Genomic DNA, 126652 nt, shown 5'->3' on the forward strand with positions numbered 1-126652 from the left:
GAATTAAGGGTTTGAAATGCTGGAGGACCAACACTAAGGAGCGGTATCCCCGGGGGGCAGGAGCAGCATCCCCGGGAGGAAGGAACCGTGGACAGGGGAGAGGCCAGACGGGGCGACGTCCGAAGCCGCCGTCGAGGCGAACCGCGGTTAGAGGAGAGGCCAGGCAGGGTCCGGGAGTGCGCCACCCACGGGCCGATGAAGGCGTGGGCGACGGCCGAAGCTGCTGCCGAGGCGAAGGAAGAGGCCAGACAGGGTCCCGAAGCGCGCCACCCACGGGCCGAGGAAGGCATGGGCGACGTCCGAAACCGTAGAGTCGAGGCGAGACGGGGTCCAGAAGCGCGCCACCCACGGGCCGAAGAAGGCATGGGCGACGCCCGAAGCCGCCGTCGAGGTGGTGAAAAAGCGAGAGGGTCCACACGAGGCCGACCAGACATGGTCGAACCTCCTCTCAGGCACCAGAAAAAAACTCGAAAGGGTCGTCCTGTCCACGATTAAAAACAGGTGGGCGAAGTTGTGAGAGGATCCACACGAGGCTGACCAGACTTGATCGAACCTCCTCTCCGGCACCACAAAACAAAAACAAAAAAAAGGGCTAACAGTTGATGTCGACATGGAAGCAGTCAGCTGGCAGCTGCTGGCCGGTAGCTGCTAGTCGTTAGCTGTCCGTTAGCCGTTAGCTGTCCGTTAGCCGCGTTCGCGAGCGCAGCCTGGACATGCAGCCGCATGTCCCGAAGAAACCAGGCATCGTCGTGTATCGGCTCCATGGAAGGCTTGCTGTCCCCCAGTGCCGAAAAGCCGTGGAAATGGTGAGCGTCGTCCGCGGCCATTCCGGAGGGCGCACCGAGCCACAGTCCGTGTGCACGTGGCAGCCATGGACGTCTCGAAAAATCTCCGGCACATCTCAGACGCGTTATTAACGCGTTAACTTGACAGCCCTAATTTTTATATATCAGAGACCCATAATATATGCCTAAAAATAGCATGATAGGAGATCTTAAGTCAAGCATTAAACATTCAAATAATATATCAAAGTCCCTTGCCAAAAAACACCAAATTGCTGTTGCATATTATTGGGAATCTCTTTCTGCAAAAGGTATCGAGTCTGGACCTGTCAAATAAAAAAAACGTACTGATGTTGACAATGGTGATTTCATATCAGAACATTTTCAAATTATTATGTCAAGTTAAATACAGTTGACGACTTCAGTTAAACACAATGGTGTTGAATTTCATACTACATGTTGTTTGCAAATATTTTATTAATGAGATGCCAGTATTCAAGAAGATTGTTTGTATTATTTAGTTTGTTACGTTTCTCGTATTCTCGCTCTGTTTCAGCCCTGTTGAGACATCCTTTGAAGATCATCTACATGCTCTCATGTTGTTAACAAAGAGCATGATGTTTTCATGTTTACAAACTCTGGTAAAGTGTTAATTTAAACTCTGAGGGTGTTAAGTTTGCGATTTCAAATTTGCTGTGTACCTCTCCTCAGCAAAGCCTGAAGACTACTGAGGAAGATAGCGCAAATCTACGCAAATTGTTTAGGATTAACAAAAAAAGCATATGTGACCTGCTCCATTGAAATCAGTCGCATTGACCCAAAGACACATTTTGAGTTGTATACACTGTTGGAAAGAGGAGATTCATAGCTTTCTAATGATATCAGGATTGTTTTTGTACTCCAAATATTAAGCAAAATATGTCACATTATATAATGACTGTCACAGAGTCATCATTTTGAGAAAAAGGCCTTTAAAGTTTCCTCTTCTCTGGAATCCATCGATCTGATTGATTATTAGCAAATGATCAAAATACTACGGAGGGAAGATATTTTCGCTTGGATTACTGGTCTGGGGGAAGCTCGCGAGTGTGTGAGTGTGTATACGTTGTGTGTGTGTGTTGAAGTAAGAAGATATGATTCTACACTGTATTGAAGTAAACATGTATTGTTTGAACTGTTTTATGTAATCACAACGGTTTGGGTAATTATATATAGAATAGGAATGTTATTCTCACTTTCAAACTCACTGACTTAGAGATTCTGTGTTTCACACACCAACATTGATCCTTATCACCACTAAGAGCCAGATGCTGTTTCTAAGTCGTTAAAGACATCGTAAAATAGGAAAAGATCCCCTGGAAAAGGTAGGGAGGGGAGATCGGGACGGAGATAAGAATTGACTTTTGACCTAGTGTGGTTTGGGGTCTCACTCTGTTCGAAACTCTGATTGACCTCGGCCAGAAGCGAATCCAGCCAATCAGGACACTTGGAGGAGGTGGTCAGTTTAAACAGCTCCTCCCCAGGGCTTCTCTGATTCGCTTGGGAGAAAAGTGGGAAGGAAGAATCGACAAATCTCCGCCCCAAAGACAGATAGAAATACTGACGTTTGTGTGTGTAAAATTGCTTTTGGGTTTGGTGAGTTTGTTGGTCCTGATATCTGTGTCCGCATCGAATCACAAACTTGAAGTCCAATTTCTTCTCGTTTGATGAGTTTGTCTGGTCCCGATGCATTTATCCGCATCGCATCACAAATCTAAAAGTCCGGGGTACTCGAGTACTCTGTATAACTTGTATATGTGTTTGGTTTCCTACTAGAAGTAAACTCAGATAATTTGTTATAACTTTGATTCCGGTGTTTTCAATTCCTTTCTTAATTTAATAGAGATCCAGCCTCATCCAACGAACGGCGCGTAGCAGAGGTATTCTACTCCAACAGTGTTTGTGTATTTTTGCATTTGTGTGTATTGTTTCCCGGGGAAAACACTCACGAGAAACACCGGCTGTTGTTATGCCTGCTGTGACGTCAAGTTACTCCGTTTTCCGCTTGTAATTATGCCGTTACAAGCTTCATAGTTGTATTTATCATCTGAATTTGCTGAAACAAGTTTAATATTCTCAAAGCCAAGACTTTGTTTATTGGAAATCAGATGAAAACAAACTGTAACGAACCCTGCCGTGTTATGATTACTATACGCCTTACATTCATAATTTCAGCGGGAGGGAGGGGGAAGAGCAAGTGCAGAGTGGCGAGTGAGAGCTGTCATCTTCCCTTTACAAGCTTAAAAAATGTATTTATCGTGTGATTTTGGAAATAAAAGTTTCATATTCTGAAAGCCAAGACTTTGTTTATTTAAAATCAAACAAAACACCCGAACACCGAAAAACATTTTGCAAATAAACGTTTATTTTGAAATGAGCCGTTGCGACTTCCGACTGATTTCGATAGAGCGGGTCACATATTCATAAAAAAATAGCTCCTCAGATATAATACAGTAACAAATAATATAAAGAACATTTGAACAGAAATGGATTATTAGTGAAATATAAATATGTTATTGGAGCTGAACAACTCTGCCACAGAGCTCTTGAAATTACTAAGATATTGGGGCGTGATCACAGAACCATCAAACCTTTTGTTGCAAATAGTCAGGGTCACAAGAAATGTGTTGAGACAAAAAGACGCAAATGAACTGCCAAAGATCTGAGAAGAATCAAACGTGAAGCCACCAGGAAGCCATTATCCTCCAGTGCTGTCATATTCCAGAACTGTGACCTACCTGGAGGGCCCAGAAGTCTCAGGTGTTCAGAGGCATGGCCAAGGGTTGGAAGGCTGAAACCACCACTGAACAGCCCGGTCTTCACCAGCCCGACCCCCAGAGTTTCCCCGCCGTGGCCTTCGCCCCTGTCTCCGAACCCCAGAGTTCCCCTGCCACTGAACTCTGACCATGCTCTGCCTCAGCCTTGCCCCCCGGACATCTGCTCCAGATTTCCTGCCCCCTGTCTGGATCACCTAAAAGAAACTTTACAACAAACAACCACCTAAATAACTTTATTGCTCATCACATCTTCATTATTCTTTAAATACAAAAATAATAAGTGTTGGATATGACAGTCCTCATATTCTGTTTCTGTAAACTGTAGGAATGTATTTCCCTGTGTAATAAGGGCCTTCTTTATTTATTAGTTAGTTATTTTAGTTTATCATGACAGTCAAATGCATTTTTCCCCCCATATTGTGTTATGTTATACACAATGCTGAAATACATTTGATACATCAGACAAGTGTAAAGGAGAGCAGTGGAAAAGAAAGAACCAAATATGCTTTTGTGTTAGAAGGACTTTCAGGAAACAGGATTCACACACAGGTGTTGAATTTAAAGACGAGAAGTGAAGTCACTGTTGTTAAAACAACGTGATGAGTGTATAATATGACATAGAGAGAGGGAGAGACAGAGTGAAAACAAGCAGAATCCTCTAGAAATAACACACTGTTGTGGAAGGAGAAGAATGGAGGAGCTGTGCAGTGTTAGCGGTTTGGATCCTCTCTGGGTGAGTTAAATTACAATTGAGTTGTTTATTTAATTTAATAGAGACAGGAAGGTTTGTATAACATATTTAGTACACATGAGCATTTTTTTCACATGTCTGCCTGGCTCTGGATGTCTGCTCTTGCACAGACTTTTCAGGGCGTGGAGGACGCTCAGATGGTCGTTCACGTTGCTAATCTGAACTTTTTTAGGGTGTTTTTTTAAAAGATGCATTAGAATATTGTGTGTGTGTGTGTGTGTGTGTGTGTGTGTGTGTGTGTGTGTGTGTGTGTGTGTGTGTGTGTGTGTGTGTGTGTGTGTGTGTGTGTGTGTGTGTGTGTGTGTGTGTGTGTGTGTGTGTGTGTGTGTGTGTGTGTGTGTGTGTGTGTGTGTGTGTGTGATGAATATGGGTGAGACACCCCACAGATATTAAAGTCAGGGTAACGATAAACCCGCGTGTTGCTGCATTCCAAAAGTTGAACTATTTTCACCTCGGCGCTCTCTGGTCCCGTATCCATTTAGATAAATGGAAGGAGTGCGCAAGAAGCGCTCATGTGCACACCTTTGTTTCAACAGTGGTGGGGAAACTTTTTTCAGATAAAAATAAAACTGTTTTGCGTGCCATCCTTTTTTTTACACACCAATTTCCTAGCTATTTGCTAGCAACACCTGTATAGACAGGATTTACAGTGTCAGGCTACAGACTGTTATCATAGGAACCATTATATATGTATATGTGGCCAGGGACAATTATTGAGGAAGCCAAAGATCCCTGTCTTATTGTAAGAGTCTTCAACATGCCTGTTCTCCACAGCGACGCAAATGCACACTCACATGTTATGAAAACGATGTTTGCAAACCGAACCCCTGCAGGGGGGATCGTCGCCCAGAAGATTTGTTTTTCTTTTAACATGTAAACTACGCATTCTGGTACTCTCTGACAAGGAAATAAAGCAAAAAGACAACATCCACTTCAGGCAAACAGGCCAAACAACCCCATATTGTGTTATGTTATACACAATGCTGAAATACATTTGATACATCAGACAAGTGTAAAGGAGAACAGTGGAAAAGAAAGAACCAAATATGCTTTTGTGTTAGAAGGACTTTCAGGAAACAGGATTCACACACAGGTGTTGAATTTAAAGACGAGAAGTGAAGTCACTGTTGTTAAAACAACGTGATGAGTGTATATGACATAGAGAGAGGGAGAGACAGAGTGAAAACAAGCAGAATCCTCTAGAAATAACACACTGTTGTGGAAGGAGAAGAATGGAGGAGCTGTGCAGTGTTAGCGGTTTGGATCCTCTCTGGGTGAGTTAAATTACAATTGAGTTGTTTATTTAATTTAATAGAGACAGGAAGGTTTGTATAACATATTTAGTACACATGAGCATTTTTTTCACATGTCTGCCTGGCTCTGGATGTCTGCTCTTGCACAGACTTTTCAGCGCGCGGAGGCTCAGATGGTCGTTCACGTTGCTAAGCGACCATCTGAACTTTTTTAGGGTGTTTTTTTAAAAGATGCATTAGAACAGGGGTCACCAACCTTTTTTAGGGTGAGGGCTACTTTTAAAAAATAAAACAAGTCAGGGGCTACTTTTACTCCTCTTTTTCTTTCTTTTTTGCAGTGTATATATTTAGCACATTTTAACATTATGATATGCTGACCTTTAACCTTTGTGTGCTGTTTGGGTCTGTGGGACCCGTTTGCAGTGTTTACTAAAAGAACATACATGCAATTTAATTATTTTAACCTGCTTTATTTGGGGGTGGACGGGCCTCACCTCTAGGGGGGTCCTCACCTCCTCTAGGGTGGACCTCACCTCCTCTAGGGGGGTCGGGGGGCATGCACCCCCGTGAAGATTATTTTTAAATGTTGAAGTGAAATGCATCAATCTGGTGCACTATGAGCACAACATGAATTGATGGATACAGCTCTCAACACTCAGATGAAAGAGAGATGTATACTTTTCAATAATCCAAACATCTTTAGAATATGATCACAACCAATAACAAATCATTTAAACTGGTTTATTCTTATCTTATGTTACCTAGTTAGCATTCTTTCTTTTTATGTATGCTTATTTTACTAATCACTCCCCTTTCAAACTGTTTTTTTTACTGTCCTATAGTACACATTGGAATGATTTCTTACTTTATCTATATTAAATAGATAAAGGTATGCTCTCCCTAGCTCGCTCTCTCTCTCCCTCCCTCCCTCCCTAGCTCTCTCGCTCGCTCTCTGTCTCGCTCGCTCACAGAGGCTGTGTGCTCCTCCGTGGCGATCGACGGCTTGCGTTAAAAAAATAAAATAAACATATTTGTAAAGTGGGGGGACACAAACGGGATTTCGAAAAGAGCGGGGGACATAAATTACGCCATGCGTGTGTGTGCGTCAAGTGCAATAAATATATATGCAAGTTGAAACACGCAGAGTAAAACTCTTCCCCCATGTGTTGTATAGGCTGGCACGATAGGCTGTTCAATGGGGCTGATGTGTTGTGTAGATTCTGCCAGAAGGAAAATCAGCGGGGAGGTGCCACATTGCTTTTCTTCCAGACTGCAACGCTGGTCCCGCAAATCAAGCAAGAACGTGATTGGTCGATATTCATTGTGGGGGTGGGGGGAGGAGGGGTGTTAGATAGATATAGAGTTGTAGTAAGTAGATAGAGTTCGCTATGATTTAGGTTTCGTTTATGCATAGGGTAGATTCTTTTAATTACATTTCCTTTTTTGTTTTGTGTATTTCATACATTTTGGATTTGCTTGGCGAGCTATTTTTAGAACATGTCCCGCGGGCGACTCACGTTGCCCCTGCGGGCGACCAAGTGACCGCGGGCACCGTGTTGGCTACCCCTGCATTAGAATATTGTGTGTGTGTGTGTGTGTGTGTGTGTGTGTGTGTGTGTGTGTGTGTGATGAATATGGGTGAGACACCCCACAGATATTAAAGTCAGGGTAACGATAAACCCGCGTATTGCTGCGTTCCAAAAGTTGAACTATTTTCACCTCGGCGCTCTCTGGTCCCGTATCCATTTAGATAAATGGAAGGAGTGCGCAAGAAGCGCTCATGTGCACACCTTTGTTTCAACAGTGGTGGGGAAACTGTTTTCAGTTAAAAATAAAACTGTTTTGCGTGCCATCCTTTTTTTTACACACCAATTTCCTAGCTATTTGCTAGCAACACCTGTATAGACAGGATTTACAGTGTCAGGCTACAGACTGTTATCATAGTGTTGAGATCTCCATATTAGGTTGAATACTTAAAACGAAAGTTAATATAATCAAATATATTCTTGTATAACCCACAATGAAAATGCTTCATATTTTATGATTTTCTATATTTACAGTATAAACAAAACACAAGTGGTTTGTTAAATTGAGATTGAGGCCTATTATGGTTTATGGGTGTCACTGATAAGTAGGGATGGGTACCGGGCCCCGGGGCTGAATTATTAAAGACCGTGGTACCGTTAAGCTCCGACGTTATCGGTCTTTTTATCGGTACTGGAGACATGTAAAAAATATATGTCATATATCTTATGCTACACAAACATTATATGCAGTTTTAGTGTCGCCAACTCCGTTTGTAATATTCAATAAGACTACAAAATGCGTCTATGATTATTTTTTGTATTTTCGATCTTTCCAATCCAGACGAGAGATCTCTCTCCCCCACCTGCTTGCGAGGGGGCGGGGCAGTTTACACACGCAGCTGCTACATGCAGCAACACACAGACACACCGAGGAGGTGGTGGAGAGAACGTGCTCCGAGGTGTGGTTAAACTTTACCCGTCTCGATGTGGACAATGCTCGTTACCAAAAGTGCAATAAGAGTTTATCATGTAAGGGCGGTAACACGAGCAATTTGTCTAAATATTTCGCAAAAGTGCACCAGTGTTAATTTCGTCAACGAAAACTATGACGAAAAATGTTCGTCAACAACCTTTTTTACACGACTAAGACGAGACGATGACGAGCTAAAAATAGATTCTTGATAACGAAAATTTGACGAAATGTATATTTAGTTTTCGTTGACGAGACGAGACGGGACTAAGGTGTTAATGGTGGACTATCGGACATTTCAAATGCAGGGTATTTCCCCACAATTGCCCGTCTTGTCTGTCAAAATGCATCTTACGTTTCTAACTTGCAATATCATTATTTCCGCTCTCTTCAATCCAGAAGAGCGATCTCCCTAGGCTTGTTTGAGACAAGCGAGACCTGCGCAATTGCGATTAACGTCTTGCTAGTGCGTTGCATGATGGTTAGTCATTTTGTCCGACTTGCTCTGGAGGCTCGACGACATGAGATGTTGAAATCTCGCGGGACAAAGACGCCCGCAGACTTGAGAGCGAGGCGCGGCGAGGCGGCGCAGTTTCTCTCCACGGGCTGCGGAAGTCAAATGCTTGATGGGAAACGACTTGCTGGTATCTCGAGCTGAGCGCTCATTGGTGGGTTTTACCCCGTGCTGGGGATGAAACTCTCCATTGGCTCGGCAAAAGTTTGTTGTTGTTTTGTGTCAGTTTTACGTCGCCACTTCCATTCACATTTTTCATCATTGTTCCACAATGTTTATCATCATGAAATTAATATCTATATATTGTATACTATACTTGCACTGCTTACCGTTGTCGTACTTTATATATACACTGCATATTCATACACACTGTTCATACTGTTCATACTGCTCACAGGCTGCTCTGTATATCTAGTGTATTCATACCCCTCACTGTTTTTTCATCATTCAATTCATTCTATATTTTATTCTGTAGATTGTGTACATTACTTTTCACTTTACTGCTTTTTGCACTCCTGGTTAGAAGCTAAACTGCATTTCGTTGTCTCAGTACCTGTAATCTGTGCAATAACAATAAAGTTGAATCTTGAGCAGGAACAAATGTATTTACTTAGTACATATCTGACAATAACGATTAAACACATTTGTGCATTCTTTATAAATGCAAACTGGTGAAGACCACTGACGGAAGTAGTTTTGAAAATTAATAAGTGGTTCTGTCTTTTACATGTAGGATTCAACCCCCATTGTATTGATTTGTTTTAAAATGAACAAACACTTGAGTCATTCATTTGTAGTGAAGTGTTATTTCTAGCAATTCTCTTAAAGTTAAACCAAATCATTAAAATAAAATGTATTGTTATGTAATGATTTGGTTTAACCGGTTTAACCTTATTTATTGAATACATAATTTAAAATGGCACTACAATGGCAAGATTAAATCACATATACATCCATGTTGTGCACATCATAAAGCTTAAAGTGGCAGCTAAATAATTATATTTCACACCAATAGGAACAATCACCTACATCTAACAACACAGCAGCAGGTCAGTGTTCAATTCATGCTCATCAAGCTTCATGTGTGCGGATCTGAAGGGACTGACCATTTGTAGCCTGTCCACCTATCAGTTTTGCAAACATTAAGAGGGAGGAGCATTTCTAATTATGGAACCCAGTCACTGGTGTGGTTTATCATCATGACTCAATTAACAAACATATATAAAGCAATGGAGGTCACCTTTGTCTACAGTGGGTAAAATGGAATTTGTGGTCCTTACACTGCGAGACGAACAAGGAGACATCACTTTAAGAGTCTCACAAGCAATTTCCGAAAGACTACGAAATGGTGAGTACACAACTAAATTGCATTCCTATATAACAATCTGGATATGACTTTAAATTATGTAAATTATTTTTCAGATAACATTTTAGCAGCTGCACTTATGCAGCAAGCAAGGGCTGCAACAAATACACAAGGTAATCTATCATTTAAATCAAAAACAGTATTGTCTTTTAATGCAAATCAAACAAATGACACATTCATGTTTATTGTAAACAAATATTTAATTGACTCTCAATCACAGCATGTGCAGCAGCGTCTGCCCCGTTAGATCTGTCTTCAGATGCTCAGCCTGCTCCTCCTGAAAGGCCTCCTCCTGAAAGGCCTCCTCCTGCAAGGCCTCCTCCTGCAAGGCCTGCTCCTGCTCCGGTTGAAAGGCCTCAGAAAACCCAACAACAGCAGACCTCTCCTGCTACATCCCAAGCTGGCACTCGTCACCTGGCATCCCCCTCCAGCCGGTCAGAACACCTTGAGTCAACACAAGGTACAGTAACTAAAATGAGGATCTAAACAGCAAATGCTATTTGTTTGAGTTACTAACACTTGTGTCTTAACAGATTTCACACACAACACCATATTGCTGCTCTTGGACCTCACAAAGACACATCAACACGTGTACTACAGAAATAAACCCGGATTCTACAAACTAATACAACGGCAGTTCACCAAGGAGGGATACAGTTTCTCCTCCGACAAAATCTGGAAAAAACTCAACAATCTCATTACCACATCCAAAAGGGCCAAGGACCGCAGTGCCTCAACAGGAGAGGGGAAAATAACATGGGAATATTATGGGGTAAGAAGTTTGTTCTTGCACATCTAGTTGGTAAAAGCAACATTTCCTTTTTAACAATTCTGCAATTCTACAGATAATGGACAACCTGTTTGGGAGGTGCAGTGTTGGGAGCGCACCACCAGGCACTGTTGTTTCCACCCCTCTATATCTAGCATCCACCACACTGCCCTGTGCCTCTGAGAGCCAGCCTGGTCCCTCCATGACCCTGCCCACCACACTGCCCTGTGCCTCTGAGGGCCAGCCTGGTCCCTCCATGACCCTGCCCACCACACTGCCCTGTGCCTCTGAGGGCCAGCCTGGTCCCTCCATGACCCTGCCCACCACCACTGACCCAACAACCACTCAGCCGAGATCAATCCGGTCTCGTGTCTCCCATCCATCCTTCTACGACCTGTATGAGTCCCACTCAGAGAGGAGGACCAGTGCACTGGAGACACTGGTGCGGCCAGAACAGGAGCGCCAGAGAAGGCTGAAGGAGAGAAATCGGAGGAGGTTCGAAGCAAAAATGCTGACTGCGATGGGAGAAGTAGTTACCCAATTAAAGTGCATTGGGAGCCAACAAGAGCGCATCATTGAGCTTTTACAGAACAAGCCCAATATGTCATAATTTCATACACTGAAAATAAGTGTTCACGTTTATATGCATTTATTATTATTTATTTGCCAAGTACATGTGTACATATGTATATATCATTTCATTTTCAAAGAAGATGGTCAACTGCTATTGACATGTGCAGAAAATGACCATATATAGTTTTCATATATATATATATATATATATATATATATATATATGCATTTTTTTTCTTTCTTTGTACTCCTTCATTTATATCCGTTTTTGACGCAATCATTTTGGTTGATATGACATAAAAGGAAAGGAAATAAAAAACAAATTTCTTCCACAAAGAATATGACAGTGTATTTGTGTGTGTGTGGGGGGGTGAGCTCTTCACAAAAGGTCACAAATCTGATTTCTGTGCAACACTGCATCTTGGTTCTGGGGATGCGGTGGCCCGTTATCTGCTGCTTCAACCTGCTCATCAACTACAATTGGTTCCCCTTCCTCCAAGCACATGTTGTGAAGTATGCAACAGGCAGTGACTGCTGTGCTAGTGTTTGTGATGTTTTTCATGTTCAAACATTTGAGCCTCCTGAACTTCGTTTTCAGTAGGCCAAAGGTATGCTCAATGACCACGCGGTGCAACATTTAATTTCTGGTTGAAATTACGCTGCAGAGCAGTTAAATGGCCATTGTCCCTGTATGGCCTCATAAGCTGAGGCAATAGTGGGTAGGCAGAGTCCCCAATGATGTGCATTCCCTCAGGCACCAGGGACTGGGGATCTTCATCAAGCAGCCTTCCAACAGCAGACAACCGGAATGCCCGTGCATCATGCCAGCTACCAGGGTGGCCCACATTAACGTGACAGAATCGCCGCTCACTGTCACAGAACCCAGTAAGCACAACAGAATAAAACTGTTTTATGTTGATGTATGCTACTGGGTTCTCACAGTGTGGCTTCACAATAGGAATGTGGCATCCATCTACCGCACAGACAGTGTTGGGAAATCCTGCTGCACGAAATCCTAACTCAGAATTATGCAGGGCTTGCCCTGTGGGCCAGGAAATGTGGTGAGACAAATACGTAGTGACAAGAGTACAGAATTCATGGAGATGCAGGCAGACAGTGGATTTTGTCATATTGAAACGATCAGCAACCCCCCTTATAGGACTCTTGGTTTGATAGAGTCCACAGACAGGCAAGGACACTGTTTTGGAGCGCCACTTTACTGTGCTGTCTGCTCAAGTAGAACGGGCCAATAGTCGTCATCATATCCTGTTTGGTAGAAAGGAATAAATGGCTTTTAATATCACCAGTCCAGATAATACATATTTTATGTTATTTACAATATATATATATATATATATATACACACACACACTTCCACATGTCCCCTGGACAATCGGAAATGACTTTTGAAGTCTGAAGGACTGTACTGTGGGACCACTTCTTCCACAAATTGTTGGACCTTTGGAACGGATCTAAGGAAGACAGACACAGGAGCAAATGAGCATAAATCATTAGACCTATTCAATATTCTTTAGTGTTTTGCAGTTGTTGCCATAACTGCTGCTGCTGTAGGCCTATATTATCTTCACTTGATTTCAGTTTTATTCTTGTTTATTTATTGTATCTTTGTACTACTATCTTGCTTGCTTTCTATATCTTTAGTAAAGTAGCTTTTATCTTATCCCATTAGGAAAAAAGACTAATAGTGTCATAATTTTGCACAATTTGTGATCTGTAGAGTAAAGTAATCAGTCCGGATAATCGATCATACTTTTTTGAAGCAGCCAGTAGGCCTAGATACATGTAGTAGCATACAATGTATTTTGTCTTTTTACTTGTGTATTGTATTGTGTATCTGTTTTTGTTACCTGCCTAGGAAGCCTACTACGGATGTAAATTAGTTTGCTCAAAAACATTTATACTTCTTGTATTTTATACTGATGTTCATTAACATGCTCTGTCCCTATCAAATGAAAAAATAAAAACATACGTAATTACCTCCGCAGACGGTGTTCATCATGCCCTTCTCCATACAATAAATGTGGGATTTCTATTGCATCCACTTCATCTGCAACGAAGAACGCCAACGCAATTTCCGCCATTGCAAACCGAGTCCAGCCAGTCAAGCCGACTCCGAGCTGTCCGACTTAAGGCAAGCTTTTTGAGACCTCCCCCAGCTGCGATCGGCTATTCTCGTCTACTTTCGAGGCGAGCCGCAGCTCGTCTCAAACAAGCCTCCTGTCTCTCTCTGTGTGTGCGGGGGGCAGGGCCTAACAGACACGCTGCAGCGGCACACAGAGATCTGCCGGGGACGGAGTGTTCAGAGAGTATAGAGACACTCTACAAGGCTCGATGTGGACAAAGCTCGTTTGCCATGTTTTCGCGTTAGCGCGTTGACACGAGTAGAGTAGTCTGTCCAAACAGCCGGCCAAAAGGCGTCATATTCAATCGGAGAAATGTACAATTTTCGACTTCCTTAACTCGTAGCTCTGTTGCCCCAATTACGAGTAACGTTATCACATCAGATGTGCAGAGGTGGGAGAAGTAGCCTACTCAGATCTTGTAGCTAAGTAAAAAAAATACCATAGTGTAGAAAGAGTTCCTCAAGTCAAAGTATGATCATCAAAATATAGTTAAAGTAGCGACAGTAAAAGTATTCATTGTGCAGATTGGTCCATTTCAGAATAATATATATGATATGTTTTATAATGATTGATCATGAAAGTGTTCTCAAAGCTGGTAAAGGTGCAGCTAGTTTGAAGGACTTTGTATACTGCAGGGTAGCTTGTGAATTTACTCCAGGTGGAACTAAAGTCTGAGTTAACACTTGATTATATTTCACATCATTCATCCACATCTGTGAAGTAACTAAAGGTATTAAATACATGTAGTGGAGGAAAAGTACACTATTTAACTATGAACTGTAGTGGAGTAGAAGTACACAGTAGCACAACATTTAAATACTCCAGTAAAGTACAAGTCCCTCAACATTTTACTCAAGTACAGTAGCCTACAATATTTTTAACATAATTATATATATTTCATTTATTTCACATTTAAATAAAGCAATTAATTCGGTTAACAATTTGTTAGTTTTTTCCTTTAAAAAATAACAAAAAGTAAATACAAGAATACCGTTAAAGTACCGGATCGATAAGCAGTATTGATAAGACTAGTAGTACCGTAGAAAACCTTAGCGATACCCATCCCTAGATATTACACAAGTAAAGTGTTAAGAGAGTGAAATGTTGCTTTACGAATTTCAACACTTGATGCTGTCACCTTGATTACAATGTCAGAAACCTGTATTTGCCTAACTGAATTGGTTTAAAGAGAGAAAACATTTTGACTAAAAGTTGACTAAAATGTATTTTTTCATCGACTAAAAGTAGACTGAAACGTTTTGAGTTTTCGTCGACTAAAACGTTTGGAGTTTTCGTCGACTAAATCTAGACTAAAACTATGAAGGATAGAAATGACTAAAATGTGACTAAAACTAATAACCATTTTCGTCTAAAGACTAAGACTAAATCAAAAACAGCTGCCAAAATTAACACTGAAGTGCACCACATTCAGACGGAGAAATGCACCGGGTTCGACTGTCTTTCTAGTAGCTCTGTAGCCCCATCCACGAGTAACGTTTCCACGTCAGTTATTATGGATGCTAGCAGCAACACACAGAGTTAACTCAATTATACAAACATGGGTTAATGATTAGAGGTAACTGAGTTATTTATTTTGTGAAAGTTTCAGCTATTCTGTTTACAATTCTGTCATCAGATTATTTAATATGATTTGTTAAAACATTGTTGTTTCTTTTGATGTGAAATATTATTTATTTCATTTAAAGCTCCCATGTCATGCTTTTACGGTTATTACCCGTCCCCTTGTGTGTTATGAAGGTTTTTATGCATGTAAACGGTGTGCAGAGTCAAAACCCTCAAAGTACACCCTGTAGCGAGTAAAACTCTAACACAGAAAATACCTCCCCAAAACGCCTCGTTGGAGATACGTCACTGCCCATTTGAGTCTTCCATTTAGTTCCGGGTACCGCATGATGTCATGCGGTACCCGGAACGAAATGGACCAATCCCGAAGAGCTATGGCCACACCCAGCGGCGCTGGCCGCACCCTCTGCCAGCCTAACATTTACTGTTGGAAGCTCTGGTTCAGTTCACAATCGAGATGGCAAATCCGGATCCTTTTACGGACTCAGGGTCTTCTGAGTCAGTCATTGAAGAGATCCGGATCATACGAGTCATTTGAGTCATATGAGTCAGCATCACCAAGACCGTAGAAATCCTATCGGTGAAACCGAAAAGTTGATGCATTTCACGAGCATATTATTATTCCATATATTTGGAATATATATATATATTTGTATATATATATATATATATATAATATCTGCATGTATATTTTCTATTTCGACATGTATATTTTATATTTTATTTTATTTTTCTTTCTATTCTTGTATATTTTGTAGTTTTGTTTTATTGTAAAATGCCTTTTATGCTGCTGTAACAACAACAATTTCCCAATTTGGGATCAATAAAGTACTATCTATCTATCTATCTATTAAACTGACGTTATATTAACCTCCGCTACACAGTGTATTTTGCTTTAATAAAAAATGTTGATCACAAAAAAAAGGGTTATTTTGCGATTTGGCAAATCTGAGTCTGCTGTTGACTCGTGCATGAGGACAAGTCTGCTGGATCTCTGGATCTGCTGCTATATACGGCTCTGAGTCCGCACGAGTCTGCTCTGCTGTGTGTTGCGCACAGTGAGTCAGGATTTGCGAATCTGAGTCTGCTGTGGACTCGTACATGACGACGAGTCTGCTGGATCTCTGGATCTGCTGCTATATGGTTACGACTCCGAGTCCGCACGAGTCTGCTCTGCTGTGTGTTGCAGCGAGTCAGGATTTGCGAATCTGCGAGTCTGCTGTTGATAGCGCGGGAGCCGGGTGCTGGAGGAGGGGCTATGCTCGTGCACATGACGAGTATGGATTGCTGGATCTGCTATGCTATTACGGTTAGGAGCCGTCGGCTCCTCTGAGTCCCCACGAGTCTGCAGGAAGTTTCACTGATCCGCGTCCCCTCCCCTGAGCCAAACGATAACTTCTGGCAGGCAGCTATCCTGTATACTTGCTAAAGGGTAGGCAGATGGACTGGGGTACGTTGTAATGTGATTTTACATGTTATAAAGAGAGTAGCGAGTGACGCAATTTATAGTTTTAATTTGTACGTCACACCAAGTGTGGGACTCAAGGACTCGGGTTAATGGAGAGGGGAGACTCGTCACGACCAGCTCATTTCTAGGATCCGGGTTAATGATCCGGATGAATCAGGACTCGCCCATCTCTAGTTCACAATCGATCCAGTCATGCCAATGCCAAGGACCTGTTTCCTGAAATGTGAGGAGAAATCTGAGCTGTTTGTCCTACCGACGGAAAAACCACGACGAAAGCTTCCAAAACATTGCCCAGTTTGAGGCCGGATATGCACAGCATTTGAAACTGAAGGACGATGCTATTCCTAGTTTGTTTGGACCGTTTGGAGCAGGGGAAGATTCGGGTACACAACCTGTAAGTTTGCAATGTTATTTGTGTATTTATCAAACAAGACTGTTTAAATGTGTAAACTGTGTCGGACTGCTAAGCCATTGACACAGTGCTAACTGTGCTAACTAAGTTGCTAGCGTTTCCATATATCAACTCTAATATCAGCAGATGGCCTTGCATACATGTATCTCATAGCAGGAGAATGTCTGCATTCACACACGAAATACTCATAGACAGTATACTCCGGGTGATTTGCCGTACGGTCAGTCGCGAAACGTAATTACATTATAGCTGGCGTAGCGTGTATGCTACCGAGCTAACCAACGGAGCTAGACATGGGTTTGCTCGGAAAAACATTTGTGTTATGCCAGCTACAATGAATGTAGCAGACTACCCGTATAAGATTGCAATTGTAAACATGTTCTTGCTAGCCTAATATGAACCACTAGCTTTTGTCCATAGTAGTTTTATTACACTACATTATAGTTGCCGTTCCTCCGAGCTAGCGTTCATATCGTGTTAGCTACCAAAGTAAACAAGAAAGCTAGGTTAGCATATTAGCTGGCAAGCTTACTGTGTTCATTAGATGGATTAGATAGATCCACACTCCTACCACAACTACTACTAACAAATCTAAAACAACTAAGTTTCTCTAATATTTTGTGATTTGCATTTGATTTCGTCCAGCCAGATCCTGCCGGACAATACATGACGGGACTACCACACTGATGCATCGTCCTAAAAAGCCCTGGCTGCTATAGGCAAGATGCCGACAACGGGGAGGAATGGATGATATACCGTGTATATATGTATATTTATGTTCATTTTGTACATTTCTAAAAATAAAGTTTAATGGAAATACTTAGTAGGCCTATCCTTTCTTCCCTGAATTATTTGCTCCTATAACATATCATTCATATATAGCAAACCATGATTTGATTTCTCATCAAACAGTAGTAGTTTATTACAGGTAAAAATAACTTACTCTTTGTTATGACCGGCTCGTAGGCCACAACGGAAAGACAAGGAGACATACACGAGTTTACAAAACCACGGCACATTTATTGTGGTAAATGCAGAGATAGGTGGTCGAGGGGAGAGGATCGCCGAGTTCGTCCTTCTGCAGCCGCTTTGGAGAGAGACAGGGGCCGCCGTGTGACTTCGGGCAGCTGGGCTTAATAGCACCTCGGCTCCGGCCAGGTGTCCGTGATCGCGCTGATTAGCCTCTTCAGCTCCACCCCATCGTAAGACCTGCAACAGACCTGCACAAAGGCCCTGGGGCCGTCACAGTCTTCTATAACCAGGGGTGCACATAACTGGTACGCAGGTACGCATGCGCGGCAACAATCTGAAATGCGTACCGCAGAGGTGGGAGTAAGTCCTACATGCGCAAGTCATGAGCAAGTCTCAAGTCTTGACCTACAAGTATCAAGCAAGTCCCAAGTCACTGTGGTGAGAGTCAAGCAAGTCAAGTCAAGTCATTGCTCAGGTCAAGTCAAGTCAAGTCAAGTCATACAAAATTCTGATGAATAAGCCCAGTTTCCGCATTTAAATCAGTTAAAAGACAGTGGTTATGAAAATGGATTCAACCCACACTATGATCTTCATTACATACACAGTTAATCATTTGAAATGTAATTTAGACCGATGACAATCATATTCGATTAATATTAACCCTAGAACTGCAGACAATATAGCTAGGACTCAATCAAAAAGTCTGTTCAAAAAGGCAGAATTCCAGGTAAGAAAATCATATATGGCATTTGCCATTACACATATTTAATTTAAATTTCTGTTAACACTAGAACCGCCAACAGCGTCAGCACCTACATAGATATCATTTTCAAATCATTTAATTTGTTCCTCTTCATCATTTCCTTATAAACTAAGTAGGACGATTTAAAACTCACTTAATTGGGTTAATTTAGAAATTGCTTCAGTTTATCATCATAACAGGTCAAAAAGTTCAGATTCATTTTATAATAAATCAAGGAATGATGCACTTCTACAAACAAAAACAACATAATTATAACATTTAAACAAACTACTAAAAGTAGATGAACTACATTATTCAACAGTTTACAGTAACTTCTGATAACACAGGGGAAATAAACGAGGCATCTCTTTTCCTCTCTCTCTCTCCCTCTCCTGACAGCCCGTCAGTATCGGGGTTAGTACAAATGAATCCCTTGGCGGTTCTAGTGTTCATTTACCGTTTTGTCTTCTCTTTGCAATGCTTAATCGATTTGAAACCAAGTCTAACGTAGCTTAAACTTAACGTTAGCTTTCTAGCTAACACAACACATTCACGCACCTTTCTCTGTGGGTTTTTTTGTAGTGACGAATGAAGTTGGATGTTGTGGTGGTCGTGTCACTGATCTTTATGCTGCAGACCCTGCATACCGCTGTTCTCTTCTTATTAGCGTCATCGACAACATAATCCTTGAATCCAAACTTCACTATTTTTGGAGTAACGCTAGCCGCTGCCATGTTAACTGACGCTCCTGCCGTCTAGTGGGTTGCCAGGTTTGCGCGCACGGCGCTATAATCACCCAATCACGTTTTTTCGAAAAAACTAAACGTAATATCTCACTACAAAAACAAACGCAAATATTTAATTTTAAACAGACAAGTCCTTTCAAGTCATCTGTCTCAAGCTTAAGTCAAGTCTCAAGTCATGAATACCAAGTCAAAGTCAAGTCAAGTCTTTTATCAATGTTAGTCAAGCAAGTCTCAAGTCAAAAAATATGCGACTCGAGTTTGACTCGAGTCAAGTCATGTGACTCGAGTCCCCACCTCTGGCGTACCGTCACTTGTGTCACAAAGCGCATTTGCGTACCGACGTACTTGTGAAGCTTTTCCAGAAGGCGTTTAGATCACCGGTCTCCGTGTGCACAGACAGGGCTGCTGTTAACGTCGGTCTGTACAGCAGACCTGCGCTAAAACAGCTGATCACAACGTTCACACGCTCCGCAGGCATGAAGCTCTGCACTCCACTACCCCCCCCCCCCCCCCCCCCGTTGACAATCGCGAAGCGCTGTACTCCCCCCCCCCCCGTTGACAATCGCGAAGCGCTGTACTACCCCTCCCCCCCCTTGACAATCGTGAAGCGCTGTACGCCACTACCACCCCCACCCCCCCGTTGACAATCGCGAAGCGCTGTACTCCCCCCCCCCCGTTGACAATCGCGAAGCGCTGTACTACACTACCACCCCCCCCCCCCGTTGACAATCACCAGAAGTTGGAGTACCAAACACTGACTCCAGGTACTCATCTGAGTACCTCACTGAGAAAGTTGTGTGCACCCCTGTCTATAACAACAGTTGTAGGTACAGTTCGGTTAGTTAGTGTATAAAATATACGGCTGTACCGACGCCATTATAAGACTGATGTTCCGAGAGCGAGCCGAAAAAAGCACTGTTAGACATGGGCGGAGCCTCTCTGGTGGTTGACTAATCAGAACAGAGTGGCCGAGCTGACCAATCGGAGCACACTAGGCTCACAGGGAGGGTGGTGCAAGAGCTCCAATGAGTCGTTTAGTGGAGAGAGTGAATACTGCTGAATACACATACTTTACAGAGATGCTGTATGCGAAACCAATGTGAGTTTGGAAAATTGCACAGTATAAATCTATTTTAGTATACCTCAACAATGTAATTATGATCAGTGGAAATGGCCATGACATGGGCCCTTTAAATAAAAAGCAATGTTCATTTTGTTCACAATTTGTTTAGTTAGTTTACCTTATTTTCTTCTCCAAAAGAACCGATAAAAGTACCGTTAAAAGATAAGTGGTATCGATAAAAGTAGTAGTACCGTTAAAACCTTAACGATACCCATCCCTACTGATAAGAGAGGAGAGACAGTTTCTTCCCTCTTCCCTCACAGCAGTACACAGGGAGGGGGGCTCCTGACTTAAGGAGAAATACACTGAGGCCCCAAAAAGGTGTTTATGCCATAGCCGAGAATAATATTTTCCAGTCCGTACATCAGAGGCCATGCCCAGAGAGAGATTTTTTTTTTGTGATTTGTAAAAAACACTTTTATTTAGATTTTCAACAAACAATTAAACTATTTTCTTGTATACATTGAGAGAAGAATTCCCCTTTTTTCCTCACACAAAGACAGAGTTAAAAGCGAGCTCCTCCCCCACCACAGAGCACACAGCTGTAGTGAAACACCACCGGTTTAAAAACTCTTCCATACTTCTCATCAGACAGTGAAATCTAAAATCTACTCTCACTCATGCCTTTACCAAAGATAAAAACATGTTAGTGAGTTGCTGACCTGCTGTACTGTTCACTTTGTTTTTCCTGCTTTTGTAGATTGATATTTTTGCCTGCCCCACAATAAAATTCAACAGTTCCCACTTCCCTGCATTCTGTTTCTTGTAGCCAGCACCAAAAATAAAAGCAGTCTCTGTAAAAACCTCCCCACAGTCTAAAAACACAGTTTTTAAAACATTAAAAAGAGGCTTCAATCTGTGACAGTCCAGGTAGCAGTGAGTGATTGTCTCTGTGTCGGTGCAGAACGGACACTCGGAGGACACGGTGGGGTTTATTTTCGACACAAAGGCGTTAACGCCCAGGGCCCCGTGGAGGATCCTCCACTGCAGGTCTCCTGACCGCTTGTTCAGTGGAGGTTTGTAGAGAGCCTCCATACAGGTTCACAGCCCCCCGGGACGTTAAGCCTCTGTTTCCACACCGTGTCTCTCCTCTCGCTTAGTTTCTGTTTGTTCAGGGCCAGAGTGCAGAGTCTATAAAAACCTTTTCCATTCTGCATGTGAATGTCTGAATGAGTTCTGGGTTCTAGTCCATCCTGGTCTGCTAAAATCCCAATGTCTGGAAAAGGGTCCCCTTCGTCAGGGGTTTCCTTCCTGTTAGAATACTCCCGCAGCATCTCCATCTCATCATCAGTTAGTCTTTTAGTCCATTCGTTCAGGATGGTTCTGGTGTGGCGGGCCGACTTCAGGCCGAGCAGAGAGGCCACGGCCTCGGTGTTGTGGAGTCCAGGACCTGCAGCATCCACGATGTTCCTCAGCTTCACGACCCCAACGGACCGAAGCCTCTCAGTGAGTGCAGGTCTGCTGCTGTCCTGGACGTCCAGCCGGGCCCCCCACTCCAGAGGCTCTTCCAGGAGCCAGAACAGAGATGCTGCGGGACCCACTCTGGCCCATTTAAAAAGTGTCCATACTTTAAAAAGTCCTTTGTAAAATGGAGGCAAAACACACACACGAGTAAAATCACAGTTTGTTAAAAACAATGACGCATCCAAACCCAGGCCTGCTACCCCCCTTAAAATGGTGCTGGCTTCTAGCCTCCAGACGACATCATCGTTTCCTGTCAGGTATCTTTGTAAAAACTGTAGTTTAAAAGCAGCTGCTCGACTCTATAGGTGCACCAACCCTTGCCCCCCCTCTTCCTTTGGTAGGTACAGCGTGCACTGAGGAACCCAGTGCAACTTGTCCCAAACCAGCAGGGGGGTCCACACACTTGAGCTTATGGCAGAGGCTGGATGCTATCAGGTTGTTGATGACCAGCACCCTGCCTCTGTATGACATGTGGGGAAGTAACCAGCGCCACTTGTTGAGTTTCCCCTCCACCTTTTCTAAAACTCCTTCCCAGTTTTTCCCCAGTGCGACCTCATCTCCAAGATGGACCCCCAAATATTTGATGCCACCCCTCTTCCAAGTCAACCCACCTGGGAGTTGAGGGAGGCCACCAGTCCACTCCCCCACTGCTAGGGCCTCACTTTTGGCCCAGTTGACTTTTGCAGAGGAGAGCTTTTGAAACGTGTCCACTACCTGCCCTAGCTTTAAAACATCCTGTTGATTTTTCATAAAAACAATGATGTCGTCTGCATAGGCCGATAAAATAAAACGTGTATCAAAACCAGGTAAAAACAGGCCCTCATTAAAAGAGCGGATATTGTGTAGCATGGGCTCTATTGCCAGTGTGTACAACATACCTGACATCGAGCAGCCTTGTCTTATCCCCCTGGTCACATTAAAGGGTCTAGACAGACCGCCATTTATCTTAAGCACACTCTCAATGTTCACATACATCACCTTTATCATGGCGATGAAGCCCGGGCTGAGGCCGAACCTCTCCAGCACCTTCCACAGGTAACGGTGCTCAACCCGGTCGAAAGCCTTTTCCTGGTCCAATGAAACCAGACCAGTGTCGAAACCCAATGAACCAGAGACCTGCCGGGCACACAGTAGGTCTGGGTCCGGTCTACCACCTGGTCCATCACCTTCCTCAGCCTGGAGGACAGGGCCCTGGACAGCAGCTTGTAGTCGGTGCACAGCAGAGAGACGGGCCTCCAGTTCTTTATTTCCTGCAGGTCACCTTTTTTCGGAAGGAGGGTTAAAACTGCTCATCTGCAGCTCAGAGGGAGTAAAGAGTAATTAAAACTTTCATTAAAAAGGTCCATTAGATCCTCTTTTAAAAAGTCCCAAAATGTCTTGTAAAACTCTGGGGGGAGGCCATCTATTCCAGGGGCCTTCCCCCCCTGCATGCTCTTGAGTGCTGCACACAGTTCCTCCTCAGTCAGGGGCCCGTCCAGCTCTTTTTTTGTCTCTTCAGAGACTGTTGGTAGGCCCCTGCAGAACAGATTAAAACCTCCATCATCTTCGGTGTACTGACTGGTGAAGAGGTCGCAGTAGAAGTCCACCGCTCTCTGCCGGATCTGGCTGTTTCCTGTCAGCTGCTGCGCTCCTGCTGACCTCAGAGCGTGGATCAGCCTGCCCTGCCCGTTCTTCTCCAGACTGAAGAAGTACTTTGTTGGTGAATCCATCAGGGAAGCGCTCTGGAATCGAGACCGGACCAGCGCCCCCTGTGCTCTGGAAGCCAGCAGGTCTGCCAAAATGGCTTTTTTAGATTTTAGGTCTTCAATACAACCTGGATTTCCTGTGGACTCTGCAAAGCTCTGCAGTTCCACTATTTCCATCTCCAGATCTCTCATAGACTTGGTGATGTCACGAGAAACATTGAGAGTGTACTGAAGACAAAGCTGTTTGATGTCGGCTTTCCCACAATCCCACCACTGCTTCAATGAGTTAAAATCCCCCTTCCTTTCTCTAAAACCTTTCCAAAAATAAATAAAAACCTCTCTAAAATGTGTATCTAAAAGCAGAGCAGTGTTAAAATGCCAATACGCAGATTTGCTTTTTATGTTGGCAATAAAAACATCACACAGAGAAACCAACAGGCAATATAGCACACCATTAAAATGGTGCTTAAAACAGTAAAACCTGTCTAGCCTAGCCATTGATAAAAGGTTCTCCCTAGTGTGGACCCATGTGTACTATCTGTGATGTGTGTGATGCTCTCTCCATATGTCTGATAGACTATGTGTTGCTATTAACTGTGTCATGGCCAGTGGCGTTTTTATATGTACAAAAGTGGTGGGGCACAAAAAACTTAGATGTCTATATATAAGCTTCTGCAGTGACGTGCAGTGAGGTTCATGGCTGGTGAGGCACTGGCACTGACTCTTCAGGTTTACAAATATTATATTTTGACCTAAACCAAAATATAATATTATTTTCAAAAGCTTTTTTTGTCTGATGCTTCGATTAATTTTAAACAGACAGTTCAACAAAAGGATACCCAAAAAATGTAATTTTATCATTTAAATATTGAATTGTTCTCTCTTAGTAAGATCCCATTTTCAATAAAATTGCGGTCTTACCTTGACTTGAAGATGAAGTCCATTTGCCTATCCTTCTGGACAAAAATGTCTATAACTTTTTTGTAAAAGTCCTCCTTATCTTCTTGTAGTTTCAAAAGTCTATCATAAATCTAATCGATAGATTTATGATAAAAAAATTATAAAAGTAGGGTAGACATGTGGATGTTATCCGGCTGAACAAAACGTGCATTTATCTAACAGGTACGTTTCCCACAGATCTTATTTCGAGCTATTTTCTAAAATCCTATGGAGAAACCTAATTGCTTTTTTGTCGAGGGAAGCCATGCGCAGCTTACTTCCTGGTTTTAGGACGCGTCACTGCAGCTCTCTCGTCTCCTCTTCACACACCACACTTTTCGCGGCACACGTACTTACAGCCAATCAGCTCTGAATTATGTGAGATGACGTATGGTGGGGATGGCAGCTCAGTGCCCCTATGGTCATTATTTTTTTGCCACACACATTAAATAGGAAAATACTCTGAGCATGCGCAGTGTAGTTTTTACAGTCACCGTTCACTTAGACAGTGAGAGGGAGGGGCATGATCAGGTTTTGTCCCACATGGCTCTAAACAGCTCAATAGGCACACACTGTGACTGTAGACACACTAATTAGAAGAACACAGACTAAAACACCAATGTACAGACGAATCAGATGATTAAACATGATCTTGAAATATATTTTATATTTTTATTTATTTTTTGCATTTTTTTTTAATCATTATTCGTAATACTTTCTGCTGACACTAGGTGGGGCTGTGCCCCACCTGCCCCTAATGACCAGTCGCCACTGGTCATGGCTCTTTTGGATGCAGCATGAGGTTCCCTATGGTTCCTATCTAACTCGTCGTTCTGTGTGCAGTTAAAATCTCCCCCTAAAAATAAAAACTCTTCTGGTTCACACTCACTTAAAACAGCGCTGAGCTCCTTTAAAAACTGAACTCTGGCAGGACCTGAATTAGGAGCGTATACATTGATAAAAACCAGATTAAAAAGCTCAAAGTTAGCTCTCACCACCAACAGTCTGCCCTTTACTCTTTCCTCCACTGTGTGGGACTTGGGGATAAAGTCTTTAGCAAACAGGACTGCCACTCCTGCACTGGTGCTGCTAAGACCACTTAAGACCACCTCCCCATCCCACTCCCTCCTCCAGTCTGTCCCGTTTAAAGTGTCGCTGTGCGTTTCTTTCTATGCGGAGTGAATTTCTTGGTTGAATGAGCGGAATGAATTGATGTGTGTTTGTGAATGTTAGTCTCCCGCCACCTGTGAGGAAATTCTGATATGAAAATCCTTCGGGATCGCTTAAACAGATTTAGCGGGTCGTCTGAATTGAAACAGCAGTTAATTGAACCTGGTTCTTCAGGAGTTAATAGAGGTGAGATCTTGCTGACGTTGGTGGATCTGAGCCAAGCAGTAAACTTACATAGACTCAATAACTTCTGCTAGGTCAATTAGTAGGTCTGAGTAATTTGCCGGAATAAATTATCAGCCGTCCCGACTCCAACAATAGGAACCATTATATATGTATATGTGGCCAGGGACAATTATTGAGGAAGCCAAAGATCCCTGTCTTATTGTAAGAGTCTTCAACATGCCTGTTCTCCACAGCGACGCAAATGCACACTCGCATGTTATGAAAACGATGTTTGCAAACTGAACCCCTGCAGGGGGGATCGTCGCCCAGAAGATTTGTTTTTCTTGTAACATGTAAACTACACATTCTGGTACTCTCTGACAAGGAAATAAAGCAAAAAGACAACATCCACTTCAGGCAAACAGGCCAAACAACATGGCTGCATGTTATTGGGTCATTTTAGAGTCAGCAGTCAGGAGGAATTTAGTTTACTTTTGCAAATGACGCCTATGCCCCTTACACATCACTCACCTGTGTACCTGTTGACCCATACACTTCGGCCTAAAAGCTAAAAGTGTTCTCGCCTGAGTGTTTACCGGCTCCTCGAACACTTTACTTGAGACTTGTGATGTTCGAACAGTGTTTTTTCTGATTTCAGGACTGGAATTTGACCTGGTACACGTCCAGACCCGACCTCACTAAGTGTTTCCAGCACACAGTCCTGGTATGGTTTCCTTGTGTTTACCTGTGGACCTGTTCTCCTCTTTACCTGTTGTACCTGCAGCTTCGCCCACACCGAGGGGTCATCCAGCTGTCCAAACTCTGCTGCAGCAAGACGGTATGAGAACAGAGCCAAGGTTCTGAGGTGAATCAGTTTCCCTCAGGTTTAGGGTTAGGGTACATTCTTGTAGCTTGTAATTCCTCCTTGCCTTTCACAATAAAAGACCCGGCCTCTGTTGCAGCTCCTGACACTTACTCTGGCCTCTTTTGGGCTCCTGGAGATGTTTTACGTCCTGGTGAAGAAAAATGAGGAGATCCATAATCACCTCCTTATCCTGATGGGTCCGCTGATCCGGAGTCTGACGCTGGTAAACCACCAGGAGCCATGACAACAAACAAAACATCTGTTGTTAAAAACACACTGACTCCTCCTCCTCCCTCTATTACTCCTCTTCCTTTTGTCCACCTTCTCCTCCTCATGTCTTCCTTACCACCTCTCCTCCTCCTCTTCCTCGTCCTCTCATCTTCCTCTTCCCCTCCTCCTCTCCTGCTCAGGTTCTTGCTGTGGTAATAATCCAGGTAGAGAGGATAAAGGCCATGCGCTCCTCTGTGCTCCTTTTCCTGTTCTGGACTCTTCTGGTTCTTTGCTCCCTAGTTCCTCTGAAGGTTGATATTGAGCAGATTATTGAGCAGGTATTAACCTTTTTTTTAATGTATCATTATTAATATTATTGTTATAGATATCAGATATCCTTTCTCAACATGACATGTTCTCTGTTTCGTTTTTTTTCACATGACATACAGACATAAATCATCACACTTTATAATACAGATTAATCTATAAAAAATCAGATATAATAAAAAAATATTGATGTAATTGCAAAGTTGTTTTTGTATTTTATGCATGGGAAATTCAATTCAAATATGTTGTTCCACTTGATTTAAGATTACTGTTCTTCCATGTTGTGATTCTTTAGTTTTAGAACGTATGTTTCTCTGCTTTCTGCTTTTTCAGGGTTTCTCTTCAGACGCTCTTCGTTTTGTGGCCTTTTTCATTTGTTTTTCCCTCCAACTCATTGAGCTCATCCTCAGCTGCTTCTCTGATCACCGACCGCTCTCTGAAAAACAAACCTATATCCAGGTAACACACACCTACATCCAGGTAACACACACCTACATCCAGGTAACACTCACCTATATCCAGGTAACACACACCTACATCCAGGTAACACACACCTACATCCAGGTAACACTCACCTACATCCAGGTAACACTCACCTACATCCAGGTAACACTCACCTACATCCAGGTAACACTCACCTACATCCAGGTAACACACACCTACATCCAGGTAACACTCACCTACATCCAGGTAACACTCACCTACATCCAGGTAACACTCACCTACATCCAGTTAACACACACCTACATCCAGTTAACACACATCTACATCCAGGTAACACACATCTACATCCAGGTGAAACACACCTACATCCAGGTAACACCAGAATATGGAGTACTGATTCCACTGCCGATTTTCGGGACTCGTGACTCGACTCGCGCACTGATTGATGCAGACTCGAACTCGTGAATTCTCGCGCAAGATGACTCTGACTAGGACTCGTGAATTTTCCGCCCACGATGACTCGGACTCAACTTGTACATTGACGCTCCGACTTGGACTCGGATTCGAGCAAGTTTTGTCTCGAGTCAGATGTACTCTGTCCTGGCGTATGCACCTGCAAGGTGAGTTCACGTACTGGCCGCGACCCCGCTGTTCCAGTCTAAAGATGTCCAGAGACACACCCCGCATCGTGCTGTATGCTTTCACAGATGTAGCTTCGACATTGGGAAAAAAGCAGCGCAAAATGCTCGTTATGTGGAAAAAAGATTGAAGAGAAGGCTCCGTAACACATTACTCTAAGGATCGAGTTCAGACATATAGGTAGGCTGTTGAACACTGTCATCAGAGTAATGTGATCAAATCAATAAATAGAGTGGCGAAGTCACGCCCATCTACTTCCGGTCCATGGGACCTTATTTCGGAAAAATTATGTATTGAAGTCAATGGAGAGAGAAAACGTATCTTTCGATCCTGTTTGAATTGTGCCATGAATTACACATATGATGTTTGTCAATCTTAAAAAATCATTTCCATGTCAAAAAAGTCACAGTTTGTCGTAAAACTGTTGAAATATAAGACTATGAAAAATACGCAACTAGAAAGACTACAAATCCCAGAGTCACGTAAGTGTCATGTCACAATTGTTTTCCTCCACTAGATATAAGAGATAGCTAAGATAAGATAACTTTAACAAGATGCCTGTGTGCTTAGTACCAGGTTGTTATCATACCAGCAATCCCGTCTGATGAAAGGACCAGAGGCCTGTACTACGAAGCTGGTTCAACCTAACCTGGATATGTTTGAGTTAGCCGGTTGGCCCAATCCAAAACATACGCGCTCTCGCTAAGCTGTACTACGACGCTGGTTATCAAGTGGATCGCTCAAGCCAGCCGTGTCCTATCTAGTTAGGTGCGCGTTCACATGAAAGGGGTGGTATTTGGAGCATTCGACCAATCTCAAACATGGACAAGCGTACTGACAGCGCAGCGTCATACTTCCTGAATGAAAAGTGAACTTTAATATTAGTCAAATATGAAGAAGTTAAACTTTAAACATCCATGACTTAAACACTTTATCCAGGATAAAAGCCACATAGCTGCACCTGCAAGGTGAATACAGCTGGTAAAAGAAAAAGCGTTTGAATGCGTAAATTAACAGGTTTATGATATCACTGCTAAGACACGATCTGACTTTAATTACATTTGACTCTAGTGTTTCGTCAACTTAATGTGTTGCTTAAAATAATACTTCTGCATACAGTATGTGACACTGAGTGTCGCACGGCCAGATACGGCTCAAGAAGCTGACTCAAATAAGGAAATATATGATACATTATGATGTGATATGATATGAATGATAATGGGACACATCGACGTCTGCACTCACAGTGCCGCGGACTGTACTTAATGTTACTCTGATCTGGTTACTTATGTTGTGGCAGATATTTAAGTAAGCTTTCTTAACGCTAATGTTATAATAGTCAGATTGCTCTGAAGATGGGAGGGGATATTCTATTAATTTTCACGTTCACACAGTCAGTTGATTTTTGCCGGCCGTCTTTCCTGCAACGGCAGTTTTTCTGTATTTCCTCTATCCTGTAATATGAATTGATAGCTTTAAACTCCGCACACTGAGCTCTGATTGGTCAGCAGGCGGTGCTTTCACTGAGTTGATCTCTTAGCCTGCAACCTAACCTCCTCCCGAGGAGGTTAGCCGCTCAGCATAAGTTACCATGGAGATCTAGCCCGCTAAAAAGAGAACCAGCGTCGTAGGACCGGAAAGCCCGAGTTTTCCCTGAAGTCAGCCGGCTAAGCGAAAATCCAGCTTCGTAGTACAGGCCTCAGGAGTGGCTGGATCAAGTTAGCTACCTAGCTAGTAGCAAGCACGTTAGTTAGCATTACAGCCTTAGCCTTGTCATTTTTATTAGCCTTAACATGAAGTAACATTAAGTAACCCAAAATGTTAAACAGTAAGAGTAGTAGTCATATTTCGTGAACCCTTTGAAGAGTACTGTCACACCGGTGTGATCATTCTATAGGCAAGGCAAGGCAAGGCAAGGCAAGGCAAGTTTATTTATATAGCACTTTTCTGTACGCGACAATTCAAAGTGCTTTACAAAACAAATTAAAATACTTTTTATGAATAAATACAGTAACTAAAAACACATTATATAATGGCATTTTACAACAGGCATTACAAAGCAAAGATAATAAAATAATAAAAATAAACACCACAGGTATACAATACATGTTTAAAAGGCATACTGTAGTTCGAATATGAGCAGCTCAATTAAAAGCAGCGGCAAAGAGATATGTTTTTAGTCTCGATTTAAAAATGGTAAGCGTTTCTGCGGACGTGCATGATTTGGGTAGTTTGTTCCAGAGTGTCGGCGCATAATAGCTAAATGCTGCCTCTCCATGTTTTGTTGTTACTCATATACTTTGGTCCTAAACCATGTAATGATTTAAAAACTAGCAATAGTACTTTAAAATCAATTATTTGGCCGACTGGAAGCCAATGTAAAGATTTCAAAACCGGACTGATGTGATCCACTCTTTTGGTGTTAGTGAGGACACGTGCAGCAGCGTTCTGAATCAGCTGCAGCTTTCTGATGAATTTTTTTTAGCCCTGTGAATACACTATTGCAGTAGTCGAGTCTACTGAAAAAGTCTACGGACTTGGACTCCGACTCGAACACAGGTAATGATGACTCGGACTTGGACTCAACTCCGACTCTCCCTAAGTGACTCGCACTTGGACTCGGACTCAACTCCGACTCTCCCTAAGTGACTCGGACTTGGACTCGGACTCAACTCCGACTCTCCCTAAGTGACTCGGACTTGGACTCAGACTCGGAAAGAGGGGACTCAAGAGTGACTTGGACTCGTGAATTGATGACTTGATTGGGTAACACACACCTACGTCCAGGTAACACACACACACACTTTTGAGCAGGTAACAATCACACCTCTGTCAAGGTAACATGCAAGATTACTTTTCTTTGAAGTTGTCATTAGTTTTAATACTGATGTTTTCTCCCACACACCTGCATCTGGGTAACAGACACCTTGATGGGTCACCGGATAGTCAGACCGAACAATCATTTCTGTACGGCAGCAGTGAGTCAGTAATAACAAGGTTATTGAATAAACATAAAGCCAAACATTTCTCAATCTGTTCATGCTGCCCTCGAATCTGACCTGGATCAATAAAATCGTAAGGCACTGTGCGGCAAATATTAACGCTTCTTAGATTATTTGTGATTTGTCTTTACTAGATATTAAGTATGGGTCATTAAAAAACACTTCTTTTTTTTTAGAACCGATGTCCAGAAGAAGATGCATCATTTCTCTCCAAATTTTTCTTCTTCTGGTTTAGCAGGTGAGAACATCAGCTGATACATTTTTTTGTTTTATAATCTTATAACATCACGTTAGATTACACATCTTTAACATTCAACCTGCAAAAACAAACCATAAATTGGAACTTAAAATATCAAAGTAACTGAAGCGCACAAGAAATTGTTTGTTTTTATTTAGAATAATTATAGTATTATTAAATGACAACAGACCCAATCGCCCTGACCTCTGTGGTTATGAAGTCCTTTGAGCGCCTTGTCCTGTTCCCAGGGGTTAAATTGATATTTGATATGAGGGGGGGCTCTGTGTGTAGGTGGGGGGTTATATATAGCCTTAAGGGCTTTATATAACCCTTAAGGCTTAAGGGCTATATATAACGCCCTAAAACAACTGCTCCTGTATCTGTATCAAATGCACACATTGATGCCACCAGTTGCGACAATTAAAATAAAAAGTATTTCATATAGAACTGTCTTTTTAATAGTAACATTAAACTTGAATTAATTGACATCTTACATTTATTAATCAGAATCAGAATACCTTTATTAGTCCCACAGAGGGGAAATGTATGTTGTTACAGCAGAAAAAGAGCCACAGACAGCTTAATGTTACATATGTTACATGCATTAAAAAGTATTAAAGCAACAACAACAAAAGTTATGATATAATAAAAAATATAATAAAAATAAAACAATCTTGATTCTGATTGGCCAGAAGACTTGAAAAAACATCAGCAAAGATATTTTATTGAGAAGATGATCACTACGTGACAGAAGTTTTCAAAACCGTTTATGGTCTCCGGTACTTCCAGTCCAACGCCTACTGCATGCACAGCGTTAGAAAATCGGGCCTGCTCAAAGTGAGGGGGGCAAAGAATACAACTGAGGGGGCAATGCGCCGGGCCCGTCTGGGTGGGATGACAGATTAATAAGCAGACATGCTTATTATAACTGTAATCAGCTTTTCATACTTTGCGGTATAAGTGGCTCTCCCATTGAATTTGTCCATCAATGCGGTTCGCATGTAAAAAATAGTGAAGACCACTGCTGTACATGTTGTGTTCAAAATTCCAGGAAAGACAGACGACTTTTAAGTTTAACTATTTATTATGAGAGAGCAAAAGATATATATTCACTTGGCCAAGGACTACGTCATGTCATAGAAACTACAGGCAGCAAAGCTGTAATCTGTAACCACTATTTCCAGAAAGAGCCTCGAACCTTGTGCGTGCATACATTTTTATTACACAGGCCGTTGCCCGTACATTTATGATTGGTCAAGACTAGCTGAAGAGATACCATGGTTTAGACTTGGTTCTCTTTGGTAGGTGCACAGACTTTGACAAAGGTCTCTTGGCAACACGATCCTCCAATCAGCATTCGGCCGGCCTGTGGAAGTCCCTCCCTACTCTGGCACCATCATACGTAATTTGTTTTCGCTAACGTTTCTACAGAATAAGTGGAATCTTCATAAGGCTGCTTCCTAGCTATGTGTGGGAGTGGAGCTCACCCAAAGCTCAAGGCCGGAGTGATGTCCTGTTTATGAATAACTCTTCGTATTCTTCCAGTGTCTGCACCTGCCTTGCTACGTTAGTATTGCAAGCTGAAGATGTCTATTTATTCCAAAGTCACAGCAACATAAAATGAGCACAATAAGCTTATAATGTAATAATAAGAATCAGTCTTTCTTTCAGGTCAACTTCTTTGGTATTCCCATTCTGGACTTACATCTCTCACAGTAGCCCCTTGGCCACTGCTTCTGCATCTGTGTTACCTGTTATAATTCAATCAATATTTAGAAACATGTCAACATTCATCAAACAGTGTCTTATAGACATGGAGCAGGTTCATTCTAAAACTGTCAATCAATGGTCACCCCCCTCCCCTCTGGCAGGAGGTCCATCAGGACCAGATCCTCTCGCCATAAGAACAGTTTCTTCCCCTCTGCTACCAGCCTCATTAACAAGGCCCGGCCCCCCCACTGACACTTTACCTCAGCCACATCATAGACTCTATGCATTACATGAATGCACACAATATAAATGATAAATATATATACATACATTTAATTCATATTCCATGTAAATATTGCTATATTTAATGTTATTATAGTTTTCTTAAAATAGTTTTTTATCATTGTTTTATTTTATGATCCTTTCTTAAAATGTATCTTCTTTGACTGTGTTTATGTAGGCATCAAATACAACAAAGCCAATTCCTTGTACTTGGCAATAAACCAGGGTCTGATTCTGATTCTGAATTACCTAATTTATGATAAAAAGAGTGTGTTTTTTCTTCCTGTCAGTTTGGTGATCCGGGGGTACCAGCGCCCCCTACAGGCTGCAGACCTCTGGCCTCTGCAGGACCAGAACTCATCCATCGAGATAATGACAGACCTGGAGAAGTTCTGCACCCAAAACTGCAAACAGCTGCAGTACGAAACTTTACATTTAGGAAGAAGGTGTATTTGTAAAGATATGCATGCTATACTGATTTCCGAAAAATGGGTTGTTCAGATTTCAGGATTTAGGAATCATCTGTCCATACTATGACTTATAACAAAGTATTTTAATAAAAGAGTGGTACAAGTTAAACCTTTGTAAATATGATAGCAAGTTGGATAAAAAAATACTCTATCGACAGTCGACAATAAAATGTTAGGCATCATTTGAAAATAGATATTCAGAGCTTTTTAAAGCACATTAACGTGCTTCAAGTCAAAGCCTACAATGTAAATTATTAATAAGGAAACAAAGCAGTCAGACATTATTTTCGTCAAAATGGCCGATTTGAGTTCCTTGAAGATCTACAGTGTAATTTGGGATAATGGGAAACCTTACTGTAAACGAAAAGCTGTTCTGTCATTCAATCTATTCAAAGAGGAAAGCTCACAGACAAACCTCGATCAATCGAGAGTTATATTTGTGTCATTAAATCAGTGGCCGCAGATTATGCTTCAATAACGGGGTTCATCTCTTGGAGGCATCCAGGGTGGACTTCATCTTCATTACTTGTACATTGGTCTGCAACATAATCTGCACTATTCCATTATACTCTGCTTCTTCTTGCACTATTTTTATTTTATTTTTATAATTTATTTATAGGGTTAGGGTTAGATGTGGGTTGTATAATGATGTTGCATTGTTGGAGGAGCTTGGGACTTAACATTTGTATTGCCATTTCTACACTGTATCTAGTGTGCATAGGACATTCAAACCTTTGAATCTTATAATAATAATAATAATAAATTAAATTTCCAAGCGCTTTTTCAGGTGCTCAAAGACGCTTTACAGTGGTGATAAAACGAGATAAAATAGAATAAAAAATTATTAAAACAGCAACACATATTATAATAGAATAAAAAAATATATATATATTAAAACAGCAACACAACATAATTCACAAATTAAAAGCCAGTCTGAAGAGGTGTGTTTTGGTCAGTGTTTTGAAAGTGGGGGGGTCGGTGCAGTCTCTGATGTGTTGTGGAAGGGAGTTCCAGAGGGTGGGGGCAGCGATGGAGAAGCCTCTGTCCCCCCAGGTTCGGAGCTTGGTTCGTGTGGGGATAGAGAGGAGGTTGGCTTCTGATGAACGAAGGCTGCAGGAAGGGGTGTAGTGGTGGATCAGGTCGGTGAGGTAGGGGGAGGGGGGCTGGTTATTGAGAACTTTGTGTGTTAGCAGAAGGATTTTGAAGTGTATTCGTTGACGGACAGGGAGCCAGTGCAGGTTTTGAAGGACGGGGGTGATGTGGTCTCTGGAGCGGGTGTGGGTGAGGAGGCGGGCAGCGCAGTTCTGGATATATTGCAGTTTATTTAGAATTTTGGATGATGAGACATACAGGATGCTGTTACAGTAGTCCAGTCTTGAAGTGATGAATGCGTGGATGAGGGTTTCAGCAGCCGGGAAGGAGAGTGAGGGGCGGAGGCGGGCAATGTTTTAGATGGAAGAAGGCGGTCCTGGTGATATGGTTTATGTGTTTATCGAATTTGAGCTGGCTGTCAAAAATAACTCCAAGGTTGCGAATGTGAGGAGAGGGGGTTAGAGTGGTGTTGTCAAGGGTGAGGTTGAAGTTCTGGGTGATGCAGGATGTGGGTCAGATTATGATAATATCTGATTTGTCGCTGTTCAGTTGAAGGTAGTTTGTTTGCATCCAGGATTTAATTTCTGAGAGACAGTTGGTGAGTGTGGAGTGAGTTGTGGCAGTGATAGTTTTTGTGGAGATTTAGAGTTGGATTTCATCTGCGTAGCAGTGATACTGAAGGTTATGGCGGCGGATGATTTTTCCAAGGGGGAGCATATAGAGGATGAAGAGGAGGGGACCAAGCACCGAACCCTGGGGGACGCCTTGGGACAGAGGGGCAGTGGAGGAGGTGCAGTTATTGATGTTGATAAACTGATGTCAGTTGGTGAGGTAGGATTTCAGCCAGGAGAGTGCAGTGTCGGTGATGTTAAGTGATGATTCCAGGCGGGACAGCAGGATGGTGTGGTTGATGGTGTCGAACGCTGCTGTGAGGTCGAGGAGGATGAGGATGTTGAGGTTGCCAGAGTCTGAGGAGAGGAGGAGGTCGTTAGTGATTCTGAGGAGGGCTGTTTCTGTGCTATGTTTTGTGCGGAATCCTGATTGAAAGGGTTCAAACAGGTTATTGGAGCTGAGGTGGGATTTCAGTTGGGAGGCTACAACACATTTGAGTAGTTTTGATAGGAAGGGGAGATTCGAGATGTGCCGGAAGTTGGACATGATGTCAGGTGTGAGTCCAGGTCTTTTCAGTATGGGTGTAACAGCAGCCAGTTTGAGTGAGGGGGGGACTGATCCAGAGCAGAGGGAGGAGTTAATGATTGTGGTTATGAGTTGGGAGATGGGAGGTAGGCAGTCACAGGGTTTAAGGAGTGTGCTGATGGTGGAGAACAGAGCCTTGGGGTTGCTGGAGCCGGAGTGTATCAGTTGTGAGTAGTAGTTGGACCGGGCTGCTTTGAGTGCGTTATTGTACTGTTAGTAGTCGGTGTAGGCATGGAGATGAACTGTTAGAGTGGTTTTCTTGTGAAGGCATTCCAGTTGGCGTTTTTGTGATTCATTTGGCGGAGTTCGGGGTGTACCAGAGAGCTGAATGTGTGAAAGAGACCGTTTTTTTTGGGGGGGGGGGCCAGTTCATTAAGACAGGAGGAGAGGGTGGTGTTGTAGTAGTCCACCAGTTGACATGGATTGTCAGGCGGGGGGGGGAGGGAAGGCAGACATCTTTCAGGTGATGCAGGCTGAGAGTGCTGAGGAAGACAGGGATTTAAGGTTTCTGAAGGTTATTGTGCACTTGTGTTTTTGGATGGGGATATTAATGTCCATGGTGATGGGCAGGTGGTCGGAGATGTGAAGGTCGAGGCTGGATAGGTGGTGGGTGGTGAGACCAGTGGAGCAGACTAGGCCCAGGATGTGTCCACGGCTGTGTGTGGGGAAGTTGATGTGCTGTGTAAAGTTTAAGCATTGTAGAGTTTCCAGAAATTCAATGGCATATTTACTGGTTTGGCCATCAATGTGGATATTGAAATCCCCTACGAGGAGCACAGATGGAGATATTGCGCATAGCTGGGTTAGAAGGTCAGAGAGGTCGGAGAAAAAGGTGGGATTTTGTTTTGGAGGGCGGTAAATGATGGCTGTGACCAGGGGAGTGGGACCAGAGAGTTTGAATATCAGGTGCTCGAATGACGGAATATCAGGGATGGAGATGGTGGTGGCTTTCATATCCTTCCTAAAAATAGCAGCAATACCACCACCCCGTCCTTGTAGACGCGGTTTGTCAAAATAGGTGAATCCTGATGGAGTGACTTGGTTTAATGAAAAATAGTCCAGATGTTTTTGCCAGGTCTCAGTGAGAAAGAGGAAATCCAGGTTATTGTCCGTTATGAATTTGTTTAGAATGTGGCTTTTATTGTTCATGGTGCGGGTGTTTTTAGAGGGCGTTGCGTTGTGATGGGATGGCTGGACCTGGGAAGTGGTCGGAGATTGGTCAGATTCACGTGTTGTTTGTTGTTGTTGTGGCGTAATGCGGAAGTGCGGCACGACAAGATGGACGGGATGGAATGTGGAGATGTAGAGTGGAAGAAAAACTTACGGCCTGAGCCTCTGTGTGGAGGCTGTCGTCCGCGGAGTAAACCTGTCTCCTTGAGGATGTCCATACAATCAGGAGGCAGGTGGTTATTCAGAGAGTGGAGGTCTGAAGCGGAGAAAAGCGGTGGCATGTTCGGGGGGTGTGGGTGCTAGCACAGAGCTAGCTGTTGCCGGAAACCAGGGGCCGGATGACCGTGGCAGAAGAAGTGGTGTGAGCCCGGGTATAAGCCACAGGATAATCCACAGCATCACAGGAGGACGATGTCAGCGGTTTGCGGAGGAGAGGTGGGAAGGAGTGACTGACGTCCGTGCGGAGAATGGATGCCGGGCGACTAGCCCGCCAGCTTGCTAGCCCACTAGCTTGCTAGCTAGCTTGATAGCCACTGGCCGATGACCGCCTGGGAGGGAGGGCGTCAGCGGGGGAAGCCCGAGGAGGGGACGAGAGCAGGTAGGCTGACCAGACCGGGATGGAGAGACTCCGGTGAGACAAGCCGTGGAGCTCAGGTAGAGACGAGAGTATTCAGTTTATCGTTGTATCCACCGGATGGCTAAGGGTCTGCTAGCTAGCGAACTAGGAACCGATGAGCCAGCAGGTTGGTGACAGCAGCGTGAAGTAACAAAAGTAGCGATTCGGTATATCGATGTAATACAAAATGATACTGATGTTAATTAACATTTAACTGTTGTTTTAGCCAGGCAACATTTTTTTTTCAAATCTGGACTGGAAACAATAAAACAAATAGGACTTAGGTGCTGGAGCGGCGGACAAGCAACGCCAGCGGCCATTTCAATAATGAATCTGATAACTCAAAAAAGAAATGCAGCATATCTGTTCTTACCCAATGACACTCACATCTGTGGAATGTCACACTGCGACCCTGATTCCTTCACTGCGATTGGTCGGTAAAGCTGCTGCTGGAATTAAACACATATCTTCTTCCTGAAACATATATATAGTGAACCATGTTAGAAGTTAAGGTCTTCACTTCCAAAAGTTATCTGTACCAGTTTCTTTGTTCTAATGTTCTGCAGGGAAGAACCTGCTAATTCTGGACTGTCATGGTCCCGGCACTCAGGTTCTGACTTGCCAACAGAAAAAACTCAGCTGCTGAGGAGAAGCAGGAAAGGGGAAGGCAACTGCATCTTCCTCATGCAGGCTCTGGGGCGACGCTTTGGGATGTACTTCCTGCGTGGGACACTGTGTCTCCTACTGCATGATGCCTTCATGTTTGCCGTGCCACAGGTACTCAGGTGAGTCAAGGGTTTGTTGTTTAATGTTGATATTGTTTATTAGGGCCCAAGCATGAGAGTGCTGGGACCCAGCACTAGGACCCAGCGGTGTCCTTGCACGAATTGTGAGGAAACCTATTGTTCTTGTTGAGAATTCATTCTATTATTCTTCTCACGCGAGAGCGTGTTTTTGAGTCCCTTAGCATATTTAACTAAATTTGATACGCATGCTCTCGGGAGCATTAACTCTATTCTGACAGGTCATATAGTTTGAGGAATGTGGGCGTGGCCTATGATGCATTAAATACGTTTGTTTGATTTGGAATGGGTAACGGACACGAAACCTCGTACACCAACACAGTCTCACTCCCTGATAGTCCAATAGCGACGCTTAGTCAGGGTCCTTTGGCGTGCAGTTGTGACGCACCGAGTCCCCTTCAGCTTCATAAACGGACGCAAAGAGCTTAACGGAGAATTTTACACCCGGAAATAAGTATTCTCCTTACTGTCGATTGATTTTACAGTGATATCTGCACTACTCATCAACTCAAAAACACCAGATTATCCTTGTTAATTACACAACATTTTAAATTGTGTACAATGGTTTTGTGTTTTATCCCCTTCGACTCTGAGAAACAAATAGTTGTATCGGAGTTTAGGATGGCCGAAGACACTACACTACCCATAATCCTCAGCTATCGTTTGAGACTACACCATGCGCTTTGCTCGACAAACCCCGTGATTAGTCCTCAAGCTCTGTGATTGGTTGACCTCCGACTGTATTACATATGAAAAAAAACGTTTCGTAAAAGATAAAATCATACTTTATTCAGCTAGTGCTTGCTTTACTCTTTGAAAGTCATCACATAAATGCATTGTAATAAATGGTTCGGCTGCATTAAATATTACACAACTGTCGTAGTTCTTTATTTATCTACAGAGATTGGGCCTCAGAATAGACCGGAAACTATTCTTTTACCGTTCTGTTTTAATTTCATAATAAAGTTAATAGTAATTGTGCTGTAAACTCATGTTTTGTGCTGGTTGTATGAGGGTTCAATTAATGGGGTTCAGTTTATGTGAGTGTGACTTTAAATCTGGGTGGAGATTCGCAGGGCTTATTGATATGTTATAAATAGAGGGGATAAATAAATGAACGTCATTGAGATTGAAGAATCAGGAGAGGCCACTAGTAAGTGTGATTATTATATTGTCACAACTTTTAAATCTGATTCTTACTTTTAGAGATATTAAACATTGTTCAGATCTTGGTACAGAGGCCTTCTTCAGATTTTAACATTAACTAGAGTGCGTGATGTCACAGCTAGAGTGTAGGAAATCTTGAAATTTGCCTTCATATTTTTTTTTAAACTGCCATAATTCCCAAACCCTACGTTTTTGAGACATAATTTTTCATGACAAATGTAGGAAAACATCTCGTAGCTTGAAAAATGACAAATAATTAAGCAAAAAATAATTAAACAAAATGCGTCTTGAGGGCATGAAGTGACAAAAACTTTCAACATGTCTCCATTAAAGCCCATTGTAATTTCAGGCTGATATTTCCTCACAGCAGCAGCCGCACACCTTTAGTTAATCTGCCAAAAAAGCCACATTATTGACCCGAAAGTACACAAAAAGCACACTTCAGATACTCAAGGTCCTTGAGATGCTTCACGCTTTGAACCGATATCTGTTACGGTTCTTCAACAAAACGTTCACATGTAAGAGGTTTATCTCTCATTCAGAACAATGGAAACCTTTGATCTCTGGACACCTCGTTAGCTCAAATATAAACACCTGTGTCATGGAACACGATGATGTCATAACTCCAACTGACATGCTCAGAGCAGCAGACTTCAGATAATGGTTAATGGTCCTGCCCTCAACAGCTCTACGTCAATTATGGGGTGTCATCATATGCCGTTTCCATGGAAACGCATCCCTCGCCATAAAAGACGATGTCGCTATACATTAACTCCTATGAAAATGTTCAAAAAGTGCTCAAACTTCACATGTGTGCTAACAGTCCAGCTGTGACGACATCTACGTGAGAGTTTTCTTCAAATGTCGTTGCCATGGCAACACAAGGCTCGCCATGAAACACGGTTTTCTCATAACTTCAGTGAAAATGCTCCAAACGGCCCAAAACTTCACAGGTTTGGTAACGATGCAGCCATCAACGCATCTAAGCGTATTATGGGATGTTATCGAATGCCGTTGGCATGGCGACAGATCATTCGCCAACAAGTTAGTTCAAAAGTTTGCAGTTCAAATATTCTGCTGCTTTTCCAAGCCTTTTTACTTTCTTTTCTTCTCTCATCACACATTCAAGCCCCCAGTGTTCATGTATAATTTCAATCTAAATTCTTCACTTTCTTCTTACACATTACATTTCAGCATAGAAATTCAGCGTCAGCTTTTCAGCATAAAGCATTCCCACTAGCAATTTCTTCAGGAATTGCATTCTCTAGTTGTTGTATTGTTGTTGTCCTTTTTCTTCTAAGGTTAACAACCTATTTGGATTTTGATTAAATTATCAAAACTAGGAGTTGTTTCCGTTCATCTTGATTTCACCCATACTGTCGGGAGATAGACAGCACAGTTGTTAACTAACCGCATCGGGAGGGATAAAGGTTTCAACCGATTGCAAGAGACAGCTAGGAAGGTAGACTACAGTGACGACCGGACGAGCAGGATAGCCCGTGGTCGCAACGATCGGCGGGAAGTGAAGGCCCGAGGCTAGCAAAGCTAGCAAGGACCGAGGAACGCCGTTCCGCAAGTCGAGCTGACGACCGGACGACAAGGATAGCCCATGGTCGCAGCAGTCGGCGGGAAGTGAAGGCCAGAGTCTAGCAAAGCTAGCGGAGCTAACGAAGAACCGAGGGACTTCGGCCCGCGAGTCGAGCCGACGACCGGGTGACAAGCGAGCCCTGTGGTCGGATCACGTGAGTAACAAGGCAATTTTCGGCGCTATCTAGCCAAAGAAGCTAGCGTTAGCATAGCAAAGACGAAGCAGTAGCTAGCCAGCAGACTGAAGGTTGCCAGCAAATAAAGCTAACTAGCAAGAAGACAAGAACTAGCTAGCTAGCAGACTGAAGGGTGCTAGCATACAAACCCAAGCTAACTATCAAAGTCAAAGACACCAAGCTATTGGTTAGCAAACGAAGCTAACCAGTGAGTAAAGGAGAAGATAGCTAAGCCAAAGGCACCAAGCTGTTGGCTAGAAAACAAAGCTAATCAGCTAGCTATCCAGCTAGCTAGCCAGGATAAGACAGATTGAGCTAAACTCAACCTTAAGTTCAGAGAGATGATTAAGGGGGAGGAAACAGTGAAGCATCTGAAAGACCTGGGGACGAGGGCGAAGGTGGCTCTAGGTCGTAAGGCGAACTCAGTAACAAAGATGGTGAACACTATGTTAGAGGAGGAGTTGATGAAAGAATATGGAGAAGTCCTCAAGGCCGCCAGGAAGGTCACAGAGGCCAACAGTGAATACCTGATGCAATTCATTCTGAACGCTGATAGCGACGACGACCAAGTATCAGAAGAGCTGAGGGCAGACGTGGAAAAGACGGATGGAGAGACCAGCCAAAGGCTTGAAGAGGTCAGTGAAGTGATTAAAGCAAACCTTTGGTCTAGGCATGGAGAAAAGAAAGTGATGTTTGCCATCGGGGAAGCTGAAAAGGTCTATGAGGAGGCAGAAGCGACACAAATGGACCTAGTGAGCTATTAGAGTTACGAAAAGCAGCTTAATAATAGTTAAAAGATACCAGCTGTGAAAGGAGACCAGCCGAGGAAGGTGATAGACCTCATCCAAGCTGTGGAAAAGGCTTTGGCTGATGATTAGGTCTATAGAAAGCAAGCTGCCCGACCAGGTGAAGCGAGAGTGGGTCATCTTCAAGGCTAAGCCCGGAAACGGTGTCACCCCAGTCAACCATTTCGATGCGCTTCTGAAGTTCCTGAAGGAGCAAGAAGAAATTCTAGAGAGCTTGGAACAACTGAAAATAACAGAGACATCTGAGAAAATGGAAAAGCCGCAAAACAGGTTCGAGAGGAAGTATGCCTACACAAAATCCGCTAGAAGAGACACTCCAGAAGGTGAGTGCGTCATGTGTGGAGTTGAGAAACACAATAACAAGTTATTCTTCTGCAAGAAGTTCAAGGGGTTTGGCTTGGCTGAGAGAAAGGCTGCTGTGAAGAAGGTAGGAGCATGCCGCGTTTGTCTTGGATGTCACGATGTGGTAGAAGAGTGCACAGACAGGTTCCTCTGCAACAGGGAAGACTGCCAAGAGGGGACCTCCTCGGACCACCACTACCTCCTCTATCCAAAATGTGAACAGCTACCAAAGGGGAAACTTGGAAAAGGCAGCGAGAGGGTAAGGGAGCTAACAGAAGAACAAAAGCTAGCCTTATCCAAATGTTCCCCAGAGGCGGCGGCGGGGATCAAGAAAGCTTTCAGTAACAGCAACAAGACTTCAGTGACAAGGAGCACTAGGAAGGATGAAGGTGGACTTCTGGAGGATAATAGACTGACCGAGCACCCTGTCATCATGATGCTGTTGGAAGTCACTGCCAACGCAGGGCAGAAGATCGGAGCTCTAATTGACCTCGCATCAGACACCAACTACATCACTCATGTAGCGGCTGACAGGCTCGGTCTGAGCAGAGAAGAAGTCACTCTGATCGTGCATGGAGTTGGAGGAATGACCGTGACAGTCAAGACGAAGAGGTACCTCCTGCGAGTAAGAGTCAAGACCCCTAAAGGTACTGTGAGGGCTCACGAGCTTTGTTATGGCCTGGAGGAGATCGCTAAAGTGCATCGGAGCGTCAGACCTGAACAGCTAAAGAGGTTCTTTCCGGAGGTTGCAACGGAGGAACTGAAGAGACCAGACCATGTTGAGCTTCTCATCAGTCACATAGAGGGGAGACTCGCTCCACAAAGACTGAGGATAGTTGGAGACCTCGTCTTATGGGAGGGCCCACTGGGTAAAACCGTGGGCGGAGAACATCCCAGTCTGTTCGAGGATGTAAAAGTGGCTATGCACCAGTCCGAGACGCACTTCGCTCGCTCGATGAGGACAGCTGCAGTGGAGTACAGAGAAGTAGTCGAGAGTCCTGAGATCCTGAGGGAAGAAGAGACCAAGAGTCTGACTCAGGAAGTAAAGGCGGAGACCAGGAATACAACTGCAACAAGGAGAGAAGTTCTTGAGTGGTGGAAGTGGGACAGCATCGGTGCAGCCTGTGAACCCAGGTGTGGTGGGTGTCGCTGCGGGACATGCCAGCCAGGAGGAAAGGAAATGACCCTGGCAGAAGAAAGGGAGCTGGAAGTGATTAAAGAGGGCCTGTCCTACATGGCCAAAGATGAACACTGCCTTATTCCGCACTGGGACGCATCTTACCCATGGACCGAGGACCCAGCCTCACTTCCAAACAACAGAAGAGGAGTGGAGGCCACCTTCCTGAAAACAGAGAAGCAGCTCAGGAAGGAAACTGATTGGCAGTCCGCCTACAACGGTCAGATTCACGAGATGGTGGAGAGAGGCGCGGCAGTAAAACTCACCACGGAGATGATAGACGGCTGGAGAGGACCAGTGTGGTACGTGAGCCACATGGTCGCGCCGAACCCCCACTCAGCGACGACACCAGTGAGACTGGTCTGGAACAGCAGTCAACAGTTCTGGAGGGTCAGCATGAACGACCTTCTGCTTAAGGGGCCAGATGTGCTGAACCCTATCAGATCGGTCTTACTCCGATTCAGGGCGGGAGAGCATGCAGTTTTAGGAGACATCCGGAAGGTGTACAACTCAGTCTGGCTAAAAGAGCGCCAAGTCCACCTGCACAGGTTCCTCTGGAGAGACACCCCAGAAGAGGACATCGGTGAGTACGCCATCACCAGGGTAAATATTGGCGACCAACCCGCTTGGTGCATCGCACAGTTGGCGATGAGGGAGACTGCTCAGCTGCCCAGGTTCGCGCACATGGTGGAAGAACGCAGGGTCCTGGAGGAAGACAGTTATGTGGACGATATCTTAACGTCCCACAATGACCCAAAGAGACTGGAGGAAATCACAGAGGGGGTAGAAGAGATCCTGAGCGCCGGAGGCTTCTCCCTCAAACCATGGGTCAGGTCAGGTCCAAGCTGGAGCAGTAGCAGAGCCAGGGGTCAAGACACTGGTACTCCCGAACCAGTTAAGCGACGAGGACAACAAGGCTCTGGGGATTGGATATCATGTGGACCAAGATCAACTTTACATGATGACCTCGATCAACTTCTCAAGAAAGAAGAAAAAGATGAGAGTGGGACTGAATCTTCGTGAGGAGGAGGTAAGACCAGAAACGCCTGACCCTTTGACTAGAAGGGAGCTACTTAGTCAAGTTAGTGGACTCTATGATCCAATTGGCCTGGTTACGCCTGCAAAGCAGAAGAGGACTATCCTTGTCAGAAGGGCCTTCCAAGAGGCAGAGAGAGGATGATTGACAAAGGAGACTTGGGACAGCCCACTCTCAGGGAACCTCCGAGAAGATGCTATCAAGCTGTTTGAGGAGTATGTGAGGCTGAGTAAGGTCAAATTCCACAGGAGTCTCACGCCATCTGGGTGGAAAGGCAAACCGTGGGGGGTCACGTTTTCAGACGGGAGTGATGACGCATACGGTGCCGTGATGTACCTGAGATGGGAGTCAAAGCAAGGGGTCGAGGTCAGGTTGGTGGAGTCAAAGGCCAAGCTAACACCTCTCGACCAAAAGGGAGACATAGTCAAAGCTGAGATGTGCGGTGCGGTCTTTGCAGCTCGTTTAAAAGGGTATTTGTAGAAGCACGGACGGTTGGAGTTGGAGCGCTGGTTCCACTTTGTTGACAGTCAAACGGTCCTGGGAGCCATCCAGCGAGAGAGCTACGGGTATCAGACTTTCTTCGCAAACAGGGTCGGCGAGATCCAGAAGGCCGGACCAGTAACTGACTGGTGGTGGATCCCAGGGCCACTTAACATCGCTGACATCGTAACAAGAGGAGCAACTCCTGAAGACCTGGGAGAGGACTCAGAGTGGCAGAGGGGACCAGAGTTCCTGGTGAGGCCGCTAGAAGAATGGCCCATGAAGTCGGTCGCGGAGGTGGCAACTGGTGCCAGAGAGAGTGTCGGCAATACTCACTAGAGCCCAGTCAAACAAAACCCCTATCCCTGACGATACCAGTGGAAAGGACACAGAGGCTGAGGAGTCCCTAGTTAAGGTTGGCGGATCCCCAGAAACCTCCGAAAGGGAAGAAGCTTCAGTCTTGACAGAGAGAAGACCGGAAGGAAAGTTTCGGAGCATTGCTGTTGTGAACCTGGTGAAACCAGAGAGGTTCAGCAGTCTGGCTTGGCTATGTGGAGTGGTCGCATGGGTCCGGCTAGCAGCAGAGAAATGGCTGACTAGAAGAGGCCGAGCGGTGGGTCAAGCAAAGTGGGAGGCAAGAGTCCTGGACAAGAGAAAAGGCAAACCTGTGCTGACAGTGGGAGAGTTAAAGACTGCACTCCAGGATTTATTCTTGGCAGCCCAGGAAGGTGAGGTCTTCCCCGGGACAACGCTGGACAGGCTTGTGGTCAGTACGGATGAAGTATCGGGGCTTCTGCTGTGCCGCGGAAGAGTCCAGACCCTGGACGGAAGAGTGTCGGGGGTGGCATTAGTCCCCTACAGAGCGTGGTTAGGGACTCTGCTAGCCCGAGAGGCTCATGAAATAAATCATGAAGGACTCGCTGGTACTCTTCTGAGGATGAGATCAAAGGCGTGGGTGGTGCAGGGCCGGTGGGTGGCCAAGCGGATTGTCGAGGTCTGCATCACTTGTCGCAAGGCGAGGGCGAAGATGTGCCAGCAGGAGATGGGAGACCTCCCCCCCGAGGTCTATTTTAGTATACCTCAACAATGGAATTATGATCAGTAGAAATGGCCATGACATGGGGCCTTTAATGTCTTTCATTTTTGTATAGCACTTTGAATTGCCTTGTGTTGAAAGGTGCTATATAAATAAACTTGCCTTGCCTTGCCTAAGGTCTGCTGCATGTTTTGTTGAATGTGTTATATTTGATGAATACATTTAAATATTAAGAGTACTGAGTACATACAAAATAGGAGGAAAGTAGAAGGTCAATGATCAAAATATAGAATAGAAAATATCAAGAAGATACTGTAAGTGATCTCTACAATAAAACAATTTAGTGCCGGATGTACAAAGATATTAATAGGATGATGTGCAAAACAGACAAACTAATTAGGCTTTATTAAAACATTAAATAATACTTTAGGTTAAGGTCTTCTTTTGAATACATGTAAGCAAAAAGCTTTGGGGGTATCTGATCAATATTAAGCCTGACAAAGTACTTAAAGCTCCCATGTCATGCTTTTCCGGTTATTACCCGTCCCGTTGTGTGTTATGAAGGTTTTTATGCATGTAAACGGTGTGCAGAGTCAAAACCCTCAAAGTACACCCTGTAGCGAGTAAAACTCTAACACAGAAAATATCTCCCCAAAACGCCTCGTTGGAGATACGTCACTGCCCATTTGAGTCTTCCATTTAGTTCCGGGTACGCCATGATGTCATGCGGTACCCGGAACGAAATGGACCAATCCGTGGAGCCGTTACGTTACGTCCGCGGAGCCGTTACTCACACACACATCTGTGTGCAGGGAGCAGGCAGCTCAGCTGATTTCTCCTCCCTGGCTGCAGGCTGATAACAGACAGTTGGGATCGCGGCGAAATTCTCTCTGCAGACCCATTCTCACAGCGTTTATCAACCTTTTTCTTACTCAATATCAAGCCACACTTATTGTTTTTACTTCGGCTGTGACTTTGTGTGTGCTCAGGATGAGTTTGGCTGTGTATCGCTAACAAGGAAACAACACCTCCACGGAGCTCAGCGCGATTCACAACGTCCCGACCAATCAGAGCACACTGTGCTCACAGGGAGGATGGGGGCTGGAGCTATTGGAGCTACAACGAGCCGTTAAAGGCAGAGAGTGAAATTCAGTGAATACACGTAGTTTACAGAGATGCTGTATGAGAAACCAATGTGAGTTCGGAAAATTGCACAATATAAATCTATTCTAGTAGACCTCAACAATGGAATTATGATCAGTGGAAATGGCCATGACATGGGCCCTTTAAGAAAGTATCCAATACCATTAAATTCAACTTGCAAAATGTTAAACAAATTAGACCTTTCTTAAAGGAGACCTATCATGCAAAATGCACTTTTGTACGTCTTTTATACATGAATATGTGTCCCCGGTGATCTCTAAAAAAGGGGCTGCAACGGATCTGATAAAAACTGATCCAGATTTGAACACTGTCCTGACGTCAGGACAGTGGCGCTACGGCTATTGGGCCAACTCCACCAATCAGGAGGAGACAGCCACGGCCATTGCCGTTCGAAAGCGCCGGAGACGCTGTAGTACATATGCCAGGCCTGTAGATGGTGCTGTTCTCACAGAATCTGCCCTTGCAAAAACAGAGCAAAAAAATGTCAAATTGAGCAAAATGAGGCATGGCTAAAATGCATGATCTGTTTGGTATTTTGAAGAAAAAAAAGTATAAATATGCCTTATATAGGTATGGTCCTACACTATATTATTCAAATATAGCATGATAGGTCCACTTTAACTGTCAATGCTGCAAAGTCATACCTCCACTGTATGATTCTATCCCACATTGAATACTGTTTGACAAACTGGTCGTTTGCTTGTGCCACAAACCTAGAGCTGTACAAGAGAGCTATCAAGGTGTTTGACAGAAAGCCTAATTCATACCACCACTGTACCATCCTTGATAAACACAATTTCTTGAGTTTTGACAATTCTAAGTCTTTTAAAAGTATGTGTTTTTTTTATAAATGTTTACATGGACTGCCCCCCCCCCCCCCTTAGGGGAATTCATCCACAAAAAACACACTGGACGCTGCACTAGGTCAGAAACCAGAGGAGACTGTGAAGTCCACCACAGACGGACCACTTTCGGTCAAAATGTTCTATCAATTCAGGGCAGCTCTTTGTGGAATAGCCTCCCAACTGACATACAGGATTGTCCCACTTTGAACAGTTTTAAAGGTCAACTAAAAGAATGGTTGAGAAACAAACAAACGTGCAATCACCGCTAAATGCACTTTAATACAGGGGCATCTCCTCTTGCACTTTATGTAGCTCTTTTATCCTCTCTTGCACTTTACATGTCATAGCTGCTACATTGTACTGCCATGTGGTTAATGCTTGTATGCTGCTCATGCTCTTTCTGCATATCATGTATTTATTTTTGCTATGTATATAAATGTCGTATGTGAGGGACTACGGATCGAAATGAGCTCAAAGCTAAAATCCGGCATGTTTTCATTATTTATTTTAAATGTTCATCAATGTGCATTGTCCCTCTTCAAATAAACGATTAAATGAAAAAAATGAAAAGATATCGCTGTAAAAGCGAGAATACTTACTTCCGGGTGTAAAATCCTGCGTTATCCAATGGGAATGGACGCTCACAATGCCTTTTAACTGCCACCGACATGGACCGATGCGGTGCTTCCCTGAGCGTCAAATACCGCCACCGATGGGAATACATTGCAATCAGTTGAAAGCTCTTTGCGTCCGTTTATGAAGCTGAAGGAGACTCGGCGCATCACAACTGCACGCCAAAGGGCCCTGACCAAGCGTCGCTCCTGGACGTTCAGGGAGTGAGAGTGTGTTGCGTACACACGTCACAACCCTTGCGAATGTTTGACATTTTTGTAAAAATAGCTCAGTAGCGCACCCTAATGTGTGGTAGTCACATATAGTTTCCCCGATATGCACTACATTTTGCACGCACATTGCTCATATCATTGCAGACACATTTCTCATTGGCTTTCATTAGCCCCGCCCCTCAAGAAGTCAGCCATTTTTTCTTTTTTCCCCTGTGCTTTAGCAAACTTTTATGTACTCCTCCTAGAGAGTTGTTCAGAAAAATTCCGGATGGGTTAAATGCATATCCAATATGATGCAATGTTGCAAAGGAATAGTCGATAGGTCAAACGGTCGAAAGCTTACAGAGAATGTAAAATTGTTGATGATTTACATATCAACTAAACATTGTCTAATCCGCTCCATACTTAACATGCTTGATGAGAGTCCAGGCCTGAGGCCATCCGGGCATCGTTGTTAATGCTTAAGTTATAGTGCCGCCTGCTTTGGGCGGGACATAGAGCGCCACGGCGACTGGCGCACACACCGACTAGCACACACGGGGACTGGCGCAGGAGGCCAGGCCCCGTTCATCACTGCGTGCAGTTTTAATTTAAGTTTGTTGTTGTTTATATTATAGATGTTGTTTATTATGTTGTTATTTCGTAGTAATTGGTTGTGTGTTGGTGTGTATTTGACAGATTCACTGGCAGATTGTATTGATTGTAGTCGTATGTTATTGTTTACGCTTTTTGTGTGCTGTTGTTTATTGTTTGTTTTCAGTCTGCTGCTGGGCTTCATGCGGGACAGAGACACTGCCATGTGGAAAGGCTTCCTGTATGCCGCGCTGCTCTTCCTGCTGTCCTGTCTGCAGTCTCTGCTGAATCATCACTACATGTTCCACTGCTTCACTTTGGGCATGAGACTGAAGACCGCTGTCATGGGGCTGGTCTACAGGAAGGTAACGGACGGTGGGACAGACAGACAGACAGACAGACAGACACACAGACACACAGACACACACACACACACACAGACACACAGACACACACACACACACAGACTTGACGTCTAAAAAGTTTTCCCTGTTTGAATCCTCAGTGTCTGCTGATCAGCAGCCCGGCGCGGCAGCAGTGCACTATGGGAGAAATCATTAATCTGGTTTCAGCTGACACTCAGAAGCTTATGGACTTTGTAGTTTATTTCAACAGCATCTGGATCACTCCAATCGAGATCACACTCTGCTTTTACTTCCTGTGGCAGGTAAAAACGTAACCTGACATCATAACACATTGTTTGATTGACAGTTTCTCTGTGCTTTATTTATTGATTAACAGATTATTTTTTCTTTGATTGACAGCTTCTCGGTCTGTCTGCTCTCGCGGGTATTATTGTCGTTATTCTGGTCTTTCCTTTGAATGGGTTCATTGCTAAAATGAGAAGCAGACTGCAGGTGTGAAACCTTTCATTGTTTTGCATCAGAGACTTATGTGGTTAAAGCTAAACATGTTTCTCGACATTCTGCTGTTTCTCAGGAGGTTCAGATGAAGTTCATGGACGGTCGGATAAGACTGATGAACGAGATACTGAGTGGTATGAAGATCCTGAAGTTTTACGCCTGGGAGAAAGCATTCCTGCGACGTGTTGGCGTCCTGAGAGACGGAGAGCTCCAGGCCCTCGAGAAATCTCAGATCCTTTACTCTGTGTCTCTAGCTTCTTTCAACTCCTCCTCTTTCCTGGCGAGTCTCTACCCTGGCTCCTTCCAAATCACATTTTCTAATCGTCTTATAAACCTAATCATATTTGATGTAATAAACTTGTATTTGTATTATTCGTCTTCTCTGATCAGATCGCCTTATTAGTGTTTGCAGTCTACGTTTTAATCGATGAGCGAAACATTTTGGATGCTCAGAAAATCTTTGTTTCTGTAGCCCTCATTAACATCCTGAAAACTCCTCTGAGTCAGCTTCCCTTTGCAATGAGCACTGCGATGCAGGTGAGTCTCAGCGAATCACAAAACTCTACAAAAGTAAAAACTTAACATACCCTGATTTAATATGATCTATTTGATTATGTGATCAGGCTGTTGTCTCGCTCAGACGTCTGGGACACTTTCTGTGCCAAGAAGAACTGAATCATGACAATGTGGAGAAACTTCCTTACAGCACAGGTAAGACATTACCCACACCTCTCAGTGTTTTCAGGATTGAAACTGTAATCCAATATTTGCACAAACACTGGAAGCAGAAGCAAACTGTTGCCTAGCTGAAAGTCGAGGCAAGCTGCTAGCCCAACTAAGCACAAACACTGGAAGAAAAGGAGAAATGTGCTACAAGCGATCTCCATGTTCACCACCCAGCAAGATCTGAGCATGGATCTCCCAGGGCCCCACTAACAAGGAAGGGGAAATTCTAGGTTTCTGAGTCTGTATCTAGAATTTTGTGTTAAATCATATAAAACCGTGTTCTATGTTTAGGTGGATACGGTGTGATAATAGAAGGCGGGTCGTTTTCCTGGACCAATGCTGGTCTGCCGTGTCTGCAGAGGATCAACATGAAGGTGAAGACGGGCTCCCTCGTGGCCGTGGTTGGCCATGTTGCCTCAGGGAAGTCCTCTCTGCTGTCAGCCATGTTGGGAGAAATGGAGAAGAAGAGTGGCTTTGTTTCCGTCAAGGTGACAAAAAAGAAACTTTTATTATTTTGTCTTTGTCAAGCTGACAACAAACAAAATGTTTTTATTGTCATCAAGGTAACAACAAACACTGATTATTTTTGTCTTCGTCAAGGTGACAACAAACTTTTTCCTTTTCCTTAAAGGGGACCTATCATGCAAAATGCACTTTTGTACGTCTTTTATACATGAATATGTGTCCCCGGTGTTCCAGGGAACTCACCAAGTATCAGAAAACACAACCCTCTCTATTTTCCTCCATACCCAAATCTCTAAAAAAGGGGCTGCAACGGATCTGATACAGACTGATCCAGATTTGAACACTTCTATGTCGTCACAGAAGTGGCGCTACGGCTATTGGGCCAACTCTCCACCTATCAGGGGAATGTGGGGTTGGGCCACGGCCAGCCATTGCCGCTCGAAAGCGCTGGAGACGCTGTAGTACATATGCCAGGCCTGTAAGTGGCGCTGTAGTCTGCCACAAAAGCAGCGAAGAAGACTTCCCGCCCATAGTTACCATGGTTACCCTTCTGTTTATTCTCCGCTGTGGCTTTTTTTCTCCCTCCCCGAGGCAAGCGTTTGCTCCCGCTGCTTTAATTCAATGCAATCCCTCCCCGTCGAGGCAAGCACTGTAATTCTCTCCGGTTAGTCCACCAGCAGATGACAAACACCCACCTCTCCGCCTCTTCCAAGGAACGAGCGGACCGTGCGGCAGAGTTTCAGTTTCTTTCGCCGGTCAAGATGTCCGTTAAAGTTGAAATCTTCCGGACAAAATTAGAAAAGTGCCGGTCAAAGGTCTTCTTTGTTATTTATTGAGCTTTAAAACAAATGAATAACGACTCTATAGGCCTATAATAATATAATAAAACCATAGACTGTATATATAAATAAAACACGGAGGACAGAGATCTTTTTTTCTCCCCCTCTTGACTTGATCAGAGCACGGCTCCCCTCTCCTGCAGGGGGGCGTGGTCAGCAGAATCAGACCCGTAGACAGCAAACAGCACATAGAGCGAAATGAGGCATGGCTAAAATGCATGATCTGTTTGGTATTTTGAAAACAGAAACGTATAAATATACCTTATATAGGTATGGCCCTACAATATATCATTTAAATATAGCATGATAGGTCCACTTTAAGGTGGCCTGTTGCAGTTCAATTAATAAAGGTTATTTTGTCTGTGCAGGGTTCGGTGGCCTACGTTCCCCAGCAGGCCTGGATCCAGAACGCCTCCCTGAAGGACAACATTTTGTTTGGTGGAGAAAGAAAGGAGAGTTGGTACCATCGTGTGCTGGAGGCCTGCGCTCTGTTGCCAGACCTGGACATCTTACCTGCCGGAGACAGCACCGAGATTGGGGAGAAGGTGCCAACATTGTTTCTTGCTGACTGTTTCATTGCATATTGTGTATTGGTTGTGTCCCAATCGGACCATTACAAAAAAATGTGGAGTGAGCTGGTAGCTGGAGAGATGCCAGGTCACCTCTAAGGCCACTGCCGTGGTCCCCTTGATCAAGGCACCTAACCTCAAAACTGCTCCCTTGCCGCCGGGTACCTTGCAGCCTCTCTGCTCTGCCACTTCTCCTATTTGCATGTGGTTGTGTGTGTGCATGTATATCCTCTGTGTTTGTGCATGTATATCCTCCCCTGTGTGTGTTACGTGTGCAAACATAACAGAGTGGGGAAAGACATTTCCCTGTAAGGGATTCATAAAGTATGTCTTCTTTCTTTCTTTCCAAAGTATTTATTTAAAATAAATCATGAAAATAATCAAATGAAAAACACAAATCAAAATGAAATCAAATGAAAAACACAAAGCTAAGCCAAAGGTAAGGGGGGGAAGGGAAGATTTAAGAGGAGAGAACAAAGGACTGCTGCTGTATTCAAATAATTGTTCACACCTATGTGTGCCATGGTGACGTCAAAGGTGACAGTTACAGTGAGCAATGGCCACATTGGTGTCCTCAGGCGGTGTGATGAGCACTTCAAGGTTAAGTGGATTTTGACTTTTCACAATGAATCATGTGAAATCAGAATTTCAATCAGAATGTCTCATTTGCCATAATATCGAGTCCCACCAGTTGTGAATTTGTCGTGTACTGGATGTGTATTGGTTGTGTTTTTTTGGCTGTGTATTGGTTATGTATTGATTATGTTTACTGGCTGCAGGGTCTGAATTTGTCTGGAGGTCAGAAGCAGAGAGTGAGTCTGGCTCGGGCTGTCTACAGGAAGTCAGATGTTTACCTGCTGGACGACCCCCTGTCGGCAGTTGATGCTCACGTGGGACAACACATCTTTGATCGAGTCATCGGACCCCGAGGACTCCTAAAAGACAAGGTAAATACCCTGTAGTCTGATCAAACTCTCCCACCACCCTAATCCCGGTTTGTTAAACACACATTTTTTAACTGATCCATTTCCTTTGATGCATATTCCAATGAAAAGCAGAGTGAGAAGATTGGGTGCACTATGAAGATCAGGGTTGCAGTCGAGTTGTCAAAACAATCAGCTCCTATCATCTTTTCCGAATCACTATTAATTACACTTGTTGAAAACTCCATGGGTTTAAGGAATGATGAGAGGAGAATCCATCAGGACTTAAACAAATGCGGTCTTAGAGTATCAGACTGCACTTATACTATCACATTTAATTATGAGGCCCCAGCGACTGTGACGCACAGTCGCTGTGGGGAAACTACCATTTTCCTTGCAGTGGACTACAATAAGCACATCTTTACTTTGCCCCGTGCTCTTATGGTGTTGTTTTACGCGGGCTTTATGAACGTGGACAACCGTGAACAATATATTCTTCATTAACAAGGTTAGAATCAAAATACAAAAATGAAAGTGAAACTTACTGGTTGCTTCACCGTTCAATTTTTTTTAATAAAGTTTGCGAAACCCCACACAACTTAGTAAACATAATGATATACTGACTTAAAAAAGGTTTGATTCGATATAGTGTTGAAAGTTCAAAACATATAAGCACTTTGGTAAGTAACGGCATAAGTTGTAAAATGCTTAATAAGCATTGTTACTTCCATAAAACGCATTTCTCGGTTGTAGATCATTCTCATATGATTAAAGTTTGTCCTTTGCAGGCCGCTGTAGCTAGTGCGCCACCCGGTAACGTGTTAAGGTAATAGGGTATTAGGCATTCAGTTGGTAGTCGGCATGCAATGTACATGTTCACTGTACATGCTGTGGTTATGAATAAAGCCATCACTTGCCTATGCATTGTGTATTCCTTGTACATACACACATGCATGTTCTAAGAAGTATCAACAACTTCTACATCGGTCATGATCGGTTGTCTCCGTGAACGGCCGAATGTTGTGTCACGGTAAATGTTGCAGCCGCAAGGTATTGTGGGGCAGCATTTTCTCCTTCTTTTTTGTAAAGGATGGTCCAGTATCCTAAGCTAAAGGACTTTTTCCTATCATCTAGAGAACATGTGTCAAACTCAAGGCCCGGGGGCCAAATCAGGCGGTGGGCCAAATCCTTGGTGGATTTAATTTTGGCCCGCAGGATAATTCCTAATTACTATTAGATCTGGCCCGCCGGTATATTGCACGCACACCTTGACTCAATCCTGAGGATTTCCTCAGCTCAGAGCCTGAGCCCAAACATTGATGAACTTGCACCCAAGATGAGATGCCAAGTATCTGGCTTGAACTAGCATCACAGAGCAGCAAACTGAGTTTAAATGGATGTTTCCTTTTGCACTTATTTTCTTGCGACAACAGGGCATGTTTGTTTTTTTAGGGAAATTGTTTTTATGAAGCTGTTGTTGGCCTTTGGAAAAATGTAATGATAAGAAATGACTCCGGAAAAGCTGCAGATAGAGCCATAAGAAATGAATGCAACTGATTATTTAATGTTTAATGTTGTTTTTATAGGCAATAATTTAAGCTTTGTTAGTTCTTGGTTTAATATGTGCAATAAGTTCATTTCAATACGTTTTGCAATAAACATTGAACCAGCCCGGCCCTAGACTAGTACCCATTTTTATATTTTGGCCCACTGTGTATTTGAGTTTGACACCCCTGATCTAGAGAATCTGAACAGCTCTTATCATGGCTAACACTTAACAACCTTCCTGAGTAACTATTGAATGGAGTAGAACCGTGGGTTTCTTTAGTTCCCTGTGCTGAGAGAGCATGTTGCGTCCGCTGCTTTCAAAGTCCTCCAGGATCCACAAGACAAGGACGGTGCTACACCGGGGCTAACTGGGGCTAAAGCCCCGTCACAAATATGGGTAGCCCCGGTTCAGCCACGTCAGGTGTCATTTGGAATATACAGCGGTAAAAAAGTTACATACTGTAGGCTAATGCAACAGCTATCAATGTGTTTTTTAAACTCTCTGAACAAATCAAATAAAAAAAGGGAAAAAAAAGTACCATCTATTTTGTTTCCACATTGGCCTACCTCTCAAAACTTAAAGCTCCCATGTCATGCTTTTCCGGTTATTACCCGTCCCCTTGTGTGTTATGAAGGTTTTTATGCATGTAAATGGTGTGCAGAGTCAAAACCCTCAAAGTACACCCTGTAGCGAGTACAACTCTAACACAGAAAATACCGCCCCAAAACGCCTCGTTGGAGATACGTCACTGCCCATTTGAGTCTTCCATTTAGTTCCGGGTACCGCATGATGTCATGCGGTACCCGGAACGCAATGGACCAATCCCGAAGAGCTATGGCCACACCCAGCAGCGCTGGCCGCACCCTCTACCAGCCTAACATTTACTGTTGGAAGCTCTGGTTCAGTTCACAATCGATCCAGTCATGCCAATGCCAAGGACCTGTTTCCTGAAATGTGAGGAGAAATCTGAGCTGTTTGTCCTACCGACGGAAGAACCACGACGAAGTCAGTGGTTGAAATGTCTTTTTAACACTGTTCCTTCAGAGGTTCGAAGAACGTTACTGTGTGCGCGGCATTTCACAGACGAAAGCTTCCAAAACATTGCCCAGTTTGAGGCCGGATATGCACAGCATTTGAAACTGAAGGACGATGCTATTCCTAGTTTGTTTGGACCGTTTGGAGCAGGGGAAGATTCGGGTACACAACCTGTAAGTTTGAATTGTTATTTGTGTATTTATCAAACAAGACTGTTTAAATGTGTAAACTGTCGGACTGCTAAGCCATTGACACAGTGCTAACTGTGCTAACTAAGTTGCTAGCGTTTCCATATATCAACTCTAATATCAGCAGATGGCCTTGCATACAGTACATGTATCTCATAGCAGGAGAATTTCTGCATTCACACACGGAATACTCATACAGTATACTCCGGGTGATTTACCGTACATTGTGACAGTACATGTACATACTGCATGTATAGCTAACGAGGCTAGCTATACATGCTAGCGCAAAACAATGTATTCATGCCAGTTACAATGAATGACCGAACGTAGCAGACTACCCGTATAAGATTGCAATTATAAACACGTTATTGCTAGCCTAATATGAACCACTAGCTTTTGTTCATAGTAGTTTTATTACACTACATTATAGTTGCCGTTCCTCCGAGCTAGCGTTCATATCGTGTTAGTTACCAAAGTAAACTAGAAAGCTAGGTTAGCATATTAGCTGGCAAGCTTACTGTGTTCATTAGATAGATGGATTAGATAGATCCACACTCCTACCACAACTACTACTAACAAATCTAAAACAACTACATTTCTCTAATATTTTGTGATTTGCATTTGATTTCGTCCAGCCAGATCCTGCCGGACAATACATGACGGGACTACCACACTGATGCATCGTCCTAAAAAGCCCCGGCTGCGATAGGCAAGATGCCGACAACGGGGAGGAATTGATGATATACCGTTTATTTATGTTCATTTTGTACATTTCTAAAAATAAAGTTTAATGGAAATACTTAGTATTACTTAGGTCCGGCAGTGGCTCAGTCAGTAGGGGCTTGGACTGTGAGCCGTAGGGTCGCTGGTTCAAGTCCCCGACCAGACCTAAATATGGAGTGTGGACTTCTACTTGGAGAGGTCCCAGTTCACCTCCTGCCCTGCCGTGGTGCCCTTGAGCAAGGCACCGGACACCCCCTTTCCCCCCCCACTCCCATTGCTCCCCGGGCGCTGTACAATAGCTGCCCACTGCTCCTAGTACTAGACTCCTTGTACTAGGATGGGTTAAAAGCAGAGGCCAAATTTCACTGTGTGTGCTGTGTGCTCTGCATGTGTGACCATTAAAGAGGGTTTCATCCCTCCCTATTCTTCTTCTTCTCTAGTAGGCCTATCCTTTCTTCCCTGAATTATTTGCTCCTATAACATATCATTCATATATAGCAAACCATGATTTGATTTCTCATCAAACAGTAGTAGTTTATTACAGGTAAAAATAACTTACTCTTTGTTATGACCGGCTCGTAGGCCACAACGGAAAGACAAGGAGACATACACGAGTTTACAAAACCATGGCACATTTATTGTGGTAAATGCAGAGATAGGTGGTCGAGGGGAGAGGATCGCCGAGTTCGTCCTTCTGCAGCCGCTTTGGAGAGAGACAGGGGCCGCCGTGTGACTCCGGGCAGCTAGGCTTAATAGCACCTCGGCTCCGGCCAGGTGTCCGTGATCGCGCTGATTAGCCTCTTCAGCTCCACCCCATCGTAAGACCTGCAACACACCTGCACAAAGGCCCTGGGGCCGTCACACTCTTCTATAACAACAGTTGTAGGTACAGTTCGGTTAGTTAGCGTATAAAATATACGGCTGTACCGACGCCATTATAAGACTGATGTTCCGAGAGCGAGACGAAAAAAGTACTGTTAGACATGGGCGGAGCCTCTCTGGTGGTTGACTAATCAGAACAGAGTGGCCGAGCTGACCAATCGGAGCACACTAGGCTCACAGGGAGGGGGGGGCAAGAGCTCCAACGAGTCGTTTAGTGGAGAGAGTGAATACTGCTGAATACACATACTTTACAGAGATGCTGTATGCGAAACCAATGTGAGTTTGGAAAATTGCACAGTATAAATCTATTTTAGTATACCTCAACAATGTAATTATGATCAGTGGAAATGGCCATGACATGGGCCCTTTAATGAAAATTCTAGTCGGAACAACTCCTCAATCCGTAATACACAAATATTGGATTTTTCCGAGAAACACTTCAACGTATCATTAGTCACATAATGTCATACCACCATTGTCAGATATGCATCTATGCCCATTGCCAGCATACAGCGCAAAGTTTGCACTGAACCACAACACCAGACGCATGGTCGTTTTTTAAAACAACACTGGTGAGTCATTTATTTATGTATTGTAAATATTACATGTGAAATTAAGTGGTTTGGCAATTTTGAATAGTGCGCCCGTCGAAGCCTCGTTACGAATGTTCTACTGTGAATCAGGACTCCCTCACCGATGTTGTTAGTTTGTCATCAACAATAATCTTTTAAATTAATGTTCAGTTGTGAGTGACCATTATAAAGCTATAGTCTGCTCAACTCCATTTTACTAGACCATCAACAGTTGATGTGCAGTTATTTGGGGATGTCACTTTGTATTATGATGCTGAAAAACCTGTTTGTGTTTCTAAACTTTATTTCAGTCAGACAACTCACTTGTTTCTCTTTGATATGTTTATTAGAGGCAGCATAGAGTTGAGTTTGGCGTCTAGGCTCGGGCCTCATCACTCCACAGATTTACATAGAACATTGAGTGATGATTAGATAACTATACCCCAAGCCTACAGGTGGAAGCTGGGGTTGAAGCTGGGGTGGTGGCAGGGGCGGATCTAGAAAAATATTCATGGGGTGGCAAGAGGGTGGCAGGAGATTTTGAGGGGTGGCAGAAGTATATGCTGATTTAATCGCAGTCATATCAATCAATGTTAACAATCAATGTTAGACCCCCACAAATAAAAATATATATATACAGGAGGTTAAGGATGGCAGCTTCCTCATACGTTGCACCCGAGTGCAACGTATGAGAAATTGTTCAGACGGAGACGATGAACTGTTAAGCCCTTAGGCATGGTTTATTTTACTCTGCACTGCAGGTGCATCCTTTCGCTCAGCCGAGCTAACTTAGAATAACAACACCTATTGCCTCACAGTGGTACAATAATAACATGACATCCCTTTGTGAGCTTGAGTACAGAATATACAGAATATATATATATATATTTAACAACTGAGGACATATGTACACATTTCCCTTAACACAAGGTTATCACGTTAACAGTTTTCTATGCTCATCGAGTCATTCGTGAGCAGAGCATCAAGTTGGCTATAACAGCGGAATGCAGCGATTTCCATCTTGTTCAGCAAAACACCTCACAAACTTATTGAGATCCAAATGCTGAGTACAGCCAAACTTGATAATAATAATAATGGCTTCCATTTATAAAGCACTTCATATTTGATTTCAAATCCCAAAGTGCTACAAGCAGTGAGCATGAACAGTATAAATAAACATTACACAACACGGTAGAATTAATAAAAAGCAATAAAAAAAAAAAACAATAGAAATAAAATTAAAAAAAAGGGTGGGAAGAAGGTCTAGGCAAAGGCTCTTTTGAAGAGATGGGTTTTGAGGCCTTTTTTAAAAGCCTCCACGGTCTGTGGTGCTCAGAGTTCCCGTTAGCTGGTAATTACCGGACTATGACCGGTAAAATATGCTGAAGACCGGCAAATCTAAATCTCTCCGCTCAAAATGTCCGGTCAAAATTATTTCCCCTTAGCGCAATACCGCATCAGTTGCGCCACTTATGTGACAGACAAGAATAGTATGTGACAGACAAAAGAGTATGTGATAGACAAGAATAGTCAATTATAATGTCTACACTTAATGTGGAGAAAGAGATGTCCTGTATGGGTTGATTGTGCGTTGATCTGTTGGTAATGCCTCGGGGTTCCGGTGGGCATGTAAACAAATGCATAATGATGCGCTATACTTTGTGGCCTCACCCCGTTGCATAGCGACGCTTATTGTTTAGGTGTCTTTTAATAAGCAGGTAGTCATATCATTAGCTAGAACTAGCTAGATCTGATCGATATGGAGATAAACGTGAGTAAAGTCTAATCTGACGGGAGAGAGAGATCAGCTGCTGCTGACGAGTCGACACGCATCTCTGCATGATCACCTGCACCGGTGAGCGGAACAAAACACACACTTCAGGTTAGAATATCACACGTAGCTATTTTAATTACCTCTCAAACTACCTAAACTAGTTATAGATATGTTTAGTTTTACTGTCGGGTCACTCATTATTGGACCCGCGAGCTGCATGATACTGGCGTGTTGTCAGGAGAGGGGGAGAGCCAGGGGCGTCGCCTGGACCTGAAAACATTCGGGGCTTAGCCCACAGTGGCGGCGGCACTACAGTGGCATTTTTCACTGCAACACTCCCCACATGCACACACACAGTACACCCACGACTGTTACAATGAAGGCTCGATAATCAGCTCACGGCATATAGGCAGGGGTAAAGTGGTATTTTTTATGAGTGGGGGGCTCACCTCCTCTAGGGGGGTCCGGGGGGATGCTCCCCCGGGAAGATTTTTTTTTAAATATTGAAGTTAAATGCATCAATCTGGTGCACTTTGAGAGCAAAATGAAGAGATCTATGGATACCTCTCTCAACACCCATATGAAGCAGAACTGTAAACAGATGTACTTTTTCTTTATGGATATTTTACTAATCACTCCCCTTTTAAACTCTATTCTTGTTTTACTGCCATATAGTATTTCATAACTGTTTTTCCTTTATTCTCTTATTTATTTTATATCTATAATGATCATATGAAGGTGTGCCGCGGAAATAATCTTTTGAATAATTTGTGACCAAACCGTTTGAGACCCACTGAGATAACTTAGACTAAAGTTATGTAGAGAGTCCTTTAGCTCACCTGAGTCTCTCAGTCTGAGAGGAGAGGAATCTCCTCCAGCTTCTTGTGGAACAAACAGCTCCTTATGTCCGTTAGTGCAGCGAGCTAACCAGATGCTAACAACACAGTCCATGCTGGCACCGTCCCTCCCCCTCTCTCCCTCTCTCTCTATCACACTAAATGCGCTATTGCCACACACACACACACAGAGCCGAGCTTGAATGACACAAGCACATGTTTATTTCCATGCAACTCTCTGATTGGTCTGGTGTCATGCCTCTGTTGCATTCACTGAACACGGGAAATTACAGTGCTGCCGTCCTCTCTTGTGTCATGATGAGGTTCACGTAAAGCACGGTTAATGTATTATATTATTGAGGGAGAATTGTCCGGGGCTACAGAAAAAACATTCGGGGCTAAAGCCCCGGATGCCCAGGCCAGGCGACGCCACTGGGGAGAGCGCTCCGTTTATTATTCCCGTGTTATTGTAAATTACTGTACACGTTTGAATAGTTAATTAATCTACTATAATTAGTTTGTTTAATATCGAATCATATCAATTTGTTTCAAAGCTCAATAAATAACATAGAAGACCTTTGACCGGCACTTTTCTAATTTTGTCCGGCGGTGAGCGGAACAAAACACACACTTCAGGTTAGAATATCACACGTAGCTAATTTAATTACCTCTCAAACTACCTAAACTAGTTATAGATATGTTTAGTTTTACTGTCGGGTCACTCATTATTGGACCCGCGAGCTGCATGATACTGGCGTGTTGTCAGGAGAGGGGGAGAGCGCTCCGTTTATTATTCCTGTGTTATTGTAAATTACTGTACACGTTTGAATAGTTAATTAATCTACTATAATTAGTTTGTTTAATATCAAATCATATCAATTTGTTTCAAAGCTCAATAAATAACATAGAAGACCTTTTGACCGGCATTTTTCTAATTTTGTCCGGAAGATTTAAACTGTAACGGACATGTTTACCGGCAAGTAATTATTCTAACGGGAACTCTGGTGGTGCTCTCATGTGGTCGGGGAGAGCATTCCACAGACTGGGAGCAGCCGAGCAGAAGGCCTGGTCTCCCATAGTACGGAGCTTAGTCCTGGGGGGTTTGAGGAAGTTGGAGTTGCTGGAGCGGGTGGTCCGCAAGGAGGTATGGGGGGTGAGGAGTTCCTCGAGGTAGGGAGGGGCAGTTCCATGGACACACTGGTGGGTGAGGACTGAGACCTTGAATTCGATCCTCAGTTCCACGGGGAGCCAGTGTAGTGCTTTAAGGATGGGGGTGATGTGATCATATTTGCGCACCCTCATCAGGATCCTAGCAGCGCTGTTCTGAATGTATTGAAGCTTCTGGATGCTTTTGTTAGGGATCCCGATGAGGAGTGCATTGCAGTAGTCCAGCCTGGAGGAGACAAAGGCGTGGACCAGCTTTTTCGGCGTCAGACAGAGTGAGTGTGGGGCGGAGTTTGGCGATGTTCCTCAGGTGATAAAAGGAGTTCTTGCACAGCTCTTTAATGTGGGCCTCAAAGGTCAGATGGGCGTCCATTTTAACACCCAGGTTGGTGACTATTGAGGAGAGGGTAATGTCCTGGCCGGAGAAGGTGATGGTGGTGATGGTGGATGACCGAACCTGGTGTGGGGTGCCAACTATAATGGCTTCGGTCTTGGAGCTGTTGAGTTTCAGGAAGTTTTGCTTCATCCACGCCTGTATCTCCTCCAGGCAGGCAGTGAGTGTGGGTGAAGGCAGGGCTGCATAGGAGGTAGGGTTGATCCTGAGGTACAGTTGGGTGTCATCAGCGTAGCAATGGAATGATACTCCATGTCGGCTGATGATAGAGCCAAGGGGGAGCATGTAGAGTGTGAAGAGGGTGGGGCCGAGAACTGATCCTTGAGGGACACCACAGGTGACGTTGTGGGTACCCGACTCTGCCTCGCCCAAGGAGACGTACTCTGTTCTCCCGGTGAGGTATGATCTGAACCAGTCAAGGGGAGAGTCAGAGAGTCCGATGGTGGAGTGCAGACGATGGAGGAGGATGCCGTGATCGACGGTGTCGAAAGCTGCAGTGAGATCGAGGAGGATGAGGAGAGAGGGAGAGCCAGCATCAGCCGTCATCAGCAGGTCGTTGGTGACCCTGACCAGGGCAGTTTCTGTGCTGTGGCCTGAGCGGAAACCAGACTGGAACTTCTCAAATAGGTTGTTGGAGTTTAGGTGGTCCTGGAGCTGAGCAGCAACTAGTTTTTCCAGCACCTTTGATAGAAAAGGAAGGTTGGAAATGGGTCTGTAGTTGGCCAGGACTCCCGGGTCAAGGGAGGGTTTTTTGAGACGAGGTTTGATGACAGCGGTTTTTAGGGCAGAGGGGACATGGCCAGCCTGGAGAGAGAGGTTTACGATCTTAGTGATCATGGGGCTCATGGTACAGATGTACGATTTCACAAGAGCTGACGGAAGGGGGTCCAGGACACAGGTGGAGGGCTTCATCCTCCTAACGATGCCCTCAACCTCTCAACTTGACAGTCTCTTTTCTGTCATTGTAGACCGCAAATAACTCTTAATGATCCTAAGAGTTGAAAAACTTATTTCACAGGATGCACTGCTCACCGGTAAAACTACTGCTATTTTACACAATCTGAACAACTCGTAAAAAACATCCTGGTATGGGTCCAAAAATTTAGCAAACTGCATCAGAGTGGTAGGACTCCCCTTTTCCTTCTTCTTTCTTTCTAGTACTCTCCTCGTTTGATGTAATTCGTGTTTAAGATCCACAATATTAGAATCATAGGCATTAGCCAATAAAAGAACAGCCTCCTCTCTCAAAAAAGTAGCACTTGATGGATTTAGTGCCTGGACACCTTGCATTATGTTGCAATTTGTGTGAGAAAAGCGTCTTCCTATTTCTCCAATCATGTTATCCATAACTGGATAGTACACATTGACGCAAAAAGAGCGTTTGCCATCTGGAACTACATGCTGTCCCAAAGTGGAAGGGATGACACTATCTTGAAGGGTCCTTGTTGTCTGTCTTGACCTCTTTGGCTTTCGCTGAGCTGTTTCAATGCTACTTCTTTCACACAAAACAAGTGCTTCACTCCACACTTCATCAAAGGAGGCTTCACTGCAATATTGTACCAGTGTCTCTTTAAGTGCTTCAACTAGTTCCACGGCCTTAGCCAAGTCCAATGCTGGAGCATGTCTGACAAAAATGTAGAGTCACTCAAGACCTTTCGGAACAGTACAAGGCATCCAACAGAATTCAGATCAATCTGAACCAATATCCCCCTGGCTTCAACAGCTCTATGTGGATGGTTCTCAGAGGAAATCTCTTCAAGCAGCTGTACTATTGCAGGTAACCTATCCATAACATTGCGACATGCTACATGCCTGCAGGCCCAACGTGTATCACTAAGCCTTTGGAGTTCCCTTGGTGCACCGTCAAACATCTCCCGCTGCACTTCCAGCCATTTGTTGTGTACATAAGACCCAGATATGAACACATACAATCGTTCCATCAATGAGAAGAAGTTTCCCGCATCTGTTACACTTTTGACAGAGTCTACTATGACTAAGTTTAAGCAGTGTGCACTGCAATGCACATAGAACGCATTTTTGGCTACTTCTTTTATTTTCGCTTGAACACCAGCATGTGCCCCGCTCATCACTGCAGCGCCATCGTAGCCCTGACCGACAAGGTTTTCTTTATACTCCAGCCCATATTTCTCAAGAAAACAAATAATCTTACCACTTAACGCAGCAGCATCCAGGCCTTATCTCAGAACAAATGAAATTTGCTCTTTTTTCTGAAGATCTTTAGTTTCGTCTACAATAACTGCAAACTGCCTGCTCTTTTTAACCTCTTGAATGATTTCTTCTTAACCATTGCAGCCAAACATTCCAGTATCTCGTTTTGGATAGTTTTACTGGTGTATGTTGCATTTTTAGCTTGCTGTTCAAGTCTTTTTTTAATCATAGGATCATGGTTTCCCAGCAAATCTAACATAGCTAAAAAAAAGTCAGGATTCTCCCTGTGACCCCGCTGTGTTTTCTGTAGCAGTTAGAATCAGAATCTCAGCTAGTGTTTTAATGTAGTTTTGATTTTCAATCACCTGTTTCTTATTTTGCTCATCCATTATTCCCATCATTGAGGTATTTCTGTCACTCATTTTCTTGTTTTCTGCCCATGCAAACATTGCATTTACATGGCTTTCAGATCGGGCATGAGAACAGAAACCACTGTCTTTCATTGTGGCCTTTTTCCAGTTACGATACCCGTCAATTGAGGTGAAAACAGTCTTGGGGGCATCAGGTAAAGAGAAATGTCTACAGGGGAAACAATACGCTGAATCATTGGACTGTGAGTACTCAAGCCATGAATGAGTTTTGTACCAGTCCGTTCTGAAGCTTCTTCTGGCTCCTCCCTGAAGGGTCTTGGGGAAACTCTCCCGTGTCGGCTGAGCTGGCTCCTCACACCTGGACTTGGATATGTCTAGAAAATGGGAGTAAAACATTCAAACTGTAATAGAGCTTAACTGATTACACATTATAATCAACTAATTATAACACAGTTTGGAGCTGTCATTTATTCAATATGTGTTTAACCTACTGGCTGTGTTAATGCGTCCAGCACAACATTTTGGCCTGGGTGTGTATTGTTTTGGGTAATTTTTGAATTTCAACCTCAGCTGCTATAATAGGTCTAAAATACATTGTACACAACATACTCACTATCTACCCTTTTCCTCATACTCAAAACTGTCTAAGTAAAGCAAACATATATTTTTTAAATTAATAATATATGTATTAGACTGAGGCTAGCCCTGTCTCTTAAATAAACTGTTTTGCAAAATGTCCTTTTGTGTGATTTTTGCATCTTATTCAGATGCATTATACTTTGTATTAAAGCTCCCATGTCATGCTTTTCCGGTTATTACCCGTCCCCTTGTGTGTTATGAAGGTTTTTATGCATGTAAACGGTGTGCAGAGTCAAAACCCTCAAAGTACACCCTGTAGCGAGTAAAACTCTAACACAGAAAATACCTCCCCAAAACGCCTCGTTGGAGATACGTCACTGCCCATTTGAGTCTTCCATTTAGTTCCGGGTACCGCCTGATGTCATGCGGTACCCGGAACGAAATGGACCAATCCCGAAGAGCTATGGCCACACCAGCAGCGGCGTGTTCCTCCTCCAGAGGTTCGAAGAACCGGCATTTCACAGACGAAAGCTTCCAAAACATTGCCCAGTTTGAGGCCGGATATGCACAGCTTGTTTGGACCGTTTGGAGCAGGGGAAGATCTGGGTATACAACCTGTAAGTTTGCATTGTTATTTGTGTATTTATCAAACAAGACTGTTTAAATGTGTAAACTGTGTTGGACTGCTAAGCCATTGACACAGTGCTAACTGTGCTAACTAAGTTGCTAGAGTTTCCATATATCAACTCTAATATCAGCAGATGGCCTTGCATACATGTATCTCATAGCAGGAGAATGTCTGCATTCACACACAAAATACCTATTGACAGTATACTGCGGGTGATTTGCCGGTCAGTCGCGAAACGTAATTACATTATAGCTGGCGTAGCGATCTAACACACGGAGCTTGAGCTAGTTTTGGTCAGAAAAACATTTTTGTGATGCTACGTTGCTAGCGTTTTAAATATATCAACTACAATGTCAGCAGATGGCCTTACATGTTTGTCATGGCAGGAGAATGTCTGCAGTCACACACACGGAATACTCATACAGTATACTCCGGTTTACCGTACATTGAGACCGTACATATACTGCATGTAGCTAACGAGGCTAGCTGTATGCTAGCGCAAAACAATGTATTCATGCAAGTTACATTGTATGGTAGCAGAATACCCGTATACGATTGCAATTATAAACACGTTATTGCTAGCCTAATATGAACCACTAGCTTTTGTTCATAGTAGTTTTATTACACTGCATTATAGTTGCCTTTCCTACAAGCTAACGTTCATATCGTGTTAGCTACCAAGGTAAACAAAGCTAGGTTAGCATATTAGCAGGCAAGCTGTTCATTACACAACTAATACTAACGAATCTAAAACAACTAAGTTTCTCTAATATTTTGTGATTTGCATTTGATTTCGTCCAGCCAGATCCTGGCGGACAATCCATGACGGGGAAGGGATTCTACTACTACTGAGGCCTCGTGCTAAAAGGCACCGCACCGCACCGGCTGTGCGCAGGCAAGAGGAGGAGGAATGGATGATATACCGTGTATATATGTATATTTATGTTCATTTTGTACATTTCTAAAAATAAAGTTTAATGGAAATACTTAGTAGGCCTATCCTTTCTTCCCTGAATTCATATATAGCAAACCATGATTTGATTTCTCATCAAACAGTAGTAGTTTATAACGGGTAAAAATAACTTACTCTTTGTTATGAGAGTAGCTCGTAGGCCACAACGGAAAGACAAGGAGACATACACGAGTTTACAAAACCACGGCACATTTATTGTGGTAAATGCAAAGATAGGTGGTTGAGAGGATCGCAGAGTTAGTCTTCCTGCAGCCGCTTTGGAGAGAGACTGGGGCCGTAGTGTCCGGAGGTGTCCGTGATCGTGCTGATTAGCCGCTTCAGCTCCACCCCATCGTAAGACAAAGGCCCTGGGGCCGTCACACTCTTCTGTAACAACAGTTAAAAATATATATGTATATAAAATATACCGCTGTACCGACGCCATGATAAGACTGATGTTACGCTGAGAGCAGCCGGGAAAAGCACTGACATGGGCGCAGCCTCTCTGGTGGTTGACTAATCAGAACGAGTGGCCGAGCTGACCAATCGGAGCACACTAGGCTCACAGGGAGGGGGGGGGCAAGAGCTCCAACGAGTCGTTTAGTGGAGAAAGTGAATACTGCTGAATACACATGCTTGACAGAGATGCTGTATGCGAAACCAATGTGAGTTTGGAAAATTGCACAGTATAAATCTATTTTAGTATACCTCAACAATGTAATTATGATCAGTGGAAATGGCCATGACATGGGCCCTTTAACAATTTTCATACCATGTGGACCAACTCGACTGGCCATTGGTTGCAAGGGCTTAGGAATATTCCTTTCCCCCTCACTGTCTGAGCTCTGCATGCCGTCTTGTTGTCTCTCGCTCTCTCCCTCTTGCACCTTGTCTATGTGATGCTCTCCCTCTTCCATCTCTTCTTCTCTGTTGTGTTGTCCTTCCTCCTCCTGTCCCTGTTCATCTTTGCCTTCTATCTCATCACTGACACTTTCCTGTTGCTGTTCTTCATCTCCTTCCACCTCCTCATGTCCCTGGTCATTTACCTTGTCACTTCCCTGTTGCTCAGTCTCACTTTCTATCCTCTTTGGTGAGAAAAAACTTGCAATGCCACGTTTCCTCTTCATTTCTATAAGATTCAAAGTCCATTTATTACGTTTTTTTTTTTATATTACCAGTAATCATTATTAATAATGGTGTTCAAATGAAAATGCTGTTTGAGCAAATGCTTGTTGTTTTCCCACTTACTGTGTGCTTCAAACTCCAGCTTGTGGCCCAATCTTTGCTTGCAATCCAAACCGATTCCTGAAATAAGATTCAAAGTTATTATTGAAGAGCAGAATCGGTGTGTTTAGCCTTGAGCAGGTTGTACATCTTGCTAAATGATTGATAATATAAAAATATTTCATGCATGACATTTTTTTTAACAAAAACCTAGCTAACGTTACACGCACAGTAAGTAAAGTGTTAATGATAATAACGTTACTCAACCGGATTTGTATCGTTTCAATATCAGCATTAACGTTATGATTCACATGGACATATCTAACTTCTCTCTTTTCTGTAACTGGAAAACATTAGCTTTGTTTTACATTTATTTCACAGGAGACGTAGTTGATCAGTCTTACCTCATTCCTTCCGTCTACTTCACCGAATGCTTCTCTATTTGCGCTGTCCCGTTCAAAATGAAATCGCCGCCAATCACATTTCAACGCTCGCGCCAGGGAGGGGGGGGTAGGGTTAGAACTGGCTCGCGTCTTGTGCTGCATTCACTTGCACTCGGACATTAGAGATTTTCTCTAATAAATGTCCGATGAGCCACAACTTTTATTTCAAAACAAAGCTGCCAACTGGAGAGGCAGCTGGGGTGGCAAGGATATGTTTTAGGGTGGCAGCTGCCACCCCGGTAGATCCGCCCCTGGGTGGTGGTGCTGGGGCAGGCAAGCAGCAGCAACATGAAACACAGTGGCAGCAACAGGAACATGAACGAAGCAGTAGCAGCAGCAGCATTATCGAGGCAGAGGCAGGAAGACCTGGCAGCTTAAATAGAGCGGCATGTTTAGGAGAATGTGTTTGGTTGGTTGTAAGAGGGATGAGGTGCGTCACGTGTTAATGTATCATTGGTGCTCGAGCTGACTGCCTAAACTAGCTCGCAGGCTTCGCCCCATTTATTAAATGGTTATAACAGTGAATACTTTGGCATCTCTTTTGGTGGATCATGCTAAATGTTTGTTTGTTACATTTGTTGAATTTTCTTTGGCAAAACTCAGTTAAAACTGCATATATATAATAATATATAATATATATAATTCGAATATGCTTTGTGCTAGATCGGATTCTATGGAAAACAACGAGAACGTCCTTATAAAGAAACTGAAGTCCTGAAACACGACTATTTTCTTAGCACCCCCACTTATTGGTCTAGCCCCACCTTAGCACCAGGAGAAATAAAATCCTGGCCCTGTGCCTGAGATAAGATAAGATAAGAAGTACTTTATTGAAAAATTAAAAGACTAGATATAAACAAGAAAGTAGAAATATACATGTTGAATTACAAAATGTACAGTAACAAATATAAAGCAAGTTATTATATATACATACGTTTTTAAATCTTCACTGAAGACACACTTCCTCTCTCTGGCCTTCTAGTCAGAGCTGAGTATGACACCTGACATTCCCCTGTGTTTTGTTTTTATATTTCTGTTGTATATTTGTTACGCTCTCCGAACGCTTACAGGAGTGAACCCACAATACTGAACACTTACGAAAGGAGACTGAAGTTTATGTAGCAATTGGGTTTAATATCCAAAAACAGGCTGAGACAGAACTGAAGAGGGAATAGTAAATCCAAAAAGGCCTGGGCCTGGGAATGTCTCCAGAGCTGAGCGGAGGACGGAAGCCAGGGATCTTGGGTGACGAGAGAGAGCAATCTGGATCAGGAGAGCGGGGATGCACGGAGGAACACAGCTGGAGGGATGGTGGCTGGACGCGGCAGGCAGAGGAGCAGGTAGATGGACACTGGACAGAGAGAGTACAAGGTAAGAAAAACAAGAACACTAGAGATTTAGGTTTAGCAAATAGCTAAGAGACCAAGACGTATTACCACTGTGGTTAGACGACGAACTGGTGAATACTGGATGAGTTAACCGGGTATAAATGCAGGTGTAGGTGAGTAGTAGTAATCAGGGTGACGAGCAGCAGCTGAGGAGGTGAGTTGGCGGGAATCCAGAAGTAGGTCAGCCACGCCCAGCCAGGAAGACAGACACACAGACAGACAAAAACAAACACAGAAGGGAAAAAGAAGGAGGCAGAACTGTGGATCCTCACAGTACCCCCCCCCCTCAACGGGAGCCTCCTGGCGACCACCAGGCTTGTCTGGATGTGCTCTGTGAAACTCCCTCACCATAACAGGGTCCAAGATACGTGAACGTGGAACCCAACAACGTTCTTCAATGTTATACCCACCCCAGTTAACCAAATACTGCAAGCCCCTGCCCCGGCGCCTGACATCCATGAGTCGGAGCACGGAGTAGGCAGGATGGTCATCGATGACTCGGGGGGGAGGAGGGGGAACGGTTGGAGGGCACAGGTCACTGGTGTGAACTGGCTTGATTTGAGAAACATGAAAGGTGGGATGAATCTTCATGGATCTGGGGAGCTTCAAGCGGACAGCAGAGGGGTTAATAATGCGCTCAATGAGGAAGGGGCCAATAAACCGAGGGGACAAATTCTTAGACTCGGTAAGGAGGGAGATATTCTTGGAAGATAACCAAACTGATTGTCCAGGGGTGTAAGGGGGAGCGGCATGTCTGTGGCGGTTGGCTGACAGTTGATTTCTGGCAGAAGTCCGGAGGAGAGCCGAGCGAGTGTCCCTCCAAACCTTACGGCACCGACGAACATGTTGCTGAACGGATGGAACTGCCAACTCACTCTCTTCTTCAGGAAACAGGGGAGGTTGGTATCCTAAGGAGGCTTCAAAAGGTGAGAGACCAGTAACAGAAGACGTGAGTGAATTGAAGGAATACTCAACCCAGGGTAGAAGGGAGCTCCAGGTTGATTGATTGCGATTGGCAACACAGCGGAGAGTTGATTCCAGGTCTTGATTGGCCCTTTCAGTTTGGCCCTTAGACTGGGGATGATAACCAGAGGTTAGACTGACCGATGCACCAAGCGAATTACAAAAATTCTTCCAAACCAGAGAGGTGAACTGAGGGCCACGGTCGGAGACGATGTCAGCCGGAATTCCATGCAGACGGAAGACATGCTGGGTGAGTAATTGGGAGGTCTCCAGTGCAGAGGGGAGTTTGGGCAGGGCTACAAAATGGGCACATTTAGAGAAACGGTCAACAACAGTGAGAACAGTTGTGTTACCTTGTGAGGGAGGTAGGCCGGTGACAAAGTCCAGAGCAATATGTGACCAGGGTCGACTTGGAATTGGAAGGGGTTGGAGCAATCCCGCAATGATGGGAGGCCTTGCTCCTAGCACATGTAGTGCAGGCTGAAACAAACTCCTTAGTGTCATGATCAACAGTTGGCCACCAGAAATGTCTCCTGAGAAGGGAGAGTGTGCGGTTGGCCCCAGGATGATTGGCGAAACGAGAGCTGTGGACCCACTGCAGAACTTGGGAACGGACAGAGTTGGGGACAAACTGACGGTTAGACGGACCGTTACCTGGGTCTGGTGGCTCCAATAGCGCCTCCTGGATAGAGTTAGTGATCTCCCAGGTGAGGGAACCCACAACACAACTCTGGGGGAGAATAGAGTCAAAAGAGGTAACTGGTCCCACAGAAGTGAACGACCTGGACAGGGCATCAGGCTTGGTATTTTTGGAACCAGGGCGATATGTTAGAGAGAAGTTGAAACGACCAAAGAAGAGGGCCCATCTGGCTTGTCGGGAGTTTGACTGGATGTACTCAAGGTTTTTGTGGTCAGTCCAAACTAGGAATGGCAGCTCGCTGCCCTCGAGCCAGTGTCGCCACTCCTCCAACGCCATCTTCACCGCCAGCAGCTCCCTGTTGCCCACATCATAGTTTCTCTCAGCTGGGGAAAGACGGCAAGAGAAGAAAGCACATGGATGAAGTTTATTGTTAGGCCCTGCTGTCTGAGACAGAACAGCGCCAACCCCGATGTCTGATGCATCTACCTCAACCACAAACTGCTTGCTTGAGTCCGGCTGGATGAGAATGGGGGCAGAAGTGAACAGAGACTTGAGTCTAAGAAAAGCATCGTTAGCCTCAGTGGTCCAGGAGAACTTGACCTTGATTGAAGTGAGACTGGAGAGTGGAGCTGCAACCTTGCTATAGTTCTTAATGAACCGGCGATAGAAGTTGGCGAAATCCAGAAACCTCTGCAACTCCTTCCGAGTTGTGGGGACTGGCCACTCAGTGACAGCTAGAATCTTTCCAGGATCTGCCTCCAACCTGCCTTGCTTGATGATGTATCCCAGGAAGCTGACCCGTTCCTGGTGAAACTCACATTTCTCAGATTTTACGTACAGTTTGTTCTCAAGCAGCCTCTGAAGAACCTGGCTGACGTGGTTCTGGTGTTCCTCCAGGCTCTTGGAAAAGATCAAAATGTCGTCAAGGTACACAAAAACAAACTGGTTGAGAAAATCTCGCAAGACATCATTAACCTGTTAAGCACCAAGCCTGTTTTTCATGTTTCAGGCTCGAAAATGACATGCCCAAAACAAATGACTACAACTTAACTTCTAAAAGGGTTATATGAATAATTTATTTTATCAAAGCAAGGTTACATCTGTGAGTTGGATGTAGAAGTCAGAATCAATATAGATGTTTTTTATTTTAAAGAAAATTCAGATTTTACATAGTAAAAAACTGTAAATTATAGTGTCCGTCCAAAAATTCTTTTTTACTTATAGTGAAAACTACCCTTGGATGATGGGTTAGTAGACTAAAAGCTTTAGGAATCCAAAGTACAACATATAATAAGTACCCTGTATCAAGATTGATGCAAAACAAGTGACATTTTATCTTTTTAGAGAGGTTTAGCCAAAACCACTCCACCTCTGAGGTGATTTGGGTGAAAATGTTTTTTTTTTCCATATCTCTGGCCCCCCTTGGTCGATTTTGATGGTTGACACCTCTTTCTGACCGTTAGAGGCAATAGAATCGAATGGGGAGTCCCCCACACACACACGTTGTGAAGAGAAGAGGTGGGGGCTTCGTGCATGTAATTTAGCATCGGAGTGGACCTATCTCTAGCTCTGACATTTGGAAACTAAAAAGCAGTTTTATTGCTTATGGATTATCAGAAATCATTTCAAAGAGGACACAGACACATTGGATTAACATATGGATTAACTGCAGCATCGTTTTTTTATCGTTTTAATGCCATTGAAGACCAGTTTTGACCAAGGTAAGCCATGTTAGCGTTTCTAGCTACCCAGCTCCACATGTTCTGATGTACGCTTTCGTTTATAGCGTCACAAATGTTTATCACTGAGTGTTGAGGTTTTTTACACAGATTCTGTGTCTCCAGGAGATGTCCTCTTCCTCCTGAAGTCAATGACCATCTCTCTGGTCTTGGCCACATTCAGAAGCAGATTATTTCTTCCAGTCCACTCTACAAAATCTACCACTGCAGTCATCCGAAAACTTCTGCAGATGGCATGACTCAGTGTTGTATTTAAAGTCAGTGGTGTATAAGGTGAACAGGAAAGGAGACAGCACAAGATGTGTTCTCTCTATCCTTGTTGGGTTTACGAACACCATTGATAAAAGCATTGGCTAATTAAATGTAATGTGTTTTTTTTAGACCCGGGTACTGGTCACTCATGGCCTCAGCTTCCTGTCTAAAGCGGACCTGGTTCTGGTGATGGAGGAGGGTCACGTCTCAGAGATGGGTTCCTACCATGAGCTGATGGAGAGGAAGGAAGCTTTTGCTAAATTCATCCACACCTTCAATGGAAACCAGCGCAGAGAAGGCTCCACAGCCCGAGACAAGAGTAAGGGGCCGTACACAAGGGGCGCGTTTTCTTACTGTGTTGTAGACGCGAGCCACGTCCGCCTGGCTCTGGATGTGCTGACTTTTCAGGGTGTTGTTTTTTAAAGTTATATTAAGATATTGTCTGTGGGACAGCAGTGTTTTCCCTATAAAACTGATTAGTGTAGACCGTTTTTATTTGTAAAGCAGCTCGTTCAAGGCAATCTTGGAACTCGACCCAACCTTGATAATAATAGTATTACAATTAATAATAAGCCTTATATTTGTATAGCACCTTCTATACAAGAATTGTAGCCCTTCTTGGGTGACTCGGACTTGGAATCGGATTCAAGCACAGGTAATGATGACTCGGTTTGACTCGGACTCTTCTTGGGTGACTCAAACTTGGAATGGACTCGAACAGTGGGGACTCAAGAGCGACTTGGACTCGAGAATTGGTGACTTCAAATCAAATCAGGTTTTATTTATAAAGCACATTTAAAAGCGATTTTTGGTCGAGCCAAAGTGCTGTACATGTAATAAAAACACATTACTACAAAACACAATAAACGACAATAAATTACAACAGATATAACTTAAAAAACAAAATAAGAATAAAACACACGGAATAGTCAGGAGTCGTGCTCCGCTCTAACTAGAAAGCCAGAGAGAAGAAGTGTGTTTTTAGTTTTGATTTAAAAACCCCTAGGGTCTGGGCCGACCTCACATGGAGGGGCAGAGTGTTCCAGAGCCTAGGGCCAGCTGCTGCGAAGGCTCGACTACATCACTGGTGTGTATAATCTTGTATTTGTGTGTGTGTAGGCAGGAAGTCGGTCTCTCGCCTCAGTATGACAGATTTCTCCATCGACCTTTCTCAGGAGCAGCTAATCAGGTGCAATAACTAACTAAACATCTTCAAAAATGTTTATAAACAATAATAATAAATCCTTATATGTCATTAATGATACACATATTACTTGTATTTTTTTAACTACTGATGAACAAAAACTAAATGATAAAAAACAACATTATTGATTATCTGATCTGTGTTTTATGTCAAGCTTTTAACAGAAAACCTTGAGAAGTGAATCATTAAAAAAATTACAACTTTCTCAAAAGTTATGTTTGTTTTGTGTTGTCTGTGTTTCTGTGTGTGTGTTGGGTGTGTGCGTCAGTTGTGATTTGAGCAGTGCCAGTGTTAAGCTGATTGAGGCAGAGGACGAGGACTTGGACACTGAGGATGCAGGGAAACTAATGGAGGTTGACAAGGCACACACAGGAAGGGTGGGTCTTTCTTTTAATTATTATTTACCTTTTCCACTAAAATAAGTTCCATGCTGGTGCTAGTGTTGTTTGGAAATTGGTTAGATGGATTTGCGAACAACTTATGAACCAGTTTGCTTCTCGAATGAAAAGAGAGGGGCCACATCGTAACATCAGAGTTCCTGCTTTTCAACAGCGAAGATGGCTGACTACTTCTCCCACAACTTTCTACTTTTCTCAAATAACTTTCTAAATTGGGGAAAAAAGTGTTATATTTGGTCTAAAACGACAGCAACACTTGTCAAGCATGATTTGCTTAAGAAAAGTGATGTTAAAAATATGTCTTACCGGTACCGGGGGCTGCAGGGTTTTCTTTCACGAAACTGTGTCTCAGGGCTTCTTAACATTTAAAAACCTATGAATGTGTCATACTCACTTAACGGGAAGAAATTCAGCTAACTGACGATACAAACCATTTGTACCGAAACAAAGCACAAGTCTCACAAGAAGCGTCTAAATGAGCCCTGAGCGAAAAAATATTAACACACTTAGCACAGTGTTACTTACCCTTAAGTAAGTATCGATTAGCAAACTGAGATTCCACAGATTCTACAGGTATTAGTATCATCACTGAGCGATCAGAACTCACAACAGGGGAAGCAAACACAGACATCACAACACAGAGCTTTACGGACATTCACGGGACATCGTCTTACCTTAGCTGTTGTTCTGATCAAAAGTCGTGTTCAATGGCATTAAAACAATAAAAACGCTGCTGAAGGTTAATCCATAGGTTAATCCAATGCAGTGGTGCCCACACTTTTTTGGCTTGTGAGCTACTTTTGAAATGACCAGCTCACCAAGGTCTACCAACCAAAAATAAAATCCCAAATTGCAAGGGGCTGAATAACACGTTTTATTTATACATGGGATAACTACAACAACTCTATTTGGGTTCTTGAACAGAAACAAATACATGAATACATAAAACTAAAAAGGCAAGTTAACCAACCTCTCTCTCTCTCTCTCTCTCTCTCTCTCTCTCTCTCTCTCTCTCTCTCTCTCTCGCTCTCTCTATCTCTCTCTCTCTCTATCTAGTCTCTCTCTCGCTCTAGATCTCTCTCTCTCTCTCATCTCTCTCTCTCTCTCTCTCTCTCTCTCTCTCTCTCTCTCTTCCCTGTTAATTAACACATAACAAGCAGGCTAAGGAACCATTCTCCATGGTCCTGAAATCTTAAACATAAAACACAAACGTAAGTACAAGGAATACAATAAACGAGTAGAACACTCAACTTAGACACCAGACTCAAATGGGTCATATGACATCCCTGTCTCCTAAAAATTACCAGAACTAAACTGCATTCTCAATTACGTTTAGCTAGAAACGTATTTTCTCCCACGTTACGTTTGTTATGAACGTATCTCAAATACGGTTATTTTCTATATATCTTTGCCCTTTATTGTCTTGCTTATAATAATGATAATAGTCATTTATAAATATCATTTTAGAGCACACATTTGAAATCGAGAATCGGTCTCGATATATGGTTCAGTAGGCGAGGCTGTAATTTCGCAAGCTGTTACTCTCATGAGCGAGGCAGAAAATAATAGTTGTATCATGCCAAAAAGCTGCTGTGTCGTTTATTGCACCTCAAACATTCAAACAAATCCAGAGTTACGTGTTTCTGTACTTCCTCTAAGAACAAAGGACAGTAACAGAAGAGCTCTGTGGCTTCAGGCTTGATCGCCGTTCAAATGACAGCGTTGGTTTCCCCAAAAGTGGGCGGGGCTGTAAAGTGACGTAGATTTTACTCTCATCTATTATTCAAAACCATTCTATTTATTCTAACGTAAATTACATGCCAGTGTTTTATCTTTTTATTTAGCGATTTGTTTTTGCACTGGGAATGTTTTCATGTGGAACTTTGTCTTCTTCGTCCCTTTTACGTTCCAGACAATGCATGGCTCAGCGTAACAGACTGAACAGCGACCCCAGGTGTGTCTACATTGGAATTACATCTTCATTACTGAAGGAAAAATACTTCACCTAGTGTTTGTTAACTGGGTTTTTAATGCACAATTTCAATAGCTTACCATTAAATGACGGATATACCTTTCTGTCTGTGATGTTTTACAAATCAGATATTAATGTGTAGAAGTAAAACATGAGAAATAGTATAGCAATATCCTGTAAAATTATGTAAAAACATGAATAAAACTACACATCTTCAGATGTTATACATACATAAGTGTCCTACACTAATAATACAAAGTTATTATTAGTATACTGTGTGTACCTTGTGTGCACCGCCTAGTGCTTAAAGCACGTTATTTAATTATTTCTGTTGAATAATGTTATTTTTGTTGAATAATGTTATTTGATGAATAAAATATTAAGAGTACATACTTTCATAGGGGGAAAGTAGAAGGTCAATGATAGAAATATAGAATATAAAAAATCAAGAAGATACTGTAAGTGATCTCTACAATAAAACAGTTTATTGCCGGATGTACAAAGATATTAATATGAGGATGTGCAAAACAGACAAACTAATGAACCTTTATTAACACATTAAAGAATACTTTAGGTTAAGGTCTTCTTTTAAATAAGAAAAAAGCTTTACACATAAATATTAAGCCTGACAAAGTACTTAACGTCTAATATATTGCTTTCCTGCAATGTTAACTGTGTTGAAGCACTTATTTTAACTGATATTATACACATTAATTATACTCTTATGTATGTAGATAGTATAAGAAATGTGCAGAATTTGACAGTTTAATGGTGGAGGTACACACATATTGATAGATGTCTTGTAATGCACTGTTGAGGAACCTGCGACCCAAGTTTTTCATTCATTGCATAACTTCAACATAGTTGTGTATATGATATGTCAATAAACTTTAGAAAATCTTGAAAGGGATGTGCAAAATAGCTATTATATACAGTTTTTAATTAACTATTAGTAGAGAATAACGAGTAATGAATATACTTTATAGAGATCTGCAGATAAATGTTTAGTCTTCTCAAGCACCAACTATCAAATATCTCTCCTGATTGTTGGCACTTGACAATCACCTTTCCCTGAATTTTACTCAGGTGTAACTAAAGTCTGATTTAAGGGTTGTTTATATTTCACATCATTAATCAGAATCTGCAAAGTAACTAAAATAAATGTAGTGGAGTAAAAATACCAGGTTAACCTCTGAATTGTAGTGGAGTAGCAATGAGCTGTCATGTGGGTATATATTAATGCTTCCCATTATGGACACAAGCGATTTTCACCCATTTATGAATTACATGTTTTAAATTTGTACACACCAATTTGTTTCCTATCGCCTAAACCTCCAGGGCTGTACACAGTTTAATACTGTCAACTTCTAATTTTGGGAAAAACGAAAACGTCTTTTAAAACTACAATTCCCAGTAGAGACGTGCCATAGAACATGTTGCGAAACACAATAGCCAGCATGTGTAGTTCTGGGGGGGCGTTCGAGTCCAGTTTTGGAAAGTCTGCCGTGGTTTCGTTCCATTTCAAAGAGCTGTTTGGCGCTCGGCGTAACCTTGGCACACTGCCACTCCAACATCCAATCCCAGAGCTTGAAGATTAATCACGGGGTTTGTCAACAGGACTGTAGTCCCAAACGATAGCTGTTTTTTGGATATCATATCGCATAAACACCATATCCCTACGTGCATTGCGGCTAAAACATCCAATCAGCGAGCTGAGGATCTTTCCTACGTCTGTTTCCGGTATTGTTCCTGTAATGAGAGTTCACATTTATGCTACATTGAAGGGTGGAATTGACTACACATCGTCAGAAACATAATTTGCTTCAGATATAACTCATAGCAATATTGTAACCATTAAGAAAAGCCAACTGCATTAAAAACCCAGCTAACCCTAACCCCGCCCACTTTTGGGGAAACCAACGCTGTCATTTGAACGGCGATCAAGCCTGAAGCCACAGAGCTCTTCTGTTACTGTCCTTTCTTCTTAGAGGGAGTACAGAAACACGTAACTCTGGATTTGTTTGAATGTTTGAGGTGCAATAAACGACACAGCAGCTTTTTGGCATGATACAACTATTATTTTCTGCCTCGCTCATGAGAGTAACAGCTGGCGAAATTACAGCCTCGCCTACTGATTTTAATTTAACCATATAGTCTATCGAGCCCGATCGTCGATTTCAAATGTGTGCTCTAAAATGATATTTATAAATGACTATTATCATTATTATAAGCAAGACAATAAATGGCAAAGATATGTAGAAAATAAACGTATTTAAGATACGTTCATAACAAACGTAAGGTGGGAGAATATACGTTTCTAGCTAAACGTAATTGAGAATGCAGTTTAGTTCTGTGGGAACGTCATTTTTAGGAGACAGGGTTGCATATGAACAGTCTCTCAAAGTTATAATGATATATACATAGGTCCAATAGGCATGTTAACATTCTCTCTCTCTCGTGGCGATTGGCTCGAGCAAAGCGAAGTCTCGGAAGCGTTTCTGGAAGTCAGATGTAATGTTATTGACTTGCTCTGTGTAGCACGCACTGTCAAGGAGCGCGCTGTCCTTCCCTTGCTTTTCCAACTCGGAGGCGATGTTTTGGAAGTTGGCCAAATCTTTGCGCTGCAGCTTTGAACACAGCAGATGCAGTCTTCGTTTGAAGGCATTAACTGAGCTGATCATGTCAACCACAGTTCTGTCTTTCACTTGTAGCTCCAAGTTCAGCTCATTCAACATGTGTGTAATCTAGATCTCGTCATCTAGACGTGCGTACTCCGCGAGGTTGGTGCCATGGAGAAATTCCTTTATCTCCGGTAGAAGCACTCGAAATCTCTGGAGAAAATTGCCCGTACTCAGCCATCTTACGTCGGTGTGTAGTAAGAGGTCAGTGTGAACACAGTCGGCATCCTCCAGATATGCACGAAACAGCCATCTTTGAAGAGGTCTTGCCCGAATAGAACAGGCCACTTTAAGTGACACATCCATGACCTCTTTCATGTTCAGCATTTTTGCGTGCTGGTGTATGATGCAGTGATAATTAAGAAAGTCAGGGAATGTGTCATCCTCTCTGCATTTTGCGATGAAGCCATTACAACGGCCCACCATCGCAGGCGCACCATCCGTTGTGATGGAACTCAACTTAGACATGGGGAATTTAGTTTTGTCAACAAAGTTAATGTCCGAAAACTTTCCTCGCCCCGAGTGTGTTCCTTCATTGGCAGAATTATCAGCAGTTCCTCTTTCGCCGTCATGTCTGTGAACACCATCCTGATAAAAACGCACAATTGCGCTGTATCGCTCACGTCAGTGGACTCGTCTAGTTGGAGTGAGAAACACTTGCAGTCTTCTATGTCCTTCCTGAGTTGCTGGGTCAAATCCTCAGCCATGACTTCACAGCGACGTGTGAATGTACTCCGTGATAATTGGACGGCCTTGATAGCGTTTACTATTTCTGTTTTGTTTGTGTAATCCCGAAACAAGGCGTCTGCTGCTTCTACGAAGGCTTCTTTCACCATCTCTCCATCTTGAAAGGATTTTTTGTGTTTGATTATAGCGTGACTCACTCGTAGAGATGCTTCAGTGGCTGCCTTTGCGGTGGATGTCGGCTTCAAGAAAAGTGACTGCTGTCCAGCTAATTGTGACTTAAGTTCCCTCACCTTTCTCTTTCTCAACTCGCTACTCGGAGGGAAGTCGCTGTCATTTGCCTTGTGAACACTCCGATAATGCCTCTCCACGTTACTTTTCTTTGGCAGAGCGACGCTTGCTTTACAAATAAGGCAAATACACTTTGAATGTGACATCACAAAAAAGAAAATTCCTCCCATTCTGTGTGGAAGTGGTATGTTTTTTGCTTTTTGCTCGGTCCCGCGCTCATTTTGTTTGTCTCTTTAACTTAATTTGAGTTTTCCCGGCACTTGAATGATTTTGTGTCGCTTTGCATTCTGGGTTAACAGACTGGAAAGCGATAGGTAACTTTGTCTGTCAATCAAGTAAACTCCTGAATTAAGTGGCAGGGAGGCCAAGGGAGGAGGGATCAAAACCAGTTTCGTCTATTTTAATGGAGCTGGATTTTTTTATTTATGAATGACTCGCCATCTACCAGCATTGCCCCTGCGGTCGACTGGTCGACCCACGATCGACGTACTGGGCACCTCTGATCCAATGTGTCTGTGTCACTTTGAAATGATTACTGATAATCCATCATTCCATTTTTATGTCAAAAACGGAGATTTCATATTAGCTGCTAATGATAGCCACCAGAGTGTATCGCAGCTTCCGATTCCGGGGCATTCTGGCTACGCAGCACTCATTCACCAATGGGTAATGTTTAGATGGATTTTAGGAACTCCCCCTCGATTCTATTGGCTCTAACGGTTAAAAAGAGATGTCAATCATCAAAATCGAACGAGGGGGGCCAGAGATCTTTGGACGGACACTATCATTTAATTTTCTTTACTATGTTCAACCTGAATTTACTTTAAAATAAAAATAATCTATATCAATTCTGACTTTTGTACATCCAACTCACAGGTTTATCATTGCTTTGAGAAAAAAGATGATTAATTTACCCCTTTTAAAAGGGAAGATAACGTAATTTGTTCTGGGAATGTCATTTTCGAGCCTGAGACCTGAAAAACAGGCTCAGGGCTTAACAGGTTAAGGGACCCACAGCGTGGGTTACACAACAAACACACACATACACATACACCCACACACACACACACACACACACACACACACACACACACACACACACACACACACACACACACACACACACACACACACACACACACACTCACAAACAGCAAAAATACTGTTTCTTCTCTTAGATAAGAAGGGCATGACAAGAAAGCATTGTACCTTTTAAATGACATCAGATGAGGCTTTGTGTAGTCCAATCACATCATAGGTACATTATTTAGAGGGACATGGATATGGAATATCATGTCAGTAAAACTGTAATATTGAGTGTAAAATACAAGGTAATAAAATAATAATAATATTAATTCATGGTATTTATTTTTAGCGCTTTTCCATGTGCTCAAAGTATATGTTCAGTTGCTTAGACCATGTTTGGGATCTCTAATTTATATGCCATAATAACAAAAAGTGTTGTGCTGGAACTCAAAACATTTGTGTTTTAAATGTCTTCATTGTCTGTTTACCAATAAGAGAATAACCGTCAGTGTTTTTATTTCATTTACAGATATTTGCTTCCTATACAAATACATGTTATTCTTTTTTGGGCAGGTGAAGCTGCAGATGTACAGAGAGTACTTCAAGACCGTCGGCCTGAGCGTCATCATGACCATCATCTTCCTCTGTGCCTTTCAGCAGGCCGCTTCGTTAGCCTACAGCTACTGGCTGAGCCTGTGGGCCGATGAGCCGCTGGTCAACGGCACGCAAAGTAACCACGAGCTGAAGCTCAGCGTGTTCGCAGCGCTGGGCTTTACTCAAGGTGGGTCACCGCTCCCCATGGTGATGAGACAGGACGCTCACATCTATAAGCTCTTCTGACTATTGAAACACATAAAATAACACAGCTGTCTATTCAAAGACAGCGAACACAGCCATTATTAGGAAACACAACAGAGATGGTGCTCTGAATGATGAAGTGGTCTCAGTGTTTGATCCTACAGAGAACTGACTATCTACAGCAGGGGTGTCAAACTCAATTTCATCGCGGGCCACATTAGAATTATGGTTGCACTCAAAGGGCCGGTGGTAACTTTAAGACTATATAAATATACATAGATAAATATACATAATAAATATAAAATAATGTATTATTTTACAATATTTCCTCTGCATTGGATTATTATCGGATAGGGTAATAACTTCATAATTAACTACGTCTGAAAGCAGAAGTCTAGGGAAAATAATTGCAAGTCTCTTCATTGTGCATGTCACCCAATGAGATGCATTGTGGGACATGTAGTTTATGGGCAACGTTCTCCTGTAAAGCGGCACGTAACATTATAATAAACTTATTATATTCGTTGCAAGCTCTTGTGGGCTACATAAAATGAAGTGGCGGGCCGGATTTGGCCCCCGGGCCTTGAGTTTGACACCCCTGATCTACAGAGACCTGTCTCAGATGCAAACCAAATTAGAACATGGTTGGCCCGCCCCACTTGATAAGCCACAGCTCTGATGTCGATGCTGGTCTGGTTTTCTGCCCAGATAATTAACCATTGTTTGTGTTCCTGTGGTGTACACTCTTTCAAAAAGAAAATGTTTTCTGATTTATTGTGTCATAAACTCTCCCATTGAAACCAGCCTGTGTTGTTTTAGGGTTGGCCATGTTTGGGACAACGCTCGCAATCGCTCTAGGTGGTATCGTAGCATCGCGTCACCTTCACACTGAACTTCTCCACAGCGTACTGCACTCTCCCATGTCTTTCTTTGAGGTGACGCCCAGCGGAAACCTACTTAACCGCTTCTCTAAAGAGATTGACGCCATTGACTGCATGATTCCTGATGGGCTTAAGATGATGCTGGGGTACCTGTTCAAGCTATTGGAGGTCTGCATCATTTTGCTGTTGGCCACACCATTCACAGGCATGGTGCTCCTCCCCCTGACCTTTGTCTATATCTTCATCCAGGCAAGTAGATTTATCTGAATCTAGGCATATCAGCTGAAGCTGTAGCTGCTTGTAATTGTTGCTTTCTATCTCTCTGGCATCCAGAGTTTCTATGTGGCGTCGTCATGTCAGCTGCGACGTCTGGAGGCTGTGAGCCGCTCACCAATCTACAGCCATTTCAATGAGACGGTGCAGGGCGCTAGCATCATCCGAGCCTTCGGAGAGCAGCCACGCTTTGTACTGCAGGCCGACCATCGCATTGACAATAACCAGCAAGCTTACTTTCCTCGCTTCGTCGCCACCAGGTTAATTCTAAGGACTTAAAACATCTAAAGTAGGGGTGTCAAACATCCGGTCCACGGCCCCGCCACCTAATTTTATGTGGCCCGCGAGAGCTCGCAAAAAATCAGTCAGTGACAGAGACAGCGACACCAAACACAGAGCAAGTCTGCTTTAACTATCAAGACAAGAAACACCAGTCACAGAATCACAGTCCACTTCCTCACAGATGCCCCTTTCCACCAAACTGGTTCCGGTTCATGCATCATGATATCATCGTTTACGTCGCTGATTTTCTCCCGAACACCGCTCACAACAACAACAATGGGGGACTGCGTCGGGTCGATGATCGTGTAGCTTTTAATCTCACGAAGCCATATTAACTTAAATAACTACTTCTCAACCCTTATACTTTTCTCCAAAGTGCTGTGGTTCATTGTTAATTAATGTGTTTCAGTGGCTTTACCGACCGCTGCAGTGCTGCTCGTCCACCGGAGTTTACTCTACTGTTAACTCACGGCAGAGTTTAGTCTACCGATAACTCACGCCAGAGTTTAGTCTACCGTTAACTCACGGCAGTGGCCGCGGGAAAGTATTCACTGTCTGACTGGCACACAGCAGCTGATAAATATCCCCCCCCCCCCCCCATAAGTGAATGTGTTTCAGTCTGAATTGACGCGGTTTCGCATCACAACGTTGTTATGAAAGTGTCTCTGGTATAAAATGGGTGATGTTAGCATAGCAACCTAAGCTAATCTGACTATATTGACTACTTGTTGCTATCCTATTGTGGCATAAGCGGTTTTCTACAGGCATATTTTACCAGCGTATTTTTCACTATGATTCTACTTGTGATAGTCGGACATGGCAACCTGTGTAGCCAACACAGTCTCACGGCATTTCGTGTTATAGTCACGAAATTAATCTATTGATTCGTGTTCACCAACACGATTTCGCCATTTTTTTCGTGTCACACAGAACGATTTTAAAAGCAATGTAAATAATAACAAATTAGAAGGAAAAAGACATTTAAAAAAATACAGATTTAAGTATTCTGACACAGAACGATTTTAGAAGCAATGTATTTATAGTGGTAGTATGTTTCGTGCCTGCACCAAATAATAACAAATTAGAAGGAAAAAAAGATGACATAAAATACAGATTTCAGTATTCTGAGGCTCTGAGCCATTTCTTTTCCTCACTGACGGCAAAAAAACTCAGACATTATACAATTTAAAATAAAAGGGATAGGGTTAGGCTTAGGGTAAGATATTGAGTAAGAACATGTTTTTATGAACCACACAGCTTCTGGCCTTCCAAGACCCGACCGGACAAAAAGACGTGTTGCAGGCACGAAACATACTACCAATAGAAATACATTGCATTTAAAATCGTTCTGTGTGACACGAAAAAAAGGTGAAAATCGTGTTGGTGAACACGAATCAATAGATTAAATTAATTTCGTGACAATTTCGTAACACGAAATGCCGTGAGACTGGGTTGGTGTAGCCCATGTATTGATTCCATCCGATAGCTGCTATAATACAAACAACATGAAAACGCCTGCCTGCTCTCCACAAAGATCAATAACAGCGAACGGATGGTCAACGTAAGGTCAAATAAACAGAATCACACTAAGCCTGGTTAGTGTTGCCTGACTTTATAAAGTGTGTTTTTTTTACAAGTGTGTTGTCACGTTCAAGTCACTTTGCTCAGCGCTACTGCTTGTTACAACTTTTATTGCTCAGGTTAATCTCGCCCCCCCGACGTAAGTGTGAAGAATTGGTTCTTGGTTCTTGCCGGGCAGCCGAGTGGAGCCAGCTAAGAACCGGTTTTCGGTGCTTAGAGGCGGCTCCACTGCGGTGGAAACAGGAAGAACCAGAGCTTAATCAGGCTCTAGCCCGGAACCAGCCCTGGAACTGGTTTGGTGGAAAAGGGGCAAGAATGACCCGCTCTGTCAGTCAGTCGCTACTGCTCAGGACACACATGGAGTTATGTTTTTTTTTTTAATACTCACTTTAAAGTTATTTCAGGTTTTTGGCTGATTTAAAAAAATGAAGTCTTGCAGAGTATGAAAGTTTTTTCGCTATATTCAGACGAGAAATACTTGTGTAAGGTTTGTGAAGGCATGAGGAAAACCTCAGCGATCACTGTGTCCCCTCACTGACCATCCTCCTTGCCCCTCCCCCCATTGCTGCAGATAATTTAATATATCACGGAAAAGTACTACCCCCATCTTTTAAAGAAATTGTAAGATTGGTGTAATTGTTGAATATTTGCAATTATTTTGCCTAGACTTCTGCTTTCAGAAGTAGTTATTAATGAAGTTATTACCTAAACCAATAATAATCCAAGGTAGGATAATACATTATTTAATATATGTTATATATTTATATATATATATTTATATAGTCTTAAAGTTACAACCGGCCCTTTCATTTTAACCATAATGCTGATGCGGCCCGCGATTGAAATTGAGTTTGACAACCCTGATCTAAAGTATTTAAAATATATTTGTTCTAATTTTCTTGCACTTATTATTTCATATTGTACCTGTTGTAATGGCTATTTCTACCTGAATACAACCTATAAAAGATAAAGTGAATATAACGTTCTACTGTTTTGGATAAATATTTTTGTACATTGTTTTAAAATGTAATTAAATCTGTTTCTGTTAGATGGCTGGCGGTGAATCTGGAATTTTTGGGGAATTTGCTGGTTTTGGCTGCAGCCATCCTGTCGGTGCAAGGTCGGGATAAGCTCAGCCCGGGCATCGTGGGATTGGCAATGTCACACTCTCTGCAGGTTAAGACTACTGTCAATTGTTTTAAAACCAGTAAAGGATAAATGGTCCTGAGGGAGTTTAAAGATAGTCTTACCATCAAGCCAGAATGTGTGTAGGTAAGAAACACATTGCTAAAATTGCTTATGAACTTTTTTTTTCATTCCATTTAGAGGTAAATCAAGTTGTCAGAAACGGATGGACCCTCACCCTAGAACTTAAGTATAGTTGACTTTTGCCTAGTATACAAACAAGGAAACACTGGACCTATGCAGTTGCCTAAGACAAACTTTTTTTTAATGCCCACAAATATAAACAAATCAAAAACAATACAGATTGAATAATATATATATATATATAACTATCCATCCTGGAAGATTTTAATTTTGTTAGACTATTAGTCAAACAAGGACTTGGTCCCTCATCGGTTTGGTCACACATACTGAACTAGCAACAAACTCTTAAAAAAAGCTTCGTCTACATCTGAATCTGTGTCAACTGAAAGACCAACAACACAAAAAAGTCTTAATGGTTGTGTTTGAAGGTGACAGGAATCTTGAGCTGGATTGTCCGATCCTGGACTGATGTGGAGAACAACATTGTGTCTGTGGAGAGAGTCAAAGAGTATGACAGAACACTAAAAGAGGTGAGAAGAATACTGTAACCTGTGTAAAAACTGCTGTTACCGTTTGTATCTATGTTTTTATTTTATTTGACAATGAGATTTGGTCATGGAACTAATGAGTCTCCCAGGCAGCGTGGACCCTCCAAGACAGTATTCTGCCAGCAGCCTGGCCGACCACAGGAAACATTGAGTTTGAAGAATATGGGCTGCAGTACCGTAAAGGTTTGGACTGGGCTTTAAACAACATCTCCATCAACATCCAGGACAGAGAAAAGGTTAGAAATATGGCAATGGAAATGTTTATACTATCATATTATATATTATTTTTAAAAACAAAGTTTTTATGTTGTCAGGATAGACTGTGATGCACTATATGTGCCTTAGAAAGGTAATGTACTGTAATGTTAATGCGTTGTGAGCAGCACACACACACACACACACACACACACACACACACACACACACACACACACACACACACACACACACACACACACACACACACCAAGTCCTACTCTCTGTTATAAGCTAACTGATCATTCAGGTAACCAGAGGCCTGTACTACGAAGCTGGATTTTCGCTTAGCCGGCTAAATTCAGGGAAATCTCGGGCTTTCCGGTCCTACGACGCTGGTTCTCTTTTTAGCAGGCTAGATTTCCATGGTAACTTATGCTGAGCGGCAAACCTGCTCCGGAGCAGGTTAGGTGGCAGGCTAAGAGATCAACTCAGTGAAAGCACCGCCTGCTGACCAATCAGAGCTCCGTGTGTGCGGAGTTTAAAGCGATCAAGTCATATTACAGGATAGAGGAAATACAGAAAAACTGCCGTTGCAGGAAAGACAGCCGGCAAAAATCAACTGACTGTGTGAACGTGAAAATTAATAGAATATCCCCTACCATCTTCAGAGCAATCTGACTATTATAATATTAGCGTTAAGAAAGCTTACTTAAATATCTGACACGACATAAGTAACCGGATCAGAGTAACATTAGTACAGTCCGCGGCACTGTGAGTGCAGATGTCGATGTGTGCCATTATCATTCATATCATATCACATCATAATGTATCATATATTTCCTTATTTGAGTCAGCTTCTTGAGCCGTATCTGGCCGTGCAACACTCACAGTGTCACATACTGTATGCAGAAGTATTATTTTAAGCAACACATTAAGTTGACGAAACACTCGAGTCAAATGTAATTAAAGTCAGATCCACTCGTGTCTTAGACGGGGCAGTGATTTCATAAACCTGTTAATGTACGCATTCAAACACTTTTTCTTTTACCAGCTGTATTCACCTTGCAGGTGCAGCTATGTGGCTTTTATCCTGGATAAAGTGTTTAAGACATGGATGTTTAAAGTTTAACTTCTTCATATTTGACTAATATTAAAGTTCACTTTTCATTCAGGAAGTATGACGCTGCGCTGTCAGTACGCTTGTCCGTGTTTGAGATTGGTCGAATGCTCCAAATACCACCCCTTTCATGTGAACGCGCACCTAACTAGATAGGACACGGCTGGCTTGAGCGATCCACTTGATAACCGGCGTCGTAGTACAGTTTAGCGCCATCGCGTATGTTTTGGCTTAGGCCAACCGGCTAACTCCAACATATCCAGGTTAAGTTGAACCAGCTTCGTAGTACAGGCCTCTGGCCCTACATTTGCTGTGTGTAAACAACTCCAATTAAACAAGCACTTCAGACTGACTAACATATAGATCCAGGCCAGCAGCACACAGTAAGCAACATAACCCCATCAGAAACTACACACAGCTAATGTGCAGCTCAGTAAACAGTAGCATCACAGAGAAAAGAAGGTGTGTATTTCACCATTCTCCTGTCTTACCTGCTGAGGAGGTCAATCCAATCCAATCCAACTTTATTTATAAAGCACTTTAAAACCTCCAGACCAAAGTGCTGTACAGAGAGATACATAAAAGCACACAGATCAGCTCACAAAACATAAAAATAAGTATAAAATGACATAAAAGATAGGAACACAAAACAAACCAGAATAAACGTAACAATTACAAAATAAAAATAAAAACAGCCATATAGTAAAAACAATAGACCACTGAAGGCAAATAAAAGCAACAATCTACTTGTTTACAAATGCTAAGGAGAAGAGGTGGTATTTAAAGTGCACCTATCATGCTATTTTTAGGCAATAGCATAGGTCTCAGATATATAAAAATATATAAAGACATGTCTATGAAGTAGTAGGCCTGGTGGAGTGGCCCAAGGATCCTAGGTCTATAGGAGTGGTCCGAGGGGCACCAAAAACCATCACTTCGGTTTTGTCATCATTTAATTTTAAAAAGTTGCATGCCATCCAGGACTTAAAGGTGGGGTAGGTAATTCACTTCAGAAACACTTTTTGTTATATTCCATGGAATGCTCTTAACATCCCGATAGCAATGAATACATTAAATGCTTTGACAATAAATACAGAAAAAAATGTCATCTGTGGAAGCCGTGGCGCTGTAAAAAGCACGACCAATTATTTTAGCCGGCCCGGCTAAAATAACTGGATGGCCTACCTGCCTGTCAGCCTTCCATCTCGTGCACAAACTTATCTCGTGCCCTCATTGGTCATGTGCGCGTTCGTGTGTGTTGGAGGAGGGGCTCTGTAAGGAAGTCTGAAGATTTTTTTCGGCTGCGTAGTTTCAAATTCTAGCGCACTCGAGCTGGTTTCTCCATTCTTACCTACCCTACCTTTAATGTCTTCAAGGCAGTTTAACAGTGGTTTAATTGAGTGTGAGTCCTTCATTTTAAGTGGCACATATATTTGGCAATCGTCTGCATAGCAATGAAAAGCGATGCCGTGCTTCCTAAGAATGGACCCAAGAGGGAGCAAATACAGGGAGAATAACAGGGGGCCTAACACTGAGCCCTGTGGAACCCCACAAAGGAGAGGAGCAGACGAGGACTCAGAGTCCCCAAGGCTGACGCAGAATAATAATCATGTAATATAATTTCCCACCAGCCTTCAAGTCCTCAACAACATTAGAGTACATGGATATGTTTGCTAGCAAACTAGCTGCCGAAGCTTTGCATGGCAGCTTGCTCCGTATGAAGCTGTCTGGGAGTTGGCCTGTCATAACATTTCATTTTGAGTTGAAGTGGTTATTTAGTAAAAGTAATTTTTTTCTGACACTCAAAATCTCCACTGTCGATAACGGGGGGTTACGTATTGTAACCCTAGTTATATAAGCACAGGCGGAGCCCTCTACTGGACTCTATGGGTACTACTCTCTATCATGCTGTGCGTGCTTTCACCTACTGAGTTACGTAAACGTAGCCGGCCAATCGGAGCGAGCCTACCTGAATGCGCGCGCAGGCCCACAGTATATACGCCCTCCGACCGTCATCCTACACCCTCTTCAGCGAGCGGCATAGGAAAGACAGGGCCCCCAGGTACAGGGCTCCGCCTGTGCTTATATAACTAGGGTTACAATACATAACCCCCCGTTATATCTCACACAGGCTCTGCCCTCTACTGGACTCTATGGGTACAGTGGGCGGAGCCCCGATGTATAAACGCCCTGTCGTCCAACAACATCGACCCACCACACCGTCCCTGACCGGCTTTTGGCTAACATCCACCGCATCCCCACTTCCTCCCATCCGGTTGTAACCGTGGAGAAGTCGGGGCCGCAGCTTGGATAAGGCACACTCACACACGCTTACCTCGTGTAGAGTGTGCATGGAAAAAATTGTGCGGAGACTCCGTATCAGAGGTGTGGACTCGAGTCACATGACTTGGACTCGAGTCAGACTTGAGTCACCAATTTGATGACTTTGGACTCGACTTGACAACATCACAAAACACTTGCGACTTGGACTTGAACCCCAATGACTCGGGACTTGACCTGGACTTGAGCCTTCTGACTTGAGGTGACTTGATAATTTAATTCAGAGGTCTCCAACACGCCGATCGCGAGATGCCGCTAGAAGAGCAGACTCCCGTCGGGGAGAGCAGAATCTTCAGCCGCTCCAACTCTTGCTGTGAATCCATGCAGGCAGGGGCGGGACTTTATTTTGGTGAGCCACCATGCGGCCAATCATATGCAAGGACACACTAGGATCATACCATTATGTGAAAGAAGGGTGGGGGGCAGACGCTCCAAAGACAGCATGTGTAGTGGTACAGGCCAGCTACACAGAGCGACGGGGAGACGGGGAGCCGGATTTAAATGCAAGCGCGTCAGAAAAAGTCAAGAAATTTGCGAAAACCGAAAAAAGAAGCAGCTTCTGGCTGCATTTCAATGATATTGGAGAAAGCAAAGCTGAGTGCAGGATTTGTAAAATGAAAATAACCTTCAGAGCAGGGTTTTTTTTTTGGTAACCACTTTATTGTCAGAGGTGGGAGAAGTTCACATCTTGTACTTGAGTAAAAGTATCTGAGTGTAGGAATACTCGGTTACAGTAAAAAGTCCTGCATTCAAAATGTTACAAGTAAAAGTAGAAAAGTATTATCATCAAAAAAGTACCACCTGCAGAGGGATCTAGATTCAGGTGTAAAAGAAAAGACCGCCTCGCTGCACATTATCCCTTGCATAAAAATAGATTGTGGGTCCCTTATAAGATGTTGTACACAGTGGAAATAAACATTCTGGTCACCTTAACATCAGGGATCTTATAAATTAAACTCCTTGTGAATCAAACCGTCACGGTAGCCTTACCTTACTTATCCCTCTTAAAATAGAAGAAAAACATGTTACTTTACCAGCAGAGAGAAAATGGATTATTAACTTATTAATGTGACTAATAAAGAGCAGTTTGATTATTAAGTATTATTCTGTTGATCGATGTCATTACATTTGTTGAAAAGCACATAAGGACTTGATTAACCTGTTAAGCCCTGAGCCTGTTTTTCAGGTCTCAGGCTCGAAAATGACATTCCCAGAACAAATGACCATATCTTCCCTTCTAAAAGGGTTAAATTAATAATCTTTTTTCTCAAAGTAATGATAAACCTGTGAGTTGGATGTAGAAAAGTCAGAATCAATATAGATGTTTTTTATTTAAAAAAAAAATTCAGATTTTACATAGTAAAAAACTGTAAATTATAGTGTCCGTCCAAAGATTATTTTGTACTTATAGTGAAAACTACCCTTGGATGATGGTAAGGTAGACTAAAAGCTTTAGGAATCCAAAGTACAACATATAATAAGTACCCTGTATCAAGATTGATGCAAAACAAGTGACATTTGACCTTTTTAGAGAGATTTAGCAAAAAGAAACCACTTCTGGGGTCATTTGGGTGGATTTTCCATATCTCTGGCCCCCCTTGGTCGATTTTGATGGTTGACACCTCTTTCTGACCGTTAGAGCCAATAGAATCGAAGGGGGGGTCCCCCACACACACTCATTGTGAAGAGAAAAGGTGGGGGCTTCGCGCATGTAATTTTCCATCAGAGTGAACCTATCTCTAGCTTTGACATCTGGAAACGGAAAAGCAGTTTTAATGCTTATAGATTATCAGAAATAATTTCAAAGGGACACAGACACATTGGATTAACCTATGGATTAACTTCAGCAGCGTTTTTATCGTTTTAATGCCATTGAAGACCACTTTGGAGAGACTACAGAGCCAAGGTAAACATTTTAGCATTTTTAGCTACCTAGCGTCACCTGTTTTGATGTCCGTTTTTGCTTATAACGTCGCCATTTCGTATAATTCAGTGATAATGTGGGTGTCCAACGATTCTGTGTCACCTCACGATGTAAAACGATGTCATGGATGTAGAGAAGAGATAAATAATAAGGTTTTGTGAGTGATTTTCGGTGCAGTAAGGTGTTAGCATTTTTCGCTCGTTGCTAATTCAGAGGCTCAGTGTTAGCATTGTGGGTTTTATTTAAAAAAAAAAAAAAAAAAAGATCAGTTAGATGAGTTTCTTCCCGTTACATGGATATAAAACATTCATAGTTTATTAAATGAACATGCCCTCAGACACTGTTTCCTGCAAGATGTTGCAGCAGTGCCCCGGTACCGGGGTCTCTCGGGCTTAACAGGTTAAGACTAGTTTTTTCAAAGTTTAGGACTTGGACTTGACTTGAACTTGCCCATCCTGACTTGAGACTTGACTTGGACTTGAGCGCAAAGACTTGAGACTTGACTCGGACTTGAGAGCAAAGACTTGAGACTTGACTCGGACTTGCAAAACAATGACTTGGTCCCACCTCTGCTCCGTATGGAGCCTACCGCGCACCATGTTCCCCAGGTCCCTAAGGAGCATGGGAAAACATAAGTGCACCACGTCCCCACACTCACACACGCCCCGTGTAGAGTGGGCATGGACAATAGTGAGGCTCTCCCAGCCTGCCCATAGGGAGAGTCTTCTAGCCCTATTGCACCTGCTTCCTGAGACAGCGCTCCCCAGACCTGATGAATCGCCCAGGGCTGGCCCACCATCATCTGTGTTACCTACGCGTACCACGGTACCAGGTGGCGACCTGGGGCCACGAGGATGACTGACAGATGTTCCCGCCTCACCCTCTCCAGGAGGGGGGGATAAGGTGCAGCGGTGGAAAGGCGTAAAGCAGCTTTCTTGGCCATGCTTGTGTGCAAATGCGTCCACCCCCAAGGGCGGATTGTCTCACCGGGCCAGGGAGAACCACAGGGCACAGTGGCTGTTGCGCCGATTGGTGAACAGGTCCACCTCTGCCGTTCTGAACTGAGTCCAGACCTGCTTCACCACCTCCGGGTGAAGCCTCCACTCGTCTGGCAGGGGTCCACCTCTTGACATGAGGTCGGCCCCCCCGTTCTCCTGTCCCGGGATGTGCAGGGCCCTTGGAGACAACACAATCTTTGAAGCCCACAACCACAGGTTCTCTGCTGCGGTCAACAAGGCTATGGAGCGGACTCCGCCCTGCCTGTTGATGTACGCCACTGTGGTGCGGTTGTCGCTCCTCACTAACACATGTTTGCCCTGTATTAAGGGTTTGAAGTGCTGTAGGACCAACATCACTGCCTGCAGCTCTAGGAGGTTGCTCTGTCAGAGGCCAGCAACCACCTATAGCTCTCTCTAGGCATGTCCCCCCCATCCTGTCACTGAAGCGTCTGTGAAGACTGTGATATAGGAGGTCACTCGCCCCAGTGGAGCTCCCCTCCGCAGATTCTCTGGGGACCCCCAGAATCGGAGGTTGCTCTCTACTGAGGGGGGGATGGTCACCAGACGTCGTTTGTGCCTCTTGGGATCTAAACAAAGGCCGATAAACCACCTCTGCATGCGACGTGCATGCAGCAGTCCGAGTGGCACTACGGAGTGAGCAGCCGTCATGAGACCCAAAGTCTGCATGATGGTCAAAGCTGTCACCGTCGCCCCCTGACGCAGCCTGCAGACTTTCCGCAGCAGGGATGCCTGTCTGCTTTCTGTCAGGGTGGCACGTAGTCTGCCTACATCGAGCATCACCCCCAGATATTCTACCTGCTGGTGAGGTATGGGGGAGCTCTTCTTCCAATTGACCGCAAAACCCAACTTGGTTAGGTGTAGGATCAATTGGGCTGTGTGAAACATTGCCCATTACCTGGACCTGGCCATGACTATGAGGTCGTCCAGATAAAAGAACACCCTCATGCCATGGTCGCGCAGCGGTTGCAGCGCTGTGGCCACACATTTGCTGAACCTGCGTGGGGATAGGGAGTAGCCGAACGGCAGTCTGTTGTACTCGTAGGATACCCCCTGGAAGGCAAAACGCGGGGGGGGGGGGGAAATGTGGGGTACACTGTTCAGACTCAACACCCACTCAGCATGGCGCTCTTTCAAGCGCCACCCTACCTGAGGGATCGCCTCACACGGCTCATCGAGTCAACGTCTGATCCTTTCGCAAATGATGTAATGTACCACCATGCTTGTTGGAGGAAGTACGTCAACCACACACACTTCAATCCAGATGATGCAATGCATCTTCAGAATGTGTCTCTCTCAGAGGCAAGGAGTTTGTTCTTTAGACACGTGGATTCCATCATCTTCACTGAGCGAGAGATCCGTTCACTGCAGTCTCTTTTAGCAGAATACAAACGCATTGTCGGTGACTATGGCTATGAAGTGGGTGATGTCAAATTGTCATATGTCAAGGGCCTGCTCATTAATGAGTATCAAGAGACAAAAGGCTTCAAAGAGAGAAATCAAATGAACAAGAGCCAGTGGGTCTATGATGTTGGGGGAGGAGGTGACTACATCGAGGCTGCCATCTCATCCCTTGGCATCAGTGATGAGCAGCTGCTCCAGAACCTGGCACAGCGGTTATCTAAGAAGATCAAAGACACAACTACTGTCCCCTGGCCACCTCGCATTGATCATCTCGAGGAAGGCAAAGAGGTATGCAAGTTGCTGTTGAAGCTTTTGACCTGGCTAAAACAGCCTGAGAGAAAAACTGCTGATATTAGCCCTGCCACACTCAGTCTGGCCTCCATGATCACCTACCACATTACAGGACAGGACACTGCTATTAACATGGGCGTCAATGTCCATGGCATGACGAGGAGTAAAGATCTGGTAGAAACTCTGCACAAGAGTGGTGTCAGCATCAGCTATGCAGATACACTTCTCCTCTATGACCACTGGGCTCTGATGGATCTTGAGGCCTCAGCAACCTGCCCACAGGAGATTGCAGACAGCAAGCCAGCCATTGTGATCGTCGACAACTATGATTTCAAGATTGATACCATGACAGGCAACTCAACTGGAGCCCATCGAACAAATGTTATGTTCGTGTAGCCAGAGAGCTATGAAAAGAAGCCAGATGAAGAGCCTGATGTAAGGCTCATCAAGAAGAAAGAAATCTCTGCACAGCTGACGCAAAAGTGTATAGAGCTGACAAATGTTCACCAGTACAGATGCCCCCCTGGCAGCAAGAGTGAGCCACCAGCTCGTACCAGGGTAGATCCACCAGTGAACGGCACAGTTCTGCAGCGTGCTCGCTGTGTGATACATGCACTGTCTCGCGTAGACAATAATGGTACAAGACCACCAGCTCATGAGCAGCAAGTTCCGGCATACAGTGGTGCCCAGTCCTGCCGTCATACACCGCCCAACAAGAGCAAGCCTTACTACCACACAACCTACAATGAACCTCCTAGCAAGTCAGTGGTGTATGACATCATGGTGAAACTAGTGGAAGCCGTGCGCAAGAAGAATATTCCATTCTCTTTTCTCGTTGGTGACTTGCCCACCTACAAGACAATCGTTCAGCTGAAGACGGAGAATCCGGAAATGTACAAGGGCCTCATCCCAATTCTTGGCGCTTTCCATCAGCAGATGTCCTACATCTATGCTATCTACAAGAGATTCAAGGGATCTGGCATGGCAGACACTCTGGTCACAGCAGGGGTAATAATGGAGGGGTCTGTTGAACAAGCACTACGAGGGAAGCACTACAGGCGGGGCGTGCGTGCTCTGAAGAGAGGTTCTGATCCAGCAACGACTGACAAATATTCTGGAGCATGAGGAATTATCAGAGAACATAAAGGAGAACCTCAACACTCTGCGCAATGCACTCACTGACACTCGGGAGGCTCTACAGGCAGCTCACAGTAATCTTGAGGATGATGATGGCATGAAGGAGCTGATCACCAGAGTTTATGAGAAACCTGGCACAGACATGGGAGACTTCTGGATCTCATTCATGGAGATGTCTGACCCTCTTGTACAAAATATTGATGCATGTCATGCAAGAAATGGCTCAGAGTACCTGTCATCAACATACAACATGTTGCCTGGACTGATGGCCTACGACAACCATGACTATGGGAGGTGGTTGCCAGATTATTGGGCAATGCTTTCTTCGCTGACAGATGAGCAAATGGCCTTCTTCAATGATCATTTCACCCAGTCATTGACAGGTCTACCCTACTCCTGTCAGCCGACGGACCTTTGGATATGAACGACTATGATGAGCCTGCTGCCCGCTGGGAGGAGCTGCGCTCCGCCACCATGGCCATCACCTAGGGCGGTGGACCTCTATGGAGCGGACCCGGAAGTGTCCGACAACAGCAAACGGAGCCATCCGCCCCGCTGGAATGACGAACGTGAATGGCACCGCCTCGGCCATATCCTGGTCCCCCAAACACTTGAAGCAGAGGTGTTGGAGATCGGCGCCCGCTATTTAAGCCAGGGCACGAAGGACAGGCCCGGGTCTCTCCATGGAGGTATGATAACTCTCAGCATGATAGAGAGTAGTACCCATAGAGTCCAGTAGAGGGCGGAGCCTGTGTGAGATATAACTGCACTTGCTGAAGTTGTACTTGCTAACGGCGTTGTTGTCAGTATAGCGTTTATGTGATTTGATTGGTCAGGAGCCAAGGAAAGACAGAGGCTGGCTGGCTTCCCTTGGCATGAGCCTGACTAATCACAGGGTGGCAGGGGCAAGACAATGGCTTAATCTGATTGGTCAATTCCGCAAAAGTTTTTTCACCAAGGGAAGCCAATTTCTTCTGGCCTCCTCTCGACCGTTGCATTAGGGCACCAGTGAGTGCAATTCAGTGTTTCACCACACATTCACCACAACATAAAGAGAGGCTCTGTTTCACTCTTTGTAAAATACTCTGACAAAAGGGTAACTGCAGCAGCTTGACCACAGTGTGTGAACTTTGCGATAAGCTGATTTTGCGCAGTTCTCCAGTGTGTGTGCGGGGCACAGAATGTGCACAGGGGAGTCTCCCTCCGCAGTCAGTTGACGTAGTTTTGGTACAATTCTGTTGTTCATACATACCGACGTTAACAACAACCCCGTCTGTGCACACGTTGAACAACTCTGTGGTCCGGTGATCTAAGCCTCTGCCTCCTGTAAAAGCTTCACAGGTCCGTCGGTTATGGCCTGCGTACCAGTTATGTGCACCCCTGGTTATGGCTCAGGGGACGCGGATCAGTGAAACTTCCTGCGGACTCAGAGCCGTAACCGTAACCAGAGATCCAGACTCATCATGCCCGAGTCAACAGCAGACTCAGATTCGCAAATCCTGACTGACTGAATCAAGGGAACTTCCTTCACTGTGCAAAACATAGCAGACTCTAAATCGCTGATACTGACGGAGTGACTCGAGTGACGAGTGAGTCAGCGGAACTTCACAGACACAGATTCGGTGAGCGGAATGAATGAGTGGATTCCTCCACACAGCGCGAAACAGCAAACTCGTCAGTCGGACTCGTCATGGTTTTCAGACTCAGTGAGTGTCAGCTCTGTTTGTGATAACGTAGATGCATACTGTGCACAGATAATTTGACGACTTCACCCAGTCAAGTGTAAGAAGCCATATACTGCAATAAACAAGCATTAACCTGTTAAGCCCGAGGGGGCTGCAGGTTTTTTTCTTCACACAACTGTGTCTCAGGGCTTCTTAACATTTAAAAACCTATTAATGTGTCATACCCACTTAACGGGAAGAAACTCAGCTAACTGACAATACGAACCATCTTCACCGAAACAAAACACAAGTCTCAATCATCACTGTGCGATCAAAACTCGCGGCAGGGGAAGCAAACCCAGACATCACACGACATAGCTTTACGGAGCAAAAACGGGACATTGTCTTAGCTTTGCTGTTGTTCTGATCAAAAGTTGTGTTTAATGGCATTAAAACGATAAAAACGCTGCTGAAGGTTAATCCAGCGTTTCTCAAAGTGTGGGGCGCGCCCCACTGGTGGGGCGCAGAGATGTAATAGGTGAGTCGCGAATGGACGCGATGAACGGGAGATTATTATTATTTTATTTTTTTAAATAAATGTTTTGGACCTCAGACCGGAATCGAACCTGGGTCCTCGCGAGCGGTAGTGGACTGTTACAGCCGGAGACTCGCAACAGCGGTGGACTTTCACAGCGCCGCCGGTGTTGCTGTGAAAGTCCACGGCCCACCTATGCCAGAGCCAGCAGCCCACCAACGCCAGCGGCCCACTGGGAAAAGTCCCGAATCTCCCGATGGCCAATCCGAGCCTGCTCACACACACACAACTGAAACCAAAATCATTTACAGACATATGTACAAATCTTTCATACACACATGTGAAACGCTCTCACACACACACACAACAGCGTTGCAGTCGGGAAGAAAAGCAATGTGGAGCGGCACCTCACCACTTCATTAGGAGTTTAACCGTGACACTTTTCGAAATCCCGTTTGTGTCCCCCCACTTTACAAATAGGCCTATGTTTATTTTTATTTTTTAACGCAAGCCGTCATCGCCACGGAGGAGCACACAGCCTCTGTGAGCGAGCGAGCGAGACAGAGAGAGAGAGAGAGCGAGAGAGAGAGAGCACACCTTTACAGTATCTATTTAATATAGCCTAGTTGTAAAAAATAGAGTAAGAAATCATTCCAATGTGTACTATAGGACAGTAAAAACAAAAAAACGGTTTAAAAGGGGAGTGATTAGTAAAATATGCATAAATAAAAAGAAAGAATGCTAACTAGGTAACATAAGATAAGAATAAACAAGTTTAAATGATTTGTTATTGGTTGTGATCATATTCTAAAGATGTTTGGATTATTGAAAAGTATACAGCTCTCTTTCATCTGAGTGTTGAGATCTGTATCCATAAATTCATTTTGTGCTCAAAGTGCACCAGATTGATGCATTTAACTTCAACATTAAAAAAAAAATCTTCCCGGGGGTGCATGCCCCCGGACCCCCCTAGAGGAGGTGAGGTCCACCCCCAAATAAAGCAGGTTAAAATAATTAAATTGCATACATTTTCTTTGAGTAAACACCATGGGCGGCGCCAGAGATTTTCTGTTGGGGGTGCTGTGGGGTAGCTTGCCGCTTCATAGAGGTTGCCCAAACACAGTGGCGAGTCGTGACTTTTATACTTAGGCCCTCTGACCCCCCCACCCCTTCCCTCGAAAAAAAAGTTATTACGTCACAGCGTATACTTCAGCGGAATATCAGAACAACGGCCCGGGGTGCAAAACGCATCAATGACAGCGACCCTCTACCTGGTAGTAGGTTTTACAAGGGAACACAGCTGTGGTTCTAATATTCAATGTACCACTCCACAGTCCACTTAGCGCAGTTAGCTGTCTATGGTAGAATGAATGGAAGAGAGCGTATCTCTCTAACAAAGTGTTTTATACCATATTGTAGTCTTCATTCATTGGCTGGCGTCGACGGGGCGGGTCTTCTTCTGTAGTCCTCCGATGATGTAGCATGGGGCATTCCTTACGATATTTATCATACAATTCTTCTAATGTTTATTGGTCATAAACACATAATAATAGTCGTAATGCAGCGTCAATAAGTGAGAGTTGGAGACGGTGTGTTTAGTATGTAATTCCACGCGACATTCTCCTTATATTCACATACGCAATATACCAGAGGTGGGACCAAGTCATTGTTTTGCAAGTCCGAGTCAAGTCTCAAGTCTTTGCGCTCAAGTCCGAGCCAAGTCTCAAGTCAGGTTGGGCAAGTTCAAGTCAAGTCCCAAGTCCTAAACTTTGAAAACCGAGTCTTAAAGGGGACCTATCATGCAAAATGCACTTTTGTACGTCTTTTCTACATGAATATGTGTCCCCGGTGTTCCAGGGAACTCACCAAGTGTCAGAAAACACAACCCTCTCTATTTCCCTCCATACCCAAATCTCTAAAAAAGGGGCTGCAACGGATCTGATAAAAACTGATCCAGATTTGAACACTGTCCTGACGTCAGGACAGTGGCGCTACGGCTATTGGGCCAACTCCACCAATCAGGAGGAGACAGCCACGGCCATTGCCGTTCGAAAGCGCTGGAGACGCTGTAGTACATATGCCAGGCCAGTAGATGGTGCTGTTCTCACTGAATCTGCCCTTGCTAAAACAGAGCTAGAAATGGTCAAATTGAGTAAAATGAGGCATGGCTAAAATGCATGATCTGTTTGGTATTTTGAAAAAAAAAAAGTATAAATATGCCTTATATAGGTATGGTCCTACACTATATTATTCAAATATAGCATGATAGGTCCACTTTAAACAAGTGATTATGTGCTTTTCAACATAACAGTTGCATAAACATAAAATGAAGTAACAGTTTCATTCAGCCACACAATTTGTGTGCTTTTTTTTATTATGAAAAATGATGTGAAGTGTGTGTTAGTTATTGTCAGACAGAGTGAGTGAGTGAAAAACACAAGTTATAGATGCATCAATCTCAGGGTCCAAGAGACCAAATTTGCCCAAATTAAGCGACAGGCTGAGAAACATAACAGTTGCATAAACATAACATGAAGTAACAGTTTCATTCACCCACACTTTTTCTATTATCTCGGGGCCCTATAATGCATTGCATTTGCAAAAGACCAAATTGGTCAATAGTCGGTCACTCATTTGTGCACGATGGGGTCACAGGATGATGCCACCATGGCTAAAAACTCGCTCCACCGGAGCTCTGGAGGCAGGCACTGCCAAAACTCTGATGGCCACTTTGAACAGCGAAGGAAGAACCTTCATGTTCATTGCCCAGAACAAAAGGACATTCTGTCCGTCAGCGATGTGGAGATAGTGACTTAGCTGCAGTGCTGGAGTGGTCCCAACATCCTTCTTCTTCCTCTTATGGTAGGCAGCAAATAGCCCTTCACCTTGTCCAAGGCTCTCTTGCTCTTCCTCATCAACACAAGGCGTAGGTTGCTCTGTCTCCACAGCCTCTCGCAGGATCACTTCTGGCAAAACATGTAAACACAAAACAAAAAAGACACAAAAGAGCCCTTATTTTATGTTGTATTGGTGATGCAGTTCAACTGAACACATATTATTGTTGCAATCAATTAAAAGGAAATTATGAGTAAAATAGTAATAATAAAGTCAATTAAGTTTACCTTTCACATGTTGTAGAACCTCAGCTTTGACCTCAAGACTGACCAGCACATGGTGGTCTATCCACATCAGAGAAAAGGCTGGATCCAAAGCAGCTGCTTTGAGGTACACAGGATCTGAAAAGGGGGCCGTTGTTCCATCCTGTGTTAATGTGGCCATTTTCACATTGATGAAAATCCCCCCAAACCTTTTCTTCAGGGACACCTGGAGACTTCTAACCAGGCTGCTGAGGAAACGGACTTGTGGCTTCAGCTTCTCGAGGTGGTGATTTAGGGACAGGACAGATGGAACAACAGAACTGATTGTCACTATCTTTTCCCCTTGTGTCAAATCTGTTGCTTCTCCAAATGGATTCATGATGTCCACCAACTGCTTCAAAACATTCCACTCCCGTGCTGTGAACAACAACTCCTGTGCCCAGCCTTTTCTAGTACACGGCAAAGCTTCGGATGTTCACAACGGAGTACTGCCTTCACTTGCCTGAGTGTCGAGTTCCATCTTGTGGTGACAGCAGCAGGGATGCCTCTTTGTTCCCCAAATTCAGCATCAAACACATCTTTAAAAGTTGTGCTTGTATGCAGCAGTGAGCTGAGCTTAGACAACTTTGCAAGAGAAGAGGTTGTTCCTTTTGTTTCCTTCAATCCGTCTCCCACCACCAGCTGCAGTGTGTGTGCAAAACACTGCAAGCGCTGTTTTTTTGCCATGGCAGCATCTACTGTTTCCTGATCTTCAAGGGAAAGGTCATGCCATAGCTCTGGGTCATCAAGATCATCCTCTTCATCAACATCTTCATCTTCTTGCTCCGTTGGGAAGCACACAGTGAACGCTTTACGCATGTTGGCGGCATTGTCACTAATAATGTAGTCTATCTTGTTTTTAATGCTGTACTCATCACATACAGCCTCAAATTGCTCACAGATTCTTTCAGCTGTGTGTGTGTGTGTGTGTGTGTGTGTGCGTGTGCCTTTGAAGCGGTCGCAGGCCAGGAGATTGGATTTCAGCTCTATCCTCTCTTCATCCTTCTCTAAATAGTGTGCAGTAACACCAAGGAATCCCCTCATCTTTCTGTCAGACCAAATGTCCACAGTGACTGAGACATGATTTATATTGCTCATCCGGGTTTTTCATTTTAAACGTCTTTCCACAGCAAGGTTCTCTACTTTCACAGTCAGTGTCCTGCGACAAACTGGCCTGTACTTTCTGTCAACTACTGTCAGTAAGTGGCGAAAACTCTTATTTTCAATAATTGACAGGGGCAAGCTGCAATAGACAACTAAGTCGGACAGTATTGCATTGGTGATAGCTTTCTGCTGTGGATGATTCATGCTGTACTGTCCATCTTGGTTGCCAAAAAACTGTGAGACTGAAGGCTGTTGTGAATCATTTGTAATGCTTTTGTTCCTCTGGTATTCTTCATATCTGTAAAAAGGTAAACATATGAAGAAAACAACAATTAGTAAATGCATTGTTGTTCTTTCTCGAATTGCAGATCAAACTGCTCTTTATTAGTCACATTTGTTGATTGATTGAATAATCAATTTTATCTCTGCTGGTAAAGTAACGTGTTTTTATTTTATTTTAAGAGGGATCAGTAAGGTTAGGCTACTGTGACTGTCAGCAGGAATTTATTAATAAGATCCCTGATGTTAAGTTAATGCAACGTTAATCTTAAGAATGTTTATTTCCACTGTGTACAGTATGTTATAAGGGACCCCACAATCTATTTTTATTTGTATTTAATATTGTACCTAATCATTTTCTAATGTCATTCACATCTCCATATTGTGTGCTTCGAAGCAGTATTAATATTGTTGTTGTTGCTAGTTTTCGCCACAATGTGGCGCCTATGAGTAGACAAGAGAAGAAGAAGTAGAAGAAGAACGTGGCTTCTTCGGTGGATTAAAATAAGTAAGGAGTTTATGGCAGTTTATGGTATTAAATAGTATGACGCAGCAAAGAATAAGTGTATGTTCAAAGTTTACTCGTTGTGGGGTTAAAGTGCTGACGAGTGAAGAAAGAGAACCGAATTTCTGAGTGCAACACTACTGCTATCCATCAGTGAAAATATAGAGGGAACTAGATACCTTTCTGGTCGTCTTTTGTAAATATAAAGGCTATATTTATAGACACAATGATGACTACCTGCTAGACCGTTCCCAGTGCACATAATCAAATCACAACAACTGGATCGCATACGCGGGATATTCATTACTTGTCTCTGGAGAACGGCAACATAACGTTATCCTAGCGGCTTGGACCCTGTAATGCTAACATATTACATTGTGTATTCAATGCAACCGTATATTTTTAACCATAGACTGTTCATAGAACCCGCATCTATTTAGCTGGATAGACAACAGATATTTAGCTTTTAAGCTAACGTTTGCATGAGATGAACAAACAGCTAATAGTAGACTTGACTTACCGTTCTTTATGCAGTTTCAGATGGCGAACAAAGTTCGAGGTTGTTGCGTCTCCATCTGTGATGTGTGCGGCACAGGTTAAGCATTGTGCCGTTCGCTTTTTGTTTAATACTGCGTAGTTTTTGTAGCCGAATGCGACTACCTTAGGTATCATTTTTTCGATAGTGCTGGGTCACAAGTGTTTTGTAATTTTGTCAAGTCGAGTCCAAAGTCATCAAATTGGTGACTCGATTCTGACTCGAGTCCAAGTCATGTGACTCGAGTCCACACCTCTGCAATATACTATTAGCTACATGCTACTGGCTAAAAACAACAATATTTCTGAAACCGGTAGTCCAATGTGTCGCCCACATCCGGTCCATGGAAAACACTACGACAGTGAATTAAGTCCCTTAAAGTTCAGGCACAATATTATTTCTCTGGCTTAACTAACCCTAACAAACGAGATCTCGCTAAGCGGTCCTACGACGCTCGGTAAATCAACCCAGAGTTTCTCTGTCCGGCTATGAGCGCATTCACGTGAAAGGGGCGGGGTTAGCAACATGGAAAAGCGCACTGAGAGCGCAGCGTCATAATTCATGAATGAATCATGTTAGACACATGTTATGATATTAGGGTCATGCAGAGGCAGATCGCTATCCCTTAAAGGGGTTAGTCATCCCCTGTTTCCTCGACTACGGTCTGGGAGCCGACAGGAAAGTTCAACACAAATATGAAGAAGTTAAACTTTAAACATCCATGACTTAACCACATAATCCAGGATAAAAGCCACACAGTTGCACATGCAATGTGGATAAAGAAAAAACAAACAACTACTGAGTGTTTGAATGCATACATTAACAGGTTTATGGTATCACTGCCCCATCTAAGACACGAGTGGATCTGACTTTAATTTAATTTCAAACCTTTATTTATCCAGATTGTCCCTTGAGATCATAGATCTCTTTTTCAAGGGAGACCTGCAAATTACATTTGACTCGAGTGTTTCGTCAACTTAATTTGTTGTTTTAAATAATACTTCTGCCCACAGAATGTTACAATGTAAGTGCTGCACGGCCAGATACAGCTCGAGGAGCTGACACAGATAAGGAAATGATATATTATGATGAGATTAATGATCTGATATGAATGATAAGTGCAACATACGTTGGCGTCTGCACTCACTGTGTCACGGACTGTACACAGTGCTCTGAGTTACTTTGTTCCGGTTACTTGTGTTGTGGCAGATATTTAAGTAAGCTTGCTTAACACAAATGTTATAATAGTCAGATTGCTCTGAAGATGGGCAGTGATATTCTATACATTTTCATATTCACACAGTCTGTGATTTTTGTCGGCCATCTTTCCTGCATTCAGCAATTTAAACTGTATTTCCTTTATCCTGTAATATGACTTGATAGCTTTAAACTCCGCACACTGAGCTCTGATTAGTCAGCAGACGGTGCTTTCACTGAGTTGATCTTTTATCTGGAACATAACCTGCTCTGGAGCAGGCTACGTTTTCAGCATAAGTTACCATGGAGATCTACCCCGGTAAGAAGTGAACCAGCGTCGTAGGACCGGAAACCCAGAGTTAACCCTGAAGTTACCTCGCTAACCGCAAATCCTGCTTCGTAGTACAGGGTACTGGTCTTGTTTTCTGTGTAGGGGGAACAACAACACTTGTGATCTATTTTCTTTTCAACATTTAAGCCATATATTCTGCTGTGTTTTCTCCAATGTTTTATTATCTTCTTACAAATGGTTTTGGCTCTGGCAGATAATACGTATATTTCGGTTCAGGTGTGTTGCCTCTTTTTTGGTCTAAACTGTCCCTGAGGATTATATAATAATAATAATAATAATAATAATAATAATTATTATTATTTATTCTTTTAGTTTGTAAAGCCAAATGCTTCTAACACCTTTTGAATACAATTCAACATCTCCCTCCTGTTGAGACATATATGGCTCAATATAGCTGAATATCGAAATAGGCTGATGGACTTTCCCATAGGCTTTTTGTCTTCTGTGTGCATAGATTTTTTTATTATTTGTATTATTTTCATTAAGATTTCTCTCCCTCAGGTTGATTTGCTTGCATGTCTCTCAGTATTTCTTGATCAATGTGTTTTATTGATCGGTTTTACATGCACCTGGATCACATAAGAAAATAATCTCTTCTCCTTGTACTTCCTAAATTACAAATGGTTTTTCTCATTGTGATAGCATCATTTCTACTGTGTTTAGTGCGTCTGTGTCGTCAGAGTCGGTGTCTGAAATGGTAATTTCATGTACTCCCTCCGTGTGTGGTGTGTGTGTGTACATGACCTGATTGAGTAGCAGCTTCTAGTTGCTTGACCGTCCTCCTCCCCGCTCCTCTGTGTCTCTCTTCAGCCTGCAGTCACTTGTTTTAATTGTCCTTTTTTGCCACATGTAAAGCCTGCTCCCTCCAGTTAGCCTCCTCTCCCTTTTTTCCACCTCCTCCTCTTTCCCATCCTCCACGGCTCCGCTCGCGTCAGTCTCCTCAGAAAAGAACAGTTGAGCAGAAAATGTGTTCGAAGTGGGGTGATCAGAACATTTCTATTATGTATAACCCTGCTTTCTTCTTATCTCTAATCTTCTTGTCGTGTATAGTTTTTCTGCATGCACAGCATAGGCTTTGGTATGACAAATTCTAGCTGTCTGCCATCTTACTTGATGCTTCTGGACAAACACTGAAGTTGGGACATGTAGGCCGTTAAAAAAGGCATTTTTGCTGTTGAGAATATGGTCTTCAAAGGACACTGTTCGGGGAACTAGTTGTACCATATGCTCTGATATTGGAAGAGTACATTCAGTATTTTCCCAACAGATGGCAGCACAGACAACGGGAAAACGCCATTGACTGGACATGGCATAGTGCTGAAGTGGCCACATGACCACACAAATTCACTATGTTCATTAAGTCTGAAAATGTAAAAACATTGAATACAACTGATTTGCGTACTCACACATAATGACAATCACAAATACTTTCCTCCTGAAAGGCAGGTTCATATTATTATGTCAAGGTTTTAAAGGTCCCATGTCATGCTTTTCTGGTTATTACCCGTCCCCTTGTATGTTATGAAGGTTTACCTGTAAAGTAAAACTCTAACAAAGAAAATACCTGTCTATGCTGCCCCAGAACGCCTCGTTGGAGATTTCTCTTTTTCTTCCTGGGTTTGTTTGTTTGTTTGTAGCCTTTATTTATCCAGGTTAAAAAATCCCATTGAGATCAACGATCTCTTTTACAAGGGAGACCTGCGGCACATTTAGTTACACATATATAAACAAACAGAAAACAAAAGGACATCACAACATAATTACAGGGGTATACATTAGCAACCTATTTACATTTACAGGTATCCAATAACATTTCATCCAGCCGTGCTTTAAAACGATGCAAGGGAATCAAAATGCTCAGTTTCAATATTTTTTGCATGGTGTTCCAAGCCAGAGGAGCAGCGCACATAAAAGCTTTAGCACCTAAAACAGTCCTAGCACTTGGCACATGTAATAAAAACACATCCTGTGATCTCAGGCAATAGCTACTTGCCACTGTCCGTGAGATCAAAGAGCAGATATAAGAAGGTAGTTTACCCAGCATGGCTTTGTAGATGAACATGTACCAATGACTGAGCCTCCGACCAGTAAGTGAAGGCAGACCTGCCTTGGCATACAGGGTACAGTGATGACTAAGTACTTTACAGTTAGTAACAAATCTCAGAGCACTGTGATAGGCGGCATCTAACCTTTCCAGGCAATGGGCAGGTGCATTCATATACAACAAATCACCATAGTCTAGCACAGGTAAAAAGGTCACAGTGACTAGCCTTTTCCTGGCTTCAAAAGAGAAACAGGACTTGTTTCTGAAAAAGAAACCTAATCTAACCCTCAGCTCACTGGGTACAGTGACGTGCCCATACCCAAATGGACCAATCCGTGGAGCCGTTACGTTACGTCCGCGGAGCCGTTACGTTAAGTCCGTGGATTGGTCCAAATTGACAATGTGACATCCTCACACACACACACTCAATCTTTTCTCAGCTGCAGCTCCGCCGATTTCTCCTCCCTGAGACGGCGGGACGCGGCAGGGCTGTGAGTCGGTGTGTGAGCACACACAAACTCCCAGCCAGGCTGCGGGTGTGTGTGTGTGTTCGGGCTGAGTTTCGCTGTGTCTCGCTGTCTCGCAGACGGCCACTGGGCTCATAGGGAGGGGGGGGCAGGAGCTCCAACAAGCCGTGTAGGACAGAGAGTGAATACACATACTATACAGAGATGCTGTATGAGAAACCAATGTGAGTTTGGAAAATTGCACAATATAAATCTATTTTAGTATACCTCAACAATGGAATTATGATCAGTAGAAATGGCCATGACATGGGACCTTTAACTTAACACCCATCACGACCTATCAGTTCCTGGAGTGTAACAAATATTAAAATGCACGTTTCCCTAATAATCGTTTTTTAAAATATGTTTGGGTTCCTGGGCCATACATTTTGAGGTTGACGTACAGCCTCAAAAGCTTCTTCCAGCTCTATCAAAAACCATTGGGACCATTGTGAATTGTGACAAACATTTTCAAAATACACACACTTCATAGAACCTTTAATTGCAACCAGTGGCGGCGCCAGGGTATGGCTGGGGTAGGCTACAGCCATACCAAGAAATGTCTTAGCCCCACCTTAGCCCCACCATGAAAAATGATGTTAAAGTATGCAAATTAAATTAAATAATAAGCAAAATGCTAAATGTTGAGAACACGGCTTGCGAAAATATACGGGTCGTGTCCACAACACACAAACTGATCCTGCTGTAACAACAAGTGCACGTTACTAATGCAATATGGATTAGACCATTCGGGCTTATGCTAGAAGAGGGGTGCAAGGAATAGTCTAAGTAGTGGGGGAGTTTTATACACTAAAGGTGTGGAAATTCTCTGGCGTTATAATATCAGCGCGGCCGCGGTCAGATCAAAATGCTTCCGAATGCAATTTGAATAGACCTACAGCCAATCAGAGCAACGCAACGTTGGGTCTGCGTCTTGCATTACTGATGAGATCAGTCGGAACCGCCATTCAGTATCCCCATTGGATCTTCAACGTGTACTATCATACGTCACGTTCACAGTGATCCCTTTTTATTTAGGCTACTACAAGACAAATGTGCCGTTTTATTTCATACAGTTCGATTTTGATTGAGACAGGGAAATAATCTAAACCTCAAGTGTGGTGTTTCACTGTCAAGGGGGGAAATATAGCGTGTATGTACAGTGTTTCCCCTAGGATGGAGTCATAGCAGCGGTGCTAAGGCACGTGGGCCCAGCATAATGTGAGCGCGGAGTGCGTGGAATATTTTAGTGTGTGCGCGTGCGAAGTGCGCCCCGCCAATTTGTTTCTATGTGTCTGCCAGCACAAGAAAGGCTCTTGAGGCCTAGTACCAGGGCCGGTTCTAGCCAATTTGCTGCCCTAGGCGAGAATTTAGGCGAGATTTTATAAAGAATAAATGATTTTTTTGAACATTTTAAAATAAAATGTTTCAATCTGGTCCACTTTGAGCACACAATTACTAGAGACCTGATCTATGGGGTACAACTCTAAACACCCATCTGAAAAAGATCGGTTTACATTTTAATAATCAAATAAGTATGTGAACATAACCAATAACCTACCATAGCCAATAACAAATAAATGTAACTTATTTTATTTTTGTTGTTCATTTATATCTTATTTTACCTAGTTAACATTTATTTATTTATGCATATTTTTGTATCTCTCCAACTTTAAACGATATTTTTGGTTTACTGTCCTATAGTATACATTGGAATGATTTTAAACCTGTTTTTATTTATCCTAATAATTATAAAGGAGTGCCTTGGAAATATGTGTTTACATAATTTGTAAACACATATTTGTTTGAGACCCACTGAGATGACTTAGACTAAAGTGAACTATCTAAACACTCAGAGAGTCCTTTACCTCACTGAGCCTCTCAGTCTGACAGGGGAGCTCTCCTCCACCCTGGTTGTAGAAACATCTACTTCTTATATTCGTTAGCACAGCTAGCACCAGATTCTAATAACAACAGCGCCGGTACCGGTGCGCCCTCTCTCTCTCTCCCTCGCTCGCTCTCTCGCTCCCACGCTCGCACTTTGGCTGTGAGCTGCGGGCGCCTGATAAGCCAACATCCCCCACTTTCATCACTTACAGCGCCCATCGTACAGGGCAAATGAAAAGTGTAACCGGGGTGAAAAGGGTGTTACATTTACTTAATTATGAATGTTGTTACATCAAGGCCAAAAATTAGGATGAGCGCCAACGGTCAAAAAAGTTTTTTCCCCTCCCAGATCTGCCAGCGCAGCGCCTCCCCAGATCTGGCGCCCTAGGCGACCACCTATGTCGCCTATGCCAAAAATCGGCCCTGCCAGTACATACAGTGGCAATGTCTCAAGATTTAGAATACACCTTTATTGAACATACAGTAACACAAATACTACAAATCCACATAACAAACAATCAAAAATGAAAAAGGGTCGCCACTTATTATTATGAATAAGAAAAGTACCTGGCTGGCGCCCCCTAGCAGCGGCACCGCTATTTGTATATAGGAGAAACACTGATGTAATTACATTGCAAATACTGACTTGAGCACCACCACTGTATGGGTTAGCCCTACCATAGATTACCCAACAAAAATACTCTGGCGTCGCTACTGATTGCAACACATTCCGCCACTTTTTATTATTAGGTGACTTTACCGGGTCTATTTCTTTTAGCCCCTAACCATCAGTCAAATGCAGTGGCGAGCCGTGACTTTTATAGGCCCTCTGACCCCCATGTGGGTGATTATGTACAGTTGTTTCGGAATATTAGCTATAGAGACCAAGCCCTTCTTGAACCAGGCTGTAGACATGTTCATTTTTACTTTGAAGGTGGGTATTTTAACATTGATGTCTATGGACAATGCTCTATTCTGCAGCCAGTCTCAAGTGGCCACCTCATCAACTGCAGTTTTTGCCGCTTGGATGTTTTATGAATTGAGTTATTAACTCATCAAATAATGCAGGTGGGGATAGTTGGACGGACCGGAGCTGGGAAGTCCTCTCTGGCTTTGGGAATCTTCCGGATTCTGGAAGCAGCAAAGGGACGAATCTTTATCGACGGGATCGACATCGCACACATCGGCCTTCATGACCTCCGCTCCAGAATCACCATAATTCCTCAGGTCTGTAGAAAAATAAACAAACTCTTTGATGGTGGATGGTCCGGTTTAGGATGACCAACTATTTTCTACCACAGTAAAAGGCTTTAACAGCCACTACAATGGAAATGTTTTTCATAATCAGAAAAAGGTTTATTGCCAAGAAGGTGAACACATACGAGGATATCCTCACTGTCCTTGTTGTTGGAGCTGGGGGGGATGTAAACATCTACTAGCAGGATGGCGTGGATTTCCCCTGGGAGATGCAAGGCCTGCACTTCACGAACATAAACTCCGCCAGCGGTGAACAGTGTTTGCAGAAAACCACAGCGTCCCTACACCAAGCATCACTGATGTAAACAATGACCCCCTCCACCGCGGGTCTTCCCCCGGGATGTTGTCATTTAGCCATGTTTCTGTGAAAACATACACACAGCCTTCTCTCACCTCACTCTGGGTAGACCGGAGGAGTCTTATGTTGTCCATTTTATTGTCCAGTGATCGTACATTAGCCATGAGCAAGCTCGTAAATAGTGGGCCTGTGTTGGCTAGCTGCTAGCCTACCCCGGATGCCTCCGCACTTACCTCTCTTCTGCTTCCTCTTACTCCACGGCAAGGTCAGGCAGAGTATTCCGGAGGCCGCTAATTTCCTCTGCAAACGTAGCGTCAAGTGTCTGGGTTGTTTCTTGTCCAGCAAGAACTTGCGACTGCACTGTCTACTCCTGACTGTGTTGTCAGTCCTGGGTACTTGAAGTGAACTCAACAGACATGACGAACATATAGACGAAACATTAAAAACACTCAAAAACACTAAAGAATCGGGAGAGCAAGGGGCCGCTGCGTCCGCACCCGCCACCATCTTGCTATCATGCATGTAGTTACTACAAAGGCAATATAAGAACGCTGACCAGTGCTATTTCATGTGTTATGGTAATCTCCATCCTCTCTTTCCTAGGACCCTGTGCTGTTTTCTGGTTCTCTGAGGATGAACCTAGATCCCTTTGACACATGTTCAGAAGAGGATATCTGGAACGCTCTGGAACTCGCTCACCTGAGCAGCTTTGTGTCTGCACTGCCACAAAAACTGAACCATCAGTGCTGTGAAGGAGGAGAGAACCTAAGGTTAGATCCATCTACAACACACCTGGACCACTAGCAGTGGAAGACAGATACATAAGGCTGCATTTGAAACAAATCAGTAGCTCGATTTTATTTTCTATCGTAAAAACCCACCAGTAGAAAGTCCTCATAGGTGACCGCTGTGCTGTGACTGAATACAGCTGTCTTCCCTCTGCTAAACAGTGACACCCATAGTGATAAACTATAACAGACTTTAAACTCCCTCTATACATTTTCCAAACCGCTTACATTTTGTATATGCTGTAAGTATGGAGCAACATGAAATATAATGCATTTTACATTGTGGGTTATACAAGATTATATTTGAATATATTAACATTTGTTTTGATTATATAACTCAATATGGAAACCACTAGCTATCATAAAAACACTTTTATGGACTGCAATATTTGTGAATAAGGAAAGTCAAAACCCTGTGGTTTTCCCCCAAATGTCCTGATTTGGTTAGAATGCAGCAATAGCAAAAAGGGAAAGAGATAAGTGTATTAGCATGGTATGTGGAATTTGTTGTTGTTGTCTATCTTATAGCCAAAATGCCAGTCACATATGAATATTTTTGCACTTAGGTGCGTGGAGACATGCTTTTCGTATCTTTTCATAGAGGCGTAGTGTAAAGTTTGAAGTTTTTCTGCAGTCTCGGTCAGAGGCAGCTGCTGTGTTTGGCCCGAGCGCTCCTGAGGAAGACAAGGATACTGGTTTTGGATGAAGCCACAGCAGCCGTGGACCTGAAAACAGACCAGCTTATTCAGTCCACCATCCGGACTCAGTTTGATGACTGTACAGTACTGACCATCGCTCATCGCCTCAACACTATCATGGACTACACAAGGTATCAGCAGCAATGCATTTTTATATATTTAATGTTACTTCAAATGGAAGTCGCAGGATATGCATGCAGAGTTTAGCTTTCGTCTGGTATTTGGTTTAATGCAGTGTACAAGAAAAGATTAAAGGCAGGCATCATTGGTTAGATTCTGTGTTATTCACAGCTAAGTCTGCTTGTAGAATATAAATTATTTTCAGTTCACCTGCACAAAGCAGCATAAAGGTGGAAATATGCAAGTTAGTTGATCTGCTGTGCTTTTTTCACATCAGGTAAGTTTATAATGTAAATCATATTTAAGGCAAAGTGTATCCTTGTCTGTGCTCACTTTTGTCTCTCTCTCCTCAGAGTCATTGTGATGGACCGAGGCTCCATTGCAGAGATGGACTCGCCCTCTCAGCTCCTCCGCCTGCAGGGAATATTCTATCAGATGTGTGTTGAGGCTGGTTTGGCCTGACATGTTGTTAACAACCAGAGACAGATCATGTGTGTTTCATAATCCTCCAGTTCAGTATATAATTAATCATCATTACAGAATAAAAACCTGGAAATCTATGTAAAAACATTTTAGGGCTTTATAACTGACCCTTTAAGTGTAAAATGTAAAGAGATGGTCATGTTCTATCATGATACATAGCTGCAATTCAGAATAACCTTTGGAAGTTTGCAGATGTCTGAGTCAAAACATGTTGGGAAGCTCACATTATTTCAAGACTTGAATGTATTTCTAGAAATGTTTCATATCAAAGCTTGGCTTAAAGGTCTGCTGGTTAATAGTTCCAGTTTTGTATTTCTAACCAGGATTTGTTTTGCTCTACACTTTTTGTTGTCTACAAAAAATAAAGTCAGTGAAATTAAACAATGATGCCACTGTATTATCAAGCTTTGAGCCTTGACTTTAGCAGTGGGTGTTATTTTAAAGGAGGATAACTAATGCTCAGTGCTGGATGTCAGAAATTGTATTTCAGCTGAAGAACATACATTCCAATAATATTATTTTATGTTTAGCTCCTCTGTTTAAAGTTCCAATATTTTGCAAAATGCACCTTGTTCATGACTGTTAATCATGTTTGCCTTTGTTGCTCCTCGCTATCACAGAACTGCTACAACAGCCTGAGCCAAGCTCTATGAAGGATTCTCATTAAGAAGACAAAGCCAACAACTTCTTTAGGTGGCGCTATGACTCTATAGATATTGTACAGGGCTGGACACTTGCCATGCTCGTCAAATTTGGAGCCAATTAGATGATGTTCATTTGAATTACACTACAGACAAAAAAACAACATGGGGTGATAACAGAAGAGTATTTCCCTGATTTGCAAAACTCCACATGAGCCAAAAAGAGGAGTCTGGCTTGACTGACCAGGACGCTTTTAGATTAAAAAAACTTGTGATGAAAGTAAGGAAACAAATGAGCAGCGGTGAATTCAAAATCCCTAATGTGTGTGTTAATTAACTTATTTGTTTTTATTTTTGCTTTTAATATCTCACTCACAATGGACACTTTTAGAGTGGGAAGTTTGAATGTAAATGGAGCCAGAGAGTTGAGAAAGAGAGCTTTAATGTATCAGACTGCAAAAATAAAACATGTTGATGTCCTTTTCTTACAAGAGACACACAGCGACGTTTTTAATGAGACGGACTGGAAAGGGGAGTGGGAGGGGGAAGTCATTTTAAGCCACAACACCTCTCTCAGTGGGGGGGTGGGCTTCCTCCTCTCCAAGTCTTTTAATCCTGTCTCACTGGAGGTCGAGCATTTTATCAAGGGGAGGTTGCTTTGAATAAAAGCACGGTTTGACCTTTTTACAGTTGTTTTTATAAATGTGTATGCTCCAACAAACGGTGCAGAGAGGAAGCTGTTTTTACTCAAAGTGAATGATGTTTTAAACGGTTGTGCCACGGAGGATTTATTATTCTTGGGTGGGGATTTTAATTCTACAGAAAATGCATCTTTAGATCGCAACCATGCAGAGCCGCATCCAGCATCCCAGCATGCTCTGAGGCAGCTGGTCCACTCCCACGGCCTGGTGGATGTATGGAGGAGGATGCACGCAGACAACAGGCAGTACACCTGGTCCCACATCCGAGAGAATAGAATTTAATCAGCTAGACTAGATCATATTTATTATTTTAAGCATAATTTTAATACTTTTAAAATGTGCAGTATATCACCTGCTGGTTTTACGGATCACTCTTTGCTTTTATGTAATGTTTTTATTACATGCCAAGAAGTGCATATTGGCATTTTAACTCGGTTTTAACATTTGATAAACATTTTAAAGAGGCCCTTATTTATTTGTGTTTTTTATTGTATTTTTATTTGTTTTTTTTGTGTTTTTAGACAGAGGAAGGGAGATTTTAGCAGTCTTAGGCAGTGGTATTGCCAGACCTAATGTCAATAATCTGCATTGTAAACATGACACAAGGTGGCGCCATATCCATGTCATTCATGTCAGTGAATGTACTTTGAATTTACCCTCTGTATGTGTTAAGTAAATAAAGTTGCCTTGCCTTGAATGAAATTCACGCAACTCTTAATATTAGATACTGTGTTTTTAAGTGGCGATGGAGATTATTTGTTGACCCTGCTTTATAGGATATTTTGCCTTTACAAATAGTGCGCTTTATCACTGCCTGGGTTTTGGTTGAAGTGCATCCAAATGCTGCTGTGGGGCAGGAGCAACAGCGTGCAGAGCGAAGTCTTTGCGACTATTGACAAACTTACTTTTGTGCATGCGTAACATACAATATAACATCTTAATCGCTGGATTCTATCAAAGTACTTCATGGGTCCAAAGAAAACCATCGCGGAGGAGGAGGTCTAGGACATTAAAAAGTCGCTTGACTTCCTGGCGGAGGACATTTCTGCTGTCAGGTTGCAGCAGAAAAACATTTTGGACCTTGTAAAAGAGGTTAAGGATCTGCGGATCCAGAATGCTGAGAAGGACAAGAGGATAACTTACCTGGAGAGCAGAGTGGAGGACCTTGAGCAATATACTAGGATGAACAATGTTATCGTTACCGGGCTCAACATAAAACCCCGGTCATACGCTCGGGCTGTGACCGTTGACAACAGGAGTGACCCCGGGGAGCTTGATGTCAGCTCCACTGAGCAACAGGTGGCTGCTTTCCTCCAGTCCAAGGGGATCGAACTGGGCTGTGAGAACATCGAGGCATGCCACCCCCTGCCAAGGACTAACGCTGGCAACAAACCGGCTATTCTCATCAGGTTTGTGAACAGGAAACTAAAGTTAACAGATATGGTTCTAAACTGTATTGAAGTAAACATGTATTATTTTGAACTGTATTTTAGTGAACATGTATTGTTTGAACTGTTTTAAGTAATCCTATATATATTCTCTTCTCACTTACACTCACTGACCAAGATATCCTGCTACACACACATACACCTCCTCCCACCAGCACACACACATATTCTTTTCAAGGTCCTTTCTGGGCATCAATATATCTGTGTACAATGTTTGGTTGTCTGGGAAAGAATAGTTTGTGTGAAATATTCCTTGGGAAAGTAAAGGAGTGAATACAGGTGCAGAGATAAAGATTGACTCTGTCCTTGTGTACTTCCGAAGATCTCAGGCTGTTCAGAAGAAACATACTTTTTCCCAGAACTCTGATTCGCTGTATTGGACCCGACCAGAAGTGAATCCAACCAGTAAAAACACCTGGGGGAGTGAGCAGCTCACACAGCTCCTCCCCACGGACTCTCTGATTCGCTTCGGAGTAAAATGGGACGGAAGAGTCAACACTTCTCCGCCCCAAAATATGTTTATGAATACTGTTGTTTATTCATGCAAAATGCTTCCTGTTTCTGACTGGCTGGTCCCGATACCTGTATTGCACGGCAGTAGAGCTGGAAGTCCAGAGTACTCTGGGCTTCCTGTTTCTGACTGGCTGGTCCCGATACCTGTATTGCACGGCAGTAGAACTGGAAGTCCAGAGTACTCTGTAAACTTGTATAAGTGTTTTTTACCAGTAAAATCAGATTATTGTTATAACCTTTATTCCGGTGTTTTGAACTCCTTCTTTTATTAAATCTAACCAGGCTCATCTAACGGACGGCGCGTAGCGGAGGTGGGCTTTAAGCCACCACCACGGTGTTTGCTACAACAAAACACAAAACGGCCTTACTCAAACAAGGAAGGAAGCTGAAAGGATCAGATGTCTACATCAACGAGCATCTGACCAAGTACAACGGCGACATAGCCAGAAAGGCTCGCTTCATGAAAAAACAGAAGACAATTCAGAACACCTGGACAACAAACTGCAAAATATTTATAAAGCTAAACGGAACACCTGAGGAGGCCAAAGTACTGGTCATCAGAAACATGGAGGATCTGGATAAATACCAATAATCTTCATGTTCTGGACCACACATAAGGTAACAAGCACTTACACACAATCATCACTCACACTGAATCACACGCAATCATCTTCAAAAGGGGAAAATATTAATATGTCTCAGATGATCAAGGAGCAAGACCAACTGTTGCTAAAAACATTTGAATACACTGACTATAAAACAAAAGATCTGGATTATGAAATAGACCCGGACAATAATTTCTTCTCTTCTATCATCAACAAATGCTGTTATTACACTGATCAACAGTACAACCAGAGCATATCATCAGAGGGCAAGCTATCTATTATTCACTCCAACAGCAGAAGCATGTATGCAAACTTTAATCTCATCAAGGAATATTTAAATCAGTTTCAACAAACATTTAGCATCATTGCCATATCTGAAACTTGGATCACGGAGGACAAAGGCATAGACTTTGAGCTGGAGGGCTATGAACTCAGATACATAAATAGACAAAACAAGGGTGGAGGAGGAGTAGCCTTGTATGTGGACAATACTTTAAAATGTAAAGTGATGAATTATATGTCAACAGTGATTGATAATGTATTGGAATGTATCACGATTGAAATCTGCAAAGAAAAAACGAAAAATGTAATCATCAGTTGTATGAGCACCCGGCTCTAGTATTGAGATTTTCAAGGACTGGATGGAGGAAATATTCTCAAAAGTGATTCATAAAACAGTTTTCATTTGTGGTGACTTCAATATTGACCTTCTAAATCCAAATAATCACAGCATGACAGAAGAATTTATCAACACAATGTACAGTATGGGTTTATATCCAAAAATTACTAGACCCAGCAGAATCACATCGCACTGTGCTACTCTCATAGACAATATATTCACAAATGACATAGAAAACAATACAGTAAGTGGACTCTTAATAAATGATATAAGTGACCACCTACCAGTATTTGCAGTTTATGACAGAAACTATAGTAATAACATGCCGGACAAAGCTATTCAATACAGACGAGTTAGATCAGAGGAAGCAATGAACGCTTTAAAAAATGCCTTACTGGCACAAAGATGGGATGATTTATACAAAGAAAACAATATTGACAGTGCATATGATCAATTCCTGAGAATTTTTTTATCATTATATAATACATACTGCCCAATTGTCAAATACAGTAGAAAAATGAAATATGCAGAATGTCCATGGATCACAAGGGGTTTACAAAATGCCTGTAAAAAGAAAAATTCATTGTATAGAGATTTCATGCGAAATAAAACAAAAGAGACAGAGATTAGATATAAAAAATATAAAAATAAATTAACAATTATAATAAGGACCTGCAAAAGTGAATACTATCGGAAAATACTAGACAAAAATAAAAACAACATTAAAGAAATATGGAGCATACTGAATAGTATTATAAAAAATGGGTCTAGAAAAAGGAGTTATCCTACATACTTCATTGACAAGGATAAGGAAGAGGAAAATATGGATGTTGTATCCAACAGTTTCAATGATTTCTTTGTAAATGTTGGACCTGAATTAGCAGACAAAATCCCTGATGGAGGAACATCAGATAAAAACCTGGAAAACTTAATAAAACGTAATCCTTTCTCAATGTTCCTCACAGCAGTGCATGAAAGGGAAGTAGTTGATATTGTAACGAAATGTAAAAACAAAAAATCTACCGATTGTGATGACATTGACATGACTGTATTAAAAAAGGTTATAGATGTTATTTCAAAACCATTCACACACATATGTAACTTATCATTCCAAACTGGTGCATTTCCTAACAAAATGAAAATAGCAAAAGTCATACCTTTGTTCAAAGCTGGGAACAAACATCACTTCACAAACTACAGATCTGTCTCACTTCTACCACAATTCTCAAAAATTCTTGAAAAGCTTTTCAATAACAGATTGGACAATTTCATAGAAAAACACAAACTTCTCACCGAAAGTCAATATGGATTCAGAGCCAATAGATCAACATCGATGGCTTTAATAGACTCAGTTGAAGAAATTACTAGCTCAATTGACCAAAAGAAACATGCCATTGGAATATTCATGTATCGACAGTACTCAAGTTTGTTTTGTTTGCTGATGACACTAATATCTTTTGTTCTGGGGACAATGTACAGCTACTATTGGAAGAGATCACAGCTGAAATATGCAAACTAAAGTCATGGCTAAACAGTAATAAGTTATCATTAAACTTGAATAAAACAACATTAATAGTTTTTTACTATGTAAAATCTGAATTTTCTTTAAAATAAAAAATATTTATATTGATTCTGACACTTCTACATCCAACTCACAGATGTAACCTTGCTTTGATAAAAGAAATTATTCATATAACCCTTTTAGAAGTTACGTTGTAGTCATTTGTTTTGGGCATGTCATTTTCGAGCCTGAAACATGAAAAACAGGCTCGGTGCTTAATAGATGGGATTTTCATTGAGAGAGTTAAAGAACATAAATTCCTTGGAATCACAATTGATGAGAAACTGAGCTGGAAACCACACATAAAACATATTCATTCCAAAGTTTCAAGAAGTATTGCAATATTAAACAAGGCAAAACAGATTCTTGATCAAAATTCCCTCTACATTCTTTACTGTTCATTGGTTTTACCTTATTTAAGTTACTGTGCAGAGGTTTGGGGCAGTAATTATAAAACGACAACACAATCCCTATTTATTCTACAAAAAAGAGCAATAAGAATTATTAAAAATGTCGGCTATAGGGATCATACAAACCCATTATTCTTAGAGCTAAAATTATTAAAACTGTCAGATCTTGTTGAATTCCAAATCGCACAAATCATGTTTAAGGCAAAAAACGTTCAATTACCTGGGAATATTCAGATATTGTTCAATGAAAGACAAGGGAATTATTATTTACGGGGTTCATTTATATTCACTAATGTTAGGGTGCGCACAACAAAGAGAAGTTTTTGTGTTTCTGTTTGTGGGGTGAAGATCTGGAACAATTTGAGTGAGGAGCTACAGGGATGTCCAAACATAAAACTATTCAAAAAGAGGTATAAAGACACAATTCTCACAAGGTACAGGGATGAAACTGCTAAACCATAAATGTTTATATTCTTGTTTTGTATTCTATTTATGAATTTGTGTTTGTATGAATTTGTGTATTTACATATGTATATATATAAATATATAGAGACCATTGTCCTAACTTGCCTGTATATATTATATGAATGATTATATAAATTATTCAAGATTATAAGTATACGTTTATATTGTATGTTAACATATGTAAGAAAAAAAAAAAAAATTTAAATTAAAAAGGGAGAAGGGGTCGGATTAAATAAGTGTAAACTTCTTCCGACCCCTTTTCGGACGTGTAATTAGCTAAAGCTTTGTTGTTTATTGATATCAGACAATGATACTACAGATTATTCAATTATTAATTAAATGTTTCGTTTTGTTATTGCATTCATTTGTATAGTACTGTATCATGTCTGTATCACCTTTTGTTTCATTTGTATTTTCTTTGGTTTTACACGGTCGAAAAAAATAAATAAACTAAACTAAACTAAAACTGCTGCGTTTTCGCGTTTGGCTCATTTTCCATCCGAAAAACACGTCGTCTACCTGTCCTGTACCACTTGTTATGACTTCTCTCTCTCGCGTATTCCGTTAAGACCCACCCCACCTCACTCCTCGTGCTGAAACCTACCAATCAGAGTAGGGGCGGGTCTTCACAGAATACGTTTGGGGAACAAAATCAAGCTTTTTAAAAGGCGATTGGATTTTGGCAGGCAGTGAATGCAGACCAACGATTGAACGATAACAAGAACGGCTCTCACCAAGTACGACTCGGTTCCCCTCGTTCGTACCAAAGAGCCGTTCAAAAGAATCGGCTCATTCGGTAAATTTTTTGGAGAAAAGACCCCCTAAATTATGACTTCTGGTGATGTTAGAGGGGGGGGGGGGGGGGGGGGGGAGGACAATTTGAGGCTTAAAAATATGAGAAGACTGATCAATACCTCCATAACTTCAGTGTGGTTAGCTATGAATCTTCCAAAACTTCCAAACACCTTGTCCTGGACATAGTTTCTACAGCATAAACTGTGCAGTACAGTAGGCCCACACAAACTGCAGAACACCGGGGCTTTGGGAACACTCAAAATTACTTAAAATGATTTAATTCCCATTTAACCTGTTAAGGGGCTTTTTTCCCCCGTTTTTTTTCTCACGAAACTGTGTCTCAGGGCTTCTTAAAATGTAATAAACTATTCATGTGTCCTTCTCAGAGGAAACGCAGCTAACTGATGATATGAACCATGTTTACCGAAACAAAACACAAGTCTCACAAGAAGCGTCTAAATGAGCCCTGAGCGAAAAAATGCTAACGCACTCTAGGTATAAATCAATCGATATACTTATCGGATATGCACAAACAAGCTTATGCTAACAAGCTGAGATTCCACAGATTCTAGAAATATAAGTATCATCACTGAGCGATCAGAACTCGCGACAGGGGAAGCAAATACAGACATCACACGACGTAGCTTTAGGTAGCAAAACACGGAGATATGATCACCTTTTGCAGAATAACAATTCTGATCAAAAACGAGAAAAACGCAGCTGAAGGTTAATCCAATGTGTCTGTCACTTTGAAAAATGATTGATGATCCATAATTCAATTTTTATGTCAAAAACGGAGTTTTCATTAGCTGCTAATGGTAGCTTCCAGAGTGTATGACAGCTTCCTGTTTTGTCTCCTTGGATTCGAGTCCAAACAACTCACAGACTGCACCGGGCGCTGACGTAGGAGCCCTGTGACCATCAGATTTGACGACGCTGATTGGCTGAAATTATGTTTCGGCGGCATAGTAACAGTTGGCTTCTGCTGCACTTGCTGCACTCTCGTCTGGGCGCTGTGTTAGCGCCCAGACGAGAGGGAGTAATGATACACGGGCAAGGCCAGGCAGGAAACATGTGACTTATCAGTAACTTTAGACATCGTAACACAATTTTAAACGAGATTTTATTGTAGATTATACATTTTACTGATACCAATTATATAATATTTACCTTGTTTATTAAATATAAAAATAAAAATAAAATATATATTTTTTAAATATATATTTTTTTTATTTTTAATGTGGGAAGAGGGGGGGCGGCGCCACTATGGGCCGGCCGCCACTGCTTTTCACGGATGTTAAACTCTGTGTGAATGTCATTCAAGGCACCAGCGCAGCGCCGGCCCTGACCAATTTGCTGCCCAAGGCAAGATTTTAGCTGGTGCCCCCGCCCCCTCCCCAGGCCGCTTGCATCACAGTAAATTCCAATGTTAATAAAAGCACACAGAAGCTGTATACATTTTTTGGGAGTTTGTATTATCTTAAATAAACAAAACTCCAAAATTAAAACCTAAATACGAAACAGGTAACATAAAATGAATTCTAAATACAATACAAATAAGGTGAAAAATTTGAGCAGACAACAAATTATAATATAATCTAAATATAGTAAACTAAAGTATAAATAGCCTAATATACAGTATAATTGATGCTGCTGCTGCAGTGCTGGGCTGAGGGGGGGAAGGTGTCTGCAGGTGGCCCAAAATATTTCAAAAGTGCATCTGAAGAGAGAAGAGAAGTATGTGACATGCATTATATTTGCTAGTGCAGCTCACAACATAATTAGAATATCATGGAATATAGTGCTTCCATACCATGTAAAATCAACACACTCTCACTCCCTAAACGTCCAGGAGCTATGCTTGGTCAGGGTCCCGTGGCGTGCAGTTGGGACGCGCCGAGGCTCCTTCAGCTTCATAAACGGACGCAAAGAGCTTTCAACTGATTGCAATGTATTCCCATCGGCGGCGGTATTTGACGCTCAGGGAAGCACCGCATCGGTCCATGTCGGCGGCAGTTGAAGGCAATGTGAGCGTCCATTCCCATTGGATAACGTAGGATTTTACACCCGGAAGTAACTATTCTCCTTACTGTCGATTGATTTTACAGTGATATCTGCACTACTCACCAACTCAAAAACACCAGATTATCCTTGTTAATTACACAACATTGATTGGTTTAAATTGTGTGCAATGCTTTTGTATTTTTCCCCTTCGATTCGGAGAAACAAATATATTTTCTGAGTTTAGGATGGCAGAAGACACTACACTACCCAGCTATCGTTTAGGACTACACCATGTGCATTGTTTGACAAACCCCGTGATTAGTCCTCAAGCTCTGTGATTGGTTGACCTCCAACTGCATTCCATATGAAAAAAAACGTTTCATAAAAGATAAAATCATACTTTATTCAGCAGTGCTTGCTTTACTCTTTGAAAGTCATCACATGAATGCATTGTAATGAATGGTTTGACTGCATTAAATATTACACATCTGTCGTAGTTCTTTCTTTATCTACAGAGATCGGGCCTCAGAATAGACCGGAAACTATTCTTTTACCGTTCTGTTTTAATTTCACAATAAAGTTAGTAGTAATAATTTGTTTTGATATTATTGTTTTTTATTAACTACTAGACCGCTGGGTCATGTTAATACCATCTTTTCTGTGTTGCTGTGGGTTTTTTACATCGCTTTTGTGTTACAAATATCAAAACAATAACAAAATATATCCGTCGTAAACTAAACCGGAAACAGCAGTATATTTTATTTTGTTAACACTGTAAACTTGACAGCTTTTTAACCCAAACCACCTACTGGTTAAAGCACGTTATTACACGTTTAGAGTAATTGCAATGCAGGTAGATTGTGTTGCTTTTTAATGACTGTTTAAAATGCCTTTTTCTTAATGTCTTTCATTTTTGTAAAGCACTTTTGAATGTGTTATATTTTATGAAAACATTTAAATATTAAGAGTATATACAAAATAGGAGGAAAGTAGAAGGTCAATGATAGAAATATAGAATAGAAAATATCAAGAAGATACTGTAAATGGTATCTAGAATAAAACAGTTTAGTGCCGGATGTACAAAGATATTAATAGGAGGATGTGCA

The 126652-nt window shown here is 42.9% G+C and overlaps 2 protein-coding genes across 2 annotated transcripts; both read left to right on the forward strand.

Annotated features, from left to right (window-relative positions):
• The first annotated feature begins 10346 nt into the window (after nucleotides 1-10346).
• LOC117469305 (salivary glue protein Sgs-3-like) lies at nucleotides 10347-11451 on the forward strand. The gene is made up of 2 exons (XM_034113729.1): nucleotides 10347-10438; nucleotides 10556-11451. The coding sequence occupies exon 2, from the start codon at nucleotides 10827-10829 to the stop codon at nucleotides 11355-11357; it is 531 nt and encodes a 176-aa protein (XP_033969620.1). The 5' UTR covers nucleotides 10347-10438; nucleotides 10556-10826; the 3' UTR covers nucleotides 11358-11451.
• A 14720-nt stretch (nucleotides 11452-26171) lies between these two features.
• LOC117469215 (multidrug resistance-associated protein 1-like) lies at nucleotides 26172-115763 on the forward strand. Its single transcript, XM_034113596.1, has 30 exons — nucleotides 26172-26210; nucleotides 26593-26772; nucleotides 26897-27022; nucleotides 27210-27347; nucleotides 27670-27795; nucleotides 31598-31659; nucleotides 33942-34070; nucleotides 38763-38981; nucleotides 50421-50598; nucleotides 50739-50900; nucleotides 50998-51090; nucleotides 51173-51376; nucleotides 51487-51633; nucleotides 51720-51807; nucleotides 52114-52310; nucleotides 53495-53671; nucleotides 54475-54642; nucleotides 75213-75402; nucleotides 76203-76272; nucleotides 76556-76664; nucleotides 83910-84117; nucleotides 84954-85264; nucleotides 85349-85548; nucleotides 88201-88327; nucleotides 88849-88950; nucleotides 89058-89204; nucleotides 113209-113367; nucleotides 114299-114465; nucleotides 115118-115312; nucleotides 115655-115763. Exons 1-30 carry the CDS (start codon nucleotides 26172-26174, stop codon nucleotides 115761-115763), a joined length of 4527 nt encoding a protein of 1508 aa, XP_033969487.1.
• Nucleotides 115764-126652: the final 10889 nt, after the last annotated feature.

Source organism: Trematomus bernacchii, unplaced genomic scaffold (assembly GCF_902827165.1).
Source record: "Trematomus bernacchii unplaced genomic scaffold, fTreBer1.1, whole genome shotgun sequence".
NCBI classification, from domain to species: domain Eukaryota; kingdom Metazoa; phylum Chordata; class Actinopteri; order Perciformes; family Nototheniidae; genus Trematomus; species Trematomus bernacchii.

Excerpts from the sequence above, each read along its gene's own strand:
- LOC117469305 (XM_034113729.1), top strand. The coding sequence starts at position 10,827 with ATGGACAACCTGTTTGGGAGGTGCAGTGTTGGGAGCGCACCACCAGGC.
- LOC117469215 (XM_034113596.1), top strand. The coding sequence starts at position 26,172 with ATGCCTGTTCTCCACAGCGACGCAAATGCACACTCGCAT. Across the intron at positions 27,796-31,597 it reads AAAAACAAACCTATATCCAG|AACCGATGTCCAGAAGAAGA; the intron begins GTAACACACACC and ends CTTTTTTTTTAG. Across the intron at positions 85,265-85,348 it reads TTGTCTATATCTTCATCCAG|AGTTTCTATGTGGCGTCGTC; the intron begins GCAAGTAGATTT and ends TCTGGCATCCAG.